Raw genomic sequence first — 125091 nt, forward strand, 5'->3', positions numbered from 1 at the left:
AGCAAACCCAAAACTGATCATTGCCATGAAGGGAAGGAAAGAAGGTGTGGTATGGTGACCTGTAGCAGGGAGGAAACTGCAGAATTTAGGCAAGAACAGTGCCCAGAGGAGATGCAGAGGGAAGCAATTGTGGTCCAAATAGCAAACCTTGGAGTATTTATGGTTCTGAATTGGGAGCTGAACATGAGCATAAAAACAGCCCATGGAAGGGGGGGGTGAGTGACTTAAAGCTCTGCTGAGAGCAGCCAACCTCTCCTGTGGGAGATGCAGTTTGATTCTTGAGGTGCAGCTTACAGGGGGCTGCAGGAGCTGCCTCCCACAGCACAGGGAAATAACAAGACAAAGAACAATGCATTTTGCTATGGCAGTGCACCTGCTTTAGCTATTACTGCCTTAAGCCAGGTCACACTAAACTTGGTACACAGCAGGCTTTGCACAAGTGCACACAAAATCAATTTGTTGAAACCTGGACAACTTTGTAAGACATCCAGACAAACAAAACTCAGACACACAAAATTAATAGTTAGAAACTGCTTCAGCAGTCTTAGGCCTTTTGAAAATGTAGCATTACATGCAGATGAAATCTCTAGTGCTTCAGTTTATCTTCAGCACAAAACAGGATGAAGGCATATTTTAGAAATAATTTGCAAAGTGAGATGCTAGTCTTTCAGCCTTCACTGACCTGAAATTATTCTTTACTAAAAAATTGTCCTTCCTTTTTAACTTCTCATTGTGGTACCAGTCATGATAATTCTTATGAAACAAACAAATATTCTCCATCTGTATCCACTCAGCAGAGTCCAAATGGGATCTCAACAGTGGCTGAAACAAAATCTCATTTAAAATAAAATTTGTTCCCATGGAAAAGCTCCAATTTTGATGAAATATTTCCTGCAAGAAAGCAAAAACCAAACCTATAATTCAAAGGTTTGACCCAATGTCTGCTCTTCAAGAGGGAGAAGGGTGGTGGAGAGGAAGCAAGTGAGTGTGGGTTTGGGAGAAAAGAAATCCTACCAATAAATGGGGCTAATGAAAGCAGAGGGAAGAAAGTACAAATTCCCAGGCATTCCAGACATATCTGGTATCCTTTACATCCTGCACTCTGCACTTCAGTTGTACATATTTCAGTGTTCCACTGCAGAGGCAGCTGCATTTCAGTTGGGAGTTGCTGTATGAAGAGTTTTGTATAGTTGTTACAGGATCTTATGAGATGAAAAGGAGCTGACCACGGCAAAGAAAGTAAAATAGAACATGCAATCTTTTAACTATGCTAGAAACCACTTATGCCACAGAGAAATGGGTGCCAGGAAGCAAAAACTTCCAGAAGAAATTAGAAATAAAAGGGAAAAACCAGAAAAAATCACTGGTAGCTGGGAAAAGACTGCAGGCTCATTACCACATCCGAGATGTTGAAAAACAGCCTCTGGTTTTCTGTAGCTCTTCATCTGTTTTTCTGTTCATTTTTGTCCTTCTCTTTAACCTTGCTGGGTAAAACACATCTCCAAGGACAAATAAAAATTATTTTCTTGGCAGTGCTGCTGACTTTGCAACCTGTCAGAAAACTTGACTAAACTTGAAGCTCCTTCAGTCAGTCACTTTAAAATATAGTCAGCATTGTGTTTAAAGAAAATAAATGAACTATATGAATTCAACAGCAGGGTTACTCTGCTGTCTATTACAGCATTCTCCTATGCTCCGGGAAAAACAGCACAACTGAGCTGATGAATAGTGTTACAAAGGAAGGGCTGCAAAATATCAGGCTTGGCTCTTGCAGTGTAGTGAAGATGCTTTATTTGTTTCATTCAGGTATTTTATTAAAGAATTCTTAAATCCAAAATCTTGGTTTGGGAGCCTGAAAAAATACCATTTGGAACCCAGGCTCTGGAAATGTGAATGAATTTTGCTGGGGTCACATTTAACCTTGCCAAGGAAAAATGACTGAATTCTAACATTGGAGGGGTTGTAATCTGCAGTGGGTGCTTCTGTCATCAGTTACATTAATCTTCCCTGGAAGCATTTACTCCTTTTACCTGCACCATAGGTTGGTGGAGGACTAAAATTTCTTATAGGAAACTTTTCTGCCTCAGCTTCCTCGCTGCTCCTCACAGATACACTTAGAGCCCAAACAGTCTGGAGGGATTTATGGATTGGCAGGTCCATCTACCATCTCCTGTCTCTGGCAAACACTGCTTTCAGACTGTGGTTAGGACAAAACAGGAGTAACTTTTCAAAATCAGCCTCATCTTGCTCAGGGTCACAACAAAAAAGGGGAAATTATGATTGGTCCATTATCCATTGCCTGCACCATTTCTGTGTGCCCACCTGGCCCCTCAATTAATCCTTTCTTATATTCTAACAAGTGTCAGATTTTGGCTTATGACCCGAGTGCAGAGGTGCATAAAATGTGAGGTTGAGTGTCTTTTTTAGACTGTGTGTGTGGGGAGAGGGGGTCTCTTTGTGAAGTAGCTGGTTCAGATCCCTGGGCAAGAATAAATGAAGAGAAAACATGGAAAGAGTCAGCTATAGGAACAAGGTGAACTCTAGAGCAAGATATGTAATTTTTCAATCAAGCTTTTAATGAAAAGATCATAAAATAACAGTTTCTCATCACTGTACATTAAGACTGCAAATTTCTGAATGCTGAGATCATATTATAATTTCTGTATCTTTTTATATGACACTTGAGTTGAAGCCACAACTATTGTGGCTCTGACCTGAATTCAAGCTCTTGAAGGAAATGAACAGAACATTGCAGCAGGAATGTTGGCCTTTCCCTTGACCTTCCCTCCTTCCCCCCTCCCCAGGAAACATCCAGGGCTTCCAGACTGACTGATAGTTAAGGCTTAAAATGAAAAAAACCCAAACAAACAAAAAACAAAAACCAAAAGGGGTGATGCAACATCCCTTTTTCAGTTGTATCGAAAATATGAAAATAAAATGGGGAAAAATATGCAGCCAGCCAGAACAAGATCCTCTCCTCATAGAAAAATTATCCCCAGCCAGTCAAAAGTCCTGTGGAAGGTCAGAGGAACAGCTGTGCTGAGAGTGCTTCGACTGGTAACTTGTGACAGAGGAAGTGTAAACCAGCCCCACTCCTCGGGGGAAGCAGCACTATGAAGTGGGTCCCTAACTGCAGCAAATGCCACATCAGGTGTGGGGGTTCAGACCTGCCCCACCACGAGCCACAGGGGCTGCTCTGCTCCAAAAACACTGATCCCCTCATCCCTGTGCCCAACACTGGCCTTCAAAATGCTCAGGAAAATTAGGGAAGGAAGGAAAGGAGATGGTGGCAATAGGAGACAGTGGAACAAAAATGCATTTCTCTCTCTGAACTTCTGTTTCAGGATCTTTGAGTTGTTAGTTAAAACAAGGAAAGCAGAATAAACAGCAGTTTTGATGTGGCAGAAAGATGAACCAGGGCTGAAACAAAGGAGTCTTCCTGACTTGGAGGACCAGCTAGGAATCTTACAGCAGAGCTGGAACTGCCTCACAAGGGTTCCCAAATATTTTCCTTTTGCAAGGAAAGCAGCAAATTTAGTGAGTCTAACAGGAAATAATCAAAGCTGAAATTTCTTACCCTATTCTGAAAAAATGCAAAATACGAGGAGTGGAAAGGGGCTGAGAAACAGCTTTTCCTTTTGCCTGCTTGTTTCCTGCACTAAAATCAGGATCATAAAGTACCATGGGACTTAAAACATTGCAAAAGGCTGCTTTCAGCTATTGAAAGCAACCCCTAAATTTTCTTTTTCAAGAATATGGCCAGTTCTGGAGTGCAAGAATAAGCTTATAAAAAGAAAGGATTTTACAGTAAATGGAGACTTTACTGATGTTGAGCAAGTAATTACTTAAACAAAAACTAAAAAAAATGCCCTAAGTCTCTTTATTTTTTCCAGAATTACAGCTCTGGGTTCATTTAGATTTTAAATTCTTGCTTAAACAAATGTTTATCCAAACGTGCCATCTCAATGATGAGCATCTCTGCTGTCTGGGGACAGCTCAATGTTTGTTACCCAGAGCCTCTTACACCCAATTAAAACGTAGGGAGGTTTTGTTTCTTTGTTTTTTTATTTGCTTTTCCCTTAACTCCAGAACTGTTAATTGCAAAGGTTTCAGAATTTGGCAAATATCCAGAAATCAGCAAACATCCTTTCTTCATGCTGATTTGTAAGGCTGTAGTAGGTGCTGACTCCACCAATACTGGAACAAGAGGCTTTGGAAAGCACAGCTTCTCCCAGGGGCTCCGGGCCCTGTGCTGTGCTGAAGCTGATGTTTCAGTATGGTCTGCAAGGCCCACCATGAGATGGGCAGAGGCTGTGGGGTTTGGCACGGAGCTCCCTCTGCCCATCCCAGGCCTCCACTCCCCACTTCTGACATCCTTATTGCTACCACAGTGAACAGTACGTGAGGGATGAGGGACACTAAAAAGGAGCTACATCCTGTCCTTCAGGCAGGACAACAGACTTGTCTCAGCCACAAGCTGCCATCAGAAGCACACAGCTATTCCTCAAGTGACTTTGACCTTCTCTGGATTTTGCCAGCAGTCACCTCAAATTTCATTTTGTTTCATTAAGTGTACTGGATGTTTCTCTGGTCAAGACCCATATTCCTGCTTTTCAGAACTGAAGCAACATGGTAAAATACTGCTAACCCAGACTTTGAACCTGCACTGCTTGAAAACAATGCTTTCCACACACAAGAGAGAGAGGAAAACAAAAACAAAAACCAAAACAGGAGTCTTAAAAGAGTGACACTGTAAATTGAAACATTTAAATACAGCAAAACATAAATTCCTCTTCTATGCAAAGCTACAAAAGTCCAGTCTTTGTATTGTCTTCACAGGTTATGGTTTATGGCTATGCTGAGTCTCTGAGATTCCTTTTTTCTTTTTTTTTTCTTTTTTTTTAATATATTTTTTTCATTTTTTTGAAATCCTGTAGAGAAGACCCTGCGGACACATCTTTGTGTTTGCAACTTTCTGAATTACATTGCAAAACTGTGCATACAGAATCTGAGAAATAAATACATTCATTACTGCACATACATATTGATACAAAAACAACACTGTCAAATAGTGTTTGCACCATCTTTGTTAGATATTAAGACCAGGCAAAATTAATATTTCATTTTCCATCAGCCCCCCCTCAAATGTTTGAGGTGGCTTTGGTGTAGAAGGTAAAAGCTACAAAGGGTCAAGACTAATAATGGGGAGCCTTTTTATTTTTGGCTTCAGCGTTATTTTAGCAAACCATCCTCATTGGTCTTCTTTAAACTGCTCTACCATGCAGATGGACTTAGGTTTCCACCTAGGCAGCCTTAGGAGTTTTGGTTGGGCTCTTTGAGCAGGACTGTAGGGTCTGGAGTGAATCAATCCAGGTTCCCTTAAGGGGGCCCAGAGGAGCCCCAGGCTCGGTCCCAGCCCAGGCTGGAGCTGCTCGGTGCCCCGAGGGCAGGGCCGGCAGCTCTGCCCCGCAAAGCCTCACAGAAGCTGCGTGCCAATAGCTCTTTGGTGTCTTCTGTCAGCTTTGTGGCTCCTGCTAACAGCCCCAAGTGCACAGAGCTGGGCCTTTGGGGATTTTCTGTCAGGAATTTGTTTTTGGAAGTTTTGCAGTAATGGACTGTAAAACAGCCCAGCTCCCTGTGGCTAAAGTTCAGGAGATGTGCTGGGTACAGCAGCTCCCAACATCTTCTAACATCCTTTCTTATCTCCAGAGCTTCCTGCATCTCCCTTTGCCCTCTTGGTTCCCTCAGACTCCTCTGAGAAAGAGGGAGGCTGAAATGCCCCTACAATAGTGCCTGGGTCTCACTCCCAGCAACATCTCTCATGGATTGAAGAAAAAAAAATTCTACATGCCATATTTCTAATTGCCCACCCTCTCCCCACCCTCCCGGAGCAGGGCTGGAATGCAGGCTGGGACACAGATTCCCCCTCCCAAGCTGGGGAACACTGCGTAGCCTTCAGAGACAAACCAATGGAAAAAGCAAAGATTAATTTTGACTGGCCCCTAGATCTGTTGAGGTCTGAAACTGTAAAAGTTTATGTAAACAATGAGATAAATATATTAGTACTTTTCTGAGCCAAGTGAGGTTCCATACTCATTCAAATGTGCTTTGGTTTAAAAAATAGTTTTGTGAATTTGGGTATGAGCTTCTTATTCTTTTATACAACTTTTGCTATTTTATCTTTTTTTTCCTGTTATTCCGAAAACATTCTGGAACTAAGTGACTAAAGCATATACTTAAGCTGCCTGGCCTCTTTTTTTTTTCTTTTTTCTTTTTTTTTTTTTTTTGTTTCCTTTTAAATTGTTTTTTTCCTCTTGAGGCTCTTTGTGTATTTAAAAAAAAATTTCAAAATAAAATTTAAAAAAAACCAAAAACGCAGCTCCCTCCCCCCACCCTAAAATTCTTAAAATCTTAAATATGAAACTAGTGTTTTGCTTTCTCATTAAAATACAGAAAAATGTTGATACAATACTATGTCGTACAAATGCAGTTGAGTGTTTAGGCCCCAAGCAGGCCTGAAACAGTCCCTGAAGTTTTGAGTATTATTAGTTATTAATTATTACTGTCACAATTTGGAAAACGTTGTTTATACTCAATCTATGGAACACAACTTTACACAGCTATTTGAAAAAAGAACATACTTTCCTTTTGTACAATACTCTTGCTGTACACAGACTTTATGTCGTACTGTTTAAGTGCTGGGGAAGGGATTAAAAAAAAAAAAAAAAGATGCTCCAAAAAATAGTTTTAAAAAAATAGCATTGGGTCCTGAAAGTTCAACATAATTCTGAAGGCTTAAGAAACAAATGAAAGGGGCCTGGGGCAGGGGAGAAGCTACATCACCCACACACATGTAGAAATGGAATTAAGAGAGGGGAGCAGGGGTTTGCCGGCTGAGGAGCTCCGTGCCTGGGCTGCTCCCGGGCTCGGCTGCCTCGGTCCCCGTGAATGCCGCTGTCCCAAGGTGACTCCTGGCAGCTCCAGCTGCTGTCCCCAGCGCCACTGCAGGGACGGGGAGCTAAACCCGGCTTTGGAATGGGCTCCAGGGGAGCCGGAGCGGGGGCAGCTCCGCCCTGGGTGGCTGCAGGGGAGGCAAAGGCGGGGTGACAGCGCCCAGAACTCATCTTGCACAGCTGTCCCCGGGCTCTGCTCACACTCCCCCTCAGAGCAAGGTAGAGGGCATGGCCTTCCCTGTCCTTCCCAAAGACTATTTTGGGGACATACTCGGGCGGCGGGGTTGACAAAGAATCAAGGAGAAAATAAGTCAATATATATTCAAAAATATGGAAGTGCTAAAGACGCTAGAAGCCCACTTAACCCCCGAAAAATAAACAGCGCGTCTGAGCACAAATCGACAAAAGCAAAAGTCCATGCACCCCTCCCGCGCTCCGGGGCTCGCAGGCGTCCGGGAGCGAGCGGACAATGGCACCGGGAGAAGCACACGGGAGCGGCCGAGAGGGGCGAGTGTTCCCTGTAACGTGACACCAGGCCAAGGCTCAGCGCCTTTGGGTTGTCTATTGCTTGGAGCCTGGATTCCAGTTTCCTCAGTTCAGTCAATTGACCCAAAAACTTCTCATGGACTAGTCTACCTTAAAAAAAAAAACCCAAATAACAAAAAATGAAACAAAACAAAACAAAAAAACCAAGCCAAAAAAACCCCAATAGAAAATGAAGCTTATATTTCTTTGTTTTAGTCAAACATGCTCGCTTTTTTCTTTTTTTTTTTCTTTTTTGGTCAAAACTTTAAAAAATTGTTCGTTTTGTTTCTTTTTTTTAAAAAAAAAAAAGACAAAACGTGAGGTTTGGTAAAACTTACGCATAGAGACTATACTGGTTTGAGTGGAAAAAAAAAACAAAACAAACCACCAAAAACCAACAAATGAAAAAATGCAAGTGTAAACCTTAGTCATTTCAGAAGGGATGATTCTACTGGCTGTGAATTTTTACCACCACAGTCACGGGAGGCTTGAAATAAGCCATAGCTTTCCACAAGCTCACGCCAACAAAGTCAAGGGGGCCAAGAATCGGTGGGCAAAGTTCTCTGTCTTCTCTCCTAAACCAATAGCAGCTGTTGGCTGTGATGTCTTCGGCAGATGTTGCAAGAACATTTTGTTTCTTTTTCTTTTCATTTTTTCTTTTTTTTTTTTTTTTGTGTGCGTGTGTTAAATTGTCTAAAAGGGAGGATATGAAACACTTTGGTTTGCTTTCTCCTCCTCTCCCCCACCTTATTGCACTCTGGATTCTAGTAAATTATAGGCTGCTATGCCCTCACCCTCTGTCCTGCCAGGTGTTTACAGACTGACCCAGATGTGCTGGGGGAGTGGAAGATGAGGGGGACATTTTCCCCTCCCCATAGTATCCAGACTCAATAAACAAAGCTGGAAAGGGCCCAAAAAGCTCAGAGAAGTTTTCTGCTTTTATCTAAAAGTGACTACAGACAGCCAAGAGACTGCGAATTGAGCCAGTCCAAGCAGCCAGCACAGCCTCTAGCTCAGTGTATTTTTTGCTTTGTCTTTGGCCAAGCTTTGCTTTAACATTTCTCTAGTTGACTTTTGATGGAAGGACGGGGTGGTAAAAATCCCTTAACTTTAATTTAGCTTCTACTTTTATACATTTAATTACTTACAATTAAAAAAAATGCCTAATCTTTCACTAACCATCTTATTGTTCTCATGAATTCAAGAGGTAGCAAAGGTAACAAGTCTGTCCACACAGACTTGCTCTTTAGTGAGGGAGGAAAGCTAAAAACATACACACACACAAAAAATAAAATAAAAAAATAATAAAAAAGTACCTATGGAACTTGTAGCAAGTCCAGCCTACATCAAACCCCCTCCCCACCCACCCACCCTAGAATTAACCTCAGACCTTCCAGTTCAAACATTCACATAAACGTTACAATGGTTTTTCCTTTAATAAAACAAGTACCTCTAAGCAAAGAATATTCATACGAAACTACTAGAAAAGTAAAGACGACCCCCTGCTCACTGAAAGAAATTCCCAGGGCATCCAGTCCCTGTTCAGTCATGGGTAAGGCAAAAGAGGTTTGCATGTTTTATGGGAGAAGGTGGCACGTGGTTATGTGTGCCAAGGACAAAGATCAAAACCAAAATGGGGAGGGATGGTAAGGGAGGCTTCGCCATTTGTTAAATGAAGTACTGGGACTGGTGCAGCCCTGAGAGCTGCTCCTCACCATCGCCAGCCCAGGGGGACAGGGGTGGGCTTCACCGCTGCTGTGGCTTTCCCACAGTCTCTGGAGGGACTGCCAACCCCGTGAGATGGTCCACAGACTCAGCTTCTGCACTTGAGAATGCTGTTATTTCACAGCTACTTAGGCCACTGAAAAGGTGTATTTTGTTTTTTTATTTTTTATGGCAAGAAATACCCCTACTGAGTTTGGTTTTAGGAGAGGAGATGAGTACAGTGACAGGAACATAGAAAGAGGCAGGGAGGGGGAGCCAGCAGAGACTGAAAGTTCCCCAAGGTCCCCCTACCTGCTCCAGATAAACAATATGGCAATGAAGTCGATGTGTGCAAAAAGGAGAGGTATTTCCTGCCAGGTCATCAAAATTTGAAGGGAGACTGGGACTAAATGCATCAGCTTGGCTGTGGACCTTTCTTTTCTTAAAAAAAGGAAAAAAAAACAACTTTTTTTTAAATGTTAAAGCTACATTTGTTTAGGCCTCTCATGACTGAACAGAGTATGGGGAGTTGCCCCTTTTTTTTTTTTTTTCTTTTTTCTTTTTTTTTTAAGCAGCAAGTCTACAGAAAGGTAAATCACTGCGGATGGGCTTGAAGCTCATTCTGGAGTCTTTGGCTTATGTGGGAGAGGTATGCATTCGCAGGTGGCTGATCAGATTGCGCTGCTGGGTGAATTTCCCACCACACAGTTGACATTCGTAAGGTTTTTCTCCTGAGTGGACACGCATATGCTCTGTTAGTCGGTACTGCCGGGTAAAGCGCATCCCACATTCCTCACAAGCAAAGGGCTTGAGCCCCAGGTGGCTGCGCATGTGCCGTGTCATGGTGCCACGCTGTGTGAACATCTTGCCGCAGATGTTGCAAGGGAAGGGCCGCGTCAGCCAGTGAGTCTTCTCGTGCTGCCGCAGCGTGGCCGGATCCTTGTAGCTCTTCTCACACACTGAACACTTGAAGGGCCGGGACTCCGCAGCGTAGGACTGATTGGGGTTGGACAAATCCTCAGCTTCATCCTTGCTGCCGTATGTGCCTTCCTCCTTGATGTAAAGGTCTTCCTCAGTGTGCGTTTCCACGTGGGCATTGAGCTGCTCAGAGCTCGGGAAGCCTTTGCCACAGGGAATGCAGACATACAGGTTGTCACCATAGGCCACCGGCTCAAACCCCTCCTGCCGGTAGACGTAGTTGGCACTGGTATGGCCGCCGCTCTCGCTCTCGCTCTGGCCACTGTCATCACTGTTCTCCTTACCGTTTTCTACCTCCTCCTTACACGGGTAGGGCAGGTCTGCCCCGTAGGCCCCAGCCAGACTCCTCTCCACAGACTTGGACAAGGGCCCCAGCAGGATACCATTGGGCAGCCCTTCACCCTCGTCCCTGTCTTTGCCCCCTTCTTTTCGGTCAAAGGCGTTGTCTTTCTTGATCCACTCCTTCTTGCGGGATGAGTGCCGGAGGCCCTTGCGCTGGCTGCTCTCTGTCAGTGAGTGGTGGCACTCCTCACTCAGATCCATCTCCATGGGGTCGCTGCTGTCCGCCATGCTGTGGGGGGCTCCGACGCCAGGCTCGTCGAACGATGAGGCACTGTTGGCTGCAGGGGCTGAGGCAGATTGGGGAGAGCCGTGCTGGCTTTCGCTGTGCTGCGTGTCATCGTGGGAGGCTGCGGCAGGGAGCGAGGGGCTTTTTTTGGACAGGTCAAGGCCTAGTTCCTGGTCACCGGTGCTCCCGTTCGCACTGCTGCTCCCACCGCCGTTCTTGCTGGTTCCCCTGCTTAAGGAGTGACAGTTCTCTTGGTTGGAGCTGCTGATGAAGACCTCGTCATCAGAGAGCTTTCCCTTTGACAGCTCCTTTGAGTGCGAGCCCTTCAACCCCTCATTTGACCCTGAATAGCGAGCTTGGATGACTGAAGCAGTGGAAAGTCTCTGACTCCTGGCAGATCTCCCAACACCAAGGCCACCGGCCTTGCCAGCAAAGGACTTGCCGTTCCGCTTCAGCTTCTTTCTGCAGAGAGCTGCCAGGTCGTGCAGTTGGAGGTAGCTTGCTGCGGTGAGGAGAGCATTAAAGTTCTGTTCACCAGGCTGGTCAGTCGTTAAGAGCTTGCCAGTATAAATAAAGTCCAAGATCTGCCGGAACACGGTGGGGTTCACCATGTCCGTGTCTAAGTTTATCAGGTTGTCATGCAGGACAAGGGATTTGAAATACATGCTGCTGGCTGCCAGGATGTTCTTATGGGCACGAAACAGGGCATTTTCTACCACAATGATCACATCACAGAGGAAACCTTTGGCTCGTTGCTGGTTCAGCTGCAGTAGCAGTTGTTTGGCATGATTTGGCAGTTCCATCTCCACCTTCTCGTCCTCTCACCTTCACCCTACCACCTGAAAAACACGAGGATGAGAGGTGTGAGCGTGCTGTCTCCACTAGAGCAGGTTACATTTAATAGACTTGTTTAACACAGTGCAGACTATGTTAGGCTTGACACTGACTTGGGAGATCTAAGAACACTGAGCCCAGCAAGCTGTGATCCTGCTGGGAATACAGAGAGAAATATTTCTCATGCTAAGACTTGATTCAAATCTTTCAAAAATCAGATTTGTAATTATCTTTTTACAAAAGTAATTGTCGTTGGCTGGAATCACTATTCAAAAGATATCAGCATGAAAACAATAGGAAAACAATTAGGTACAGAGGAAAGCTCTTCTCTCCTGACACAGACTTGAAGGGAGTATGAGAAGTGAGAAAAAGAGGAAGAAAAGAGAAGCATCTACTTCACTGTCATTTGCATATCTGAGCATGTAAAATAATTTGCATAAACTGCAGCTTCCCTGCTTTAATGTGGAGTTTGTTTCTTGGCCATTACATGTTGAAATCTTGTAACACCCAGCTGCTCTGGGGTTGAGAAAATGACATGTAGCAACTAAATCCATTGAAGATGGAATTACCCACACTGAGGTGTGAATGGGAAGCCTCCTTAAGAGAATAAAAAGCTGCTTTAAAAACCACTTCCCTGGCTATGTCCACATCCCAATCCATTAACACGTAGGGTCAGAATCAACCCTCAACTGGCTGAAATTCAGGATGCTGAGCTAGCTAAATGTCACCAAATGTCTTCACAAATCTGAAACATTTTTCTCAAGTTAATTTTGTTCTGTCTTTAATTTTTGAATAATTTTGTTTAAAATAATAGAGTTAAGTAGCATATCTCAAGTCACAGTTTCTCTATCCTGAAATACGATAAAGAGAGGAAAATTGTGGTTACCTGCATATAGTTAATGCATTTCACAAACAGTAGTCATGATGTATTTTAGTTTAGATGTTTATATTGGCATTCCCAGTGGTATGGACTGTAGGAAACAGCCACATTGAGATATGTCAGAACTAACTGCAGTTGCACGTTAGGTAGATATTACAATCAAACCCAGAATTCAATCTGGGACTGCATTTGGGAATCCAAGACCAATTTTTTTTTCCTTGTTTTTTGGAAGGCTTTTTGGTGTGTGTGCGTTTGTTTGAAAGTGCCAACTACTACTTGCATTTATCCATTAAAGTTAATTTAAAATAGTTTCTGAGGTTCAAAAGAAGGAATTAAATATCAAATTAACAACAACCACCATTTAGCCTTCTACTTCCTTTCTTCCTTTCCCAGTTCATCATATTATTGAAACATTTCTCTTATTGAAGGAGAAGCAAGCCATAAATAGAGAATTTAAGAGCTTAAGTTCTCTCTTAAAAACATCATCAGTTAATTTTTTTATTGTTTGTGTGTTCTATTACCACACTCTGTCCCACCAGAGTTCAAATGATGAAGCATCAGACTGCATTATGTTCCCTCTGTGCCAAGTATAGGTACACAACAAAAAGAAATAAGGAGTGATGCAGTTAGTATAAAAAATTGCTTCCCTCAAACCTGATTCTTACTATGTGATGATAAACAGAAAGACTGCATTTGGCAGAAAGGTGGTAAATTTACATCATCCATTTCTGCACAACAGAGAGGTTTTGCTTTATGAAAAAAGCTACCAAAAAGATAAAAAATTAAATATTTCCTCCAGCATTGTTGCTTGACTACCCTGGTACTTTTCCTAACAGATCTGCCAAGCAGATGCCTCCCTTTTTCCACAGGACACAGCTCTTTGCTTGTTTGCTGGTCAGCCTGGTGCTTGCTTATGCTTTTGGTGGAATTTCTTGGTGGCTCTTCAGTGCAGCAGCACCTAATTTAGCATCCACACAGATCCCTCTGGCTCATCACCCTGGCCCACATCTAAAAAGGCTGCTCTGCTTCCCCATTTGATTTTGTTTCAGCAATGGATGGCAACTCAAGAACACGGTGGATTCACCGCGGTGCCTCTGTGCACATGGACATTGTCCCCAGAGCTCGATGCCTTTAGAAAGGGTGGCAGCCAAAAGGAGGAAGTACAGGCTTGCCATGGTGCTAGTTCCACCCATAGTGTTTCTGTAATAGAAACTCACCCTGCAGAATCAGAAAAATGTGATAGAACAGGGGCTCCTGTCCTCCCCTGAGCAGTGCTGAGCATTTAAAAACCAAGTTTTGATGTAATTAGTCTGATCAGAGTTGCAGGATAGAGGATGCAGCATGTCTGGTTCTTGTGGATTGCTTCCAGAATTGCTGATTAAGTGGAAGAAGCAGCAGCACAGAGGCACAAAATATCCACTTTTATCTAGCCAGGCCAGTAAAAGCCCTTACTTCTGGGTCACTGAGATACATCGATAGGGGAGGACAAAAACATGGCTTGCAACTTAACAGCATCTTGCTATATAAATGCATCCTGCATTTACAGCAAGATACAGCCTAGTACTACAGATAGCAGGAAACAGCCTAGCACTACAATCTCACTGCAAACATCATGGTGCTGTTCCATGCATGTAACACACAAAATCCCTGGGTGTGATTTTTAAGTGTTCCATAAAGGAACAAATATGGGAAAGGAAGGGAAACAGTATAGCCAATATTTTCTGCCTAAACAAAGTAGTAGTAGTCGTAATAATAATAATATTACTGAAGTTTAAGTAGGCTTATTTCCCATTGATGTAGCACTAAGAGCAGAGGCCTAGAAATCACTGGATTCAAGTTGTCTAAGCCTTAAGACTTAAAACAGCTATTAATGCAGAATATTTTTAGCTTTTTACCTTTTTTTTCTTTTTACTGTTTTTTTTTTTTACTTTCTGCCTTAAATGATATTGAAACCAAGTAATGAGCCAACAGAGAAAGCCCTGGAAAGAGAGTTAGAATTCTAATTCTGCTACTGACCTTCATGAGAAAGATAATATTATTACTGAGTATGTTCTGCTGCATAAAAACTAGCATAGTACAAGTTGTTTAAATTACCTCTATTTATCTCACATGTCAAATTTTACAGGACTGTTCATGTTCAGTAGGACATATGTATAAGGTAGGCTATTACCTTCAGCAGATTTCAAATGCAGTGGTCTGGTGTAAGCAGTATAACCATGCCTATCAAATTTGAATTTGTTAGCTGAAGTCTAACGTGGATTTAACAACCCCAAAAAAATGAATGTAATGAATCAAGGCAGCAAAACCTTCAACCAAGCTTAGAGCATTGTGTTTAAAACATTGTCAGAATTGCCCACCAAGGGCTTTGCCCAGGACAGGAGTATGGCTCAGAGAACACTCCTTTGGCTGATGTCCCTTTGTTGACAAAAGCCTTATTGCAACCTGCTTTGTGTATCTTGTGCAGTCCTCAACAAAAATAAATCCAGTCCAGATATTTCAGAGAGGTGTCTAGTTACAGACCCTTCTTTGACCATGATGCAATTTCAGAGGTGGAGGAAGAAAAGTGTGTTGGAAAAGTTGTTAGCAAAAGAGAAGCAGGCATTATTCCTTAACTTATGGCATTCCTAGAATCTCACTTCTAGCTGAAAGCATGGGACCTAGGACAACTGTGAGTTTAAATCCTCTTTAAAAGTTATTTACCCAAACAAATGGCAGGTGCAGCTTAGAAAGGCCTTGCTATCCATTAGTTTGCAGGGAGTGTCTCTTAACAAACCATAACATTTGACTAACATCACCACAACCCTCCAAAGCCCTTTAAAATCACAGTGGTTTATACTTCTTGTATTTCAGTATCATTTTTAATAACCCTTCCTTTTCTGTTTTCTGGAAAGAAAAAAAACAAAACACCAGAAAAAAAATACACTCCCAGTTCAGAGGAGCCCTGGTTCAGAAAAGGCTCAGGTGCATTTCTAGTAAAAAACCCAACTCCCCAGACCTCAAGAATACATAAATGTCTCACTGGGGCCACAGTCTTTAAGCATTGAATGTGGTGTGCAAAATTTCACCCATTTGTAGTTAAAAGGGGATTACAGAAGGCTCTGGACAAATGGCAGCAGTGATGGTCTTTTCCCAGATTCAGCTTGGGTTTCTCACATTCAAGACACTTTTTTCAGAGCAGTTAACCTGCTCAAATACTCCCATGCTAGAAGGGAATGAAACAAGGCTAAGGCTCTCCACTACCTCCACCATATCCATGACACTGAGACACAGCACATGCAAAGACATGAGAAGTACAGGGCACAAATCACAGAATACAGTAATGCTGCAAGCAGATGCCACACATCAAACAAAGCTTTGCAAGCTAAGAGCCGACAGCACCTTCATACCCAATAGTGCCCCAGGAGCTGGGACCTGCGAGCTGCTGTGCCCAGCCTGGGGCACACCCTGACCCCAGGGGCTCTGCACAACACACAGGCTGCTCCTGGAGCTGTGCTGCTCTCACTACACGGCAGGAAAAAAACTTCATTTGCTCTCAATTTGCACAAAGACTCTGGACACCACAGAAAATGAAATTGCTAAACAGAGGAGAAGAGACATCCCTTCACCTCTTTCAACAGTATAAAATCTACATATTCACTACAGGTTTGATTCTCTTTAATATCACTAAATCTCTACCCAAAAGTAATTGCTGAATGAATGCTAAATGTGTTATCTTAGCAACCTCTGGCAGGAGATGCTCTTTGATTCCATCTCTGAGTTATAGATTGCAGCACATGAATATTGTTTACCTTTTAAGAAGCAACACCAGTGAAGCAAAGAATCAATCATAAACAGATCTAAGGAATCACTCATTTCACGTAGAGGATTTGTGGCTGGATGAGAAGGCTAGACACCAAGCACCTGAACAGTGAGTTAACAGTACTGCAGATAAAAACCAACAAACAGATTAGATGTGATGTATCAAATTAGATGCTGTTAAAACATCAGCCTACTGTGCATGTTATAATAGACCCAGAAAAAGACAGTGGCCTGCTTACTTATTTCTCCACCTTCCCAAGCAGTTGGGCTGCACTGAGCAGACACTGCAGCAGTGAGCATGGGGAAGAACAAGACAAAATGAAATCCACAGTCTCCTACATAGCTCTCTCCCACCAATTTATGACATTAAAAATGCTGTGTCCAGCTGCTACTGGAACCGAGTGAAACTGAAACAGATGACTTCTGCACCCTTCAGTCTCAGATGAACCAACTTTTTTTGAGCACTTGTTGACCCCACTGGGAAGAGAGCTTTCCTGTTCCCCACTGGCTTATCTGATCTTCCTTTCCCCACATCCCAACAGAGCCAGGACCCTCAGAGGTGTCAGTGTAGTGGGTGCTTCACAGCCACTAACCTGCCCCCAGGAGTTGCATTTGGCAGGTCGTTGGCCCATGACTTTTAAAGATATTCACATTCTAGAACAGCAGAAGCATGGGGAGAAGTGTTGGAACTGTGTTAGTCCAAATGGTTCCCTATCCCCGGCCCCTTGGAGCAGTCAGATAGCAGAATTCAGAAGCTGAGGCACAAACATGCATTTTCATCACTGGCAGTGGAACAGCAAAAGCTCTGTGAAGAAGGCTCAAGCAGAAAACAGGATGCAGCACCCTTGTTTTTCTCACACAAATATTTAGCACTCTAAAATAGCTAAGACCAACATGTGAAGTTACTCAGGCAGAGGTCTGCAGAGCTGGGGGAGGTAGAGAAAACATGCAGGACAGATCAGGATGTGCAGCTGATTTTGCAGGTGTGGGCATGGAAAGGAGAAGGGAAATGGAGGATGGAGGATCATTTTGCAGAGGATACCACATCAGCAAACTGAAAGTGGCCCTTGTTTAATTTGTTACATTCCAATTAGTGCCAGGCAGAACTGCCCTCCTGGCTCCCCAAGGCAGCTCTTGCAGGACTCCTGCAGAAATGGCACAGCTTTGCTCAGGGACACGAGCACCTGTCTGGTACCTCTGTGCGGCAACGTTTGGATATTTGGGACGTGGGCAATACCTGCTCAACTGCTACCAGCTCCTGGCCCAAAAAGGAGAGGAAAAAAAGGAGATGATTTCCCAGTCCTTTCTCTCATGTTCTAGAACAACAAGGAGAGCCTGACATGGCTAGGCCCTTCTCTACTGCATGGCAAACTTCCCAGGGAAGGGGAATCTCCGTGGGTGAAAAGGGAAGGGGCTCTGTGTGCATGAAAGCACTAAAATCAGAAGAGCAAAGTGATTTCCAGTCAATGCAAGGCTGCAGCAAAGCAGGAGCACCTTGCTATACAAGCTGAAACTGTGAGCAGTAGAATGCAGATTTAACCACTTGGTTGCCGCTTACCATGCCAGGTACATTGGGCTAAAGGCACCTCCATCCAGTGCTGCCCGACGTGCCAGGTACATCCCATGATGTTCCATTGAAATCACAACAGGCCATCAATAGAACGTGGCTGCACGGATGCAGAATGGAGAACCAGCAGGGACGCTGTTAAATGCAATTAAAATACTGCAATCAAAATTGAAACGTACATTTTAATACAGCCACCTGCCTTAAATATGTAACTGCTAGAACAGCCTCCCCTCCACCCATCTCCCACAGCTGGTGAACTGTGACAGAAGCAGAACGGGACTCTGCAAGTTTCTTACTGCTGCTCCCTGGCCACTCGTGTTCATGACTCCCAAGAGCACTGAGCTTCAGGGGGACCAGGTCACATGTATCCAAAACCAGCAGATCCCAGGATGTCTGCACCAGCTTCCTTCTGCCCAGAAATTCAGGCAATGAAATATCATCACCATGTAGAAATGCCTCTCTGACAAGAACAGCCTGGTGCCAGAGCTTTTGGTCTCATTCCCAACACAGTACAGCAGAAGAAACACTTCAAACCTCATCCACTGTGTTGTCCCCATTTCCCTGGCCCACTTCCCAAGCCTTTGAAAAGATCTTCTAGAGATGTTATGGCATTGGACCAGGCTGGATACTTTGGTGCAAGGTGGGAGAAGACGACACTGCGTACCCTCTCCTATTTATAATGATGCTTCAGTGATCATTTAATCTCCATTCTTGGAGACTGGAAATCATGTTGATTCATGGTGAACTGCAGCTTGTATGCGCATCACAAAACTTAAGGTCTGTAATTCCACCCTCCCCTGCCCAAAGGAAAAAGCAACATCATTTTTTCCATGTCAGGGAAAGGCACATAGCACAGCTACCCTAGGTTTGACAGGCTGGTTGTATCCTCTGCAGTGCATCTCCTTCCCATGGAGTTCCTCTAATCAGCTCCAGTGGGATTATCGTGGAGCAGTCTCAGGGTAGATGCTAAGAACAGGTTCCTTTCTACAAGTGGTGATGCTGCCCCAGTGAAAACAAACAAACAAAGCCCAAATCCACCAAAAACCAGTACAGAAATAACCCTGCAGCCTGGTAGAGATTTAACATGGGTTTTTGGACCCTGATGGTAAAGTGAAACGTGCACAGCTTTTATCACATTGATGGCTGCATGTCTCCAGCTGTGTTCCTGGAGATAGAAATCTTACATTTTAAAAGTGAGAATACTATTGATTATCAGCCTTAAAAGATAAAAGGCCAAATGAAAAAGACCTATAATATTTAATGTTGAATGAAAGAGAGCATGAAGGAGGACACAGGCCTGAGAAATGGAATGGGTTGTTATACAAGGACAGAGTATAAGAAGATAGTTCATTCTTCCTGAACATCTGCTGGGCTTCGGCCCAGGACAGTGTGCCCATCATTCCCACCTGCATACTTATCCCCACAACTCTGTAACCAAACCCCTTTCTCACTGAAATTATAGATCTTTTGTATTCAGATCACCCTGTTTTGACTGCTGTAGGCTGAAGATTTTTAAATCTTGTCAATGAAGAAGTGAAATGTAAGCAACTGTTTGCCTACTGACCTGGGCTGTGCTCAGCCAAGAGCATTTGCTGAACTAGTCTGAACAGACCACTGCCAGCATGAACAGGCCAACCCCCAGTTAACTACCACACTTGAAGAACCCTGGGCCAGAGCTCCAGGAATTTGGAGCTCCCCCCTCTCCAGAAGATCACGCTCTGCACAGCATTAGAGCAAGCTGAACTCTGGCTGAATCTCCCAGCATCTCAACCATAAGCAATACCAGCAATTCTCAGTTTAACAGAGGCTGAATGCTGCATAAAGGTATTTCTTGAACAGCAGCTCAAACATGAGGTTTTTCCCACCCGGATTACATCAATTTACTTCTCGCCACTGTGAAGCAAGGGCTCTTCTCCATAGTTGTATTCCCCTCTAGGGCAGAGTTTAGCAGAGAACTGCTCCAACCAAAGGTGTTTCCTACTGTTAGAACATCTCACTGCAGTCAGAAATGAAGCTTCCTGCCAACTCCTAAACAGAGTGCTTGTATATTATACATTTTTTGTCACTGCTGACACATAGGAGACTAGGGCTACCCAAACCTCTACTGGGAGGAGAAGGGGAGAGGCATGGACATTGCAGGTCTTGTCAGCCAGAGTCCAGCATTAAAAACTCCTGCACATCCACAGAGCACAGTTGATCTCAGGAGCAGAGCAGTGACACAAAACAAAGCTTCAGAAGCTCGTGACCACTTAGTAACCAGCAGTAGACTCTGGGCTCTTCTTCTCATCCTACAACTGAGCAAACTCAGTTTTAGTTGTACCTACACTGCAAGTAGTAAAGGCAACTCCAATGTCCAATGCTAATCTCATTTAATTCATTTATTTACTCCCTATTGCATGAAAATAACAACAACAACATATTGAATGAAGTATCTCAAATGCCCCTTTGGTATGCAAAATTTCTGTTTCCCAGCCACCTCTGAGCCTGTACAGAATTCTCCCTTTACAATGCAAGAATTTAGGACATGAATAAAGGATCGTTGCTACCTCCCAGTTAATCCTAGAGAGTGCCAGTCTTGGGCCCTGTCCTTCAGTAAGGTGGCCATTGGCAGGGGGTGCATGGGGTGGCAGCATCATGCTGAGCATTGCTCTGAGGGCAGCAGCACACCCAGCACTGTGGAGGAGGAGAAATGTCATGACCCTCTTCCAACCAAGACTGTCCTACAGCATAGTCTCAGCTGCAGCACTGCTTTAGGGCTCTGAGTCACCACAGGTACAAGCTGATAGCAGGTTGTGAAATGCAGTAATACTGGAGCAAATGCATGACCCTTTCAACTGTCCCTGCAGCTGGGGAGGGATCTCCAGGACAGGGATGAGGCAGGCAGCTGGAACTAGTGACTGTGACTCAGACTCCTTAGTTACACGATTTGTTAGAGCAAACAAAGCCTCAGAGCACAGGAAAAATGGGAACAGGTTTGATAAAGATCCTCCCAATCGGCCTGTTTATTCTCATTTCTTGTGTGGACTCTGCAAACGTTTCTGCAGAGAGAAGCAGTCTGGACAGGAGCATGTGCACTCACAATACTGCTAATATCAGGAGTTGCAATAGTTAACAGCAAGTGTCCATGCTTAGGGGTGTAGTTACTGTCTTGGACCAAAATGTCATCTCTCTCACCATAAGCCAGAGCAGTGGTGAGCACAGTGTGCACAAAACAAGCATTGCTGTCTTGTTTTTTTCCAGTAAGAAAAAAAATCTCATTCCCTTTACCCATATCAATAGATCCAGCAACAGTTCTTAATATGAATGATACCTTAAAAATAGCACTTTAAGCACTTAGCCACATTGCTTTTTCTTTGCTTTTCCCCCAAAACTGACCATACACAGGCCTGTACTTAGCAAAGAAATCTTTCTAAGTTTTACTTTGCTGAAGTCTTTCAAGCAAGCCACTCTAAGAATTGGTCCCAGCAGTATTAGGGCTGTACTGCCTACCTACCAAACATCCCTCCAAGTCAGATACTTAACCCATCACCCTGAATCCTTTGTATTTGATTCTCTGCAGCCACCAAGAAGTCTCAGCACATCTGAGCCTGGCAACTGAGAGAAGGCCAGGAAGCCACTATTGCTTGTGAAAGCAGAAGGCCTAACAGACTCAAAGTTCTACAAAATGCCTGTATTGCATCCAAATGACCTAATGGGAAAGCAGAGTTTACTCACTTTCAAGATTCTTAATTTTTTGGCTGCTTTTCCTCAACCCCTACTTCTTATTTTGACTGTTTTATTTCTGTCTTCTTCATTTGGGACTTCAAGCATTATTTAAAGTCAGCTCACAGACTGCAGGGAGGTCACTCTATGTATGTTTCCAAAATCCACCTTTTCCCAGCAAGGCTCCCATCCTGCTGGTTTGTCCTGCACAGCAGTGGTCCAGGGCTGCAGATACCTGGGGCACATTTGGCCAGCCCTCCCTGACAGACAGCTTCTCAGCCTGGGGGATTACAGCCCCAGGCGTGTTATGAAAGGCAGCCCAGCAAGGTCATGGGGTGTTGAAAACTTTGCTACAGTCCAAAGCACAGGATCTGCCTCCTTTCCTTCCCTGCACTCTATTCTTGTCAAGGCCAAGGATTTCCTGGCAGTCCTCAAAGTACACAAATTATAGCCTTTTGTCATGAATTAAGACTTAAAACTTCTCTTCATTTTAAGAAAGTGGAAGGGGTGGAGCAAAGCAGGGGGAAAGGTACTTTTGCCTAAGATTTGGTTTTGAAAAGGGATTGACAGCCTATGTATGTGCTTTATCCTGTAATCTGAAAGCTCCTCAGGACAGGACCCTTAAAAGTATTTTATGCTGGACCATATACAGAGCAAGGAAACTGGCAGCTCCCTGCATCCGTTCCAGTCTGCTCAGCTTCTCCTAAATCAACACTGCCAGAAGGCAAGACAGCCCTATAACAAATTAGTACTGCTCACAGTTTGTTGAAGTTGCTGTTGCATTGTTTGTTTATTTAAAACACGCGCAAGCACACACACACACACACAAACCTCCCGAGCCTGCTCTCTGCTGCCATCCCCCAAACTCCAGATCTGCAGTCTCAGAGAGCCAAGCAAAGGCTGTGGATTAAAGCCATGCAGAGCTACAGCCACTGTGCTGGGACTCTGCTTGGGTTTTGCTTTTTCACTACAAGCAAAACCAAAGAATGCCCACATTATTCCAGCCTGGAACATCGTGCTGTAGAAATCCTTATTTCAGCACCTGAATAGGGAAGTGTTGTTAAGAAAAAGAAAGAGCCACAGGCTTGAAAGGACCCAGTGCTAATAAAACTCTTAGTGCTAATGCTATTTATGAACATCCAAGGGATAATCTGCACCCCTTATCAGCCCACAAGATTATAAGATCTTTAAAATAGGAAACATGTCTTACTTCATAAAGCACTATATAAGTTTACAAAGCACAATATTAGTGGTAATAAATAATTGTCAAAGTCGAGCACAGAGGTGGCTGTAAAACCTGAAGCACCATCCCTGTTCCCATTTCATTCTGAGCTCTGTGTAGCAGCACACTCTTGCCTAAGAATGTACAGTGCTACTTGTATAGCACAGTGCATGCTTGTGCTGACTTGGTCTCTTATGCACCAATCTGGTTTTATTTTAAGGGATGATCTGTGAAATGTGCTATGCCTTTACTCACAGTGGAGAAAGTAATGTTTGAACATGAGGTGATCACAATGAGCGTGATTTTAAAGAGCTGTAGTAGATTCTTATCCTTCCACCAAACAGTTCAGTTTGCCAGCCTGTGTCAGTGTGCCAGCAATGACTCCTTTACACAGCATTTCTATCTGTAGGCAATTAGCACACACAGAGCACCCTACTATCACAGCAATTGCTCACCAGCTCCATCATGTAGCCTATAGAGACAGCTTCCCTTTTACTTCTCTTGGTTTATATGACAATAAGCTCTGGGCTGCTGCAGGCATAGTTTAGAGGACAGTAAAGTCAGCATCATCCACTCAAACACTAATATGCTTTCATTCAGGTTTTTATTTTTTCATTTTAGAGAAGTGTTTTTCTGTCTTATGAATAATGTTTTAATTTCTGGCTGCTGACAGATAACTGCATCATCCAAAGCATCCCTGCTCACTTGGGTTGAGCATGGCTTTGGTTTCTGGACAGCTGAATGCCACAGATACCACAGCTATCTCTACCAGTTTAACAATTAAGGAAATTAAGAGATTTTCTATTCAGATTGAGACCTTTGCATTGAATTCTGCTGGTGCCAAAACATCCTAATTTTATTCTTCAGTTAACCCATGATTTATCAAATGTTTAAATACTCAAGCTTTAGTATTTCAAAAGCTACTCACTTTATATTTGTCACCTAAGGAAATTACTAAGCAATCTGTGCAATTTTTTTCTCTGACAGAAAAAAAAAAAGCCTCAAAGAGCAGAGCCAAATGCATCACCCTCCTTCTTTCAGCATAATTAAAACCATCTCATTGGTAATTACTGTCCTCAAGGTGGGTGTGGGGGAGTGAAAATCTGTAACACATTCTATTTTTAGAAGATAACCTTGGGAAAAACAGGAGGTACCAGAGAAACAGGCATGAGGGGTGAAGTTATGACAGTACTGAAACTAGCAGGAGACACAGGTGTACCAGGTGTCTGTGCCAGAGAGCTCTGAGAACACAAATGTGGCCACACCTCCTGCAAGATTTAGGCTTGGCTGGCAGGTTTCAGAGGCACTCAGAATTCACAGAGACAATTCACATATTTAAAAGTTTGAGCAAGATTTTGAAAAAAAAACAAAACCAAAACCAAACCCACACTAAAAGGTTATTTTAAAACTTTGCTGGATCACTTCCCATGAAGTTCTCCCCTCTCAGAAAGGAAAGTGGTTAAAGGAAGGAGAAAACAAACCAAAAAGCCAAGCAGAACCAAATCCTAAAAACAACCAGAGAGGCTGGAACTTCCCTGACACAGATGGAACAACACAGCAGTTTTACAGCTACATAAATAGGATCAGAATCTGGCCCAAGGAGTAATACACATACAAACTTCTGCTAACAGCCACAACAAACATTGATACCACACCTTACAGTGGAAGGAAAAAGTGAAATTCTTCCATCCTTACCACTTCCAGCAGAGCCCAGTGATGTAACAGCATCAAGAGACACCCAGAGGATGCAGAAAGTTCTCTTAGTGAGGATACATAATGTATCCTCTCTTGGCAATGTGCATTCCCAAACACCTGTACCTAGGATCCAGCTGCTCTCAGCCCCTGGCTGCACATTATTCAGCCACATGCAGCTCTGTCACAGAGAAGGGCCGAATAAATTGTGGCATTGTTCCCCCACACTGCAGGTGCTCGGAAACACACACATCCTGAGGCTGCCCAGCCACAGGGATGTTCTGATGCCATCCAGCTTCCCCTGACCCACCAAGTCAGTCCACCTTGGCCTAATCTATTCCCTTCTCCAGGCATTTTCTTGGGAGGTACTTCACTCAAAGAACATGTTTTAACAGCAGGAAAACCACCTCAAAAATCTCAAACCAAACAAGCCAACACCTCTGAAGAACCTGAATAAATCACATCCTTCTTATCACAAGGTATCCTCCATCACAGATGCTAACATGGCTGTCACACACCTGCTTCCTCTGGAACCTCATGTAAGAAGCCTGACAGTGATGCCCAATCCCCAGCCCCTTCCAGGAGCAGTCACTGCACACCCAGACCTACTCCAGACAATCTAAGTCTTATAACAGGGTATGTAATGTAAAAGTTTAATCTTGTGCAGGCAAGAAATGGCAGGGACTTGCCTATTGAAAAATTAGGAGGTATATAGTAATTAATCAAATTGATTTAAGAGAGTCAGCTGCCTGTGTGAATGCTGGTCCTGGCAGAGACAATCCCAACCCTTGGCATTTGCTTACAAATAGGCAAGGTGCTTTGGCACAGCTACTGAATCCTTTGAAAAAGTTGGTTTTGACATGTTGGAAAAGGACTTGGATTTTTCAGCTGCTCTCTCTAAGTAGGAGGCAATTGAGACAACACACCCAAGAACTGCAGCAGACACCACTTTAAAATTTGTCTTCATTATGTTCTAATTTTTACACAACTCTCTAACATTAGCAATAGCCAGATGAAATTTTTCATCTTACTAAAAGCAGAGGAGAGGTCAGGAAAACACCATTACACATCATTTGTTCTTTCTCTAGTGATAGAGTCTAGAGTCCTGGCCCAGGGTTTCTACTTCTATTTTTCCTGTGATTCTTAAGCCAACAAACCAAATACAGTTAGTTGTCAGGTTTAGTGGGTTTCAAAATGAAATGTGTATTAGAAGGGGGATTTTTTATTATCACATTATTTAAAGGATTTAGTGAGGAATCTAAAAATCTGTGGAAGGGTTTGTAGGAGGGGGATTAGAAAGAGAAGAGCCTTATAAAAACAACCCAACCACAGGGCTTGTTCCTCTTCTCCACACAAAATCATAGAATCACTTAGGCTGGAGAAGACCCCTAAAATCAAGTCCAGCCATTAACCCATCACTGCCAAGTCCACCTCTCAACTGCATCCCCAAGTGCCCCATCTACACATCCTTTGGATAATCTCCAGAGATGGCAATTCCACCATTTCCCTGAGCAGCCTGTTCCAATGCTTGATGACCCTTTCTTTGAAATTTTCCCTCATATCCAACCTAAATCTCCCCTGGTGCAACTTGAGGCTGTTTGCTCTTGCCCTATTGCTTGTTGCTTGTTGGGAGAACAGACCAGCCCCCATCTGGCTACAACATCCTTTCAGCCTTGTTGAACCTCACCCAAGTGGCCTCAGCCCATGGATCCAGCCTGTCCAGATCCCTCTGCAGAGCCTTCCTGCCCTCCAGCAGAGCAGCACTCCCACCCAGCCTAGTGTCACCTGTGAGCTCACTGAAAGCGCCCTCAGCTCCCTTGCCCAGATTTCTGATAAGAACATGCACACTAAAACCTGCCTTCCATTAGGGAAACAAATCCAAAAGACCTGGAAAACACTGCACTGAGACACACGGTGGGGAGGTTCTGGGAAGCAAAGCAGCAGCTGAAGTTATATGGAAATAACAACAACATTCACAGAAGTTCGCCTTGGATACATGTCAGCATGTGGGAATGAAGGATTAAGATTGAGTATTTGCATTTCCCAGTCAGATGCCAAGATAGCAAAGCTGGCAGGCTGAGGTGTTGGGGCATTCCTTGAAGGGAGTCTCCAGCCATGAACACTGTGTGTACAGAGCTCTTCTGCTTGCAAGTGTCTCTCTCTCTCTCTCTAACAGTGAGTATTTTGAATTTTTTAAAATGTGCTCTGGGTTAATGCTTATAAAAGTAAAGCATTAACAGCTCCAGCATGGCACAGGCAGCTAGGCAAGCTCTGCTGACAGACCCTTGCCAACACAGCCCCAAATTAATCCTGTGCTCTGCTCCCAACCCACACAGAGCAAGCAGGTACTACCATGGTGCCAACTGCTTCAGTCAGCAGGTAAGAGCAAAGTGCCACGTTATTAACTCTTCCAAAGGCCACAGCAGAGCATTCTGATCCCTGCATATAACAGACACCTGAATAATTAGAGTGCAGGGCTGAATCCTCTGGCAGACATGGCTTTTAAAATAAGACATAGTACTTCTGCATCATGGCCCTCTACAACAGATCTCAGTGCTTTTATGTTGCTTTTTTAAAGGCCAGCATTAACATTGCCAATAATATGTTACTTACCAGGTGAAAAAAAATTCCAAACCAAACCACACAAAAATAGAGCCATCATTACAGAGGATGAGGCATCATGATCTGTTTTAGGGCATCCAAGTCAGAGCCACCACCTAAAAGGTCAGATCTTGCCCTCTTTCTGCATCAGCCCTGGTCTGGCTCAGCCTCACAAACCCCATGGTCTTCAGGGCAGCACAACAGAGCAGGCAGCAAAGCACAGCCAAGGATCAGGAACACTCTTGAACACACCTGGCTGTAAAGCCAAATCCTACATGTCAGAGGTCACAGCAGTAACTGAGGATTGTGCTTCAACCCCCAAAACAACCTCTGGTATCCAGGAAGACTGCTGGAAATAGGTGAAAGATGGTTGTGAGACAGAGGAACAATAAAGAAAAGGTTCTTGGAATTGTTGTTGACACTGTGTGGTGCATGCACAGTGAGAAGGCACAGCAGAGCAGCACTGGGACCAGGAAGAGCTTCAAGGGAATATTCCTGTGGGTCTTTGGGCCTGAAATTCTCCTCTGCAACACCCCTGCCTCCATAGTCAGAAGTGAGATCAATGCCTAACTACACAGGACACTTCCACTTTGTAATGACCTTCATTTCTAGGTGATTAATTGTTGCTGACATCCTCCTTTGAACTTTGTAGCAGCCCAGCAAGAATGAAAGTCTGGACATTCTCCCCAAAGTCCCCCAAATGCATCAGAAACTGGAATCTGCTGCAGGGCTGCAGTACCTTGTCTCAGCAGATTCAGTAACGAGGTCTTCTGAAACAAAGTGCAATCAGAGTTTCTGCCTGGACTTGCCAAAAGACCTTAATGCAAATAGAACTGCAGGAAAATTAGGGTGGACTCTAGTGGCTGCCTCCCCCTCAGGGTTTTGGGTTTTCTGTTGGTTTTTTTTCCCCCCCCCTTCATTCCTGATGAAATTCATTACAGTTGCATTTAAACTGAGGTTGTGATTTAAATTTTCCAAAGCAGGCAGGACAGGTTTGAAAGCCTGATATATCAGAGTGTGTGTGCTTCCTGAGAACCCAGGCAGTTGCAGAGCCTTCCCCAAGGGGTGCCTGGTTGGTCCCCTCACCCCCTTGGCATGTTTGCTGTCACACAGGCCAGTGGATTCCTGGCAAGTTGAGCAGGCTTGCTCCTTGCAGCCAAGCAGCCCCACATTCAAACATGCCACTACGTTCCTTGAAGGTATTTACAGTTTACTTTTTAGTGCTACTTTAAGTTCAAAGGGGCTAGTAAAGCCCCATTAAGCCATTTACATCAAACTGGTTAGTTAATTATCCTGTTGCAGGCTTTAAATTAGCAATTTATAACCCCTTCCCTGGAGATGCCAGTATTTAGAAACAACTCAGCCAGGACATTTTGCAGGGTGCAGTTAAGGAACAAAAAACACCACTAAACCAAACCATTCCCCCCTACCCCCCCACAAAAAAAAAAAAAAAAATCCCAGAACAACCCAGAATAAATATCTTCAGTTTTTGATTGCACAGATCATAACTTTGGGAGAATCCAGTAGGAACAGAGGTGAGGAAGAGCCCATTTTTACCAGCTAGCAGGGATAGTGAGGCTGTGTCTACCTCAGGCTATGCAGCAAAATGTGATTTACAGAGGCCCAAAGCCACCCTGGGAGGCACCACAGCTAAAGAGGAATGATTCTTTCCTTACAACAAGATATTCTGCTTCTCTGTAGCACAATAAAAGGTATTTTTACATTCATATGTAGAAAAATGTGTCTGCCCACAAGGAAGGAAAACTATTTGAGGGTTTGGATTTGGTCTGAAGACCGGCATAAAGCTGCAGTCCTCTTTCAGGTTAGGATTAAAAAGATATATATTTACACCCCCTTGTCATAAGGATCAATAACCCCATGGGCCAGGTGAGGCTGGAGCTGAGGGGTTTCCATTCCCAGGATTCCCTCCCCTGCCAACAACCTTTAGTTTCTGAGAAGAAGAGTCTGTCATCGACTCAGGGACTAGTTATTGCAGACCACCACACTCAGAGTGCAAAGCTGTTACAGAAGAGAATTAACACCTTCCCCCCAAAATACCTGACTGCCCAAACCAGGCAGGGCCTGGAGCACAACCCTCCTCCTTATTTCCACCAGCCATGACTTCAGGTCTGCAAACAACTGACATACTGGATGTTTACCTGAAAATCTTATTTAAAACAAAGATGGGAGAGAAAGACTGTCCAGTTGCTACTATTTCCACACAACAATCTATCAAATGTAGGAGAAGCCTTGACCCCAATCCTGGGAGCTGTCCCAAACCAACAAACACTTAACACCTCACCAAGAGCAGGAATCCGTGGAAAGAAGGGCCATGTGGAATGAGACTAAGGCAAACTAGGAGATTTCACATTAACATCAAAAAAAGGCATATCAAATTTGAGAGAAGAATTCCATTCTAGTTGAAAGACATGACAGACAGATGGAATCAAGTCATATGACAGACCCTGCAATTTCTTTTTCCCTCATCTTAATACATCCCCTTTTCAACAGAGAAAAAATTATCCTCTGCCAAACAAGTGTCAGATAAACTTCAAAAAGAGAGATAAAAATCTAAGCATTTTAATTCTTTATGCTATGCAAACATGAGATTTAGTTTGTATTTACTTGCTGCTTCTTATGGAGAGTAACTGTTTCACAGTAATTTTTGAGATGGGGGCAGAGGGAAAGAAGAGAGAGAAATACACTCAGATTTCAAAGTGACAAAATATTTTTGTACAAAATTTGTAAGATTATATGAATTTCATCAGATTTACTGCTCTAAATTGCAAGACAGAGACCTTACAATAAAAATACTGGTAAACACAACACAAAATCTAAATTATCTAAAGGACCGAAAAGCCCAACCCCACACATAGATGACATTCTCCGAATTCTCTGCCCTTTCTTGGGAGCTGTTACACCCAAACCATCACTCAGACCAGAGGCTGTTCCCTCCTGCAAACACCAGCCTGGCCTTTGAAACAGCCCGGTGCTAACAGGCCACAGGGCTGCCTCATACCAGGGAACTATAAAATAATGTGCAACTGGGGAGAAAGAAGAAAGCAAAGCCCTCCTGAGGATAAAATGAGTCTTCCCTGCTCCACCAAAGCCTTCCATTTCCAAGGCATGCAATAGCCAGCCTGTGCCTAGAACAGGTGTGTCTCCTTAAATACCTCCCATGTCACACTTGTGTCCCATGGCCACGGTGCTGGGGATTATATTCGTACCAGTGCATTCCAGCTGGAGCTACCCCCGCCGGTGTCCTGTGACTCCTCGCACGGGGGCAGCCGCTCTGGCCGCAGGCACGGCCCCTTTGCCACATGATCCCGGAGACAGACAGACGGACAGACAGCGACCCTGCCACTGCTGCTTCCGAGCACTTGTGCTCCAGGGGCCGGCCCAAGCAAGAGCCCTCCTCCAGAGCAGGAAGGGGGCACTGCCGGGAGACAGTGAGCCAGGCTCCGAGTATCCTTTTCTTTCCCTCCCCTGCGCTTTTTACTAGCAAATTCTCAACCAATTCATGCCAAATAGACACGCTGAAGACCTCCTTTAAATAAAACAAGATGCACGGCTAACAGAGCAAAGTCCACTCAGCCATTCCCAAGCAGAAAACGCTGACGGGGCACAATGCAGGTATGGCTAAAGCAGGATGGAGGAGGAACAAAGGAGAGCGAGCCTCATACATCTTCGAGTCAGTGCAGAAAGACACCCCTTGGCAATTTCAAGCTAATTCATCACTAACCTTGGAGCATGCTGGCTGCTGGCCTAAGCAGCTGAAAGAGATACTAAGAAAATTTTTATGGCAGCAAACACATTAGTGACATTTTTTGTGTCATGAGTGGCACAGATAATACAACAGGAAGCTACTTGGTTTTAGCTGTAGCTCTGCATCACAATTCAAAGGAATTCTTCAGCATGAAGATCTGCCCCAATGCCATCCATCATGAAGGGATCTTGCAGTACTGATCAGGGAGCCAGAGCACCAGCAGATGTGAGAAGCTGCTGAGCAGCACACGAGGGCCTAAGAGGTGGAGCCCTGTAGGGCCCTTCCTAGTCCTCCTTAGAGCACAAGCGCTTTCATTTTCCAGAGAAAATTCTTGCAACAGCTTTTAGGAGAGAGAGTATGTGAGTAGAAATGAATGGACCAATCTTGGTGAAAAGCCTAACTTACACGGAATCTCATCACATCCATTAAATATTACACTGTTTAATTAATTCCAATTTCCAGGTTCCAGTACACATCAGGTTTATCTGCTCATCCCTACAGTAACTGGCTCCAGGCATCACAGTCAGCTGTTGGGGACGAAGGCATTGCCAAGCTAAACGTTCTTCTCAAGTGCTTTTTCTTTCCACCTCTGCTTTATAACCCTTCAAGGACTGGGTGAAACAGAGGGTTCAATGGACCCAGCTCATCAGTCCAGTGCAAACTGGAAGCAAAGGGAAACTCTCACATACTTTACATCGCATTCATCTCTTCATCTCACTGGCCATTTCTGTTCAAATAAATCTAGAATAAGGGCACTCCATTATAATTCATTCTCAAACATGTGAGCAGGACCTCTAAGACCCCACAAATCCATCTACCCCTATGAACACCTTCTTATTACTGCCATTACTCAGTTTCAAGAGGCCTCAATTCCACAGCCATAAAATTCAGCATTAACTGCCAGGTGAACTCTTACTACTTAGCCAACTATTTATTATGCTGGCTCCTTCACTACCAGGCAAACATCAGCTGCAAATGCCACCCCATGCTCTCAGACACCAGGACTTTAAATTCTGAACAGTCTCCCATAACCAAAATTTAGCATCTTTATGTTTTATTTATTCTTTGCCAGCCACAGTGTTAGGGACTTCCTGGCCAGTTAGCAGCCAGCCTGGTAAGAGCTCTGAACTTCACACATTTGTCAGGAAATCTTAGAATACAAACTGTCCTGTACTTCTCAAGCAACTTGAAACCAAGTTAACAGAGCAGATCTGGGTCTCTAAACAGACAAATGGAGGCCCAGCTGTATTTCATAACTGTGCCACATAGAAAATGTGCACTTCCAGGAACCTCGACACACCTAATGCAGAAATGATTACTTAAGAACCCATATTTAAAAATCCCTAGATTTAGTACAGAAGTGCAATTATTCACTTCATTTTTCCACAAACAAAAATTTTTCAGACTTTGGGAAAACCAGGCCTTCTTATGAGCAACCCTCTGCATAGCCAGGGCTGTGTGTTCCCTTAGAGAAAATCTGAATTTCTAGGTGAGACCAAAACAAAACAACTCCTTTAGTGGGAGTAGCTGAGAACAGAGCTGTCCACGTGCCTCTGTACAGGCCTCCATCCAAATTACCAATTCCCACTCCTGTCAGTACTTGCAAGCCTTTAATCCAAGTGAGGTTCTTCACCAACCTCCAGCTATTTCATGACGTGCCTGTCTTGGGGCATAAAATCCTAGAGAGTGTCCCCATAAATCAAGCACATTTGTTATATAATTGAAAAGGTTTTAAAGGAGAAAATGGAAAAAATCCTACTGTTATTAAGAAGAAAATTAATGATCTAGAGCACGGCAGTGATTAGCCAGATAGCTATTCTGTTTTATTGAACAACCAGACTCATAATTAAGGTGTTTTTTTCTTAAAATAATATATAAATAAACTACTGGAAAGTTTTACACAACTTTAACTGGTGGAATTTCAGAATTCAAATAAATTGCAAGCTATTTCACTGTTGGACTCTCTAAGGCCATAATTAATGTTCAAATTTGTAGTGAAAGGACACGTGACCAGTAATAAAATAGGAAAACACCTCTTTAGGGCTCTCTTGCAGTTCGTATTAACAATACAGAATACAGGAAAATAGGAGGCCAGGTGCACTTATGTTCAAAGATATCTTCAGCCTTACATACTTTGAGAAGTATTTAAAATACAAAAAATTCAAAATTCCCTTGCCTCCATTTGGGGGGAGGGTAATGGAGATGAGAGAGAGGAAGGGGAGGGGGAAAAAAGAGATCAGCTGTTCCATTAGAGACTTCATATATGAGCACACAGAGGGAGCTTCCTTTATCTGTGTATCAAACCACTGCAAATACAGGAACAGCCAGGGCAATGCCAGCAACTAAATGTGCTTTTACTTATTTATTCAGAGAGCATTCAGTGGTAGAGGAGACTGGATTTAAATACAAGTAATTGAAAGCTACCAATTTTAGTCTTGTTTTACATTTACACTCTAGGTCATGAAGGATGATCAGTGGCTGGTAACTACTAATCCATATTGATTTAAAACCAAATATAATCTGCTCTCAATTTGGTCTTATTTTCTGCTAACCAGAGCTGCACTGTCTCCAGCTGAAACATTTATTCCATTTCACAGGTATTTATGCAGCTGGTATTTTTCTTCTTCTTATGATTTTAATAAACAGCCAATGACTTTCATTAGACATTTTCTCATTTGAATCATAATGCTTGAAAATTCAAAAAGTCATGATCCATTGAGAATTTTTTACTTCATTCTTATATCTACCATACTAAGCACTTAAGTCCAAACATGTTGAACATTTAAAACAAACTCTTTCAAAAAGAAAAGTAAGCTGTAGCTAATGATTTAAAACTGAATTCACATTGCCTTGTCCTTCAAAATCTAGAGCTACCAGATGTTGGCCTCCCATTAGATCTAGTTCTTATTCACCAGCTCAGAAAAGGAGAACAAGCATCCTGAATTTCTTAAGCTTTCCCTGTTTTCTCAACTGAAATATTTTACTGATTTTGTTTTTTAATCTGCAAAAACAGCCTAAAGGTTGCCTTGCAAAGGCAGCTTCATCAGCCAGAATAATCTCTTGCTCCTCATGTACAGGGACAGACTTTCAGTAGCTCTTAGTTGTTACATCTACAATGGATTTGACTTTTGTGCAATACCCCACAAACTGCCATCAAAGACCACTAAAACCAACAAAAGCAAGAGATGATGCATCCACTTCCTACCATACACGTTCTGCTTCACTTTTCTTGGCTTGTGTACTGAGACGCTGTGATTGCTTCTGTCCACATTTTGTTTAGCAATTTATATTAGAGAAAAATCTAAATACACATGCCAAAAGAACAAGATAAACCTTAATTTGCTACCAGAAAGATGGCAGAGAAACACAAGAGAGACCTTCACCTGATCATACACAATGTTATGTGCAAAGTCCAGAAGAAACAGGTTTTCATGAAACCTTCCCATGCTACTTTCAAATTCATTTTTGCCTTCATAATCCATTATATTTCTCAAACCACTTCTGCACTAAGTTCCTTATTTGTTTATTCCTTCCCACAATAGCACTTCCATTTATAAAATTCACACTTTAACTGTTTGCACAGACCTGTTGAGCTAAGGAAACCTGAAATGAAATCTTTCCTTTTGCCAGCTCTGTGGTGGAGGATGCTGTTCAAGCTCACCCATGGCCACATGCTCATCATCCACTAATCTGGCTGAGGTGATAAAGCAGGAAAGATAGCACTGTACTGGACACAGTGCCCTGGTCCTACATCATGCTGGACCACTGTCACGTGTGCAGCTTGGACACTGAGACAATCTCCCTGCATAATTCACCAGCATTGCTGCTTTCAGGTTGTGCCTAGAGAGAGCAGATGCACAGAATGCATCCTTCTGTTCTTGCAGATTTTTGACAAAAGAAAGTCTGGATGCATTGAAGGAATAAAACAAAAAACCCTTCTTTGCTCCTTACTATAAACAGAGATTTTGCTGGTGTGGAGGGGGAATAAAACTGCACATCCCTTCTTTAAAAGAAAGATGACTTGAACCTTTGAAAGAGTCTAATAAGAACAGTATTTCCCTTCCCTAATGAAGTTCCTTGTCCAGTATTAAAGGAAAGTAGTCTTTCAGTAGCATTTCAGCCACCTCAAAGGGTTATTTAAAAAATAACATAAGGTTGTGATGTTTAAACAAGCTTTTCCACCAATTACTTAATAGCATCCAGAGGCTTCAAGTAAGAAACAGGACCCTTCATACCAAGCAATTTATAGTAGCAACACACAGAGTGAGGCAGAGGACTTGAAGGGAAGGAAAATGCTGGGGGCAAGGAGAGAGGGGAGGTAAAAACCACAAGTAAGATTACCAAGTATATCCAAAATCTAAAAACTAGAATAAAAGCCAATGCCCTTCACCAAAGCCCTTTGGAAACACAAATATTAAAAAAAAAAAAAAAAAAAAAAAAAAAAAAAAAAAAAGAAAAAGAAAAAGAAAAAAGAAAAGGTAATTTCTTCCTTGTTCACCCCATCAGATCAGACCCAGAGACCCAGCAGCCCACTCTGGAGAGCTCCTGCCCTTTGCTACCCCTCTGGTAGCCTTGTGCCCTGGAGTACTCCAGTGTGGCAGGCAATGCCAGCTGACAGGTACAAACTCATCTGCCCCAGGACTGCCTGGCACGTGAACCCACAAGGCTCTGTGAGCTGGAAGAGAAATCTCCCAAGAGAAGAAAGGAACCCTTGCTATTTTGCCTGGAAAAGGCTCCTCCAGAGAGCAGAGCCGTGCTGGGAGGGGGCAGCGACGCCCGCGCTGCAGCCGCTCTCCCTCCTCTCCTCCTGGGGCAGGGCAATGCCACGCTGCAGTGAGCTCAGCCCAGCTCCCCGTGGAAGCTTTCCAAGCTACTCAGCCTCTGACAGCTCTCCAACTGCTCTTCCACGCGGTGTTGCTTTACATTACATTGCTTTCCCTGCCAGGAGGCACTGCTGTATTACAGTACAGTCATCTAGCAAAACGTAAAACTGATTCTTGCACCTCCCAAATATCAAACGACTGCTGCTGCTGCACTCACAGCTACAAGCCCTCCTCTGTGTTACACCTTCCTGCTTTGGTGCACATACAAGGGATTTTAGTACCTTCTCATCAGCCTCCTTCCCAACTTTCTGCTTCCTCCCAGTCCTTTCTGTGGAGGGCAGCCATCCTCAGCTTCCAACCCAAGGTGCTAGGCCCAAGTCATTAGGTGCATTTTCAGTGACTGTAGCACTGAAAGGAGAAAGTGTGAAAAGTAACTGGAAACATTGTAGTTACTTACACTTCATTAACAAGCTCAGCTTCCTGTCAACTCAAAATTTTTAAAAAGATGCCGGCTACAGAGGCATTTTATAACACATATACATTTTTAGGCATTTGACTCCTAATGCTCTTCATTTCAGTGTGCTTTACATTACCTGTGGGCTGCATGGCAAAACTAGCTCCCTGCACTGCAGGCTAGCTGGCTTCCTTTCCAGTTTTCACCTACAAAAATAGCCAAGTTATAAGAGCAAAGGTCTATCTCTCTCTATTCTTCAGCAGTAGCCAGAGTAGGGCCAAAAAGAAAAAAAAAAAAAAAAAAAGCTGAGGGATGGCAGAGAGGGAGGAAAAGTAATGGCATAGAATACAGGCAGTCTTTTTCCTTCTTACACCCTGTGCAATTGTTAAAGATCTCCTGATCCAGAGGTTGCATCCAGGCCATCACTTTTAATAAGAACTTATCTGTCCTTCATCGATTTTTCAATCTGTTTAGACTTCTGCTATCCATAACACCCTGTGGCAATGAGTTTCACGTGGTAACTGCTGCCTGACAGAGTGCCTCCTCTTTGCCTGCTTTGAATCAATTTAGCAAACACAGGAACTGTGAAGGATCACTCCCTACTCCCCTTGCCATTCATGACAATACAATGCATCTGCAGTTTCTGTAATAAGTCATCTCTTCTCTATGGCAAAGAGAAATCGGAGGGGCTGACTTTCTTCTCTGGACCTTCCCTAGCCCTCCACCACCTTTGAAGGTGGTGATTAGAACTGCACAGTGCCTAAGACACGGGCACACCACAGATTTACCCAGCAGCACACTGATTGTTTCTGTTTGGTTTACCAGCTTGGGTAAACATCCAGAGTTTGTTGTTTCTTCAGGGAGTACAGCATTTCCTCCCAGCTGCCCATTCGTCTCTCTGCAAGCCTTTTCTGGGGACTCACTTCAGAGTGCTCTTAAGTAATCTGCTGAGGTAACAGGAGACATTTTTCTTCTCCCAACAACTGCTGCCAAAATTCTGTCAAATTTTTTATCCAATTCAAGTCAGTCAAAATCTCAGCTTTCAAATCCCTGCCATTTTTCAAAGTCTTCCCAAAAACACAGCAGTTTGCAGTCACTCAAAGCTCATGGCTACTTTCTATCACTTGCACACCCAGCAAGAAGGTCCCCAAAGAAGAGAAGCAGAAAGGACGTGGTTCTCTCCAGCAAGCAGGGGGAGCATTGTTGCATTTAAGTCTATACTGACAAACCAAGGAAACTTTCTCAGTCTTGTCCCAGCCAATATCCCAGTCCTAAGAAGTTTCCCAGGAGGCCCCACATAACAGTGACTGTCCTGAGGGATCAGTCAGACTTGGCAGTGCAATGCACAAATCACTACCCTGCCTCATGAGCCCCTGCTAATCCCAAAAGATGTGCTTCACCAAACAGAGCTGCTCCATATAATTGCTTGGCTTATCTCCCCTCTCTTAGCTGAGCTACCATGGTTCCTAAAGGCCTTAAAATTAATGACAGCTATGCTTGCAGATTTAACCTCCTTTACCTGTGCAGTGCTGTGTGCATCACTCGTTCACACAGCATTGCCATACACAGGCCTCAGCTGCGGTTTCTCTGTGCTTCTTATAAACAGCTCAAGTGCTGCTGAATTAGCAAACACTGGGAGGAAACATCAGAGCAGTTTGTTTGACCACAGTTTCAGAATTTCTGGCAGGCAGTTGTAACACATCAGGAGAAAAATAACAAAAAACAAAGTTATAAACTGAAATACTGAATATCAGCATACCCGACCAGAAAACAGAGCAGGTAATTTGAGCAAACAGACTCTTATGAACACACAGTTAACAAAAGTAGCACAAGATACATTAACAAAATAATAGCAACAGACATATTTTACTTCCACAGTTACAAACCTCTGCATTTGAATGAGGTAACTATACAAATAACAACCTTTGTACATTGAAATATCTACAACTACCCATGAGTATAAGACAGTGTGCAAAAGCTGGGGGAATAAACTAGCCCAGTTCAACATTTTGAAACATTCCTTTTGGTTATCTCATTTACTGAATATTCTGCACATAGTGCCTGCAAAAATACACTGGGTGTGTTAAGATCTGTGAAGAAGAATCTCTTTCCTTCAGTTTCCTAAGGAAACTATGAGGGATAGAGCATCCTTTTACTCAATAGGATGAGAAATTGCACCAAATCCCTTGCTGGAGTTCTGACATAAAGGCAATTCAGAAAGTCAGCCAGAGACCTGCCCACACCCATCACCATGACTTTCCAAGACTGGAATGAGAAAAAGTTGTGTTTAAGTTTCACACTCAGCTTCAAATGTCAGTCATCTTTATTTTCTCCTTGGAAATATATGCACAATGTACACACACATTTATACACACGTGTACAGCTCTCTTCTAATATTTCTTCTGATTTCCCTACTCTGACCCTTCTTGTGGTGCTGAATCTGAGAGATAGTTCCCCAGTTAATGAACCCACTGTATTATAAAATGCTGCCATCCCATGAGGGATCAGAACCAGCCTGAGAACACAACAGTCTGCTCACAGTAAGCAGAAAAGTTATCACTGTAAAGCAGTTTGCAAAGAGTGCGTTAAACACTATGACAAGAAAGTGGCAGTCTGTTCAGAGCTACAACAAGCAGGGAAAAAAGATTGAGTCACTTGAGTCACAGAGCTAGTTCTTTGCTGTTCTCCAGAAAGGAGTGCACAAACAGGTGAGGAAGGAGATCATATCTCCTGCCTTATACCTGGACACCTGTTGAGGCTTTGAGCTACAAAAAGTCAGCATGCATGTTTGTTCACATCTCCTTTCTCTGGTAACCAACTGAGAAGCTGCATTCTTCTCAGCATGAAAGTATCCAGCTCCAGTTGAACTTGTTTCATAGAATATCTGACTGAGAAGAATGAAGGAATGAGGATGCCCTCCTTGAGATAAATGTTCTGGCCTCTTCTGGGCATAACTCTCCCAGCAGGAATTGACAACTGATAATGTTATCACAGAAACTGCATTTATGCTCAGTTCTGTTAATAAGTTCCTCTCCTAGTTGAAACTAAAGGCTCTCTGTTCACCCAGTATCTTCTACATTTATCCTGCCATTGCTCCAGAAGCAGAACTTCTAGTGAGGAAAAGTCAGCCATAGTAAGGGAATGGGCTCTACTTCTCAGTCTCAGAAAAGGGACAATGGATGAATTGACTTTGCAATTTGAGAAGAGTACTTCTTATCATCTAGGACATTTGCATGAAACAGCTTCTCCAGCTCTTGTTTTAATGAATAAAGGAATCAAATCTCTCAAAACATGTTGTAAATAACCACACAGATTTGCCATCTGAAACAGCTATACATGGCTCTCTTTCCATATCCACCATTTACAAATAAAGATTTTTCAAGTGATCAGCTGGGAAAGCTGAAGTGGGCAGAGCTCAATGTGCAGCCAAACTGAATCATCAAGGAAAAATTTGGACAACAATGTTGAAAGTCTTGGAGACAGTTTGCAGTGGCTTCACTATGTTCAGTTTTTCCTTAAAGAAATGCTTTTCTAGCAAGCTGGTAATTTTCCTGTTGTATCAAATTCCTTGATACGTACTTGGGAGAAAATTTAGTTGATCCATGATCATTTGCATGGCTTATTTTAGCTGTGAAAAATTCAAGTGAAGAGATGAAGAAAGTTGCCCAAAGTGAAACTGGCAATTGCAGAGCTCAGGAGGGACCCCCATCCTCACTCCCCTATCTCCTTGCCATTCTGCAGCTACAGGAAAGCACAGGCAAGAGGCCCTCAGCTGAAGGACAGTGGTGGAGTGATCTGGCTTCAACCACCTGAGCTCAAGCTGCTGCTCCCAGTGCAGCAGAATCATCACATCCATCCTCTTCAGGGAGCCCAGAGCTGCCCAGCAGGCCCTGGGAGAGCTACACCCCGGGATCTATCCACGGGCTTAGGCAGAAAGTAGTATCCAAGGTACCTATCATGGTAACATCTAAATGCAAGTATCAGAGCACTTTACAGACAAAAAGGGCTTTCCCCCAGGCTGTTTTAAATTTGCATGTTCCTGTGTAGCACTGAAGACAGCAGCAATGGTGATTCATTAAGATAATGATTTAAGTAGGAGGCTTAAGAAAGTCAGGGTGGATTAACATCCAGAGGGCTGCACTGGAGCTTCTCCACTCCAGGCTGCCACCTTCCCTTTTAAGGGAGTGGAGGAATTCCAAAAGTCAAGAGAACTATGAATTAACAGCAGCTATATCACAACTACAATGTAGTGAAGCACAAGAGCACCACCTCTGCTCCAGCCCATCCTCCTTGGGAAGGACAAGCACAACATTTTATGCTGCAGGAAAATTTTCATGGCATTTTAAATTATTGGCAATTATAAATTACTGGATTTCCCTTACCTTGATTAATTTGTTAGTGTAGGTTCTCCTCAAAAGAAAGGGATTGTGGGAATTTCTTTTAAACCAATTTTCTATCCACCTTAAAAACAATACATATTTTCTTCCAACCAGTTGTCTTTCCCCACTATTGAATAATCAGATGGATTTGATAAATTGATTGCTCCCACATAATGATGTAAATATACACATTGGGAAAAAGCACACAAGTCCTTTCCACACCCCAGCTTTTAATCAAATGGTGATCAGTTACGGGTTGAGACACGCGTTCTGTCCGTAACACCAGGCTAAGGCTCAGACAGCAACAGGCACCTCAGACTTCATCCCTGCTAAGACAGAGGCCTTTGTACCATGATTTTCATATTTACTTTCAGTTGCCTTTTAGAGAGATGTACAGACAACCAGCCAGGCTATTCTGCTGCTCACTCAGAATGGCTGCATAGGGCAGCCGGTGTGCATTGCCCACTCACCGCTAGCTGAGCTTGGTCTGAACGTCTTCTAGGCACTCTATCCCATGCTGATTCAGAACAGAATAGCTCCCTGGAATGCAATTACAGAAACAGTGAGGGTTTGTCTTAAAAAGGGATTATTCCAGAACAGCTATTCCTCATTAACTATTCCAAATGGCCTCTTCATTAGGATGATGAAGTTCACTGAGAATAGCTCCTCCATTCAATTTGTAACTTACCTTAAGTCTCAATCAATGATCCTATTTAGATGAGCCCTTGGTGCAGCACCACACACCCCTAACACTGGCTTCACCAACAGAAACAGATTCACAGTTGCAATCAAAGTAGAGCTGCTGCTGCATCTCAGCTGAGTTTAAGTTGGGCAGATAACAGGATCAGGAAATATGTTTAAAAAAATAGTTGTTTCAATTACAGATCTCATCATTACTGCCTGTGACATTTTGTACTTTACTAGTCTTAGCATCTGCTTTGTTCAAACTTGGTTTATTCCTTAGATATAGAGAGACCTTAACAGCAGGGAAATTTTGAGTTCTGGAACTTCTTTGTTTATTAAGTTCTTAGCTTGCAAGATTTCTCATCCAAAAGAGCTGAGAAAGTACCTGGCACGTCTTCGATGCTTATTGAATACATTAAATAAATCAAACGTTTTATGATAAAATTCCACTCCCCCACACCAAACAGATGTAAGTGCAAGTCAAGGAGTCTTGAAAAATTGCACTAAAATTGATTTTGCTCCAGTTTTCCCCAAAGGAAAGAATTTGAGTATGGGTTGAGACAAAAATACGGAAAATTTAAGCTATCATGAACAACTGAAAAGAGGAATGGAGAAAAGACAGAAGTCAAAACTAAACTTCATATTCAGCATGCATAATTTATATTCTCTTCAGTGTTCTACATGAGAAGCATTCCTGGACTCACATGTAAAGTGGGAGTCTTTTTTCTTGGGCACACCATACTTCTCGAGAAAAATGCAAGATACCTTAATACTGGTGTCTCCTGCCTACTCAGGGGAAATCACAAACCACAGAGATCCTGAGAGGATGGAAAAGACAGGACCCAGCACAGCTGAGGATGTCAGTACCAAGGGGATCCTGTGTCAAAAAATAGGTGATCCAGTCTGCCATAAGTTGATCACAGTATCAATATTTCAGCCTTCTTGTGCATACAGGCAATCTTAGTCCATGTACATGTGGTGCATGTGTGCAAAACCAGCACAGTACATAATAATTTATAAGCAGCTTTTATGGGTTCTTTTCCCCATAGGAGAGAAAGTTAAGAGAGACATGATAGAAAGGGGTAAGGGCAAATATAAATATTTGCAAATCAAAAAAAAAAAAAGCTGAAAGAAACTGAAACCACTTCCAGTCTCTCCCTCCAATAAATTCCACACTCTCATGGTCTCTGGCACCTGCTCCCACAGCACTAAGAAAGAAACAGTGAGACATGAACAAAGAAGCTCCCACCTAAGATGACCAATGTAATCCCCTGAGAGCACATTTTGAGGGGAAAACCTTACCATGAAAGCAGAAGAAAAACAAACACACACATGCACACACACAGCTCCACTGCTGTGCACCATTAGCATCCTCCCCACTTTCTATACACATCCAGTATCAGGAGATTTATATTCAGGCCAAAAGCTCATGCTGGCAGGAGAGGAAAGTAGTTTGGAGAAGAGAAGGGAAGGGAAAAAAAAAGCCTACAGTTCCTTGGCTTGTGATCAGCAGGCTGGATGCATTCTGTGGAACTAGGCCAAAGCATGGGTTATTATATTCAAGAGAACATCTGAATCGCAGCTCAAGGGAGCCGAGTCTGCGGCTCTCATTTATGCTGTATATCAATTGAATATCAAACCACATTTTCCGCCTTCTGAATAATAAAGCTTAATAGTTTGGGACTCCCATATGGTCTATTGTTAAAATATTTCCAAACACTGACTGCTGTTTTATTTCTGAAGGAAAGATTCCTCTTTCCTCTTTAAGCTTCACTTGTTTAAAAGATGCTTGTAGCAAAAGCTAAATATATTTAATCTTTTAAATATTTCCAGAGTTTGAACTAGGGCTAAAAAATGAGGGGATAAGGAAAAGAAAATACATTTTGAAACTAGCTTTTTTCTTTTTAATGTCACATGCAAATGTTTGTTCCAGGCAGAAGCAGCTGGTGCCACCAGGCTCTGCTGTTCAGAACAGGGGGTGCAGAAGCTTTCAGAAGCCATGAGTTGCTCTAACAAAGGAGGGACCACACAGACTCAAGCCATTCACAAAAGGACCCAGGCCGATTATTTGACTATTACTTACAAGGAAGCTTGGCCAGTAACGTAGGCAATAAATACTGGAGAAACCTGTTCTGTGCATAACCCAGGTTTGTCTTTTCACAAGTCCTGCTCTCTAATTAGCTACTCATTCCTCGAGGGCACAGCTGATGGATGGAGTGTATCAATTTGGTTTACTTTTAAAAGTCAAAAAACTTGCTAAATAAATACTCTGCAGTGCTAGGAACAGTCACTAGTGCTCCTTCCTCTTCCCACCAGAGAAGGGTATACCTGCTTTCTACTTTGCAGAAGAAGACTCAGGGGCAGAGAGTCTGCAGTGCCCTGCTCAGAGCTGGGATGAGAACTCAGCAGTGCTCAGCTTTTGATCCTGCACTCACCCCTGCTCCATTTGCACAGAGGGACCCAACTGCTCTGCAAGCAGAAGTGAAACCCTGCAGCACTGCCTGGCCGTGCACTGCTGTGACCCCCCAGCCCCACCTCACCCAGCCCCTGAGCTCTCCAAGGAGCTCCTCCTGTGCTCTGGGACAGGAGCTCTGGGAGTGGCACCTTCCCCACACCTGCTGGACACTCAGCCAAGCACAGGGTGCTGAGCCAGGCACCACCAGCAGTGTTATAGCACAGAACAGAGCTGTCCTACAGCCCAGGGAGCTAAGCAGAAACTTCTGCTCCCTCCTCCTTATCTTTTGTTCTAGCCCTCATTGCTGTTTCTCATTCCTGTCTCCTACTTCCCTCCTTCTGCCGTGTGTTCCCCTCCCCTCCAAGGCCTGCTGTGCTCCACTGTACAGGGCTTCAGTCAGCTGTCCCAACCCTGAAACTGGTTGCTCTTACTCACCAGCTGCCTCCTCCCCAGAAAGGAAGAAATTCCAGTATTTCCGCATTTACTCTTATCCCAATTCGGGCAGAAAAACTGAAATTAGAGACTATGCAGAATGGAAGTTCACAAGTTTAAAAAGAAATTTAAAAAGAAAGAAACAAAAAAAGGAAACCTATTTATGAACACCAGTGCATTTTGTGTCATTTGAAATGGAATATTTTACATTACTGAAACCAAAATTAGTTCATTTTGGTTTGGTGACCTGACCTGAGAAATTTTGTTCTGAGTCAGTGCAATGTTGAGCTGCTCTTCTTCCCACAGTGCTGCACTGCCCCAGTCACTGCAGCTTGGCAGCCCTGGCCCCACTTCTGGGCGAGACTCCCGTGCTGGAAGGGAATTCCCAAAGCACACACTGAGGTCTCCTGTGGCACAGCATGGCCCCTGGGAGACCTGTGCTGCCATTTGGCAAGGCAGGGCCCTTGGAGCCCAGCAGAACAGGTACTTCAGTCAACAGCTCTCTCAGCAGTCAAGGATGACCTGAAATCCAGTGCAATGTTTTGAACCAATCCCAAGTGAAGCCTTTTAGATCAGTTAGAGAAAAGCAAAACAAAGATGTATTCCCATTCAGGCAGCATAGACAGGTCAATGTAACGCTTCTGGTAAAAGCTAGTTTATTAATTTTACAGGTGATCAGAAATCTAGCACTGTGCTTTTCTAGGAGAAAAACATTGTTTCCATTTTAAAGAAACTACACTGTTCCCTGAAAAAGCCACTCCAAGGAAAATTCAGATCAGTCTCCTACTGACCATAGCAGCATTCTTACAAACTGGCTTAAAAATAATACCACGAACAAATCTCACTCCTGCAGAAACTTCCTTAGCAGGGAACTTAAATTATAGCAATATCAGCACCCTTCTGCCTCCTGCACAGCTCCAGGCATGACCTGAGGACTGTAGGATTCAGTTCATCAGCAGAGTTTAACGACTAGTTTAGAGTCTGACAAGTATTGAACCAGGGGGTTTGCAACAGATGTCTGACCAGTCAATACCTTGCTGCTTCCAGCCAAGGCACAGGCACAGCTTTTATGAGCAGTTGGTAGAAACAACTGCTGGTGGAGCTGCTGAAGGCGCCGAGTTCTGCCCCAAACATTGGGGGTGCTACCAACTCATGCTCAGCAAACAGTTCTTAAAACAAGTGGAGAGAACTCAGAGGGAAGATTAGTATGAATTAGTATGCACAGAAAGCTATCTTAGTAGTTTTCCTGTAGACTCTATAATGCAGCTCTTGCAGTGTGTGTTCTTCCCCCAGGTCTGTATATCTGAGAGAAGGCAGTGTGTGTGTCTGTGTGGATGGATTTGATTTGCTCTTGAAAAAAAAAAAAAAAAAAGAGAGACACTTAGCCTGTAGTTTCAGAGCTGGAAACTGCAATAAACCTCTCTTTTTAAACCCCATAACCTTGTGACTGTTTTATAGTTATAAGGAATCATAACCAGAGAAGGATTTAGCCTAACAGTGATCTGCCCTCAAAGACATTAATCTGTCACATCTAATAGAAGGGGAATAAGGAGACAAACTTTTCCTCTAAGCAATTCAAACAGATGGTGTATGGCTATGGTGGGAACTTACTGTAAGTTGCCCCTGTAACAAGGGTAAATTTGGCAATGCTGCACACCCAAAGATGCTATTTACAAGTCAGTGTGAGAAATATCTCTGCACAATTTCCTTGTGTTTAAAAACCTGAATTCTCTACAACCATATCTCACCACTTTTGTGGTTGACACATTCAACCAGCTTTCCACCCACTTTTTCACCCCCTTTTTGCCAGCAAGATTGAGTCTCTTGTTTGCAATTTTTAACTCTTCTCAAAGTAATTTTTTATTTTTGAGGGATCAGCCGAAGATAATTAAGTGCATCATGCCAACATGTTAAAGCCATTTTCTACCAGTATCTCAAAATTCTCTTTGTCTGGGTTTATAGTAGATTCTTTCTTACCCTACAAAACACACCGAAGTTTTCAGTTTAGTTTCTCTTTCTTTCCTTCTTTGTATCCTCTATAGAAAATAAAAGGTTTATTTTCTCTCCTTCTCTCTTCCTCCACCCCCAACCTCAACCCCCAATTTCTCTTTTCTAGTTTTATCATACAACTTCTCTTCCCTCAGAAGCATGAAGTTGCTCCTCCAGACTCACAATAAGAAGCATTACTTGATCACCTTGCTCTGGGTTCCTGCCTCTGCTCTAGAGGAGCAACAATTGGCTCCTGGGACACTTTGCTCTGTTTCCTCTCTTGGAAGACAGCCAAGGCTTACTCAAGTCTCCCTTCCTCAGGTCTGCCACTCAGCCCACTAACCTATCCCTATTTTCCACCCACACTGAACAAGACACAAGGTTTCCAAACTTGTCTGGAGAGCTTAGTCCCAAATTCAGCTCATTGTCCTATAAGGGACCAGACATGAAACCAATTCTAGTGCTTAAGAGTTCCCATGATATCTCAAAGCAGGTGAAGACCATTATTGTCAGATTCCTAGCATGCAACAAGGCTGATAGGGAGCACTGAAAGATATGGGGTAGCAAGAGACCAAATTCACTTGCAGTGGCAGTCCAGGGGAGTATACTGAATTCAAAGGAGCACTAAACTGAGACACTGGTTTTCCAGACTGGTCAGGGGAGGATTGGTCTTAGAGGACCTGAGGGTAATCCCCAGATTACCCTTCCCCACGCTCACGGGGAGCAAATGTCACTTTGCATGGTGAAGCATGCCAGCTCAGGAGCATGCTCTATGTTTCATGCTAATGAGTATTTGTGTGGAACCCAACTTCCTTCCCCTCCCTAATTTTTATATAATTAAGGATCAGAACAAGCATTTTGTTTCAGTCTACAACAGTGACACACAACAGTACTATAGAATAACAGCAAAGGGAGAGAAGTAAGTAAAAAAATGCAGGTGGTAGACACTGCTTTGGCCACTGCGAGAAATGAAGGCTTGAATGCACATTTTTGCCTGATTGCATAGCTGTTTCTGCTGCCCATCTAATCTGCTTAGAAAACTGGTTTTGAAGGATATGGTTCAGACATACCACTCACATGGGGAGGGGGGAATGATGAAGGGAGAAAAAAAAAAGTGCTGCAGCTGCAAAAGATAAAATAGAGACAACTAATTTTCTCAGAGCTTGCAACACAACCTCTCCCCCTCCTCCACATGCAGTCACTGCACTGGCAGGATAAGCTGGAGATTCTCCAGCGTAAGCAAAGAAGGCACAATGAGGTGTGCAGGCCCTTCTCCAGCCGCTCCCCACAGGCCTGGGGGTACCACAGAGAGCGGAGGCTGACAGCCCCGCTGGCAGGGAGAGGGACATTCCTCTGCCCACTCCTTCCCACTGCAGGCCCATTTTTCAGAGGGACGTGAGAAACGCACAGTGCTGGATGTTATGCTGAGACAATAATGAGCGTAAGAGAGCTGCAGACTCCTGCTGTACCAATTGGTGGCTGGGTTCTGAACTCTCATTGTGTGATCCGATTTCTCCTGTCATTCAAGCCATTTTGCAAACTCCAAGCATACGCTCATTTAAGCCATGTGTCCTGAAAGCTAAACAGCTGAAGGGGACAGGGAGAGAGGGGTAGGGAGAGAGGAGAGCCACTGGATTTCTGGTGACAGTGTCTAAAATACACATTTGCACAAGGAAGTCTCACTTTTGATCGTCACTTAGCAAAACAACTCCAGCTGCTGACAGGCAAGAGGTAGAGTTTCAAGTGACCATCAGACACAAAATAGGCCAAATAATTTACTGCAGTCTAAAGGGAGGGGTGTGTGTGCTCTCACAAATGTAACAGAGATAACAAATGGATTACCACTGGGTGACCCAATGTCAAGATTAGCAGCCCCAGTTCTCATTTCAGTTACACCGTAGAAATGACATTACCCAAGATCTAGTAGAAGCGAAACTGAAATCAGAGTCCAACCCAGGATGTCAGGGAGGCAGCTGCTTTAGTTTTTTAATGCCTAGAATTTCAACCCAGTTTGCTTTGTTTCAAGAGCCTACACTGCCTCTGGCAGAAGGGGCAGCAGCCTTTGCCAGCTGCCACGTGATCTGCAAGGATGTTTTCTAAATGGAATTTTTTTTTTTTTTGACACGGGGTTGGGGGAGAGGAAGTGGGGATTGTTAGTGACAGAGGTAGACAGCAAGACAAGTATTTTGGCATGTTTTGTCCCTTCCCTCAAAGGTATTTTGTCCCTTTATTTCCATTCTGTGCCATACATAGAGTTACCTCTCCTCTGCACTCTTCTCCACATACACCCATGTTTCCTTGGAAAGAGCCAAGAAGGCCAGTTCTGGCCTTTGTGAGGTCTTTGAGGAGACATTGCGTGAGTGGTTGCTCCATCACTGAAGTAAAATACAAGGGGTTTTTACATATATAAAAATATTTTAAAGCTTTCCAAATATTAACTGCCTATGGAAATTAAACATCTGCTAACAATAAACTCCCCAAACGAATGAGAAGATAGTTTCAGTCTGACTGAAATGCTTTCCCTTGCTAATTGCTGAGAATACAATTTTCTTGTCTTTTACAATGGCAATTTCATTAGTTCTTCAATTATCCCAATATTTTAGTCCTTTTTCTTTCCCAACAGAATGAAAAAGGTCCGATTCCCATCTCCAACGCAACTTTCAGAGTCCTGCAAAACCAAGAGAGAAACTGGCAATTATGAGGAGCCACAGAACGCCCTGAGGGCAGAGACTGACTACGTGGGTTGCAGAGTCCACCTGCACACCTTTTCTTACCACATCACCCACAGCCCCTCCGAGTCTGCCGAGTTTTCACAAGTATCCTACTACAGACTACACCCCGCTGTGGCAACTGGGTGCTGGAAGTGCAAAGGGGAGCTGATAACCCACGCGAATGCTTAGAATAGCAGATGCCAGGGGGACAGAAGGGGGCCACCAGCTGAATTTGCATCACACAAGGAAATAAGTCACTTGGGCAAAAGCCCCATATGTCTGCTTGGGAATGCAGGGCTAAAAGGGCTTTCACTGCTTGGAGAATTGCAGATCTCCAGCTTCTCATCTCACCCTCTGCAACTTGGTGCAGGAGCACATAGAAAAGATTTCAAAACCTCACAGTACTTTTTACTATACAAGAAAAGCAACTAGTTCTTTGCATGAATACATTTTCTGCATTTAAGAATCAAAAAGCACTTAGCTACAGTACTTGCCCTCTATCCACTTAAGGGATGAAAGACCCAGCCTGGTTTGCTCGAGGTCAAATAGCAAGTTCAGCAGCAAGAGATGACAAGGGCTCAGGTACATCCAAATCCCATTCAACTGTTGTACCCTTAGACTGAAGGGATGTTAAACACCCTCATGGCGTCAAGAATGACTAATGCCCTCCCAGGTCAGCTTGTGATACAGAACTGGGAACTCACACATCTCCTTCCTCTTGCCTCCCACTCCAGTATTGTTGCAAAGCCCACGTGATAAGATTTTCCTAATCAGCAATTAAATAGTTAATGCTTCCATTACAGCAGATGGAACAGGAGTTGCTGCAGGGAAGGTATGCAGAGGGAAGGAGGAGAAAAGACACAGCAAGAAGGAAAAAACAGAGAAACAATCCTAAAGGAAAAGCAGTTTTCCCACTAAAAGGAGTGATTAGTTGACTAGACAACATAACCCTTAAGACTTTGTCTAGACTAGGATAAAATGCTGTATTGTTGAGGGTGTTTGAGAGGTATAGTGTAGGTAAGGCTCATGGCCTTTGAGGATGTGGTAGCCAAGGAAGAGACTAATTAGGACATGTTCACTAACATGTCTTAATGTTCCATGTTTAAGTACTTGCCCAAGAACTCAAGGCTATGCAAAGCAAAGGTCTCATGCTGTTCTAATGACTGTAAAACCAAAGCTATGACACAGTGCAAAAAAATCAGAATGGTGAGGAATTGCTGAAGTCTCACATCCCCCATTTTTGTTATGCTCATTGAATGCCTAGGAACATTAGCATCTTAAAATATTCACCAGCATTTTACCAGACAACCTACTATTACAGTTTTCCTCTAAAAATCTAATCAAAAACCTAAATGCCAACAGTAAAAGAGATCACAGGCTAACAGCCCACACTCCTATAAAACTTATCCTTTTGCTCCAGTGTTTGCACAGGCAGATTTTGGAAGGAGGGCGTGAGAGAAAAAGAAGACAGGAATATGAAGAGTGTGCCCAAAGCTTCAGCAAAACCGTCATTTTGATAATTCATTACCAAGTTCGTAATTAAAATCAAATCCCACCTCACTAGGACAGCCAGATGCTTCCACAGAGACCTTGTTCTGGGAGTTGTTACACTAAATACTAGGAGAATCACAAATGCTGTAGCTTCTTCTTAACCCTTCCAGCAGTATTTCAGGAACCACCTGTCAGTCTGAAAACCTGATCACTTTTCTCCCAGCTTCTTGTAGGCTCTAGGTGTGCCCCTAACCAAATAGGCTTACCACTTAAAAGCTTAATTACACCTGTGGCTTAAACCTTATCCCAGACAGCACTTGGGAGCATTTGGATTTGGGTGTTTCAGGTGTGAGACTGGGGCCTGCATTCACAAACAGAGCTAGGCAAGTCAGAGTAGGAGCCCCTGGTAAAAGTAGGCAGTGCACTGGGGAGAAGGGAAGAAAGAAGTGCTTTTCCCATTTTGATCACATTTAACTATATTTACATTTCCACAGTTGGGCTTGAGTAATGTCCACCTCCTTGTTTGTGACTGAGGGCAGGTATTAGAGTCAGATTTCTTTTCCACAACAAAAAGATCAAAGTTTGAGCCACTTGTGCAACTTAGGTGTTTACAGTGAACTGGTCTAATTGCATGGCAAGCCCTTCCTCCCGTTATCAGTCTCACACTGAGCTGAGCTCCTTCATTCCATAAGCACCAGAGAAGACTGAGAGGAGAGGGCCCACGTCTGCTGTGGATTATAACCCACCATCCCTTCTATCTGCTCTAACATGGGACCTAAACTACAGTGAGCAAGGGAAAGGTTTAACATATTCAAGAAAATATTCACTTGAGATGTGGTCTGCAGGGCTGACAAAGCATTTGCAGGTTGTGTTTTTAAAGAAACTTTCTAAAAAGCAAGCAAGTACTGTGTGAAGAACCAGAATGAAAGACAAGGCTCCCTTCACTGCTCTTCTCAGTATTGCCTAGGTAGTACAGGCTCATGGTGCATCTTATTGTCAAAGGAAACCTGTGCTGCTTTGTCCAAAGTTACTGACAAAAGAAAAATAAAGAAGCACAGCACAGTAGAAGTCCAGGCAGACAAACTTCCACATTCCTAATCTTGTTTTGTCTCACATAAAGGACACACAAACTTTCTCAGTCTTAGTTTTGTAAGCTATGAAATGGAGCTAAATTTTAGGGGTTTGTGAAATGGTTTTTAATTAGTAATTGCAAAGCACACATCTTCAGATGAAAAGTATCATATAAATATTAATGAGCTCAGACTACTGGCAGTGTGTGTGTCTCTTAGGAATCGTAAGCACCATGGATGGATCAAAGAGGACATGTAGCTCTAAGAGACAGAGTGGTGTGAGTAGTCTCTGTCTTTAACTGTATTTTAAAGTAGATCCTCAAGACTGTTGTGGATATGCCCTATCAAGTTACAGCAGCTTTCAATTAAAATGACATTTTATCCTTAGGCAAAATTCCACCGTGCACCTTTTAATATTAGCAGGGCACATTTTCACTCATGTAGATATTTCTTCTACATACATGCATTACTAGATCTTTGTAAATAGGGGTCAAACCAACTGGGAAATATGAATTTTACCTTTATTTTCATCAAAATAAATACCCCTTACCTAATTACATTGCTGAAAAGCTTCCAGCTCCACCGCAGCGCCGTGACAAGAAGCAGGATGAGGATGTGGCAGTTGTTTGTTTCGCGGTGCCCTTAGCTCAGTCTGGCAGCACTTCAGACACGGAGCTGTCCTTTGAATGAACGTGGCAGAAAATGCCGCATGGTGAAGGCGCTGCTCCTGTTCCCCTGAGCAGGGGCAGCACCAAACGCGGCTACGGACACGGCGGGGAGAGCAGCGAGCCCCTGCGGGGGCCGTGCGCGGGCATGTCGGAGCAGCGAGGGAGCCGTGAGGGAGCCGCGGCCTGCGGAGCGCGGCCCGGCCGGGCAGGCACGCCGGGGAGGAGGCTCGGGCCGCCTCAGGAATGCGGGATGGCCGCAGGCCTCGGCAGTGTTTTCCAAAAGGTGCTTGGGTTTGTTTCTCTTAGGGTCCAGCAAGTCTGTGTTTTTTTGTTATTGGGGGTGGTGGTGGGGAATGAGGGAGAGTTGCCTTGTTGGGGTTTTTAAAAATACATTAGAAGGCAACAGCGAGCGAAGATATTTCTTTGCCTGAGGAAAATTCAGTTTTATCAGCTGCCTTCCCACCTTTCTCTGGCTGTAAAACACCATGGACACCTTTCTGCCCACTTCTCTGCAGCCAGGCATCCTAAATGCTTTGTGAGCCTGACACGTGGCCAGGGGTGTACAGCAGCCTCCAGTCTGGGGCTGCGTTTCATTTCCTCAGCGAGTCACAGCAGTGGCCCTCTGTCCTGCTCACATCAGGCACATTTCCAGTGCTGTAGCTGCCTCTGGTTTTGTCTACACTGGAGCAACTGGGACTGATTGCTTAGAGCTGGTATTAAGAACAAAAATGGGATGGTGTAGGCACACTCAGTGCTTGTAATTGTGTCCCCGATCTGCTCAGAGGGGGCACAGCAAAGAGATGGCATTAAGAGGCCATACCACTTCTCTGGCAAAAGAGATTGAAATTTGGAAGATGCTCAGAATAAATAACACCTTGACAGTTCAGAAAAAAAATTCCTCAGAAATTAATTTCCTCCTGTGTTGCCAATATAAGATGGGTTGTCCACAACCCAGTGAGTGGTGTCCAAAACAATGGTCTAATAATAACTTGGATCTATTTGGTGTGCTCAGTGCTAAAAGATATGATAGAAAATGTAACTGTTTTGATACCAAATAACATAAATCTGGACACCATGCCAACAATTTTTAGACAAGGAACCATGAACCCTAACCAGAAAGATTGGGAGGTTAATTTCTTACCTGGCCACACCAGGGAATTTTACACCTCTGTATGAATAATGTTTTCATAGCAAACCCAGGCATCAGTCCTAGCAAATACCTCTCTGTAAACTCTAGCCCAAAAGAATCACTTTGGAAAAGGTCATACCACCTCCTGCTCCGAAAATTAAGTTAATTAGCACTTGTTCCTCTCTGTGTAAGGTCAGGGATCCTCCCACAAAGAAGGTACACAACCAGATTGTTAAAAGATGTACATATGCCCTCTTAAGCAAACAGGCTTCTCTGTAGTATCACTAAGATTCCCTCTGGTCATCCCTGTAGAACTCCCAGTTGGAGGGAAGCAGGCTGGGAGATCAGTGTAACCAGTGCTTTGCCAGGTATAAGGAGCACAGTGCATGCCAATAGGAGTGCTGATATTTTAGTACTAGGTAGTGATCTCTCTCCATGTGGATGGTTTTTATTAGGTTCAGCATCAGCCTTCATGTAGAATGAAATATCTGAACTATGGGAATGTTTTCTCATTGAAGTTGAAAGATTTGCAATTCATTTTCCTCTAGGACACGCTTTATTCTTATTTCTTCTTATTCCATCCAGGTATTTGTGATACATATATTATGGAAGTATTTCACTTTTCCTCCATGTGACCACCTACATGCATTGACAGAAAGCAAATCCAGGTAAGACCTGCTATCAGTTATATCTGGGTGCAACTGAAGTTTGATCAGCAATGAAGGTCAACACACTGTTCTGTGTTTCTGTCCACAAAAATGTTACACAGTGCACTTACTGAAAGAGGTTTAAAAATAGCCTAGCCCACACGGTTCTTGGGCACAGAAATTTTGTCAAAGGTTGCCTGCCACAGAAATCAATTGCTGATTTACAGCAGCAGTTTAGGAACAGAAACCCAGACCCAAGTGTTTAATTACCAACATTCCCATTCTAATCTAACACAGCACAAACTCTGTAGGATGCTAAACCCCCCCTTCTGTCAGCCAGCCATGGCTGCTTGCTCTGAGCACAGCCTCGAACCTGCTAAGCAAGAAAGGATTACACCAAGGACAACAGGCTCCAGTTCCCCAGAGAGAGCACTCCTTTGCAGGCCCATAAAAAAGGGTTCAGAGACTATTTGTGTCAACTCCCTAAACCACAGACCACAACTAGCCCTCCCTCTGAAGCACTTGCATGCTCCTCCTTGCAAAGCTGGAACAAGATATGTTGGCATCCAGATCACCTCCTTTGGGGGCCCACCCATCCCTCCTGGTGTCCTTCCATCCCTTATCACAGCCTTGCAGACCCTCTCCCTGGGCAGCAGCACAAACTGGGCTGTATGTGCCTCCAGGTTTGGCACTCTTCTGTTTCACCATCTCCCTGTTCTTCTGACCCAGGCTGCAGCCTGCCCACCCTGCTGGGTCCTCTGATACCAAGAGGGACATAACAGGTAGAGAGTAAGTAATGTGAAACTGGCAACTCTGGCATTTGAAACAAAAGGGGATTTAGCACTTGGCATTTCTGCTTTAAAGTTTAAGTTAAACGAGGCAAAACTGAACTGTAGAAAAGAAATGGCTTATGGGCAGCTCAGACTTGTCCTAGACTTTCAAGCCAGTCATTTCCCATAAATACTCATAATTTCAAACATAAGAAAGGGGGAGAGGAGACAAAACAAACTGAGTCAACTGCTTACTGCCTTTCTGATTCAGATGCCTCAGCAGGTATAGGACAGAAATTATTCTAGGAAAAAGTTCCTTTTTATGTATCTGGGACAGCCCCCAAAATTTTACCAGAGGGGAAGAAGAGGACAAGAACTAAACTGCGAACCTGTCCGCACCCTAGCAGGAATTCACCCATTTTTCACCTCCCACAGGTATCATTAGCATGCTACTGAGAGCAGAAAAAAAGCAGCTAAGATCAAACACAAGCTAGTAACAAAGCTCTTCCTCCTGTCATCCTGCGATGGGCCAGAATTTCTGGCTGCAGCTTGTCTTTCCCTGAAAGGCTGGGCTAGTTCAGAGTCCCTTTTAAAAGAAGTGCCACACCATGAACGTGCTACAGCTGCGACACAGAAAGTGCAGAAGGCAGGAAGTCTGACGTTCACACCAACCTCAGCCCCTTCACTCACACCTCTTTTCAAATAGCTTTAGCACATGGAGCCCACATTTTCACATTCTCAGAACTAGCTTTATCTATCACACTGCAAGTTTAAGAGAAATTTTTGAAATAAGTATCTTTTTCCACACTCAAAGACTCACTCAGCTGGGAGCAACTTTTAAATTGTTTCTGTAAACTGTTCTCTTCTCTCAATTTTTGCAATAAGTTGCCACACTCCCTTTTAAAATAGTATATATAATTTTTAAAAAATAAAATACAGATTGAAACACCATACCAACTGTTGTCACAGTCCAAAAATGTCTGGATTTTCAAACTTAAGTCCACCACTGTGTAAAAAGGCCACACACATGTAAGTGTCAATCAGGCTCAGTGGCAAAACAGAGGGACCCAGGCTGAGCCTGCAGAATGGCACAAACTTTCCTGGACAGAAAAAAGAGTGCCAGTTCTCACCCATCTGGAATAATCTCTGCATTTTTAATGCAGACTTTTGGAATTTGACCTCAAGAAGCCAGCTGCTTGATTTCTGCATCTCCTGCTTTGCTGTGTTTTGTGACAGAACAGGAGGAGAGAGAAATAAGGAAAGTGTATTAGTTTCAAGGTTACACCCTTATTACACCCAATAGTACCAAATGACTGTTTTTTCAGGCAACTCAAGTGGCCTGTTCTGTGCCCAAAAATTCTGTAGCTGATCCTGTGCATTTTTAATAAAAACACTATTCCCCTTCTCTCAGCATCAGGATTAAAATAAAGTAACATTCAAAGTATTTGTGGGAAATGGCAAACAAGTGGGTAGTAAAGCCTGGAGGTTGTTTGGCAGCAGAAAACAGCTATGGCAAGTAACTCAGTGAGGGCAACAAAACCCAGAGTTTTCCAGCCTTTGAACACTCAGCAAAAGACTGATGGGTGAGGGGAAAGGGCCAACCCCACATGCTACTGCCAGGTCTCCAGTACTATTTTGAATCAGGTAAACTAATATCTCCTGTACCTGTTCCAAACCACACAGTAATACATGGTCTCTGTCTACAAAGTCTGCTGGCTGCCCCCTTTGGAAGTAGCATCTATCTTGGTGAAGATCTTGTATTTTCTCTTGGTCTCTGGAAAAGGATCCCAAACAAGTGGCAGGGACACAGGAGTTTGGAAGCCTTTGCATGTTTATCTTTACTGATAAGGCTGCAATCCTTGCTGCAAGCACATCAGCCTGTGTCTGCAGCAAAACCTTATTCCAGTGGATGCCTGCCTTGAAACAGGCTTCCTTGGGACTGGCAATGCCTTTAACCCCTTAATGCCCCATCTAAAGAAGCCTTAGTGTAGATTTCTTTTTCTTGCTTGACGATGCATCATGTTTTCATACAACTTAAAAAACAAGCAGGTAAGTCAGACGTGCTTTGAGACAGCAGCAGTGCAGATTATATAGATTATATACCTCCACAGATACTATCAGGGCAGTTTACCCTCAGAGAGTTTCATCTCCCCAAACCTCCTCTGGTTCTGTGCAAATCAAAAGAATTGTCCATTCAAAATAAAAGGATGCAGCTATCCGAACTGTGGGTGGAACACATAAAAATTCATTAAGAGGAGTTCTTGAAATTACTTTGTCAAATTGATTGGAGACTTTCAGCTAGAGCTGTTTGGATTCTTAGAGCTGGAGAATCAACTATGATTCCCAGCCACCTGATCTTTTTCTAACAGGTTAACTAACCTTGTCCATGCAGCTTTGTTAATGAAGTCTCAGATCACTCACAAACACGCATGCCAAGGGCAAACATCCAGAAAGTCAGTAGGGATCTCCCACAGTTCACATGCCAAGAGCTTGGACAGCCTGAAAATGACAAACAAGTGGCTTTTCTCTGACAGCAGGTTTCATTTATGTGCTCCCACTTGCTCTTTCCCCATCTTCTTCCTACACCACTGAGTCAACCTTGACCAGACAGGTTTCAGTTAAACATGTGCTTTGCCAAAGGTGTTTTTAAATTATGTCTTTAAAAGTTTATTTATAGTACACACGCAGAGTGCATGATGCTTTCAGGACTTCTGGAGACTTCAGCGTGTCAGGCAGAACTTTGCCAGGTGGAAGGAACTTGAATTCATCAGCTGAGCCATGGAAAACCATCTCCTCCTCACTGTGTCCTTCCATGTACCCCAACTCAAAGATGGAGTGCTATAAAATAATTTTTACTCCATTATTTCTTACCTATTATTCATAACATCTATGATCAAAATACTAGAAATACCAGTTGAAAAAATGCAGAGAAATCCAAGTGATCCCCCTCTAGCTGATTTCTTACCAAAACCAGCAGCTCGTGATACAATGCAACTATGAACAATTTCCCATTAGGGCAAGGGTTGGAAAACAAACTTTATAGAAAGTGAACTGGGTGAAACTTGCAGTGAGAGTTACGTGGTCCAGCACTCCTTGCATGTGGCAAACAGTAAGCTTCATTTAGGGGTTTGTCCTAAATGGTTGTTATTTGACCCATGTGACCAGTTTCTCTTTTACTAAGAAAAATGTAACATGACCACAAGATCATTTTGAAGCAGAAAAACAAATATTTTCAGGAGCAAGCCTCTCAGCTAAGTTCTGACCCTAAAAGACAGTTGTTCTCATGGTTTGGCTTCTGAATTATATGCAGCACAAGTCTGGATTTACTGCACCAGAGATCCCCCATCCTCTCCCTGCTCTGTACCTGGCCTGGGCAGGGAACATCCACTGGACAGGCCCTTCAGATCAAAGGGTGTGCTCATGGCTGGTTTCGGGACAAGTTTAACTTTCCCTGCTCCACAATGGTACAAATTGCTGAAATATTATTTCCTCAGCTGCACAGCAAATACAACCAGAGCAAGTTCCTCAGAGTAATGGCTCAGAAACCACAATTTTAGGAGGTGGCACAGAGGCGTTCTGAGAGGAGAAGAAAAGGATGTGGTAGACAATTTGCTAATGGCCAGAAAGTCTCTGTCTCGAACAAGCGAGCTGCACGCCACAATGCCTCGGGCCAGGGCTGAGCCCAGTGCTCCTTCCACAACTGCAGCTTTTTCTAAATAAAGATGTCTTTACACGCAGCACTTGGGAAACTTCATTCAGATTAACTAAAGTTGTGAATTTAAAGTGAATTAGCTAAACCACATTGTATCTGTGTACAGACACCCTCACTCTGTGTTAAAAGGAACTTTATTTCATTTATCTCATTCTACTAAATTAAGAGCATTTTAATTCTTAGAATGCCCATGCAGGTAATCGATTAGTGGGTTGCACAAATGATGAAGTTACATGCTATGCTGGAGCTGAATGTGGCATAGGAAGTCTCCCAACTTCCATGCTAAAAAATGCTCATTTCCCACCACTTAAAAATAAGCTAACTAAAATTATAAATTTTATTTTTCTAATTTCCTATGCCTACAAACCTAAAGCTGCATTTAGAAAAACTTGCCTCTGGTTCTGCATCTGTCTTTTGTTTCAATGTATCAGACCATATGCATTGTTTAAAAATTAAAGTATCAGAAGAAAAAAGAATATTGATATTATAAAAAATCTGGAAAAGACACATAAGAAATATTCATGGCATCTCCTAAAAAAAAGCCAGACATCAGACCCAAGACACATCAGCTGCAGTCTGCCAACAGACCTGGATCTAGACCATTCCCTGAGCTACTGATTTGACTACCTAACAGAGAGGATAATTCTAAAGTTTTAAACTTGAGATTGTTGTTTGTTAGCAACTAGGTCTGTTTCCAGCTCACTGAGTGGCATGGACCTCTTACAGCTTCACCATGGGTCTTAAAACACCACAACCCAGATAGTGGCTAGGACAGAACATTTCTTCATCAAAAGGCTCAGCAAAAATCACTTCACACAGGAGACATGACAGGAAATGGCCAATCCCTAGCTGCCATTTGGGAACAGACTCAACCTCTCTGCTTCAGTTTACCTGGGACTGCTGGGAGAGCTTGCAGCAAATCAGAACCATAGACTGTAGAAGTCCAGGTAGCACAAGGGAGACTGACCAACTGCTTGAAGTGAGAGCAGTCTGGTAACTGTGGTTACTAAATAGGCTGAACCTGAAAGATCTTCCCTACAGAATACGTGCTGCTTTCCATGACACCCCTTTTCGAGCTGGAGAGGAAGCAAAATAAGGATAAAGAATTTTTATTATAGATCTTAGGTAAACAACACTCTGACTCCAATGCAATCTTCCACAAGAAAGAAAAACAACTTCTCAAGCAAGTTCAGATTGTTAAACAGGAGACAGATGAAAGCGTTGCCTCAGAATGCAAGGAAATCCCAGGCTGGCTGGTTGGGAAAGAATTAGCAATGCATAATTTAAAAAAGCACTCTCCCCTTCCTCATCCCTGAGGTGAGCACAGGTCCTGCACATTACTGACTTCTGCATCAGCACCAGACGATGAAGCCAACACTTGAGGTCTTTCTCCTTTCTCCCCAGGCCTCTCTCCCTCATGCTTTCAGGTGCTGGAGGCTGTTTCACAGCAGTTCCTGCAAAGGTCCCTGTGTGGCAGGACAAGCTGTTTGCATGTGCAGCTTGTGATGAAAGATTTGGCCACTGGAGAACAGCAGGAAGGAGGAAGGCAGATAGCAGCGCTTGTGTGACTCGAGATCGAGGTTCAGTGTCCTCCATGGTGGCCCTGATTGAGCACCCATGGAGCCAACCATCCTGCTCTCGTGTTCACAAGACAGGAGCAGGGCAGACCTTACTGAACACAGTAAATCCTGTCCCTTGGCAATACTGCCTGAACACAGTCTCCTGGCATCCTCTGCAGACACTGATATCAGCAACACACTGTGGGAGCTCAGACCCCTTGCTACAAAAGTTGGGGACTGAGGAGCACACCAGCACAGTGCAGTGATGCAGATGAGCTCTGCTGCTCCTTGGCACCCAGCTCCAGAGGCAGGGAGTGGCTTGAGTGCAAGTCTGTCATACATGAAGAGAATACCCAGCTACACACTCATGTAAAGGCTAGGAACTCCCTCACCTCAGGGTATAAACCAGCCACCAACTTCCTCTATGCACAAGTTATACCATATTTGTTTGTTTTAGGAGTTCTTGTACCTTTCCCTCAAGCATCTGGTGTTTGCCTGTCTTAGAGAAAGGATGCCAGGCTAGACAGACAGATCATGGCTTCTTTCTGGTATGGCAATTACTGCATTCCAGCTTGGAAGGGGGAGAACACACTGGGGAAAGAGAGGAATGTTAGATGGCAAGTTCCAATAACACATGGCCCCATTAAACAGCCTTCCCTCCCTGTCTGGCCCTGCACAGCCATGCCAGCAGCACACCAGGAGCACACAGCAGCACAACTTGGCCCTTTGCACTCTCAAAGAGTCCTGTGTTCCACCACAGAATTTGGGAACAAAGCTGAGCAGGGCTCAGCCCTCATCCTGGAAGTCCTCACATGTGCAGGACGCAGGACGCTCCCATGCAAATAAATGTGTTACAAAACAAGGAGACAGAGCAGAATTGTGGTCTGCAGCACAAGTTAATACAAAATATAATACTTAAAAACAACAGATCTCACCAGACACCATGGTCCCTTAACATCAGGTTGGATCAGTCATTGTCCTATAGGATCTGTGCCTTTAGACCCCCAAAAAAACCACAACCAGGAAACAAAACTCATCAAAGGTTACCTACAAAAGCAATTTGTACAAACTTTGAGTAAGTCAACCCACTTCCAGCAGAATATTAAATAACTGTATCAGTCCATGAACTAGGGGCTTGAGAGAGCATTTATACTTGAAATGGGCATTTGGCAAAGCCTCTTTCTTCCTGCTCTGGAGCCAGAAGGCTCCCAAGCTCCCCAAGACAACTGTAATTTGGGAAACTCAGACCTGCCTTTCTACCTAAAAATTCTTCTCTCTTTTGACTTTGGCTCTGTGCCATCAATTCCAGGTCTCCTGATCTGTGTGTCAGCAGAAATTGCCAGTAGATATCTGTCCAGATTAGCTGCCTGGACACCATCTCACTTGAGGGCTGCTCATGGATACCCTTCTTGAGAGCAGCTGCTGCTGCTGCATTTATCCACGGGAGCCCTCATTTCCTCAGTGCCCATCTGCTGCAGGGCAGGCAGAGCCACACACACAAGACACAAATAACTGACAGGGAAGACCTTGCCACACCAAACAATAAAGACCAGGAAATCCAAAGCCTGCAACTGCCTCATGAATTTGTGCTGGTTTTTAAAAGCAGAAGAAGAATGTGGATAAGCAAACAGAGATACGGTTGAATGACTTATCTGAGTTTAGACAAGCGGTATCTAAATAATGCTATTTTATCTTATTACTGTAACAAATACAAGAATTGATTTAATAACCTAATGTTGGTTTTGGACAGCAGAGGTCTGCATCAATGGACCAAGACACTAATTATATTATCTTATCAAATCAGTGTATAATAATAGAACTTCTCTATGCATTGATGGAACTAGGTTTAGCTCTGCATGAGAAAATAATCCCTGAAAGACATGGAACGAAACAGTATTTAGTAGAAAATCCTTGTGCATAGTTGTTATTTTCTTTCCCTTTCAAAATATTATTATCTTCAAGGTATCACATGATGAGGATGAGAAATTTCCTTGATAATCTTTATTGCTTGTTATTTAACCTCACTCTATGTTTCTGAGAGGTAGTCAATGTAATTTTCCAAAAGATTTAAGTAAAAGGGAAAGAACTATTGGTGCATATGCAGATCAATTCATTGTAAACTGACAATAAAGCTTTTTTCATCAAGGTACAAGCAAAATGACTTGCTGACATTAACTGGCAAGTACTTTGCATTCATATGATATCTTTCATCTACAGACTTCAAAGCAGCTGACAGGAGGCAGGCAGGCCTTGTTTCGTCATCCATCCAAGAAAGAAGCTGCAGCACAGAGTGGCAAGGCTTCCCCAGAAGGTAAAACCATTAGCAGAAATCTAAATGAAGTGATTCCCAGTCCTTAAAAATGAACTACTCTGCCCCAGTACAAATTACACGTGCCCCAGAGAGCAGAGCCACCATTCACCCACACCCCTCTGAGCACTGCTCAGGATTCTTTAAGAATGTAAATTTAATTCATGAGAAACTAAACAAACACAGAACACAGGAATACTCTTCTACACACAGGGAAATGATGAGGATCTGAAGCCAATCCAGATCTGAATTTCTGTAGTGCTCCAAGGAGGAGCACTCCTTGAGTGAACCTGCAGAAGCACAGGTTTTCATTCATGAGGAGAGGAAGGGAAATCCTGATACATACTCTAGCAAGTGTTTAAATAAACCTGTTCAGATGAAGATCTCTCCAGAGAAAAACTAGGACTGTAAGAAAGGTTATGGAAGTAATTTTTAAATGCCATTTTAGAGAGAGTAAACCTTCTTTCAGCTCTTCAGCTTTTTCATAGAGCTGAAGAATGCTGACTGCCTAGAGCACTCAAATGGCCAGCAGAAACTCTTTTTAACATAAATAGGGAAGAAAAATGCCTGCACAGTGCTATTTTAAAAGAAGCATATGGATTCCTCTAAGTTTGGAAACAGCAAACAAAAAAATATGCCAAGGCAATCTCTGGAGCAAGCAGTCTTTCAGCATTGGTCAAAGAGACTGCAATAGAAATATTTTAAAACCTTCTCTCTAGTTATGGGATCTCTCATGGCCTGTGGGGGCGGACAATATTAGAGGCCACTAAATCCTGAAGTTTATTTTTCTAAAAGTTTTCACTTCAAATAAAGCTTTGTTTTAATATGTATGGGGCCAACTGTTAGAGCATTGAGGTCCTGGTTATTAGCCAGCTAGAGCTCATGAATTATGTTTAGTGAGAAGTTTATTGGCTCAGTAAACACCATTCCAGTTCCCCTCACTCCTGCATCGTGGAAGCCAAACCAAGAGATATTCTATGCCACATTACCACTAGCACCAGAGCAACCATTATCTGATTACAGACATTTTATTTTTTGTAAGGAATTTGCAATTGCATCATTTAATACATGGAAGTTTTTAAATTTACCAAGGCAACACACAAAAAGTAAGTAACTGTTTGGTCCTGTTTATCATCTTCTGGAGAATACTTGTTTCCATCTCATTGCATTCCAAATCCAGGCATTACAGAAATGCAGTCCCTTTGTAAGGTAGAAGCTTGGTAAGGAATCTTTAACACTAGCAAGGTGCCCATGAAGATCTGAAGTGGAGCCAGAGCAGCCTGAGGTGGTGTTGGTGCTACCTGGCCTCACCCCATGTGGGCTGGCAGCAGGAGCCTGCAGACCAAAATGCAAGGTAGGCATCTCTAGAACAAGCAGGACTGATGAGTAGCTGTGCAAATCCAGAAGCAACTGCTACCTGTGTGGCTGGCTTTGTCCTAGGTTGTGACTGGTTACCTCTCACTGCCATGAGCTAAAGCCTCAAGAACAGAGAGTAAGCAATGATCAGTCAGTGTGCAGTGACTTGTTTATATGCTTGTTGTTCCAGTTCTCTGGAATAGCTAAGATAGCCAGAAGACTGTACAGGGACTGTGTCAGTCCTTGAGGCAAGGAAAGTTAATTTAGTTGGAAGAGTAAGGATGAAAAAGAGAGTGCTATAATAACAGTAGCCTGTTCTGGCAGCAAAGTAAACTGTAACTGGAGTTTAGGTTCTCCTCCTAGTTCTCTACATCTGTCACACCACCTTGGCCAAATAATGCATCTGTTTGTGTCTCTGCTTCCTCTCTCCCCTTTAGCTGTACTATCTACTATCTACTATTATCTACTATTACTATCTACTATTATCTACTATCTACTACCATCTACTATTTAGACTGGAACATTCTTCAGGGAAGAGATTGTGCTGGTACAGCCCAGTGACAGCCTTAGGGTTCTGCAGTTCCTAAGCCAAAGATAGTCCAATTTACATAACACCAACTATGAAATCATGTATTCTCATGTAAATGGTTCTTCTGATGTCCTGAATCAGTCCATATGACAATGAAGAAACTTGGCAGTACAGATCCTTAATGTCCAACCCATCCCACAAGGACATATCATCACACAAAGCACCTCTGGGGAACAGGCAAAGTTAAAATCTTTCCATCCCAGTAGTGGGGAAAGACAAGATATCCTTCTCTTTAAATTTAACCCTCTCCCTTCCAAAGAATGCCTGGAATTTGTACTATTTCCCAGCAGAGAGTAGAAGGCAAAGACTTGGCATGGGGCAAGACAGATAAGAGCAGTTGCCTTCTCTAGGTTTTGTTAACTCTGCATAATTGCTTAGGGCATGTGATGGTTAGGGGGAGACACATCTGCCAGAGACAGACTACAAATCACTAGGATGATTCCAAGCAAACAAAATCTAGTTTACAATGTGGTTGTGGTATATAAAACGCCTCGGTAAAACTACAGTATAATTCAACTGCTGCAGTTTCATTTACAAAGCAAGCATGCAGTTTTCTCCCTCAAAGACTGGCATTTAGGATCACTCTGACATTGAATAAAGTCTTGGCAGTCCTCTGGGGCACAGGGTGAAGGTAGATTGTTGTTAGAAGTTTCTCTAAGCAAGCCATATTTAAATACCATGCTTTGCAAAAGGGCCCATATTGCCTTGCCTGTGAATTCAGCTTCCTTTACCAGTTTAAAATCTGGGTCAAAGCAATTTGCTTACATTTGGAGTCCTTTCCCAAAATTAATGGTGCATGGTATTTGGAGCTGCAGATACAAGGATACTCTGCTATTATCTGCTCTGCATCATGCATCCACCATCTACAGTTTTCCTGCTAATCTTTGTTCACATGGACAGCCCACTCCTGCAGCAGTTGCACACTCAGCATCCTAATGATATTATTCTTGGCCATCCTGTTAAACTCACAGTATAAGGTAGATGCACAGGAGTGAGCCCTGCTGGATTCTCAGCAGCTTTTAGATGGCTCCAGATTACAGCTGGCCATGGGTGGAAGTTTTCATAAGCAGTGATGAAGTTCAGAGCTTTTCAATTCAAATAGGATGTTGACTACTACTGTCTCTTATCCCTTTCACTTCTGTGGTGATAATTAGGTTACCCAAATGTACTGGGCTCACATCAGAGCACTTGGAAGATCCAGTTAGTGCTCCATACAGCTGCCAGATTGCTTAGCTAAATTTCACACAGGGATCACACACAACAACGGTGACAGTTAATGTTTGTTTCACTTTGCCATTCAAGGAGGTACTTTTGGATTACTAATTTCTTTTATGACTTGGGTGCTGGCTAGTTCAGAGATTATTTTGTTGTATCCTGACAGGCAGTTGTTAGCCGGACCCTAAACCCTCAGCACACACGTTTAAAGTCTCTCTGATCTGGAAATCTGGGTGGCATATCTGCTCAGGAGTCCCACCCACAGTAAGGATCCTGCCCATGTTTATTTCAGTGTTCTTGAAAGAGGAAAGACAGAAAGGAAGGGAATAAAAAAGAATCCCAAAACCACAACACAAATTTGCCACTGAAGCTTACTGACAGAACTGACCTGCAAAGTACAAACACTAACAGAGAATTATGATATTCACACTTTCTCATAGTACTACTCTGGGTATAACATATAATGTTTCCTTAATACAAACCACTTTGGAGTAACAATCAATGAAATACATTAAAATACAATAAAAATACTGGGTTTAGGATAAAAATGTGGTTCCAACCTATGGGCTTGTAAAGGAAAAGTCAGCAGAGGCTTACTCCTCTTGTAGGTAAATTCTGAAGTTTCATCCCCTTGTTCACAAGCCAGGCGGAATAAAAATATCCACCTACACTAAACCAAAGGGAGCCACTCGTAACCCAGACACAACCACAACAGACATTCTCGACAGTCCTTGGCTTAATAGAACACTGCTTTGTGGTTATACCCACCACTAGGATTTCATCTTGCAAGTGCTAGCATGTTTAATTTATCCCAGGTCATACATCAAACATAATATTAAAATCTAAGATGGCATTTGAGATTCAGACTTTCTTCTGCAGTTTGAGTAGAGAGAGCACAGTTGGGACTGTGGGTGCACAAGAATATTAATACATAAACACAAACCTGCAGCCATCACTCAAGAAAAACAATTGGTCTTTAAGAGGGGAAAAAAGTTGTAAAAAGAATCAATTCCATTAAATAGCTCTATAAATCAATTCCACCAAAAATCAATGGGAAACTACATCCACCATGTGCCAAGTAACTCCCACACATCAGGTGCAACTGTCCATGACAGCAGCCACGCAGCAGCTCTGCCTGCCGGGAATCAGGTAGCCAAGGGCTGGAGCAAGAACCCCAGCATTGCCCATGCTGCCTTCCTGAGAGCCCTGGCACTGCCCAGGCTGCTCTTGTACAAGCCCTGGCACTGCCCAGGCTGCCTTCCTAAGTGCCCCAGCACTGCCCAGGCTGCTCTTGTGCGAGCCCTGGCATTGCCCAGGCTGCCCTCCTGCTCCTGCCATGGTGCCTTAGCCCTGCTGGCTCAGGGGGAGCTGCAGCCGAGGTCTCTGGGACAGCAGCTGCTCCCTGCCAAGGCCCATCTGCTCCTGGAGCCCATGCTGGGACCAGCCCACACTCACAGAGCCATGGAACCCCCACCTCCAGACACCGTGGTGGCAGTCCCACCTAAAAATCAGTAGAGGAAAGCTCAGGTTTCTTGTTAGAGCCAGGCATTTTACATGCCCAGGTGTGAAATGAAGCCTGACTTCAGGATTTTCCAGCAGGTTTTGTGGCACATCAAGCATCCCCAAAAGCTGATTTAGGCACAGGGACAGGGAAGGTGGGAGGGGAACATTAAGGATGTGGGGCCCAGCAGCATGCAGTCAGTCACATACTGCTTAAACAAATTACTTGGTTAAGCAGGAGTTCAGGCGTTCCACACTGTGTCACTCTTGCTAGTTCAGTGACTCCCACAGTGACTGTGCCAGGCCACTGTGCCCTCTCACTTTCAAAGTGCAGCTCAGTTGCATTTTCACATTTATAGGTGGTGGGTGCCCCTTCAATGACTGGAGAAACCCTTGGGGCTTTCATTTTGTGCTGGCAGCTCTCAAATGACTTTAGAAACAAAACCCCTGGGGCTTTTGTTCTGTGTGGCAGAGCTCAGAGGGCATGGAAGATTCTGGCTTTGTTAAAACCTGCAGAAAAATTCATGTCCTGTGTCTTCCCCTTCATGTGCTTCACATGTGCTGTCATGTCTCTGGGGCATTAGAGACACACTGTTCAAGAAATTCAGACCTAGCATTTTTGCAACAGAAAAACTTGATGAGTTGGCCTCTGCTATTAAGCACTAAGTACCAAACCCCATTTTTTCCTGTTGTAACTGAATGTCAAGTGTACCTTGACAGCTACTGCACACAGAAACACTCATGTCTGGTATTATGCATGGATATTTTAAACAGAGGGGAAAGAATGAGAAAGAATGAGAGAAAGAATGCACATATGTGTATAACAAATAATGAACAATTTAATGAGATGGCTCAGGACTGTCCCTGGCAGGGAAAGAAACTACTGCATCTCTCCAAGGCTCTGTGACCCAGCTGCAGGGATATGATCTCTAAATTGCATTTTTGATCTTGGGCCTGATCTTAGCAATCAGCACCCTCAGCTTACTGATTTCAGTGGGATTTGAGAGCATATGATATCAAACCTTCCATCAGTCACAAGTTTTCCCTAGATGTAAGGACATGCAGTTCTAGAAAGCAAGACTTTGACATAGGCTGGAGATTTGATGTCAAGAGTAAGTGGGAATTGTACAATCAGGGGCTTCAATCTAACCACTGGTATTTGGCAAGACAAGGCAGCAATACATTGAAGTCTGTCTCTTTTGAATTATTCTTTAAAACTCTGTCATATGACTCTTCTGCTCCAGAAGAATTAATCAAATATTTAAAAATATACTAAGGGAAGCTGAAGGCCATTGTCAAGAGAACAGCCAGATTTTCCTGCAATTAACAGTGGAAGTTCCTCATTTTCCCTGTTCCTAAATGCCTCTGCAGTGATACTTCATTTACTGGGATTTCAGTTTCATACAAGTCAGAAAAAAAATATTTGTGGCAAGTGACCTTGAAGTATTATAATAAGGAAGAGCATTTGCAGGGAGTTTTGAAAGACAGATCCTGTTCTAAAGAGAGTCTCCATGCACAAACAGATGCCACAACAACACGTGCATGGATGTAACTTGCAACTATTTGGTGGCTCTCTGAAGTTCTGCAGTAGCTTACAGTGAAGAAATTACTGTTGTATTTGTGAAGGACAGCCCAAAGCAAGGTGTAAAATTTGTGTGGAAGGAGACAGAGAAAACAGACAGGAATAAACACAGCCCAGGGAACAAGGAGATTACAGTGATACAACAAATATGTAGGAATGGTTGGAAAAAGCAAGTATGTGCACAACTGGGGAAGAAGAAAAGAATCCCACAGGTTGGATAACCAAAGCATAAATTTCAATAAGCAGACACTATTGACTAGGAGTTGAAGTCAGCACAGGGATCTGAAGTGTCAACTTATATTTAAAGACTACCATAGTTAAAATCATAAGCCAAATTGCACAATAGGCAAATGAGATGAATTGAAAGATTAAGCTATGGAAATTCACTCAGAGAGAGGATTGTAAGGATCTTTTATTTTTAAATCCTGCTCCTGAATTCTTTTTTACTCAGAGAAAAAAAAAAATCTTAAATCCCATTTCCTGCCAGTATAGGGCTAAAATGTTAACACCATATTTCATAACAGTTAACGTGAAACAGGATTACTGTGCTGACTTGTTCTTGAAGAGCAAATACACTCTGCAAACTAGATTGGGAAGGAGGTAGATTTCTTTCTGACAAATCCGCTGACAAGAAGCTGACAAGAAAACATATTTTTCTCTGTGACTTCTGGGGATGAACAGAATTTTAAAGTCTGTTGTCCTCAGTAGCATTAATGTACTCTTCAGTTGGACTTTTTTTTGTTCAGTTATTCACTGTAGAGACTGACTTACTATGAATAACCATGCTTTTCTTTCCTACTCAGATGAAGTGCTTGCACTCTTTTCAATGAAAGCAAAAGAAATGCCTTGTTAACCTTAAGTTTAAAATAAGCTAGAAAGATCTTACAAAGAAATCCAATGACCCATCAGAAGGAATAATTTCTTAATAGCAACCAGGCAACTGCCTCCTAAGAAAAATAAAGATTCAAACCTCTAGCCAAGCAGACTTGCCAGCCAGAGCCTTCCCTGACACCGCAGTGTCGGGGACTTCCCTGTGTCAGAGCCTTTTACACGGAGAGCACTTGGGCAGCCAGTGTGTGACACATCCAGCGAGGCTCAGAATGTCTTGCCTGTTTTCTCTTGAGCCTCTGAACTGTGACCTCAAAGCAAATGAATCTGAGAAGAAAATACATTAATCAGGCATTCACTGAGCCAGGCTCTGGGTTTTTAAAGCAGGGATCTGAATCAGCTATATCGCCTCCCACTTCTTTCCTGATACAATTAGTCAGCATCTGCCCAGCAGCCAACCCGCTGCCTCTCAGAGGGGGGGACAGGCAGCTGCAACTCCCTTGCCCACTGCTACTTCCAAGCAGGCTGCAAAAGCACGGAGAACAGCTTCTGAATTCTGGCTGGGGAAGGTTAGCATCCCTTCCCTGTGCTCAGGGGAATGAGAGGAGCTGAGAACAGCCATCACTTCCAGCCTCTCTGATTCCCTGCTCCAGCCCAAGTGCAGGTTCAGACGTGTCCCAGCAACACCTCTCCCACACTGGGCCAAGGCCATGCCAGCTCCACACACCTGTTGGAGGCTTCCCCACATTTTAAGGGAATCCCCAGAAGGGGATTTGCAGGTGCTGCACTCCCTTCAAAGAGTGCAGGCAACAAATCATTCTGGGAAACTGGACCCAAAGCATTCAATGTGGCCCTCTGACCTTTTCCAAAATGTTCTCAGCCCACCAGGCTGGCAGGATTGAACTTTACAGCTAAGGGTTTTGAAAGAAGCATGTGCTTTTAAAATCCAGTTGAATTTTTGCTAGGAGAACTTTACAAAGGCATCATTAGTTCATTAGTGTATCCACAGGAGTTTTGCAATTTTAGGTTACAGGTGATTACAGCAAATAAACAGGCATGCAAGTCAGGGTCGGAAGCGGGCTTCTACTTAGAGCTGCCTCACCAGGCAGCTGGAAAATAGATAAACCCTCCAAGCAATTCTGTTTTACCCAACAGCTTTAAGGCTCAAGCCCCACTCCTAGGGCTGGGTTGTGCAAGCTCTTACTCCAGCAGTCACACCGAGTTCAAGCAAAGTGCCTGAGTAAGCATTTGCAGAATCTGACCCCCCCCAGCCAGTTATCTATACAGCACCTACCTGGGCCTTGCACTGCAAGCTCTTTAGCTGGGGACATGGTCTGGAAGTATATTGTCAGCTGCAATGGGCTTTATCTCCATTTATAGCATTTAATTTAATTTTTGGTGCCAAGTGCAGCGTTAGCCTCACAATGACATCTATTAAAGACATTTTGCCCTGAAGACTGATCTGACCAACAACCAGTTTGCACTGTTTGTATTTTTATTTTATTACAAAACCACCATGTTCATATTATCTTTCCACTTCTCTAATTTCAAGCTTTTTCTTAAAATACAGTACAACAGGCACTGAATTACAGAAATCCCACACTCTGGCATTACATGGATTTCACTTGAGATGCTGCCATCCTTCCTTCCCTGAAGTTAAAATTAAAGCAACAGACTTGACTGGTTAGTCTCCAGTAGTGTATAAGTTTAGCAGAGGCAGACTTGTTTCCTCTGTGCCATCAGGAGCATTCCTGATGGCCACCCAGCCCCTTTCCCCCTGCCAAGACACAGAGGAGGCCTGGCACAGCATGGAGCAGTTCTTATGGGGAAAAAATAATTGCAAGTTCCCCTGAAATGCTGCATCCTGCATGCCTCAAAGGACAGCTGCTACCTTCTCACTTACAAAAATGTGACCCCAGCCAGTCAATCTACAGCACTAATGCTGTCAGATACCCTCCCACTCACCACTTCTGATGGTCAAAGCCATTGAAATGCAGTGACTTCCCCTGTGCCTCAAAAGGGGATGTGCTTTGCTTTTGCTCCAGGAAGTTTTAGGGAGGGTGCTTTGGGTTTTGCAGTTTTTGGTGAGGGTACAACCCAAGCTGTTTTAGGTAAACACAGAGGTAGCAGGAGTCCATGTGTAACCACAGAGGAAGCGAGCACAAATAGGCAAATGTTCTCAATAATGGCAGTGCAGATGCACATGGAAACTTGCTTGAACTCACTTGGACTCCTTTCCCCCTTTCTTGTCCAACCAGTTAAAGGATAGGGAACATCCCAAGCCTCTGGCATATGGTATTAGATGCTCTGGGCATTAGGTAGAAAACTGATAAGTCTTTTGAAATGGAACAGTTGGTGTCATGTAGCAGAGGTCCCACTTCATATGAACTCTCAAAATTTGGAAAGGAGAAGGCAGTTTTATTTATTACAAGTGAAACAGAGAAACTGAGGTGCTTAATCAATCCTTTGCCTCTAATGGGAGTGGAAGGGTTTGCTGGGCTGTGGCCATGGCTTCTGTTCCTTTATATGGCTTCTGCAGCTTTCAGAAAGCCATATAAACATCTCAGAAAAGGTTACATGAACATACCAGAGACACAACTGTAAGTCACAGATTAGTAATTATGAAAGCATTGTGAGATCTTTGAGTTGAAAGGATGTCTTTTCTAGATAGGCAGATATTTTAATTCCATACTCCAATGATCAGTGTTTCAGCAGGACCCTTAAAATATATTTGCCTTCCATGACTGTCCTCTATGGTTAGTTACACCTCCATGCATGATTTCAAGTACTACAGCTCCATCAGAAGTACTAGTTTTTTCTGCATTTGGTTCCACTTGCAAGACTCTGAATTATTAGTACAGCATTCAGCTTGAAATACTCTTGCACAACTAACAGGATGAAATATTAGAAAACAGAAGTTACTATTGTTATTTTCTGTTCATTAAATGCTAGTGGAAATTCAACCCATCTTCAAAATACCATGGCTTTACACAGGCAGAGGTGAAGAGGTACAGACACGTGATATTTTTTTTCCAGATTCAAACAACCCATCAGTGGCAAACAAATTCTCGTACTCAGGTCTGTTTTAGCCACCAAAACAGAGACTGTCAGAATGATGCTGATGGTCCTCTCTCTGCACTCAGGTCACTTTTTCCCTCACTCAGGAGCTGAGGAATATCAATACAACAGTTAAACCCATCACCTTACAAGAAGCAACCAGGAACTGGGAGACCCAGCCTGACTGGAATAAACCAGCTGACTACAGCTGCTAAAAAGAGGTCCACACTTGGGCAAATACTCAAGACATTCCTTCTCCAAGGCACCACCCATAATAACAGGCCAACAGTCTCAAACACCTCTGCATTTGGATGGATATGCAGAACCGCATACATTAAACTGCTTTTCTTGGAGTTCATTTCAGAATGCTGCCAGCTTGTAAACAGCAGAATCAGTTTTGCTGCCAACACAATTTCTACCTAGAGCAAACGGAAGTGCTTTTCCAAGAATTTCCAAGACTGTTGCGTCACGCCGTGCGCTGGCATTGCACCATGCAGCGCGGAGGGAAGACACAAAAATACAAGCTGCTGCTTGGTGCATCCTGAAGGGAATTATTTAGAGGCATTTACTTATTTTCAGGAAGAGACTGACAGTGCAGAACAGACCTTCCAAAAACTCCCAGTGCTCCCTGCAGGGGAATATAGTCTCATTAATACTTTCAGTGCTGTAGCAAAAAGAGAGTTATTTTTATAGCTGGCGTGTTTCAATTTTCATTGCAATTTTGAAAGCCTTGTTTGATAAGGTACAGTGGAGACTAAGAAATGTAGCATTTCTGAATGACTAGAGAGATTTCTTCTTTAGCCTCCCTCCCCCGTCATGGGTTTTGCAAAATCCTAAAGCATCAGTCCTTTGGCAACTTTACCATTTTGAAGCTTTATTAGAATTATGTGTATGATGACAGCATTTACAGAGTGTTGCTAGGGTCAGGGACCCATTATGCAAACTTTTAAATATGATGAGCATTTATAAGATAAATACACAAAACAAACCAAGGACATCATATTCTTCATACTTTAAAGATGAAGAAAACTGAACTTGCTTAACTTCCTTCATGACCATAGCATGGGAAGTTTAAATCAGGGATGGAAGCAGAGTTCCTTGGAAGACAAGCTCAGCCAGAAGAATTAAATGTGGGCAAATATTCAACCACTGCATCAATTAATAAAAGGAAACACGTATAACGAAGCTTTCTGGGTAAAACTTTTCAAGTCATACTTTACATTAGTTTTAAAAAACACTCAGCCAAACATCACTCTGCTGACATCTGAAGAATTTCAAGAGACCTGTCACTCTCATGCCAAAATTCCCTTTATTGAGCATTCTGGTAGTATGGTTCTGGCTATGTACACTTCATAGCTGTGCACACAGATTTATGATTTTTAGTGGATTCCTTGCAATCTACAACTTTGGTAGATATATTCCCTGCCTAGAAGGACATCCATGTTTTTCTTTTCTTTGAAGACTGGGCATAATCATGTCATTAATATCACATTATCAAAGAACATTTGAGCTGCCTAGAAAAGAACAAAGAGCTTTTTCCAAGGACTTGAGGAGTTTGATCCACATAAGGACTGTTCTGGATACTTTATATGGGTAAACAGAAACTAGGAATAACAAAGCACCTTACCCATGACGGATAGGGGAAACAACATTACATAAAACCAGCACAAGTTTGTCTCACTATACACTGACATAGCTTCAAACCTTCTTTTAAACAGGTCTTGTTTCCAAAAAGCATTCTTCAATTATATGTCTTTCCTGGTGAAGTTTTGAGGACAATTTGTCCCTCCACAGAAAAAGCCACTACATTACTGCTCTGGGCAGTTAACTAACCCTATGCACCAGGAGCCTCTTGCGAAGGGACAGAGAGGCTGTTTTTTCAGTTCAGTTCAATAACCACTTCTTTCAGACTGCAAAAAGCAACTGAGATTTGAGGAGGGGCAGAAGGGCAGGAAAGCTGACTTCCCTCCAAATGAAAACTAGGTGTTAGAAACTACTATCTGCTAGTTCCAAACTCAGAAAAGAGCAACAAAAGTAGAAAATGATCTGTTCACTTTTGCTCAAAGAACACTTCCTTTGCTTTGCATTTAAATTGGAGCTGAATAAAAATCACAGAGTAAGTCATAAAGGAAGCAACTTCATGAGGTCATCAGAAAGCATTTTAATCAGAAAGTATTTTACAAATATTTTTATTTAACACTTCAAAATCTTCAGGTTTAACATTTCATTGAATTTAATGCTATATAAGAAGTTTCTTGAGTCACTTCTCAGAAACAATAACATAGAAAATTAATTTTGTTTCTGATTTGCATGTTGAATCATAGCCTGAATGTGTTAACCCTGTCCTTCTGCTTAACATGAAATTTACTTTAAAGTTATCTTAGTTGCACATCAACATGTTTTAATAGGTACAGAGCAGCAAGATCCAGTCTTTCTGCTGGAGAGTAACTACCACATAGACAAACAAGCAAGCTTTAAAATAAGGTTTCTTGTTGGCCGAATTCAATTCTCAGTTAAAACTGGCAATGCAAATTACTCTATTCTGTTCTTTATCAAACAAGAGAAAAGATTTCCAAACTGTCAAACTTGCTGGTGGCATCTTGACAGCAGATGGAAATGCAGTAAGTGCATGGCAGTGTCTACTGCCACTACATGGCAGTGTCTTTATGTGACTTCAAGAAAACTGAATCCCCTCACTGAATGGCTCTTTATCCAGCAGGAAATGAGCACACATTTAGGGGAAGGAATCTGCTGTGCACCCCTGTCATCTTAAACGGGTCCAGGAATGAATGGGACCAGCCCAGCATGAAGAGCAGTCAGGTTGTTTACCATGAGGCCTCTCCCCAGGCACTCCATCGTGTATCCCTTTCACACCCATGGCAAAGGACTGATTTGAAGGCAATTTTATCTTGCACAGTGTTTGGTTCAGTGGGGGAGGGGAGTGGATAGGGCAAACTGATGTATTATGGAAAGCCATCCCCTCTTCCTTTACCCAGGGGACTGAAGGGCAGCAAATGCCTCAGGCCAGCACACTGACATGAAATGTTTCCTACCTCCCATCCAGAACCTGGGTGAGGACAACACTGACACATTTTCCCATCCAGTATCTAAAGCTGGAACAACAAGAGGGGCTGTTCCTAACTCCTGCATAGATCCCTCAGAACACCTAGCAATAGAATCAAGAAGTTTGCTGTTTTCACGGATGCTTTCTTTGTGAGGGATCCCTGGTGACTGTTCTGAGCAGGAAACCAATCCCTGCACTTCTTTAAACTTTTCTTAGTGCCAGTTGAAGACTCAGACCCTTCTTCTCCCAGCTTAGAAATCAGTGCATGTCTTCTGACAGTTTCTGCAGGACAGCTCAGCTTGTCTTTTCTCCATTAGAGAGAGTAAGTGAAGGAAGCTTCTACAATTGGTCCATTTCCAAATGCCTGCTTGAGGTTTTTAGTTGAAAAGATCACTCTTTAGCCCCTTCAAATCCGCAGGGTGCACATCCGAAAATGTGATATAATACATATGTAATCCTGGATAAACTCCATTCCCCACCCCTTTCCATTAAGTAAAGTCAGTAACTAGAATCCCTGTTTAGGATTTGTGATTACAAGGATCACAGTCTGCCCTACCCTGGTCAAACAATACGGGCTCTAGGAAAGCATGAGAGCCATCATTTCAATAAAGCAAAACCCTGTTGCTTCCACTCCAGAACAGCTGACTTGAAGTGCATGCTAGGCTGTGCTTATTAACAAAATGAGAAATCTGATACATAGAAAGAAAACACTATGTGAGGATTAATCCTGGATTGCAGTTTGTGGCCAGCACTGGGCCATCATCCAAACACAGATGAAAAAGAACAGAATTTCTCCCACCTGTCACTCTACAGCAGGTACAGCTACTGCTGTGTTGTAGCCTCATCCTTTACAGCTATTGTAACAACTCATTTTGTATCAGCTTAAAATTCAGGATTGACCTCACTGTTTCATTTCTTCCTTGTTTTGTGGGAGCCAGCACTGGAGGGTGAATTTTCTTTCCAGGAATTACAAACAAGCGTGACTAACTTACAAGTTTGGACAGCTAGCACAATACACGTATGCTTCAAGGAAAGAAACCCAGCTTAAAACCAGCTGGAACCTGGAGATTAACTGAACAAGAAAATACAACTCTCAGGAACATCTTTTTAACATTGTCCTGCTGCTTTTGAGAGAAGTAAGCACTGTCACTGCTGATTTCAAGAGATCTGAACAAACCAATGCGATTTCTTTGCCAATGAGCTCCTGCACAGCAGAGTGAAATCCTTATTGCAATGCATTGTCCTTGCTCCTGATAGTACAGCAAGACAAAAACCAATGTAAGAAGGCCTAATGGCTCAGTCGCTGGTGTTCAATAACACCAAACCAAAGAAGTCATCTTTATTTTTTTTTAAATATATTCTCCTGCTTATGGTTGGGTTGACACTCTGTTGTTGCAATGCCACAGCTGAGCCCTGTTAATTTTTCTCCAAGCCCAGCAGGGAAGGCATGTCTGCTGATGCTGAAATGGGCCCTTCCCATTGAGCCTCGCCTGTCACAATGCAGCCAATATAATGGCTATGGCACAAATGTGATTCTGCTTTCTTCCACTCCAACACCACATTTGCTGCAGCACTGAAATGTCACTTTGTGGCAATGTTCTTCCCTGGCTGTTGGCAGAAGCTGCAGTGTTGTTCATGCACTTTATCAGTCAGATTTGGTTAGGGTATGGGAATCCTGGTTTTCTGTAGAGAAAACATGGCAACCTCTTCCTACCAATAGCTCTGGCTGTCGAGCTGTGATATGTTCATCAGACTGGATGACAGGGTTAAATGCTGCAGTCAGCACAAACACTTCTGATAGGAAGGCAAATGCACCTCGGTTTTCAAACATCATCCCATTTCCCTACATCTATCATCAAAAAAGGCAGCAGGGGCTCAAAGAATAGCCACATACTATTTTCTGCAAGGTCAGAGAAATGCACAACATACACTTTATGTTTGGCAGCTCTTAATTACTATGGGCTGTAAAGATGCTAGAAAACAACAACTCTCATTGCAAGATCTGCTGTTCACAACTTCAAATTTCATGCTGTGATTACCAATTTTGGGCTGTGGTGGCTGTTTTAGAGAGTTTAAATCCATTACACAGCCAAACTGCTTAGCATTATGTTGTTTTCTAGTTATTTTAAACAACTAATCAAAATAAATTGAACATGTACCCTTCTGGAAAAAGGCCTCTCACCTTCTCTTTCTCTCCTCTCTCCCCCCACCCCTTGTCACACATTGGCTTCTGCCAAACAATTCAGCACTGACACTACAGCACATCACGTGATACCAAGTGCTTCAAGCATCTTGCAATACTTATTACTATCTACACATCCATAAGTCATTCCACCCAGAAATGTGAATACTAACATGAGCTATTTCCTTATGCATTAAAGATTTAGAGCTCTCCCAGATCCTTGGAAGAAGCTTGTCCCCTGAAATACTGAAAAATCATCCCTTTTATGTGTGTGTCTCATCTGCATTTCACGTAGATTAGGAAGCATGACAGAAGGAAAACCTGCCATATCCTCATACTCTCCCATTCCTCCTGCTTACGCTCCTGCGGGCACACAAGTCTGTCGTGATTAAGCAATGGATTTTAGATGTCAAAGAACAAGGCACTTACACAGGGTGTCCTTACCCATGTTAGAATAGAAAGTAACAAATGTAAGAGGTTGCTTATTCTTAATGCTGATCTCCTCCAGAGCTAAAATGATATGTCAGTAGCAGGTGTCAAGTTTGAAGACCCCCCCTCCCCTCCTCTCTTTTTTTTTTTTTTAATAAATATAACAAAGGGCACACAGATTTGACCTAATGGGTCAACCATCAAAAGTTAAACTGATTTAAATAATTAGACCTAGAATGTCAGGCACCACTGCAAATAATTGCTCCTAATGCTTTTAGGATTAGATTGCTAATGAAAAGGCGCAAAAAGGAGGCCATTTGCAGTTGTGGAAATAAGTCAATTTTCTTTCCATATGTCATTTTCCTCATGTAGATTTGCTGTGAAATCTTAAGGAGTCATTTACAGCTTTCTCTCCAGAGCCGCTGTAGGATATACAATAGTTCTGAGTAATAAAAAATAGCAATAAGTCATCTTGAAATATTAGTTGTTTATAAACTGTATTTATCAAGCATAGCAAACATCTGTTCATAGTTCTGACATTTTCCAATGAAAGTGACTATTGCATATTGTTTTCCCCTTAATTTCTGGAAAAACATGGGAGCCATTCAAATATAAACAGCGTTCCGCAACAAATTTAAACCAGTTTTGGTCAAAGGACAGTTCATTAGCAGAATGTAATTCTGATGCTCCTAACTGGTTCCTGGCTGCTCTCTCAGATTTATTCTAACAACTGAGTATACCCTGAGTGATTTTGGTAACCGTCTGCTAAAACACTGGGTTCCATATGTAATTCACTAATTCTGTGTAAAGGTGTGTATACCCCCGCCCCACTCGCAGATTCTAACCCCAAGTTACCCGTCTTTGGAAGCGCCCAGGCCACCCGAGTTCTCAAAGGTTGCGGATTTCGCAGCAGAAGGATTCGAGCGCCCAGACCCCGTGTGCACATCCGCGTTCCCCGGGCTGCGGCGGGGCCGGGCACGGTGTCCGGAGCCCCCGGGAGGAGCGCGGCTGGCGGCCCCGATAACGGGGGGCGCGCCGAGAGCCGCCCGCCGCCGCCGTGCCCACTTCCACCTGGGACCCGGCCAAGCAGAAGTCAATAATTGACTTCCCCGCCGGCTCTCGCCCCGTACCAAAGGGGCCAGGCGCGGGCTGGGCGCTGCGGGCACCGCGGGGCTCCCGGGCCGCGCACCGCGCTGGGGGCCGGCACGCAGCCTCCCCCGCCCCCACTCCCCCCGCCGGCTTCGCTTTGCTTTTAAATGCAACCAGAAAAACACAAAAAGCCCGGCTCCCCCCGCCGCCGAGCTGGCACCGGCACCGGCGCGCCGGGAGATGCAGAGCCCGGTCCGGCTCCGCGGCGCCGTGCTCCCGGGACCGGGCAGCCGCGGGCAGCAACCAGCCCTCTCGGTTCCCTCAATTGCGATGTCGAGCGCCTCGGCAATAATTCTGCCAGCCTGGACGTACAATTTCTTTTTTTTTTTTTTTTTTTTTCAAACCGAGTGGACAGCTCTACGCTGGCTAGCGCGGCCGGGGAACGTGCATTTCCTGCGGGGCACAAAGCCGGCGGGCAGGGTCCGGGGAGCCCCTGGCCGCGGGAGGGTGCGCGATCCTGCTCCGTCCATTGCGTCCGAGATGGGGCCGTAACAAAAGCCAGAGACCCGCAGCGACGGGCAGAGCGAGCGGGGCCGGCGGATCCTTCCCTCCGCGATCCCGAGCGGCCGAGGGGGGTGGCGGGGAAGGGGGGAGCCAGGGCAAAAGTTCACCGCGGTCCCGGTAGGGCAGGGGGTGCTCGGTGGGGCCGGCGCTGGCGCTGGGGTTGGGGGATGCCGGCCTGGCTCGTCGCCTCGCAGCCCGGCGGATGGACCGCGGGGGGCGGGAAGGAGGCGATGCAAGTCCCGGGAGCCCCTCTCCTGCCCTCTCCTCCACAATGCGGCCAGATCCCCGGCACAAACACGCCCCCCGGCACCCCGGGGCTCCGCTCCCTCCTTTCGGGGAAAAAATAAAATCAAATAAAATACAATACGGCTCACTTGAAGGGACGAGTGGGGATGGGGAGCAGGCGGCTGCTCCGGGGCCGGTCAGCCCCACGCCGGCCGGCCCTGGCGGGCAGCAGCTGCGGCCCCCCGGCCCGACCCCGCTGCCGCCGGGGAAGGGGCAGCGCACACCCGTGCGCACACACACAAATGGCACGGGAGGAGGGGAAAGTTTCCAGCCGCTTCAACCAAATAACCAACATTTGCAAGCTCCAGACAGGCACGGTGGCCGGCACACCGACGCACGCCCCGGCCCCCGAAGCAACGGGGCAGCGCGCCCGGAGAGCGAGGGGAGGGGGCCCGGGGCACGGAGAGAGGGGGGCAAGAGCAGAGAAACCATCTCGGGTTTTTCAATGGAAGTACCGCCGGTGCCGGGCACGGTTGATGTAGGGCAGGGAACAAGGGGACACCCCCGCCACCCCGGCGACTCTCCCGAGCGGACCCGTGCAGATGGGCAGATCACCGGGGCTGCAAATAAAGAGCGGGGGAGCGGGGCTGGGCTGCACCGCGGAGCCCGGCAGCGCCCGACCGCCCCGCGGGACCCGCGCCCCCGCCCGCGCCCCGCGCCGCGTTACCTTCTTATTGCATCTGGAGCAGCAGCTTTTCTTCCCTTTCCCCTCTCCTCCTCTCCCTCTCCTGTCCTCTCGGTTTATACCAGCCTGTTCCTCATCTCACAGCCTTCCTCCCAGCGCCATCTTGCAAGCTTGTGACGTTGGGAGCCGCTCACCCCTGACCCACATTTGAATAGAAGCCAAAATGAAAAAAAGAAGAGAGAGCGAGGGAGAGAGGAGAGAAAGAGGGGAAAGAAGAAGAAGAAAGAGCGGAACAAGGAGAGGCAGGGGAAGCAGCAGCTAAGCAAGTGCTGTGCCAGTGTGGAACAGCATCGGCTCTGCTCCCTTGCCAGCTAGTTTAGTAATAAGCAATTTCCTGCTTTTGCAATAAATGTTGCCGCGGCGGGGCTGGGACAGGGACGGGAATCTGAGCAATTCCCACCGAGGGACCAGGGCTTCCCCCACCCCGAGCCGCCCCCCTTAACCCTGCCACCCACACCCCGAAACCCAGCCCGGAGCCTGACCACTGCCTCCCGGCAACCCAAATACTGCTGCTCCCTCCCAGGTTTTGAGCAATGAAAAAGGCATTTATTAAGATTATTTCTCCCATCACTGATGAGCTCTTAAGTGTGTGTTCAGAGAAATTATATAGATTATAGCTTGTACATGTGTTGGAATCTGAAATGAGTTTTAAACACAAATTTAGGAAACATCATGCATAGCACTACTTGCATGTTAGTTTTTTGTCACTCATATCTGTGTGTTAAGGACTGTCACTGCATTTTGCATCATTCAGGGCACAGATACAGACATGGCCTTTGCACCGACAGAATCTGAAGTTTTGGGTTGTGCATTTCTTTTTTAGTTACTTACCTGAGGAAGTATATTGGAGGGTAAAGTTATTTGTGTTATGCATCCCTGGTCCTGCAACATTTCCTTGCACGCTTAACTTAAAGCACATCAGTGATCACACTGAGTGAGAAGGGCTACTCAGATGCTTACACTGAGTGTGCTCAGCCTGCAAACTCAACATATTAGTTTGTAAAATGTTAAGTTCACTTAACATTTTACATCTTAATTTTACTGACCATTGCCACACAGTACAACTGTGCAGAAATCTGAATTACCCCTTTGTAGCACTCTCTCCCTTCCATAGCTAATTAATCTGTAATAACTGGAGAAATGCACATAAACATTTTTATTGTAATCATGCACAGGAGTACTTCCGCTATCCCATGTAGGAATCACTGCATTAACTCCAAGTATGAGATGATATTTCCTTTCCTTCTGTGCCCTCACAGCCATCCATAACCAAAATTCTCTGTAACCTCAGCAAGGCGATTCATTAGTGAAGCTAAGCCTACGTTTAACACATGTCTAATAATTCCCTAATAGCCACAATGCCAGTGACTCTCTCAGTCACTTCCTGTGCAGATCCCTGCAGTCTGCATGCCCTTCAGCTGGATCCCAGCTGCAGCCTAAGCTCTCCATCCCTGATAATAAAGATATTTTCTAGTTGCTCATCCAGAGTTCAAAGTTTTTGCAGGACATGGTTTCTTCAGCTTTACCAAAGTGGCTTGAGGAGCAAATAAAGATAAGGCAAATCACAACAGCCATATCAGAAGGGTCTGGACTGGTGGTTTGTTCACAGTACACCCAATAAAGAGCAGAACACTAACAGTGGTGAGAACAGCAAACCTGACTGTCAGCACAAGACCCAGTGAAGTAGATAAGGATCAATTCAAGACTCTTCCCCCACCAGGAAAGTTAATTTAAGATCGGTGGTGCTGCTCTGAGCTGTATTTTAAAGCTAAGTGGCCTTGCAAATAGCCAGGGAGGTGTTTCACACCATTTGTTTCATGCTGTGCCAGAGGAATTGGTAGGCAAATACACAGAAGTCCTTGCACTATCTAAACAGGGGCTACATGCATCATAGATTTTTTATCAGATAAGTTTAGACATTTGGGTTTAGAAAGACCCACTTTTGTGAATCTTAGTGTGGCATTTCCAGACCTCAACAATGCCACCATCTGCCCTCATCTTCCTTCCTTCCGCTGCAGTTTTCCACCCCAGCACAATCTGTGCCCCTGCCAGTTCACAAACCAACATCTTTGTTCAAACCCGCTTTCATCAGACATTTGAACAAAGGTGCCAGGTTTTTCACAGGAATGGCTTGAGGCACAAGCATTTCAGCCTGTCTGCCAACTTTGCTAGGCAGGTGTTAACTTTTGAGAGTGAAAGGGAGAAAGAACGTTGGGAAGATGGACAGAAATATCCTAAAATGTGACCACAAGGTTTAGTCTAAAAATCTTTACTTGTATTTGGATCCTCTCTAGGTTTGGGAATGATCAGTTTGCAGCATCCCTCTGCAAACTGAGAAATGGACACATTTTCAGTAGAGAGGAGACAAAAAAAAAAAAAAAAAGATAGAAATTAGGTGTCTGGCACCTGGAAATGATATGGTATGATACAACACTGCATTCAGCTTCATATATAAGTGATAATTATAAGGTTGGAAAAGAGCTAATGAGAAAGTTAGACCTGGCACTGTCACTAGAACCAGGGACATCTGTGGAGAATCTGATGAGCCAAGTTGAAGTATGGCCACACCTACCTGGAAAACATCTTCAGGCACGCAAGGCAGATACCATGATACCTGTAATGTCTCCAAGCAACCACAGCCAGGGAATTTGCCATCCAAACAGAGGGTACACCCTCAAGTTCTGAGAAATCACACCCACTGTGGGCACATCTGGCACTGGTAAAACGTGCCCCTGTGTGTGAGAAGCAAACGGGTTGCTCAGGTGCAGAGAGCTGCATGCTCAGATGAAAGGCTGGATTAGAAGGGTGATGGTGGCACTCTGCTTGCAGACACTGTGGCACAATGGGCATGTTCTGGAGGATGATTTGGGCTTGTGAATATTTTGAAGAAAGAGGCTCTTCTATTTCCAGCTGGACACTTGTCATTAACTTTGTTTTCCAGTTTTGTTTGACTCTGAGGTTTTTAGCACTTTACTGAAAAGAGCATGGAGAGGATGGCAGCAGTGAATTGTGCTGGGTGCTCTGCAGACACAGTTGAAAGCTTCAATTTTCTCCTTGCTGTGTTGATGAATACATTGAATGCAGCACATCCAAGGTAGCTATGACAAACAGATTTTTGCCCTAACAATACACAAGGAATTTAGAACAGAATCCAAAGAACAAGCAGATTGTACACCATTCTTGTATCTTAGTCCTTATTATCTATTCACAATAGCTCTGTAATGCTGTTTTCAAGCAGACAAGTTTAATTAATTGTATCACCCCCCAATAAGTTATTGTTTGCAAAATACTTAGACTCAAGTCAGTGGCTGAAACCCAGAGGAACTTTAGGGCTTTGGTTTCATTTCAGTTTTCAACAAACTGATGGGTCCAGAAGCAGCTCCAGCCCTTTGTAGCAGTGCTAACAGCAAGTTTATACTCATCCTGGAACAGGAAGAGAGCATGGATAGAATTATTGTGGTGGCAAGCGAGTGCTGTGTGTGAGGAGTGAAGTCGTCTGAGCAAAGAAAATGCCATTGCAGAAAGTAAACAGAATAACGACCAAAGGGTGGCCCTGTGCCCTTACGGCTCTTCAGTGCCACCTGCCTTCAGTCCCAGCGCTGGTGGATGGCCAGTGCCATCTAGCAGGCAAACTGTTGTTTACAGTAGCGAACCCATGGGTAGAGCTGGGCAGAAAATCTCACATGAAAAGCAAAAAACTGCAATTCAAGGAACGAAGCAAAATATACAGAGCAGAGAATGCCAGTTTAGGGCTTATGTCTGAAAGCAAGGTTAAAGCAAGGGGTAACCAGCCTGCTTCTCAAGAATAGATAATGATTTACCTCTAAACATAAATTGAGACAAAGTTTCCTAGCAGAGGTTGGCACTCATTGTCTCTGCAGTGGAGTACTCCTGACAGCTCCACGAAAAATGCTGAGGGCCAGAATGTCAGTGTAGAACTGAGAGGGACATCGTGTAAGGCATTGCAATGACCCAGGAAACTGTGCTGGAATAGTATCAGAACAGCTGGGGATAGCTCATGAAATGAAAAAGTTATTTCACTGTCCCCTCCATAGAAATATTCCTCTACAGTCAGACATATGTGTCTGGGAAGTTTTGTCCAACAGACTCACAAGTGCCCATGGAGGAGATTCCAATTTTATGCTAAGATAGGTTTGGAAAATCTTTTCTCTCTTATCTGCAAGTGTGTTGTGCTTGAGTGTACATCCTCAGAAAAGTTCCTTCATCATTCACTGGATTAGTTGGGTTCCCTACTCTGCTACTTCTGCAGTCAGTGGATGATGCACAGAGCATTACATTATGACCTTTGTGTAATTATATCTTAATTTATCCTATCTGTTCCTGGTTTTACTAATGCAGAACTTGATAGAACACAAATTTGAGAAGTAATTTTTCTGCATCTGAAAAGGAAAAGAAAATATTTTTGGAAATAAATTTGGAAAAGCAAAATCAAGAAACAGTAAATGTAACCTGCATCTTTAGTATAAAAAATTGCCACAAAGGTCCCCATTTCAGAGCGAGTTTATGCTGTGGCTGGTCACAGGTTCCCTCAGCTCTGCACTGTTTTGCCTTGTGAGCATTCTGCTCAAACTCAGGAGCTTAGAACCCAATAACAAAAACAAACAAACAAACAAAAACCACAGCAGAAGGTAGCAGTTTGAAAATCTAGGCTAGTGGTTTAGTGCTTGTACAAGGTACTACTTTGTCCACTTCTGCCTCTGTTCATTCTGGCAGAAGTTTTCATTTCCTTGGAAGGGAAGAAACTTGCACTCTTTTTGTTGCTAGAAGCTGAAGCTTTTTGTGAGATGTTCTGGCATAGGCAGGGCTGAAGCAAGGGGTTTTGCAACTCTAATCAGATAAAAACACTCCTTCCATTATAACAAGATCTTTTATTTCTGTTGGCCTGTGAATTTCATTGCAAATATGTTCACTCTGTACCTATCTCCAAAACATCTGCATTAAACTGTGTCTACCCTGCTAGTTAATATAGTCTGTGCAACAGCATCACTCCACTGGGCTGTGGGAGGGTAATAAGAGTAAGAGAAACAAGTGGTGAACAAACTGAGCACGTGTGAGTGTTCAGAGTAAAGAGAGATTTGCTGAAAATAAGTCTCAAATAGATGTCAAAGATTAAAACAGAAAAGAAACATTTCTTCAGCCATGTATAAACTGGGAACAGGAAAAGAACTGGTGCTACTTTGAAGAGTGGACAAGGAAAAGATTAAAAATACTTTTGTACCCAAGATCTAAATCAAGTTTTGCCATAGTTTTTAAGAGAAACAGTGGATTTGAAACAGGGAGTAAAACCAACATGATTAGTTGGAAGGAGGGAAAGAAAATGGAAGTCATCACAATAAAGGTGAAAGCAAATCTAAAATACCTTAATATTTTCAAGTGAGGGAAACCATAATTTTCATCCCAGAACTCCAAAGAAACTAGTACAGATTGATAGCAACCATTTGAGATAAATCTTTGAGTTGGAGGTTGTTCTTGCATGATTTGGAAATAGTAGATATAATACTTTTATTTTTAAAAGGATTAGAAAGCTTTCTAAGAAGCCGCTGAGTTCATTGGTTTTGAAACCACCTCAGATTTTCAGAAGTATTGAAGAAAAATATATTTAACATGAATAATATATTTAAAAGATGAGAAGAGAAGGTAAATAGAATAAAATGCAACCACAATTCTGATTTTGCTGAGTGTCCTGGACACTTTATCTTTGCAGAAATACTTGATTGTCTAAGCAAGGGGAAATGCAGTTGATCTAATCTATATGGATTTTAGTCAAGCATTTGCTATGATGCCACATGGGAAGTTATTCATTAAGATGGAGAAGATGGGGATTAGTACAAGAGCAGTAAAATGTGTAAGAATTTGTACTGAAGGAGAGATGCCAATAGATTGCTATTGGCACAGAGATTTCTAGTAATTGGAGGTTGAACTTGTTTAATATTCACTCTAATGATCTATTGTCATTTAAGATGGAGAATGGCAAAGAAATGTTCTGATGAAAGAGTCAAGAGGCACCATCATTAACAGCATCAGAGTTTTGTGGCTGGTGAGCTGGAAGATGGTGAAAGTGATGGAAATTGGATGCAGTTCCATACAAAAACAAACATACATTTGGGATGCACTTAATAATTAACAATTGAAAATTAAGCATTTTCTTCAAGCTAATCTAATCCTGGGCTTCTTCTGCAGGCGCTGAAAAGAGGAAGATTCCCTGAGAGTGGAGGGCTATCCTGCCTCTTTTGGGTTCTTGATTTAGGATGAGAGGGACTGTTGTGTGCATATGTCAGTCTCTCTGTTAACTATGCAGAAGGATAAAGAAAAGTAGATTCTCTTTAAGGAAGAAAACTGACTGCAGTATTTAAAAAAGGAAACAAATCTCTATATTAGTTTGTCAGTGTATCCCTCTGAGCCATCAGTGCATGAGGCAGTGAGAGAAATAACAAATGTGATCCTAGACAAGATTCTTGCAGCACTGCTGACATTGCACAGGGCACTGCTGGACCATCCTGACTGCTGCAGGATCTTGTCACATGTGTTAACACAGGTATCAGTCTGTCAGGATGCTCCCTGTAATCATAACAGACTTGAGCTTTCCAACAAGAGGAGAGAGCTGAAAACTGTGCCCTACAGATACTGACCCTGGTGTGAGGCATGTCCAGTGCCTTGCTGCTGGTGGCTGGGAACTTCTGATGTGCCAGGATGTCTTCCAGTCTTATCTTTCTAATGTTACAGATAGGAAAGAGTTAACCATCAAGAACATGTGTATTGCTGGTCATGTTTTTGACCAGCTTTTTCATGGTCACGTTTTTGTGGAGGTTTTGTTTGTTTGTTTTTGTGGAGGGTTTTGTTTGTTTTGTTTTGTTTGGGTTTTTGTTTACATATAAGTACATATATGTGTGTGTACACACACCCATCCATAAATACATATTTAAGTGAAGTTTTCCTTCTATTCTTTATTGGGAAGCATAGAAATACAGAGGTATATTTTGTATTTTCTGTAATAACCCACAGAGCCAGCCAGTATTTGTTGACATGCTGCATTTCTGAGTATTTCTGGTGATGACTTTCAGGTCACAGAAATCTCTTCTTGTCCTCACATTCAGTAAAAATAGTAGGAAAGCCACCACCAAATTCAGCTGTACATGAAATCTTTTTGCTTTCTTCATGTGTATGTACTCAGAGAGGCAGTGTGTACAGTATGCATAAGTAATTAATGTTGCAAGCTGGAAGAATGAATTATTGTCAGATGGAGGTAAAGCATGCAATATGGTCAAGTAAGCAGTTCCAATAATAGCTGTGCTTATGGAAGCAAAATGAAATAGAGGGCAAACTCTACAGGTTGCCAGAGTGGTGTCAGTGTGGAGCTGTGTTGCCAGTTGGTGGCCAGGGGACAGCAGAAGGATTGGTTTTAGCTGAATGCTTTTAAGCTTACGTGTTACCACACGTAATGAGATTGCTTCTCAAGCAGTGGCACTTAAGCAAAGGGCAGACATAATTTTAGCTTGATTTAGTTGGTGGAGAACTAACTAAAAAGCACCTTTTCCTCTCTCCTAGCTTGGCATTTTCTCAGTGAGTGAGAACACGTTCTAGATGAACGTGAGCCATGTCCTGTTATTGCTGGGACAGCTGGATCAGGGTGACATGTGCCTCTCCACCTGGGAATTTAGCTGAAAAAAATGGAACTGTAGTAGAGCAACTGGGCAGTGCAAACTCCCCAAAAGCTGGCACTGCCCAGGGTAAAGTACAAACCCAGGGAGCACTCTGGTTTTGGACAGGTCACAGCAGTGTTTTTAATTACCATGGCAGAGAAGATAATCACAGGAACTACAAAAAGACTCTTTTCCATCCAAAGTGGACACCAGAATACTGGGCATGTTGTAACCCAGCTGAAGGCTGCTCTTTAAATCCAACAGCCATGCAAACACCACTCCTCATATTGTATGAGAGAAAGAAACTGCAGAGCCCTTGAATAGATGCACCCAGACATTGGTGTGCATCAGCTGAGTGTCAGGGGCCTCAGAACCTGTGCCACCCACTCAGGCACACACAGAACAGGCAGGCACACACTGACAGGGCAGAGTCCCCTGAGGCTTTGCTCCCTCCCCTGCCCACCTCTTCACAAACAGGCAGAGTTCAATTCCAGAGTGCCCAGCACACAAAGCAGATAAAGACTGGCATGGAAGAGCCCATGGGCAGATTGGCAGCCTCAGTAGTTACTGATATCAAAGGTCACTGAATGCTAAAAAATAAATATGTTACAGTGCCAGCAGGGCACTGGTGACCCAAGATAAAAGGTTCTCTAGCACCAGAGATACATTTTCATGTTTGTTACCCATATGAACTGTATTTACTGTGATTTTTCAATTGTTCATAAAAGTATACAGGGGGGAAGCATTTTGCTTAATGCTGGCAAGGGGATCTGCTTCAGAGGCCAGACCCTCTCACTGTAGTATACACTGTGCTGTGTTCATGGGTACATCTGAGCTGCCAAGCAAAGAAATTCACTGTTTGTAATACCTCTGACTCAGGGTTCTGATACTTCTCATTCTTTTTACTCTTCAAAAGTGTGGTTGGATTTTTCTGTCCTAAAAGCAGTTTTCCATTTGAGTCTGACTTCACTGGTGCTGGGCTAAGTCTAAAATTACTGCACTGAAGCCACTGGAATGATATGGGAGAAAGGGAGAGTGACTCCAGCCCACTGCCTAACATTGTTAAAGAAGGTTATAAACACCATTGGTCAGTTCATATTCATCTTCTGTGCTCAGTGCCAGCGGCAATGGAAAGGCTGGCCAGTCATTTCCCACCGTGTAATGCAAGGTGACTATAGTTCAGGGGACAAAGAACACGAGATTGGGGTTCTTTCAGGGACACACAGAGGGCTGGTTATGAATGTTTGGGACACTTTTCGTTTCATTGTTGGCTGTATCAGCACCAAGGGCTGAGTGGTGCTTTTTACAGATGTCCAATATTAGTTCAGAGGTTATGCATGGGAATGGGGAATGGGGAGCTCTCTGCTCACCAGCTCTCTGCTGCTCCCTCTTTTTAGTATTTGCATTGGTTTTTTTCTTTCTGTTTCTCTTGGAGGCAAAAATCTCCAGCAGTATTCTTGTTTTAGTTTAAGGACAATGCAAGTTAAAAGGCAACATATTAGAAACCCAGTTAAAGGTGGAATTCGTGGCGTTCTTCTTTTGCCCTTGGGCCAGTGCATCATTTACAGCAGCTTTTAGCCTGCTCTAACCAGTGATGGGTGACAGGATGGTGCAGGGACAAGCAACTGCAGATATCATTGACTGGGAACACAAAAGACACCAGAGTGGCCACCCACTACCACCCATATGGTGTTCACAGGCTAAGAGAGTTCCTAGCAGGACTCTGGGCTGAATCAGAGGAAAATATTTTCAACTTTTGCTTAAATTCTGGTGACAAATTCAATGTTCTAATCCATAATACTGACCCCACTCCTTGGTGTAACATTTGCTAAGTAACAGTCTACTTATCTAAAATGTGCACTGAAGATCAGCCTTGACACAGAGTAAAACAATAGACATCATCAGCATTATTTGCTGAAAAATATCTTGTCAGTAAAAATGTAGCATTTTTCAGTGGCTTTACAAACACTGGAAAAGGATGCAGAGCGAGAAATGTTGCACTCATAATTGTACAAATAAAGAAACAAAGGAGTAAATATTTGTTCCAAGTGCTCAGACAAACAAGAGCTGAAGGAAGATTCTGGTGTGATGAAGGACCAGAATTGTGTGGTTGTGAAACCAATGAACAACAGCAACCCTGCCCTTTGCATCCTACACAACAGACACGCTGCACTCGCTCTCCCAGAGGCTCCTGAAGGAAATCACTGCACCTTCATGCACAGCAGGTACTCACCCAGTCTTAGGGGCTGAATTAGGGGAGAGCTGGATACACAGGAGAAAAAGGACTGGAACAGATGGACCCTTCTGCAAGCTCTTTCCCTTCTCCTGGAGCCTTTAACAGCACATCTAACAAGTCTTGGGCTTTACTTTGAGATTTGGGAACTTGCACAGAGGCTGAGAAACAACCTGGCCTGCCTTGGGCCACAGGATTCCACATCGGAAACTGGTTGGAGCACAGGCACTTCTGCATCCCACTCCTCTGCTTAGATGAGCAGCCCACGCCTCTATAAATCACCCAGAGGCACTCAAGTTACTGCAGCTTTGTGTGTGTGCAGTAAATCACAGAGCTGGGCTGAGGGAGACCCATCTGCCTGCTGGCTGCCAGGGCACTGAGCAGGGCTGATGCTGCTGTGCTGACTGAGCTGCCACCATGCCCTTGCTGGTTTAGAACAGGGCTGGAGTGTTGTGGTACAACACAGAGTTGCTTTTTCCTTGTCTATTCTTAAACATGCATTCCAGCCATCTTTCCATCTGTTATGAAACACTCAGGATAAGATCACTGAGGAACCTGTAGCAAGACAACTCTGACAATTTCTGGACGCTGCAGATCTTTTGGCACTTATCTCTTCAATTACTGTCTTGAATATGCAATAGAAACTACATTTTCCCACTCCTCTGTAGTTACTACACTCTCCTCGGTGGGTGTTCCCAGCCCCTGAAACTGCTGTCTGTTCCATTATCAAACATTCTGATGTGCTGCTGACTGCTCTGTTCTTTATCCTCTCAGCCCTTTCTGACCCCCTTGGTTCTCTATGGGGCAGCCAAGGAGGTGGCTTCAGTAAAGAGTGAGCCCCTGTTTCTGACAGTTTGCTGCCTGAGCAAATCAAGTGCAACCTCTCCCAAGAAATTGATCTCACTAAGTGTCTCCACTTGTATTGGAACTGAGAATATTGTTTTATTCTCTGTAACCACAAATGCTTTGAGACTTGCCTAATTGAGATGCTACAGCTCCTTTTCTGCAGGGATTTTAGCAATGGAAATCACCAGAGGCAATCTTGACTTAAGGCAGGCATGTTTTCTCTCTCCTTCGGAAATTACTTTATCCAAAAGGGGCCAGATTTTTTTGGCTTTCAGGAAGTGAAGGCAAGAGCAGTGAGAGAGATCTCAGTGACACAGTGAGGAATTTGCTTGTTTTGTTACTGTCATGGCATGGCTGGATTTTTATTAGTTGCAATGTCTTGCCTGGCTCTGCATACAACAAAGTATGAGTAGTATGGGACAAAAATGCTTCTGAGGCACTGGAGCATAATTATAAGATGCTTATGGTCATCTTATAACTACAATAAACATAGTTCATCTATTATTTAACTTTATCTTTTGTTTTTCTGCTCAAACAGCAAGAATGAACCAAAATAGAGCAGGAAAACATACTTTTTAAGACAAGCCAATAAACTGTTAAAAATGTGTGTGTTTATATTGATGTTGCTGCTCTTTCTGCTTTAAACAACTGGCTACATTTTGTTCTTAATTATGAATTAAAGGATTTGTATGCACATGTCTAGGTTGGAGACCCCCAAGTGATTCTGAGATGAGGGTGATCTGAGGTTTTTCAGCCAGTTGAATTGGAATTACTTACCACTTGAACAGCATCTGCAACAGTGTAAGGCACGGAAGCAATTTTTCTTTTGTAAGAAGATGAAAAAGAAATAAAGAAGGAGTCAAAGAGTAAGCAGGCTGAATGGGCCATTAGCACCAAACTCTAAAGATGTAGAAGTCAAATAGGATAGAAAAGCCCCATAAATTTTTACAACTCCTCAGAGAAAAACACTGTGATTATTAAAACATGAAACCTTGCTTTTCTAAAATGCTTAAAAGATTAATATAGAAATGTCATACTGTGGCTGCTGGAGGGATTATCCTTAATGGGAATGTTAGAAGTTATTTTAATGTAAAGCAAACATAGCCACCAAAGAAAGATCAAAAGTGGAACAAATTCAAGGCTCTTAGTTTCAGGAAAATGAAGTTTGTCAAGAAACTATTTCTACTCTGTTAATTAGAATGAGTAAATTCTTCATAAATACTGTATATATATGACATAGAAAGTGATGACCTCATCTAATTAGTCATTACCTAATCCAATCACTAGCACAAGAGCAAGTCTTAGGTCTCTTTTATGAAAAATTTTGTTCCCTTTTTGGCTTGAGAAAAAGTATATTTTTGCTAGTGCACATTTTTGTGAGGTCATGTGCATGTACCCAAATAGCTTTGATGATAATCCACATCCATGGGCAGGGAAGGTTGGTCACATGGCACAGTGAGCTCCCAGAGTTTGTGGTCTTTTCCATGCAAGAGCAAATTCAGTGACTTTTTGTTTTCTTTTCAATCTAACATTATTACTTTTTTAAAAAATTAAACTGACCACAGAACAACACACTGCTTTGGTCTCTATGTAAGCCTCTGAAGTCCAAATAAAAACTACAGTGTTGCTAATTTAGAGCAAAAAAAATGTCATGTTTTCTTTGCTGTTCAGCACAGCACTTAATTTGCTGTCTGTCCTAGTTTGGGGAATGCTGCCATCAAACACCTGATTCCTTTAGATCCAGTTAGCAGTGCCAGACTATCAATTCCAGGAGCAGTAATTGCTTTACAAATTGTGCCACCATCGACTTGTTTTTTCCTCCAACACGAGGCACAAAACCACACTAGAGCACGCAGCAGTGCTCACACATTGCTGTCCTTGTTCCCCTGTAAAAGGGTTGGACTTGCAGAACACAGTTTCTTTTAACAGTTATTTCTAAAAAGATCCATCATGCCAGTACTCAGCCCCAGCCTGCTGGCTTTGCTAAAAAACTTTCCCAGAAAGTAAGAAAGTGCTAAATCATTCTGTGCAGTGTGAAAATTCACTTGTTCAAACGTTTAGTGTCATATATGACAGCAAGGTTTTACTGGGTGATAACAATTATTTTTTTCAATAATTGCCAATATTAATAGGGAAGTTTTTACAAAAATAACCCTGCTGTCTCTTTCCCTTATCTCATCCTGGACATAGAAATAAATATCACAGAAATTAATGTTATTTTTTTTACTTGCTTGCAGCCCTGCAAGCAGCCAGCCTTCATTTTGCTGTTCAGACAAGGTACCACCACCATGTGCAGGTGACCAATTACCAGTTAACAGAAATTTTGCTTCAAGCTGGAATCTGTTTTTTAAGAGCTCTGCAAGCACCAGAGAGCCCTGACAGGAAGGTGCTGCAGTGCCTGAGGTGTGCCGAGGACTCAGAGCATGGGAGGAAGGTCTTAGTTAAAATACAAGAATTTATTTAAATGTCAGGATTTACCAAACTCCTAGCAGTTTTTGTTGAAGATTCTAAAATGTGTCCCAGATATCAGTTGTAGACCTGTTGAAACAGGAGTCAGAATTTACAGAACCAAATATTTCATTTATAACATAAGACAAATTTATATTAGTTATACACCAGAATTGTACCTAGCAACTCCTCTTAGAATTATTTTCACTTTCTTGCAATTCTTTTTAAAATATGAGAGTGTAGTTGGTATCTAGCAACTTTTCTCCAGATAGTCTCAGGAAATGTGCTGTTAAGATAAAATGAAAATGCCAGAACTTCCTAATGTACACTCACTTTAAGCTACCAAATCCATGAGTATTTTCCTCACCAATCTGGTGCCACAATGACAAAAGCAATCCATCTATTTTTTGTTATGAGCCAGAGGCTACAAAGCACATCATACAGATGGAGTGGCTGTGACAAAACACTGAAGCTGCATTGAGCAAGTGTGCACCATCCTAAAACACAGGGCTGTAATTCTTGCTTCCCTGGTGTCCCTTTAATTTGCAGTCATGTAGAATAGCAGAAGAAAAACAATTAGCATGTTCTACTCCCTCATTAAAATATGATTACTTGATGATGATGATGATGGTATGAATTGCAGGGTAAGAGCCATTGCACAGGAGCTCAGGATTTGCAGCCTTGCCTTGCAGAGACAGTGCTCAATGTCAAATGCACAGCTACAGTAGCAGGTTGGACAGAGAACTTGGTTTACAGGGTTATGGGTTCCTACCTGTGAACAACTTCCTTCTTCAGTTGCATTCAGTGTTCAGTACTCATTAACTTCCTGCCTTCTCTCACCCCACACTGTTTCCAAAAGCACCCATTGCACTCCTTTTCTTGACTGACTTGCTAGCTGGGCACTGGGCTGACAGAGCTGAATGAAGGCATTTTCTGGTTCCAAGGTGCCAAATGCAGTTGACAATGCAGGGATCCTGTGCTGCCCCACTAATGAGCTGCAGGCCTGATGGAGAGGGTGGGCATGGAGGGGACAGGACAGGGCTGCAGTTTGTTCAGAAAGAATCATAATTCTGTTCAAGTCAGTTCTAGCAGGGGCAGCCACAGAGTCTGTTCCACTCTCTTACCTGCTTAAACCTTGCCCAACCTGCTGACACTGCCAGAAAGATGAAGTGCCCTCTGTCCGTGGTTTGGTTTTTTTTATGTGAACAGGAACTTGGTGGATTTCATGTCATTTCATGCAGCAACTCCAAATCTGTGGATTGAAAACTTCCAGTCACTTCCAAATGGAACATTTCAATGTTTAATGTGTGCAAACACCCTGTGTGTATGATGGTACCTGTGTATTGTATCTGGCACCCATTTCTGCATTCTGCCTCAACACCCATGGCACTGAATCTTCTTGAAACTGGACCATGATACACTGAGTGTGTCATTTTATAATGAGCTATCACCCTAATAATGTTGGTTGTTTTTTTTTTTTCTGGTGTCTTCTGATTTTCTTAGTTCTTAGCTTGACACCCAAGACCTGGGTGTGCAGATGCCACTTAATATCAAAAAGGGGGCTACTGTATCCATTTATTATGCAGAAACTCAGGAACTTGGATACAGAAGTAAAATAAGGTGTTGAACAGGATGGGATTCCTGCTAGTCCAGAACTGACAGCCAAAGCAAGGATATGAAAAGAATAACAAAAAACTGGGCCCTGAAATTTCCAGTTTAATTTGTGAATTGTGCAGACCTCAGCCACATGTATCCTTTGTGTGTGACAACTTTGCACTTGGAAAAATGACTTCTCCATAAAAGAGTTTCATTCTGCAAGTATAGGCAAGTGGCAGTGTATTGGTGTGGGAGGGAGAGGGATGCAGCAGGACACCATTGGGGATTGATCTGACAATGGCAACAAAATGGGAGTCACTTGTACAGTGCTCTGTCAATCCATGAGGTAGATAGTCATTAGGAACCAGACTGGACCTGAAGGACTATTTTAAAGAAATTAAATTGGATGAAATTTCCCAGCAATTGTGTACACCCCACATACCACCTGCTGGAACTGGACCTCATGGATTTGCCATTGCTGCTTTAGAAACACGCATGGCTGTGCTCTGGCTGCTTGACATGCAAAAACTGGTGCAGGGTGTACTGTAATTGTGGGAAGAGGATTTATTCCACCAGCAGGATTTGTGCACAACACACAGTTAGTGTCTGGTGATCAGAGTATTCACTAGCAGAGTGCATGCAGCGAGAATGAAATGCATCTTACAGCCATCCCTTTATATTAAAGCTGTAGCACACTGTGTTTGGATGCAAGCCCAGGCACGGTTCTGTGTAAGATCTTGTTTACCCTTTCATCCTGAGGTTCCTGCAAACTGCTGCTTTCTCACTTTCCTCTCGTTTTCAGTTTTACATGGGGATGGTGAGGCAGGTTTCTGAAAACACAGTGGCAAATCAGTGACCTCACAGTGTGCTGTAAATGCCAGGAACCCTGTGGAGAATACAAACACAATTAACCATGTAAAGTGAAATATAAGAGAGGAACCTGCATGCAGATATACAGCAAGGGAGTTGGCAAGCTGTAAAATAGGGACTTGGGAAAAGTCATGAAAAGGGAGAAATTCCTCATTTTCTTGCTCACATCTTTTCATCAAGAAGCAGATTGGCATGGTTAGGATGCAGAATAGCACAAAGGGCTGGAAAATGATGGCAGCAGCTTCCAGGCTGCTCCCAGGCCCCAGTGCAGAATGCCTTGCCAGGCAGTGCAAGAGGGCAGCTCAGCACCCCAAAGCACAGCACAGCTCAGCTCAATATTAGCACAGCACAGCTCAGCTCAGTTCAGTGTTAGCACAGCACAGCTCAGCTCAATATTAGCACAGCACAGCTCAGCACAGCCCAGCACAGCCCAGCACAGCCTAGCACAGCACAGCACAGCTCAGCTCAATATTAGCACAGCACAGCCCAGCACAGCCCAGCACAGCCCAGCACAGCTCAGGACAGCACAGCCCAGCACAGCCTAGCACAGCACAGCACAGCACAGCCCAGCACAGCCCAGCACAGCACAGCTCAGCTCAATATTAGCACAGCACAGCCCAGAACAGCCCAGCACAGCACAGCACAGCTCAGGACAGCACAGCCCAGCACAGCCCAGCACAGCTCAGGACAGCACAGCACACACAGCACGGCACAGCACAGCACGGCTCAGCCCAGCACAGCAGTCTCCTGACATCTTGTGGCTTGGCCGCAGAGCACAGCCATCCCTTCCCCCACGTCCCCAGGCACGGTGTCAGCTGGGGCTGACCTTGGCATTAGCGGCAGCGCTGGAGAGCCGGATATATCCCTGCATTCCTCGCACAAATACAGGGCCGCTGCTCTTCCCTCCTGGGCCAGAATGAAGGAGGTGCGTGAGACTGTTTTCCCCAGCACTTGTGCATGAGGTTTACTCAGATTTACACCAAAGAGGCACCTAAATTTGCATCTAACACAGATGAAGTCTACCTAAACTGGATCCCAGATTCTTTATCTGTCATTAACTGGTGAAACAAAACCCAGATCTGAACATCCCGGTTTTGGTACAATCTCCCCAGCTCCACCAGCTCACTGATGCAATCAGGTCTGCTGATCAGAATTGTTCATTTCTTTTGGTTGCAGTGACCCAGCTTCAATGCCAGTCATGCATGGTCTCTTGAGGGAAGGATAGGAATTTTAAGTATTTAATAAGGTGCATTTATTTTTAGATACTGATTACATTTTTTAAAAAGCGTGGGTATCCAGAATGTTAGATTTATACACATAGAGAAACCCACACAATGCAGTCCCAGTCTCCATTGTCTAAAAATATAGCTGGCTCTGGAAATATTAATGGTAAAGTCTTTTGTCTCCTCTAAGGAACTGAGACTGACTGGTATTTGCCAAAGTTACTCAGTTTTAGAACTGGCAAAATGATGAATACTCTGAATTGTGTAAGCACAGAAATCAAGTAATTTTCCTGGTGTTGGTCCCAATGAATCTCCTCTGGGTTACTCATTACACCAGGCTCTTACTCTGGGCTTGGTTTGCAGTGGGAGGGCAGAGGACAGCCAGAGCTGGGGCTGGAGCTTTTGAACACCATGGCTGGGACTGGTGAAAGCTCAGGCTGGAGTTATAGAGCTGTTAAGTGATGAGGAAGGAGGAGGAAATTAACTTCTCAGCTATTTTTTGCAAGTGTATTTCACACATTTTATTGTACAGATTGGCAAAATATGGTGCTGAGGGAAAGACACACAGCCGGTACTGACCATTGGTTCCTGGCAGCCCTTCCCCACCCTGCTCCCTTCCCTCCTCTAGGAACCATGGTTCAAAGAGGGAAAGAAATGACATGAAAAAGGGAGAGAGGGCTCACCCTGATGTGGAGCCCTGGGGGAAACCTGTGGCCAGCATTAGGACTTGAGAAAGTTTATCAGCACTTTCCAAGATGCTTTGCAGGAAATCCATGGAGAAGGTAACATGGTCAGTTGGTAAGAGCTCATCCCCATTCCCATTCTCCTCCATTCTTTTACAGTTTGGAAGTTAACCTCTGGGGACACCCTCGTGCAGAGGTGGCAGCAGAAGGAGACAGAGCAGTGTGGCTGGGAAGCACTGAGAGAAGCTGAAATTTCCTCTTCCCTCATGTCTGTGGGATTTCCAGCACATCTGCATTGCTGGGAGGTAGGAACAGCTGTTTGGGTTCCACTGCAGCCTCCCCTTCACCATTTGGATACACACAATTCCAGCAAGGGCTCTTATGGGAAAGCCAAAGAGTTAAAAAAGCTTCAGCTTGCCAGTTTGAGTTTGAAAAAGTGTGGAATGGAGGAAGTGGCACTAACACAAGAGGTTTCTCCCAATTCTCTCTATTATTCAATGTACTTAAAGCTTGTAATTTAAGAAAGATCCAAAGGAGTAAACATTCACACACTTCATACAATGCCTTTGAATGTGTCACAGTCTTGGCTGAAAACAGAAACTGAGCTAATGGGCAGATGCTGGGCTCTGTGATGAAAGTTGCACTAAGGTTTTATAGGATAAATTGCCCCTGACTTCATGTTACCCACATGACAATTATGGTTACTGCAGCAGTGACAGCAGGACAGACAGACCATGTCCAGTTCAGCTCTATCAGTCCCTTTGTAAAAGGCTGCTGCAAGTAGACAATTGGCTATTTGTGGCCTCTCTCAAGAGAACTTATAAACTGAAAGTGATACCAAGTGTTATACAAGGGGGACACAATGCAGAAAAATTGAAGGAATTAAAATTATTTTTAAAAATACCTACTAAAAAAATGTAATTATATGAAAATGTGTGTGTATTCACACATCCACATGCATAGCCACACATATGTGAAAGCATGTTTCATTGAAATTTCCAAAGAAATTACATTTTTGAAAATATATATTCAATGTTCCATTGCTGCAAACCAAAGTCATCTGTTTATCTTGACAGCTACAGAGGGTGAAGGCAGCTGCAATTTGAGCCTCTCTGCACTGGCCAGCTGGTAGCTTAGAGCCAGCAAACCAGGGGGAGGTGAATTATCCCCACTGGCTGGGCTTAGAAGTGCTCACTGTACAGGACAGCTCTGGAATTCTGAGGGTTATGATTCTCCTAGGAACTGTTGGGCTAATATTGTTTTCTATTTTCTTAAGGCCAAATGGTGCCTGGAAGCTCAGCATCAGGCAACATCCAGCATCATACACTGGCTCAGGGCCACCAGTACAGAAACAAAAGCATCACTTGCTTTTTCCATGCTTGCCATTTGTTTGTCTCAGTTGTTTTTGAATCACTGTAACTGTCAGGTTGCTGCACGTGGGATTCACTTACAAACACCAGGAGTATGGGATCACTGCTAGAAACTAGAAACACCAAGCAGATCAGGTCCAGCTCCTCAGAGTGTCTTTGGAGGATGCCCTACTCCTGATGTGTATCTGGGAGACAGAAGTGTTACCTTGCCTCAGCAGCTGCCTCTGCAGGGCTGGCACAGTGCTGTGGACAAGGGGCTTATTTGAATGGGCAGCAAGAAGAAAGAGAAGGAAGGGGAGGATGTGATTTATATCCATTTCATATTTTCAGTGACAAAATGCTGCAAATAAGCTGGTTACAGCTGGATTTCTTGGGTGAGCCCAAAGCCCAGTGTGTGTGTGTGGCTCCCAGATCACCCCATGTGACACCTGGGGGTGGGAGCCCTCACATCAGCACACACTTACAGCAACATGCAGCCTGTTTGTCACCACTCTGAATTGGCTGGAGTGCTTTCTTTATTCATCCTTTTTCTGCACACAGGTTTTGTGATTTCCAAATCACAATGTAAAATCTCTTAACAAGCCATGTGGAAAAGCAATGTTGAATATATAAGCATGCAATGTGTCTGGAAGCATTGCCATATTTTTCTCTGAAGAATTTGTTTAGGTTACATAAAATAAATAGACAGGAACCCTTGGGCTTTCATTTGGTGGTTCTCCCTCTGTTCTGCTTGGCTTCTCAGCTTTCAATAGATCCCAAGGTCAGGCTGTTATTTGTTGCTAGGCCAAAGTGGCAACCTCCCACCCTAACAATGCTGCTATCTTCATATCATCTGAGCTATGGGGCCACATTGTGATGCTTTGGTAGTGTTGCTAGGGAGGTTGCTAGGTTAGACTGATGTCACTATGTGGGTTATAAATTGCCTTTACCCTGCTGGCCTTAACTTGGCCCCTAACACAATGATCTAGTAGATGGCATCAAAGTGCTCAGAAGAGACATTGGAGCAACATCTTCAGATCCTGAACTTGGCAGCAAACACATGTTGGAGCCATTCAGTAATCTAGAGATTACTGAATCTAGAGAAGAATTTAAATCTAGAGAAGAAACTAAACAGTTGTATGAAATGCATTCCTTCATGTCCAGAAATTAACAACATTCATGCAAAATACCCAGTTTCTACCCACATGCATGTGCTAAACCCAGGGCTTTACGTTAATGCAGGCTGTGTGCCATCTACATTACCCCCTGTTATGAAGAGGAAAGAAGTTTTATGATGGCAAATGTGAGACCTGAGGAAACAAGGTAAGGGAACTGAGGATTTCCCAGCTTTGAGTACTGTTTGTCACAATTGCAGCTCTACTAAAATGTGCCACCAATGCCTTTAATACCAGGAAAATACCATTTCACATTGTCAGGTTACTTACATGTTCCTAGTTTGTGACCTCAATGGATGTTTTAATCTTGCTTGTTACAAAAAATAAGAATAGCTGAAGAATAATTTTAATTTATTTTTCAACATATTAACATATCAAATTTTAAAATTCCGTGTTCTGCAGAATATAGGTGTGTGTGTGTGCTCACGTGTGTACTCATGTGTGCATTTCATTTGTTTTGAAAAGGAATAAATAAAATTAGATAAACATGCATGCCCTTCAGAGCTGTTCCGCTTTAATAAGTAAATACATAATTAGACAGGCTTTTCTTTATGCATGATGTCTTGATATGCAAGGCTTTAACTGCACACCTCTCATCAGCCTTAATGAAATTTATGTGGCTAAATCCCCATGCATTGTGTTGAATATACACCTTAGTATATTTGTAATTAATTTTTAAAGACTGCAGACCAGAGCACAGCTCCTACAGTGCCGTGTGCATCCATAGGGTGTATACATATTTATAAATGTTTTAAAAATGCATATTATATTTCACCCACAGAGCATAACATCTCTGCTGGCTGGAAACATGTATTAAGAAGGTTACAAAAATCCAGAGGAAATGTCTTTGAAAAATAGTTAATACACATGGGCTACAGCTGCCTTTTAAAGATTAATTTCTTGGCCATTTACAATGTGGTTTTTATTATCAAAAGCCAATGGACCATATTACCAAAATCTTGCTTTGTAAATTCCTTTTGTGCTTCTTGGGCCTGTTCTGTTCCAGAGAATTTGGTCCTTTCCTTGGCAGACTGACACTGTTGTTGACTCAGACCTGGGCCTGGGGTGCCCCAGCTTAGGGCATGTCCTGCTTGGTGTCACTGGAGGAAGCAGCACTCCTTGTGTGTGCCCTGAACAGTTAAGGGGAGGAAAAAGATGGAGATCTGAGTCTTTGTTTAAAATGTGGTTTGCAAGGCTGCAAACATAACTTTGCAGAGTCATACACATGGGTGTAGATATTTGCATGCATTAAATATGTGGAAGAGTTTAGAGAGCTGGAATCATACTTTTAAAAATGTGGTCTTATTGAAGCTACACTAGTTCTAACTGGATTATTATAATTTCTTTCAGTTGTTGATCCCCTATAGCATTTGAAAATGAACTAAAGACTGTATCAAACCCACATACTGCCACATACTGCTTATTCTCTATCTTCTTTTTCCTTTTCCTCGCCTTCCCCTTTTTTTCTCTCAAGGCTTCCAGAGTTTAGCTTAGTGCCATATAGTCCTCCTTTTCAATTTGGATCTAGGCAGAATGTAAAAGCACACACCTCTGCACACAGCAAATCTGCCCTGTCTCTGTTTCAGCCTCTACACAGCAATGTTTCTTATATGCAAACAATTCAGGCTCTCTACACTTCCTCAGATCCAAAATCAGACAATTTCAAGTTCCTCTTAAACCCATAAAAAACAAGGGTGGGAGTGGAGAGAGAGAATGAAGCCAGTAACTGTTAAATCCTGCCAAGTAGAAGCCCAGGGAAGAGAAAAGAAACTGCAGGCTCAGAGCTGTATTAAGCACAATAAATTGTCCTTACCCCTTAGCAAGCCACGAGAGGATGGACAGTGTGCTGGGGTCCCAGCCATGGGCCAGTGCCTTTCCCAGAGCACAGGCTTGTCCTCTGTGACCTTGGGCAAATCATTTAACCTCTCTCCATATCACTGTTCTGTTTCTGAAATGAAAATAAACAGCAGTAATGCACCAGGAAAGCTAAATGTGCTGGTGATTACAAGGGGCTCCGATGAGGATGAAGGTGAGATAAATACTTCAGACAGATTAAAAAAAAATCCTTCCTCACCTCTAGTGAAATCTTCAAACATTAAACTCAGCTTCTTAGTACAACTGACAGGATGTGTCCCTCAATAAACAGGATGGCTTGCATTTTATCATTGCAGTGAAGTAGATGAGGTTTTCCAGGGCACTTTTGTTCTTATTCCTCTGGTGGCACTCAGAGTGACATTTCCATATTTGCAGCACTGATGTGCAGGGCACTCCAAGGTGACTTATTTCAGTAGAGAATTCCCTCCCTGACTGGACCCATTTGTTTAGGTCTTTGTCTGGTCATACAGTGTCTGCATTAACATTGAAGTATTCATTTCTTGGAAAGTGTTAAAATCTAATATGTAAATGTTGATTTTTATTTTTTTTAATGTGCTTCTGGGGCTTTTTCATCTCTGCCAGAATTAAGTGCAAAGGGAATTTTTACAGCCGACTTGTAAATTCCTGACAAGAGGAGTTTATAATAGCAGTGTTGACATAACCTTACCTACAGTGACAACTGAAGCAGGTTTGTTAGGGAAGCAGCAAATAATTTCCTTGCAGGAAGGCATGAATTGGGCATAGAAGGTGAGGCAGCTAAATTTTTTTTCCCTGAGAATCCCCGGAGGCTATTGTGTGAGACAGCACGTGAAATGAAGCTGAAGCAAATCACATAGCAGGCAGAAGAAACACTCTGGAATTTGCTCATTTTCATGAAGAAGGTGCAGTTATCCTCTTATAATTTTTTTTACAGGCTGTGTTTCTCCCCCCAGAGGTAATCATGAAGGTCTTACAGCATGTCAGTGCTTGCTTTTAGCCTTACAGCTCTCTCTTATTTCTTTCTTTCGCCTTGAACACCTAAGGCAGTCAGGAATGAACTCTGGTGCCTCAACTTCATGCCTTCAACAGGAGCAGGAACCAGCCCTTTGTTTGCAATCCGTCTGTCTCTTAGAAGTAATAATTTTTTTAAAAGCCACTAAATCTTATTTCCTTGAGTCACCTGCAAGAATTCAAAACCTGAGAATTTAACCACCCAGCAATAGATGGACAAGCCTTTGAGCAGCCAGGCTGAGCCACAATAAACATTGCTGTCATTTAAACAAGAACCAAACCTACTGATAGAAAGAGGTGATTTTAACTTAAACCTGAAACCAAAGGAGCATATGGAGAGTTGATTCTTAGGGCCTTTATTTCCCCAAAGTCAACCGAGTGTTTTTTAATACCTGTCACTTCTCTCCTAGACAAGGGGAAGAGAAGTTTTTCAACTCTTCTCACAGGTATAAAATCAGGCTACATTCAGAAGTAAAAGTGCCTCTCCACTTTCCTACACCCCTCTGCTGGCTGCAACTCTTCATGAATCTTTGGGATTACCACTAAATGGTATCCTATTTCCCAAAAGGTTTAACAAAATCTTTCTTACACCTTTGCTGTGATGTTTATGTGTGGAGGCAGTGCCCATTGGCAAGTGGCAGCCAGATTTACTGTGAGCTGGCACAGCACAGAGCCTGGGTGCTGGGAAGAAGGGGCAATGCCTGACTCCCTCCCTGCTCAGCCTCTGCCCTCCCCTGGCATGTTTGGCAAAATCCTGAACTTTCCTGGAAAGGTGAAAGGTCAAGGGACAGAGCATTCAACACAGGCTAAATAAAATAAGCACTTGAAAGCCAAGAAGAGGACAGCTCTGAAATGGGAAAGCCAGAACTAAACCCCCTCAGTATTTCCAAATTATCCTGGGACAGTTTGGCCCACAGAGTGTGCAGTCAAAGCACAGGAGCTGCTGCTGAGGGCAGGGGGGACTGAGCAGCACTGCTCAATGCATTCTGTGAGTGCTGATGGATTTTTAAACCTCCTTTTCACTGCAGTGTGGTTGGAAGGGCAACATGAGCTGCTCTGGCAGGATGGCAGCAACAGGGGAAGGTTAACCAGTAAGTGACAAGTTTGCACAAAATGTAAAGAAAAGCCAAGACTGCAGATTGTGCATTTGCCTTTATCCCTTCCCATTAAAACAATACTTTTTTGCCCCTCCCCATATTCTTTTGTTTTAATACATGTTAAAATATAACCCCTTGCTCTTAGACACTGCCAGAAAACCTGGCGGAAACCCTGCACTCAGAGCCGTGGCCATGAGCTGGAGGATATGGAAAACTATCACTTTTTCCCTGGCAAACCAAACTCTCATCGGGGAAGCAAGGCGCCAGCGAATGTCTCTGCTTTTTCCCCAGAAAGTTCAGGATTTTCTGTCAGGATTTCCGCTCTGGATGCCCCTGTGTGTGTGAAAGGATCTCGTTGGAGCGAGATCCCGCAGCGGCTTTGCCCTGGGAGAGCCTCTGCAGGCGCCGGTTCAGCAGTGCCCTCTGCTGGGTTCTGCTCGGCGGCCACGGGGCGAGCTCGGTGAGTGGCCCCGTGTGCCCTCAGCGCCGCCGAGCCCTGGGCAAGGCCACCATGGGCTCCATCTCCTCGGTGGAGGTGGGTTTGCTGTGTGCTCCATCTCCTCAGTGCAGGTGGGTTTGCTGTGTGCTCCATCTCCACCATGGAGGTGGGTTTGCTGTGTGCTCCATCTCCTCGGTGCAGGTGGGTTTGCTGTGTGCTCCATCTCCTCGGTGGAGGTGGGTTTGCTGTGTGCTCCATCTCCACCATGGAGGTGGGTTTGCTGTGTGCTCCATCTCCTCGGTGCAGGTGGGTTTGCTGTGTGCTCCATCTCAGTGGAGCTGGGTTTGCTCTGTCCTCTCACCTCCCACACTTCAAACAGAGCAACGCTGCCTCACCTGCATTCAAGGCTGAGCAATGTCCCGGTGATATTTGCACACACTTAGCCCCAGGTCCCTCACTCTCACTAAAGGATATGATGTGGAGAGTAGATTTATACCAAAAATGAAATGAACAAGGGGCAGAGGCTATTGGAGATAAGTAGGTATTAGGACTGTGTTTTCCATCTCGTGTTCTGAAATGAGGGTAGTGACACAAAGCATTTTCAGCAACAAATTGGCAACTTCCAGCACTGCTGTTTTGTTCTGTGCTTATGGCACTATTGGGACTGATTTCTCCAAACAGTCTTTTAAATTTTGAAAGGATCTGCCTCTACAGACAGCAGCTGTGTTATCTGTATCAGGATACAGAGCTGACATTGCCACTGTTACCAAGAAGTATTTTCCTTTTTCTATTTTCCTTCTTTTTTTACATTTCCCTAAAACTGTCTTCCATACCAAGCTGATGTGCCAGCAGTGTGTGAAGGAAAAGCTTAGGTGGCAGTTCTGGGTTGGTCAGGTGGTGATGAGGCATCCCCTGGCTAGAGGCTTTCCAGATGAGATAAAGACTCAAAAATCCTTCACTGAGGAAAATGTAGATGCTTTAGCCTAGCTCAGAGCAGGATGGGCAACCACATGACCTCTTCCAGATCTTTGTTATGAGGCATAGGAACTTTTTATGGTGAAGACTTTCATCTTCTGTCCAGACACTCACTTTCATGAAACATGTGGGAACTTAATAGCTTTGAAATATTTTCCTAGAAATTTGCCATCCAATTGAAGCATTACTGGGACAAGGAATAGGCAGACAAAATCACTGTACAGTCATTTTTCTTGGAAGCCAAATACTGAGGGGTTGTTGCAGGTTTGATTTAAATAAGGACAGGAACTCTGTAGCCTTGTGGCTGTGAGTGTGTCATATGCTTTGGCATGTTGTACCTGTTGGTGAAAGGGAGGAGGGAGTCTGAAATGTTCCTGGCATTTCCTGGTAATTCTGTGTTAAATTCTTTCATGAGAGTTTTCATAAGCTGCAGTTTATGGTAAGGCCAGCACAGGCTGGGGCTTCTTCTTCAGCCTTTTTACCTTTCCCACAAATCAAACCTGTCTCCAATTCTTCTTCCCACCTCTGCACATGTGTTCACTCTTTCTGTGACCCCAAAAGCCATTGGGAAGGAAGTGATGGGAACAGAGTGGCAATGGAGGCCTGGGAAGCATGCGGGTGATGTCAGGGGTGTGTGAAGAGATGGAATTAGGAAAAAAATGGGAAGGAGGAGGGAGAAATGAAGGAATGCTAAAGGAATTAATGAAAATTATTGCTTGTGGAACTGGCATTTGACTGGAAGGATCAGGCACCAAGGTCTGTAGGGAAGGTAGTTCCAAGAGCTGGGCAGTTCTGTCAGAGGCTGTGCTCTTTGCTTATACAGAGGAAAAAAGAAGGCTGAGTTCTGCCCAGATGTGATCACTGATCCCCTTTTGGTTCTTGGCAAGCTACTTCAGCCTCTCCACATCTCTTCATTGTGTAAAATGAAGACAGTGCAGCTACACAGATAGGAATGAGAGCAGAGTCTTTTCCAGAGTGATGACAAATCATGGAACCATAAGCCTGGCAGAGGCCCCAAGAGATTGTCTAGTCTGGCAGTCATCAAGTTTTTTAATCAAAGGACTGCCCTGGAATATTTTTAAAAAACTGTTCCATTGCACAATGCCAGCAATGGTTTGAATCTAAAAGTAACCAAAAATTGTATTTTATTCTCTAAATTGAAGAAAGGCCCACATTGAGCAAAAGTTTTCAAAAAAGCAATTAAAGCCAGATCTGCTTATACTTTAAAATAGGCACAAGTCTTTTTGTTCTGATTAGTTTTATCCTGACATCACTTATTTTCATAGATGCTTATAAATGCTTTCTTTGCTAGTTAGCCCAGCTTTGTTGAAGTGTAGTGGAACCAGTGCACAAACTGGAAGTGTCCACTCAGTGTGGGTCTCAGGCTGCAGGAGCTCTGCTGCAGTGGGGTTACTTAGAGATGTCCCAGCAACACTGCCAACTCCATCCTGGTTCCAAACATTGCCCCCCTTATAAATCACCCCAACTATCCTGATGTTAGCATCATTTTTTTAAAATCCATTTTTTTGGAAGGTCATAGAAGTTCCTCCATCTGACCAAACCTGAAGTGCAAATATTAATAGCAATTATCACTCTGTACTTGAAACCTTAATGCTGTTACTGGGAGGAATAGAGAAAGAAGCCATGTTAAGTCAGGGATGTAATTACACAAGAAAATACCAATCAAAAATCACACCTTTTCATAATTAACTCCTGTGTGCCTGAGGAGAGAATTGCATCCATCTCCCTCCCTCCCTGCTCAGTCTGTTGACATGTGCAGAGTCACACACCAGCACAGCTGCTCTGCAGGCAGCAGAGCACTGCCCCAGCTCAGTAATGAGGATGCTATGTGGTCATCTTCTTCACATTATGTGATTCATATCCTGTACATCCAGGAAGCACTGAGCACTTTATTAGAGCTGATGAATGTACTCCAACCACTCAAAACCAGTATATTCACAAGTGCATGTGGTACTGTGGTTTCACTCTGCTGGAGAGAACTGAGCAAGGTAAAGGAGTAAATAGACACTATCACTGTAAATAAGAGTTTCTGCGATCCTAGATGCTGGTAAAAGGTCTGTCTTTAAAGCAAGAAATGACCAAAGCTTTCTTTCGAATAGGATAAGACTGGATCTTCCTTTGGGAAAATAAAAAGTTCTGTGAACTTGTCAAGTAAGCAAGTAGTTCACCGAGTTACCAAGTAGTTGGTAATGTTCAGGGTTCTAATCTGTATTTTAATCCTACTGAAACTTTAACTTGGTAGTCTGGGAATGGCCAAGAGAAGACTGAAAAAAGTGTAACTTTGAGTTACAGAGCATAAAACAAAACCTGAACTGTTTTGTTCAATTTAGTCCTGAGCTTCTTCCTGATGTGCCTCTGTCTTTCACAGCTGGAATGACCATGCTTCTTTTGAAACATGACTCCCAAGGATGTTCAGTTTGTGACACAAAGAGAGAGTATTGCAATTTAGATCACAAATTCTGTAAGATATTCCTCCTCTAGAAACATAGGACAAGAGTGCTTGTGCTTTCAGCTTTACAGGATTAGGTCTTACTGACCAGAAGGATAATGCAGTGATTTAAGTTTGCTGCAGCAAAAGGGAACAGAAAGTCTTAAGTGACAGAAAATTCCTGTAATTCAGGAAATGTCATTTTATCACAGAGTAATAGAAATTGAGAGAAGTTACTGAAAATGTGGCACAGAAGTATATGTATATTCTCTATCTGAACATTTCCCCCATGAGCACAGCAGAATACACATCCTGTATGGAAACCACTCATTCTTTCACCTGGGTTTATCCCTATGTAAACTGTAAGATCCAAACCCTGAAGAAGGAAACGAGTTGTGAATTGTCTCTCATTTCTGTGGTGTACATGAAAATTGGGAGTGATTTTTCCTCTTCACAAGACAGCTGCTAGCAGGGAGGGCTGGCTGGACAGAGAAATCTTGAGTTAGTGGGAAGCTGAGTGATCCTTATGTCCTACATGCCAGAATTCTGAACCTCATTCAGTTACACAGAAAAATCACCTTCTGACTATTCTTTTATGATTAGCTTGCTTTACTCCTTGAAATGGACACTTGATCTCCCACACCACCTTCTAATTGTATATCACATAGAGGAAAGCAATAATGTTTTGTCCACACAAACCAGCAACAAATTCCTTCTTGAAAGCTTAAATTAAGGATCGAGTATCCTAAGTGCTTCTTAAATCCACTGCCCTAGCTCAAAAAAAAACATATTTACACCAAGATTCATGGATATAATTTATCTCCAAAAAAAAATGTATTAAAAACCTAAACATTTCAAATGTGCATGTAAGCCAAGCCTCCCTTTGTGTGCTCCCAGAGGGTTCCCCCCCATGCCCACTCCCCCCCTGCTGCAGGAGATCCATTTTATGGATTCAAGGACAGCTCTCTCCACGAGAAGAAGGGACGTTGCCAAGATACCAGATGCGGTCCCATTCAAGACCACTCATAGGAGCAATTCAAGATGAAATCAAATTAGATGTGTTGGTTATACATAGTGCAGCCTGCTTGGGATACTAAATGACAGAGTTTGCCAATAATTAAGTGAAATCTCAGGGATGATGAGTCCCCAGAGCTCTCTAGGTTATGTCGGTCTAATTCTAAGTGTCATCATTATAGCAACAGAGCAAAATACTCTGCATAGGCTACAGAGCTGGAATTTTCCTGTGGATATTAGCTTCTCACAGCCAGTGCTATGGGGCAGTACTGAGCTTCATTACATGTCTTCTGCTATTGCACTTCCTTAACCTTTCCCTGATATAAAGCTCCTGAAACCTGACTCCCACTTAATAATTGATAGTTAGCACTTGCTATCCATAGCAATATTCATATTCAAAGCACTTTACAAAGAGCTCATTAATCTCTCTGAACCCCCTCCCTCTTGAGGTGTCCACTACAATTACCCTAATTTTGCAGAAAGGGAAACTGAGGCAGACAGGTTATGCCTTATCCTGGGGTGGAGGACAGTGTGACAGCCAGCCCTGGTGCTCAGGATCCTGCCTATGAGAGAGCTGGCTGAACTTCTGATGGTAGGAAGCAGGTTGTTCTCAAATTTTATGTGGGAACAGAGGTGCAAGGAGGGTCTCTCCAGCCCTAGAGAACTTCCCCAGGGAACTGCTGAGCATTCCCATTGCCTGCAGGCAGTGAGGAGCCAGAGCAGCCTGCTGCTGGGTGCTGTATCCTTCAAGAAATCCTCCTCAGATCTGCCTGGGTGGATCCTGCCCTGGGAGGAGGCTGGAAGACTATGGACAGGTGAAAAAGGTGCCATCTCTGAGTATATTGTGGCAAGGAAGCTTGAGCTGCCTTGGCAGCCCTCACTGGGGGCCATGGGGACAGAGCCCCTGAGCCCTGCTCGTGTCTGTCCCAGCCCTGTCCCCACAGGCCATCCCCCCTGCCCAGGGAACACACTGGGCACACTTTGTGTAAGGACTCGGAGCATGAGACAGGCCAGGATCAGACCCAAGTGTTTCCAAAATATGCTCCCAAGAAAAGCATCCTCCCCAGCCCTCTCACAGCAGTGCTGAGCCCTGATAGAATCACTTTACCAGGAGTTTTAGTGTTTTAATGGTGCCCATTGCACTGTTAACCCCTGCTCTGATGCCAGAACATCACAATTGAGTTCAGAAGAGGAATTACCATTTCCAGCTTTGCAGGCATTCACTTCTGATCACTTAGAGTTGAAATCATGTGGCACTGAATTTGTGATTCAGAGAGGTTGAACAGAAACCCTCCTGAAGAACAGGACCTGATTTTAAAAGAAATAACCTAAATATTAAAAATAAAAAGCTAATGGAGGGCAGATATGAAAAAGTCAGTCTGAAGCTAAGACTCTCAAGAAGACCTTGCTTCAAATTTAACACTTTCAATGTACAAAGGAAGGGAAGTTTTGGGGACTGTGGTATCAATGTTGCTGTAGCCACTAGCAGCACATAGGAAGACAAAATCTGCACCCTATTAGCCCCTGGCTGTAGTAACAAAGGTGGCAGGGGTGGCACAGGGATTCCCAGTGCTGTGGTACCTCCCTGGGCCCATTCAGCCCCAGCTGCAGACACTTCCCTGCTGTCCCTGCTGTCCCTGGTGTCCCTGCTGCCCCTGCTGTCTCTACTGTCCTGGCCACCCTCCCACCAGCACCTCACTGTTCCTCCAGGAGCTGTGCAGAGCTCAGCCTGCCCTCAGCTCTGTGCCCTGCTCCAGGGGACCAGGGTTCATCCACAATGGAAAACAGCATCCCCAAGATGATTAGGAGGAAGTTATAAAATTTACAGAAGGTTCTGATAACGATCTTTGATAAATATGCTCATATTGCTAAAATATTCAAACCTAAGAGGTTTTTAATTAAAGACTGGAGCACTCAGAGCTAACTTACCAAGGAGGCAATAAAATTATTGACTAAATCTCTAGCAAAGGCAACTGAAGCAAGGAGTTTAAATGATTTCCAGAGACTGTTGTCCAAGTGAAGGTTATAGTGAGGGAGCCAGCAGTGCAATTAAACCAAATGAGGTCAAGCATGTTGGGCCTTAAGGCCTCTGCCTGCTCCTCAGATTTCTTTTGTTCTTATAATTCAATTATAAAGACCCCCCCCTCAAGAACCATTTAACTGTCTCATAAACCAGTTTGTAAACTTTTTTATTTTTCTGTAAATTGTCTCCTAAAAGTGGCTTTCAATACTTCAGGCAGCATGGAGTGTACATGGGTTTCACAGTGCCTTTTGTTCTCATTTGAGCATCACATGCCCATGGTTGTTCATACAGCCAGGGCTGTTCCAAAGCACCCCATGCAAAGCTGGAGGTGGTCACAAATAAAAATTATGTGATGAGGAGCTGGAACAACTGTACTTGTTCTGTCTCTCATTCCCTCTTGCTCCATTCTCTCCCCCCCCCCCCCACCAGCTTCTCTTTATCCTGTTTCTGTGTGAGTCTGAAAGAGGGTAAGTTGTGTGTGTGCCTAATTTCCTGCCCACTAGGTCATGTATCCCAACCCTTAACATCATAAATGAGAGAAGTCTTCTGGCCAGCAGATGCCTATGTAGATCCACTATCATAGAACCAAATACCTTTAAGGTATAGGGACTTTTTGCTTTTTACACGTTTTTCAATTAATTTTTGATAGAAATATAACTGTAGAATAGGGTTAGGTGGAAGTTAGGGAGCATCCAAATGCTCCAAGACTTTTGCAGACTGCAATTCTGCAGCTGACAGTGTCCACTGACCAGAAGGGAAGCTCACATAACTTGGAGATCTCGTGGGACTGTGTCTCATGATGCAACTTTTCCTGTTTAAAGAGGCAAAACCCACTAATTTACTCCTTTCAAGGAAGAGAGCATTTGAAGTATGAAACCATTCCTGATTCACCTATAGGAAGATTATGGAAGTCCTGAAGTGATTACAAATTCTTCTGAGCAATTTAAGCAAAAACGTTTGTTCAGATCATGGATTTAGAGGATCAAGGGTCTTGGCTTTCTGTCTGCATCATGAGGAGCTTTCATGCCTTTAAATCAAGCCCAGGGTAGATGTCTTTAAATGAACCACAAGTGAGAGCCTAAACCTCATTCCTACAAGTGCTCCCTTGTAAAAATTCGTATCCACAAGTGGCAGCATTCTTTCTGTCCTGTGAAATTCCCAGTGGCAGATCTCTCCTTGGAGATGAAGTGAACACTAGAAGTGACTGTTGTAGTAGGGAGAGAAAGGTTTATTCCTCCTCTCTATTTCTATTTAATTACGGCTAAGACTGTTTGGTTGAGACATTGGAAGTACGACTGACAGCTCTGCTTTCTCAGGAAGGTCCTGCAGAGAGGGTGTGGTCTGTTCCCTCAGTGCACATCAGCAGGAGCTGGGCAGCTCCATGGTCTGAAATCTGTCAGCCTTCACTCCATGGGTCCTCACAGACTGGTCAGCCTCTGTTCCCAAAACTGTCCACAAGTGGAGTTTAGTGGGGTGACTGCTCATCTCCTGGAGAGAGGAGCACTGACCCTGTTAGCAGCAACACTCAAATGACCAAATGATATAAATTAACTCAGGACTCTGTGACTGATCCCTCCTACAAGGTTAACATCTTCTTTCTGAGTTCATTAAAATCTTATGCCTCCTTCCCCAAAGGAAAGAAATGTCAATACATGAGAGAGGAAGATAAGTTAATGCTACATTCAGGTTGCAGAGCTAGAGATTTTGGAACTGCTGAGGTAAGATGCCTGTGTTGGTGCTAACTCAGCCACATTGCACACAGACTGCACAGCAGCCTTGTTTCACTGGTCATGAGCATAGATTAATGCAATTACCTTTATCAGAATATATCCCAAAGTAATTCCTCTTGCTCACACTGTAGGTGGGGTCAGTGTTTGTGCCATGGTGGCCTCTGTATGTGCTCAGGGAGCTCAGTGCCCAGGACTGCAGCTCCCTTCACTCGTGGGACATGGATTTACTGTGCAGGAGTCTGGAGCAGCTGCAAGCCCAGTGGCACTTCCTGGATGGCAAAGGAGATTTTAGCTGAGAAAGTGCTTTTATTATTGTAAAAAATTAATGCAAAATGTCAAATATTTCACACCCAAGCCGATACTGGCAAAATGCCAGAAATATTTGGGTTTCGCTTGGGGTGTGAATATAGTTGATCATCTGTTATTCAAAAGCTTTTATTTCAAAGGGAAGAGACAGTGTGTTGCAATAGACTTTGCAGTGATAAATATCAACTGTGCCACTTCTCTCCCAAAAGGGATTTCCCACAGTTCTATAGTAATATACAGTTCAAAAGGCCACACTGAGATTTATAGAGCTATCCATTCAAAAACTGGCATCTGAGGTGCTTTGCTCAGCTAAAGTGGATTTGACTTGCAGCCTTCACAGCTCTGCACAAGTCAGAAAGCAGCCACAGGTGCAGGGTGCCAGCAGGCCTGAGTGATTGGTCAATGTGTGGTGGTTGGGTCACTCAAATCTGTACAGGCAGTTAATCCAGACAGTCCTCAGTTCTGTGACCACATATTCTGGAAGCTTTCAAATATACTTGGCCAGCACATCTGGACAGATTGGAGTAAATGGACAGAAATTCATTTAAATCAAGAGAGTTAGAGCAACTGATGGCAGCAGTGAATTTAGCCCTCTGCATGCATGTATTATAATTATAAAATTATATATTTTTCTTCTTTTCTATTCTATTCCATTCCTGTTTATTCAATCATCTATTCTGTTCTCTTTAAAGCCCCACCCAGATTCTAATCCACTTGCATAGCAATAGTTTTTGCTTGTGAATGTCCACTGTTATGCCCCAAAACTCTTTCTAAGAAGACATAGGAAAATTAGAGAAAATTACAAAGAAAAACCACTTTATAGACTTGCCTGAATTCTCAACTTCATATAATGAATATACATTGACCCATTAGTGTTCTGCATAACTTCCATTGTTTAAAGATTTACAGATAAATGGAGTATCTGTCTACACCATTTACAGACTTTCAATCTAATTTTAACTGTGTGTCCTGAAGGACCTTGAGGTGTGGGAATTTGGGAGCCATGTGGAAATGTTAGATTTGTTAAATGGATGGGCAATAACTTTCAGTGGCAAATATGTGAATTCAAGCCTCTGTAAACAAAAGCACTTAGATTTTCAGTCTGTAGATTTTCAGACATTGGAACAACATGCAGAAGAGCAACAGGAGTATTATTATTGAAGAACTTCACAAGAATTTCATACATTAAAAACAAGATATAAACCAGGACTGCATAACATCTGACCAGAGCTTGTGTTGCCTGCCAAGAACTTCCTTTGACCCATCATGATGCTCTAGCAAACAGCCCTCTCTGGACTGAGCCCTCTCTGCCCTGCCTTCTTACCATAATCCACAGGTGAGATGGAACCTGCTCAGCACTGGCACACCTGGAAATTTGGTAACTCTCAGCCATTTAATTAGCTGAAAATTAATAATAATTTTTGCTCTTGGTTAGTAGCTGCATTGGCATGAAGATCTGTCATCCATCCCAGGCTGAATGTGTCTGCAAAAGGCACATATGGAAATAGGGGGTGGCTGCTCTGCTCAATTTAGCACTTGTGAGACTCGAGCCAGATTGCTGGATCTCGTCTGGACTCTGCAGTCTGAAAAGAGCAAAAGTGGGGAGGCAGAGAAAGAGAGGGAGAGCTAAAGCACTGAGAGATTTAGAAAACATGACCTGTGAGGAAAGGCTGAGAGAACTGTCTTCATTAAATTTAGAAATGTCATGAGGGAAGCTGCAAGACCCCAAACATGTAAATGGTGTTTCTATTTTATATTTGCATTTTAAAATCATCACTCCTTAGGCACACAAACACAGGATAAGAGATAGTGGGCTAATTTATAGCAAAGGCTGCTATGTTAAATAGTGAGGCTTCATTTCTGAGTGTGTGGATATTTGCTGAGGATAAACCCAATCTCCTGTTTCCATATATATGTCTTTATCTCCTGAAACTGGTAAGGTCTTGGTTTCTAACATTATGAATTAAGCCTTTCATGAAAACTCCAAAGCAATGAGACAATTTCTGTTCAAAATCATACTTAGAAAAAGACTTTTTAGAGGCATGTCACCCTCAAACGCACAGTAAGCAATTCTTTATCTGCATTTGGCAGAAAAATCAGATTATCCAATTATTTTATGAGAGTGTCAGTGTTGTGCCTTTCCACCTCTCACATATCTATTGGCTGACCTATTCTGATTATGCCCTATCAGAATCACAATGATACCTTGTTTACAACACACATGGCACCACTTGAAAGATACACACTGATATTGGGAATAATGTGTAAAATGGTTACTGTCATAAAATTGAGCTTATTCTCACTCCTCAGCAGCAAAAATTGGAAAAAGTACTTTCAAAAAGTCTATGAAACAGCTCTACTTTCACAGTGACCCTGAACATTTGAAGCTGGGAATTGAGATAAAAATTAAATTTCTTACAAAATTCACTTTACAAAAGAAGTTTGGCATTTTTATTCAATCTTTATTAAAAGCCATCCAGACAAATATTAAGAACCAAGCATTGCAGGATAAATCATATTGGGCACAGATGAGAAATGTGCAGAGATTAAAACCAATTTGCCACTGTTCCAGGCACTGAGGATGAATCCTGGTCTGACTGAAGTTGCAAATAGCAGGCCCTGGATTTCAATGAGATAATAATTTGATCCATGCCATTGCTTCTGTCTCTTTCTTTGATATTTCCATAATTGCCTCTTTTAATCCAAAACAACTGAGATAGAAAGGAAAAGCCACATATGTTTTTATAAGAAAAGGGCAATACTTAACATTAAAAAAATGTTTCATCAAAGGTGCAGCCATTTAAAATGCAAAACAGAGACTAGAGAGGTGACAAATTCAAGTTCTTAGTGTTTTTATTTGAGATCTTTCAAGTATTCATTTGCCAGGGATACTTGTTTAATTTTTTTAATGTATTCAGTTAGTCATATTCAGTTCTCTTTTATGTCCACTTCTCATGAATCACTTGACAGATGGACTTCTACAAGCACATCCCCTTGGGGAAAGTAAATTTTAAGTGATAATAGGAACATAAGACATGCCATCCTGGATCAGAGCAAAGGTCTATCTCATCCATACCCTGATCCATCAGTAGCCAAGAGCAGTATATTAGATTTTAATAGTAATAACTTTGATCTTTCAGTGAATATTAAGCTGGTGACTAAGCAGAAAATCAAAAGGGATCCCAAGAGCAGAACACTCCCAAACTCAGGAGAAAGAGCAGGTGAGGAGGTGAGGCCATTTCTGGCTGTGTTTCCCAGGGAGCAGGCCCAGCACAGGGCACAGCACAGGGCAAACGTGTGCCCCAGTGGCACCCACTTGATTTGTTCTCCTCCCCAGCCAGGTACAATGGCCTGGGGAGCTGGGCAGTTGTTCTCCAAAATGGAAGTGTATAATTGAACTCCAGCTACTGGAATGAAACATGGAGGGAAAAGAAATGGCTGGAGGGGGAACAATGCAGGGTGGAGACCAGGGCAGGGGCAGTTTGATGCTGGCATGGGGAGCAGTTCTACCAAAAGGGAGGGTTTGGGTTTAGGAATTTGGGCTTGTCCACAGTACCAATATTGGCAATGTCTAAAACCTGTTCTCTCATTTCCAGAGTCAGAGCTCCACCTGTTCCAGTGAGATTGTACTTAAAGGTTCTCAAGATTTAGCTCATCTTTAATTGCTGCTGTCTCAATTAAACTGCATCTGTGATAATAACAGCCCCCTGGAGCCCCAACAGGAACTTAAACACACTGTGAGTAAATTCAATAATTGTGTAAATTATAAAGTTTATATCTACTGATTATTGCATTAAAAACTATATATAGAGCACATACTTTTTATAAACTTTCTACTTAAGAAAATCTTATAAAAAAAGGTGTTTAACCCGCCAAAAATCTGCAAGGATCACTAATAATTTGTTGATCAGCATAAGGTTCATTACATCTATGCACTTCATTATCTGATTAATTCAGAGGCAGGTTTGTAATCAGTAGTGAAATGTTTAAGATTCTACAGCTCTGGCCTCCACAACCTCCTGCAGCTCATTAGAAAAGGTAATCAGATAGAATTTTCCACCATGCTGTTTATTGTAGTCCTAATGGAAGACAATCACTTTAAAATTACACACTTAGCAGGTAATTTCTAAAAGCCATAAGCCATGGAAGCTCTGTTCTCCCTAGACTCTTTGTCTTTCTTTAATAGGGTAAGGTAAACAATGGAGAATTCTGTTAGAATTTGGAGACCTATTTTGCAATATAGAATACAATGTAAATGCTGCTGAAAAATTATTTTTGTCTTTACCCTGCTTCTTGTCACTGGGGACCCCTCTCAGAGATCATGACTGATGAGTTTGATTTAAAACTTAGATGGTTTCCTACTTTGTGATTTGATTATTTGAAGAAGTTCTTAAGAACTTCTTCATGTTCTCTTATTTTGAGAATTAATAGCATTAATTAAAAAACGACGACTTCTTGATCTTGGGGTTTCACAGATCAGTTATAGACACTGTTGTGCTGGAGCTTTCTGAAGTCACTGGTATGATCTGAAGGAAAATGGTAACAATATTTAGTGATGACAAGGTGACTTAAAATGTAAAGTATTCTTAAATTTTTAATAATTAAATCTCTGTGAACTGTGAGAAGAAACAGCAGAAGTTGACAGTCATCACTTGCTCTGGCAATCCTTCTGCCACTCCTGTTTTTCTGAAGGGGAATTGGGGAATGCAGAAGGAACTGTCAGCACCTGAGAAGTGCTGCTATTCCACCTGCTATGGAAAAGGTCCTTTAGGTAAAGCAAGTGTGAAAATCATGGACTGGGAGCCAGATGCAAGGTAGCAGAACAACTCCTCACTCATTCCATGCTTTCTCAATCTTGTGGACACTTGTGGTTTGTCTGTCCTATGTGTTACTCCCTTATTTTAACACATGAAAGGATGGGTTCCCTGGGACTGGACAGGCACCCAGAGACAGGGGGTGGGAGCATCTGTCCCCTTGCATGTGGCCAGAATTGAAGCCATTACAGGATGGAGGATGCCATTTTGACTGGGGACATGCTTTTGGTCATGTTGGGGAAATACGTCACATAAAGATTTCTTTTCTTTAGTGATTTATTGTAAGAAGATCCAATCTGAACTTTTCCTGCCAAACCATGTTCATCACATCTCTACCTACCAGCAATAAGGAGTAAAGGCATATCCAGTGAACACCATGAAGAAGACAAGTAACACAAGACATAACTAACACAAATTCATTCTTTTGCCAACCAGCATGCTCCAAATTTGCCAGCTTGAAGGGCTGGATCCTACTTTGTGGATCTGTCTTCTTGTCACAGTCTGTGAATAAGCAATGAGTTGCTAACGCCAGCTCTAAGTCCTCATTCTGCATGGATGTGACAGCTTAACAGTTGTGCTTGGGTCACAGGAACAAAATGTGCTGTGCAGGAAAGGTCAGGGGTAAAAGTCATAGCAAAGGGTGTCCCCTTCAGTGGATGACACTCTTGGTTAGAACACCATTAGAGGGTTTGAAATACTGGAACTGTAAAACTTGGGTTAATGTTATGGTTTTCCACAGGGTCTGCTCCATCAAACTGAGCTAAGAGTAGAGGAGAGAAGGGCACCCATCAGTACATCCAGCCTGTGTCAGCTTTGCTGTACAAGAGCATTTCTTGCAGTGGGGCAAACACGAGTGTGGGGGCTCCAGCGCTGGGATTACCTCGGGACACTCTGTGGATTGTCGTGTGTGTGTGTTTGTGGCAGAGCCACTGAGCCCTGGGCATTGTGCAGACCTGTGTTCCCAGTGGGCCGGACACATTGCTAGCAGGGGAAAGTATCAAAGTATTTAAGGTCTGGAAACTCTCTAGAGTTAATATGCTTTAAGAAGAGCTGCAGTGTATCACATTGATGAAGAGCAAGTGTTTTGCTTTAGAAGTTCCTTTTTAAAATCCCCTGAAGGCGACCCTGGTGCCATGGAGAAAAGAAAGGACATTTGGGGCACAGGCGGACTCGAGGGACGCGGGGTCTCGTTCCTCGGGCTCTGCTGCCACCTAATGGTGTCCCCACAGCCCGAGCCAGCCTCGGAAACCGCTCCCTGCCGGGGCTCCGGTTCGGTTCTCCTTTTCCCTTTTGTGTTCGATAAACAGGGGCTCACGGGCTGGCTGAGACAGCCGGCAGTGAGGAACAAAGGGCAGCTTTATGCCAGCAGGAAGGTGGCGTTTCCTGCATTCTGTACCTCGCTGTAAAGCACTCAAGGTTCACAAATTGAAAAGATTCTGAAAGCACCTTCTAAATTACTGGTAGGGCTTTAAAAGGTACTTCAGGCAGGCCAGAAGCCAGACCAGCTCCTGGGAAGTGTGGATGTGCAGGATGGCACTGGCACTCAAGTGACTTCACACAAATCAGCAGAACCCACACTAGACCTTGTCACTTTTCATCTGCAAAATCCCCTTCTCATCAAAGAGATTCATTTGTGAGTTAACTGTGAAACTAAACACAATGCATGGGCAAGATAACTCTCATAAGGTTTTACAAGTTTATCCTTCACTAAATAGTGGGTTTAGAAGCAAATGCTGAAAAACTACAAGAAATATGTTGCTTTAAGTAAGCCTGTGTCACAAGAAAGCCATCTCCAACACTCATGTTTGCAAAAACCAAACACAAAACACATTTGTATCCCAAACCAAATATTGAGATAGATACAAAAACCAACAATGCTTCAACAACTAGTAAATCTTCCACTGTTTTAAACAAATAAGCATGTTAAATAATGTTACTTCAATTTAAATATTTGAATGTTCACTTATTTTAAAATACTCCACATAAAATGTAGCTGTGAGCCACCCTGTATACCATTCTTTTGGAAGATCCTTGGGCATTGTTAGCAGCTGATACACCAAGTGTTCACTGATGATGAGTGGTTGGAGTAACAGATCCCATTGGTGCCGAGTTTTGCTCCTGCTGCTCTTGGTTAATGAGTCATTTCACATCTCGAGGTCACACTTCCACTTTTGCTCTTTGCTGAGGGCTGAGTTGCAAGCTTTGAACACAGAGCAGTGGACCTCTGCCTCGTGGCATGTACCTTTCATCAGGGTACACAGCATGTAAATAATTGCTGCTTGGCATCCAAGTGACCTCTGTTGAAACAGAGTGATGTTCCTTAGAGTTAAACATTTTGGACCTATTTGGAAGTCTCTCCCTACTAGGATGCTGTGCTGCCTCTAACAGTAATTTCCTTTTCATATTACACTTTGAAGTAGAATTTGGTAGGTATGACTTTTCAAAATCCAAGTCTTCAATCACTGCTTGAGCCTCTGAGCCACATTTAATATCTACACAGCCAGCACAAGTAGAGGCTCCCAGCCAACAACAATACTTCTTCCAAATTGTTTGACTAAAGTGAGATTTCTTGGATAAGGTACTGACACATGATTAAGGGGAATCTCTGTATCTCCAGGTCTATCAGCCAACACAATGACACAGATTTCTTTGTCAAGACCATCCCTTTTTCCTCCATTGCTCATGCTTCTGCTGCAAAATCTCACTTCATGATCTGCATTCTGCAAGAACTCCCTTGTCTATGGAGGCTCAATGTCACCATATCACCCTTTGAAACTTCTATCACACTAGAGGGGACCTGTTCTCCTCTGCTCTCTGTCACCTCTCCTTCAAATCAACCATCCTCATCCAAGCCTCAAAGGCTGTAAGCCACTTCTGCAGTAGTTAGAGAAGCTCTACTTCAGGGTGCTCCTTAGGTCCATCATAGCCATGCTGAGCTAAGAATACTCCAAATTTTGCAACCTATTGCCTTGGAGACTCTGGGGTTAAGGAACACTTGTCTGTTACTGATTCCTGTGTCTCAGTGGCTTCATGTGAAAGGAGTCAGGACCTAATTGCCTTGAAAGGGATCTCATGTCACAACCTGTCTCCTTCTTCCAGCTGCTGGGCAGGAGAAGCTGTTCAGGGTCCTTGTGCTGCTTTGCCTCCTGCCACACTTTGAGAGCTTCCTGCCCTCCAAGGCAGTTCATATTTTGAAGAACACTCCATAGTCCTTCCAGGTCCCTTAGGTCTCTCTGGAGGTGATTGTCCCCAACTATCACAGCTGCTCAGGGTTTTTTCAGAGAGAAATGCTCGTTTTCCCTGTGATATTCAGAGTTTCTAGCATCATGGCACCCTGTCTCTGATTCAGGGTGATAGAAGCTAATAAAGCATGAATAGAAAGGAGTATAAAGTTCATGGTGTTATTGTTGTAATACTTTGTGCCTTCTCCTCTCCATCTCTAGACCAGTTTCCAGCATCAAAGGAGACTTAATGCATTTAGTTTTTATTAAGAAATATTGCATTCAAGGGAAAGGTATCTGTGCAGGACAGAATCACTTTAATAACATTCATGACACACAAAATGCAGGAGGAAGACAATGTGTTTATAATTCTACAATAGATACTTACTAGACAGAACAAATGTCAGATGACAATCATCATACATAATTAATTGCTTTAAAATGCTTGCCATTAGAGATCTAAGAGACTGAAAAGACAAGAAAATCTACATAAAAACTTCAAATTTTTGGCAAGGAATAAAGGATAGAGGATTATCAACAGAATAATAAATTATGTCTTCTTTTTTTTTTTTTTAACCATTTCAGATTAAACAATTCCAATGGAGAGGCATATAATTATTTAAGGCATTAATAATTTTTTACTCTTATCTTTTTACCTTTTTCCCTGCTCCTGGAGATTCATTTTGCCCTTGTGGATTACTGGTCTTTTTGATGTATTTTCTAGGTATTGGAACCCATTTGAAATCTGAATTCTGTCTATATTCTGGAAATCATCCTATCCAAGGAATCCTGAATGTCTGAAGTGTCCAGCTGGACCAGAGCAGAGGCCCACCTGTGCCACCCCTCTCTCACTGTCCATGGCAGGGGAGGATGGTTCATTTAGAGACCACCATGCAAGCCAACAGTCTGTCACCTTACACTTCCAGGTATCCATAATTATGACCAGGCACTAATTGGAGATATTAGATGATTATTCCATGTCTATTCTCTTCTTTAATTCATGGATAGACCTATTACCTAGTTTGACTAGTTTCCTTTTGAACCTGCTGACTGCTGCCTTTACTACAGCCTGTGGTAGGGAGTTCCAAGCATGAATTACCTGTCTCTGGGCAGTTTGTAATGCCTGAGCAGTCTCTGTGTGTGTACCTTCATTCCAGTCTGACAAATAACAGCTTCATATCATCTCAGCCCCTGCCTTTATGATTTCATAAGCCTTTAACATATTTTCTCAGCCTCCTCCCCTGCAGGTGGAAGAGCCTCAGCCACTTTAATCTCAGTATATCACTGTTGCACTCTCTTGATCACCACCTCTGCCCTTCTCTTTCCCTTCCCTGGTTCTGTTGTGCTGTTCTTGTGGTGTAGTGACATCTCCCACTTGTAAAAACAATGTGGGGGTACCAAGGTTTCATACAGCAACCAAATTCTTCTTATTCTTTCCTCTTCCCTTCAGTTTTCATGAGGTTTGTTTTCTTTCAGATGGCCATTTTATAACAGCAAAGTAGGCAGGAGAATTTTTTCTAAAGTTTTCAACCATTCAGCTCTTGTGGCTCACTTGTTCACAAAGTCTGTTTGCACAGTTTCTTTTTTAGAAGTGGAACAGTTATGTTGCTTTAAAAAGTGGAAATGTGATAGAAAGTTATCTTTGGCAGAGGTCAGCCATAAGTATAGGGTCCAATCTTTTGAAGATATTACAGGATAAACACTAAAACCTGCATTCTGGACACTCTTAAGTGTCAAGTAAATTAATGGATACAACCTAGAAACCACACCAAAAGGCAAGTTTAAAAATGCAGAACCATCTTCCAAACTATGTAACAAATGGCCTTGATTTTGCTGCTGACAGAAGAGTATGAGGTATAATTGATGAAATTCTCTCTGAAAATAAATTCCTGCTGCTTCTCCAGGACTGTACAACAGTGTGTCCTGACTCAGGAAGTGGCACCCAGGTGAGATCCAGCACTGGGAGTACGACTGCAGTCCCTGCTCATGCACAGGATGCACAGGAGCATGGCACCATCAGATCTGCTCAGGCACTGGGAGGATGCAGGGTACTGGCAGCAGGAGTGTGAGATGTGCCCAGGTCTGGGTAAACTTCTCAAACACTGCTGTAATAAAGGATTTCAACATTCAGTGCCCATTTGTGAGGACAGCTACACTCAACACCAATTTCTTAAGAGCTGGCTGGGCTGTTGTTGGTTATAGTGTGGGTGTTATTTTTGTCTTGTTAAAGGAAATGCAGATTATCTTATAATTATCGCAGCTACTTCTGACACTCTCTTACGAGCTGTAAATTCATGGATTAAAATTACAGATAGTAATTTCAGAGTTCCCTGTGGTGCTTCTAATACTTTCTGGTGTTTGGTGGCTCTGTGTCTCAATGCAGGTATAGAAGAGGGACAGAATAACTGTATTTTGGGGGAAAAAATCTTTAGAGAACATACAAAGACATATGGTAGTCTTGGAAAACTATGTAGTCAAATAAAGATGAGCTGAAGATATAAATAGAGTTTTGGCAAATAAAGAAATCAAGATAGTATCTGGAGCAGCTTGTTTTTCATATTTGTAGACATCTGGATAATCAGTTGTAGGAACTCTTCTTCCAAGTTACCATGGTATCAGATTTAGGTATTTATGCATTTCACAATCATAGAATCTGAACCAGTTCGTTTATCAGAAGTCAGCATTTTTAAATCTTCATCACCAGCATCCCACTTCAGCAGCACATCAAGAATCCTCAGAGAGTCTCTGCAGCTTCTGAGGTTTCTCACAGCCTGTGCCTGCCTGGCATGTGTGTAACTTCACCCAGAAAACTTCAGCACAGGCTCTCTTTGCATCTCTCCACTACTTCCCCATGAGGGTCTGCCTCTTTCAGCTTCCTCTGAGTCCATTTTCGTGGAGTAAAATGAATGCAAAAATCTTTACATATCTAATAGAATAAAGTTATCATGATCATCAACTATATTTAATAACTATTTACAAACTGTTTCATAATATGCATATGAAGTAGGTGAGGATTAAGGTGTTTCTTATAGGTGCAGTATAGCTTATTTCATTAACAAATGTTGACTGAGTTTTGTAGCAATAAGCACTATATTAATGTAAATATTGATTAGAAATAGCTTATTCAAGAACTAATTTTAATATTATAATTCTGTGCTTAATAATTAAAAACTTCTGTTGCATTTTTTCAAGTTTTTGAAAGCCTGTAATAAGCATGACATTTCCTTTTTCAGGTTGTATAAGTCTGTTGAGTTTATTTCAGAACTTTGTTGGTGATTTCTGTAGAACAAGTGTTAGATCAAGTGAGGACATGAACTGACACAAGGGTGAGGAAAAGGGGAATTGAGGCCACACATCCAGCAGTCCTGGAATAATTCCTGAGTACATTGGGTCAGTGGAGAAGGTTTTAGGGAGCAAGTCAGGTACCTGAACATGGATGTCTGGAGGCATTTTACTACATTTGTGATGTAGTAACTTAAATCTGCCAAGCCTGTGTCTTGGATACCTGAGCACACCTGCACTGCTGCTGGATCCTGAGCATCAGAGCTGGGAGCAGCTACAGTAAGAGCTTAGGGGCT

General features: G+C 43.3%; 1 protein-coding gene and 2 long non-coding RNA genes across 7 annotated transcripts; 1 reads left to right on the plus strand and 2 right to left on the minus strand.

The window, feature by feature from the left end:
* Positions 1 to 8856: 8856 nt before the first annotated feature.
* HIC2 (HIC ZBTB transcriptional repressor 2) lies at positions 8857 to 80822 on the minus strand. Of its 5 annotated transcripts, none has more exons than XM_063172858.1 (4): positions 80479 to 80822; positions 17799 to 17942; positions 16231 to 16363; positions 8857 to 11567 (listed from the first exon to the last, which is right to left on the minus strand). In XM_063172858.1, the coding sequence occupies exon 4, from the start codon at positions 11529 to 11531 to the stop codon at positions 9819 to 9821; it is 1713 nt and encodes a 570-aa protein (XP_063028928.1). In that variant the 5' UTR covers positions 11532 to 11567; positions 16231 to 16363; positions 17799 to 17942; positions 80479 to 80822; the 3' UTR covers positions 8857 to 9818. The 5 variants fall into 5 exon arrangements, with proteins under 5 accessions (XP_063028928.1, XP_063028929.1, XP_063028927.1 ...); XM_063172859.1 differs by lacking the exon at positions 16231 to 16363 and adding an exon at positions 40917 to 40986; XM_063172857.1 differs by lacking the exon at positions 16231 to 16363.
* On the plus strand, positions 62035 to 100720 carry LOC134427215 (uncharacterized). Its single transcript, XR_010030121.1, has 3 exons — positions 62035 to 62074; positions 98216 to 98361; positions 100648 to 100720. It is a non-coding gene; the product is annotated as an uncharacterized LOC134427215 (long non-coding RNA).
* LOC134427497 (uncharacterized) lies at positions 93596 to 96423 on the minus strand. The gene is made up of 3 exons (XR_010030191.1): positions 96026 to 96423; positions 94457 to 94936; positions 93596 to 93774 (listed from the first exon to the last, which is right to left on the minus strand). It is a non-coding gene; the product is annotated as an uncharacterized LOC134427497 (long non-coding RNA).
* Positions 100721 to 125091: the final 24371 nt, after the last annotated feature.

This window comes from Melospiza melodia, chromosome 20 (assembly GCF_035770615.1).
Source record: "Melospiza melodia melodia isolate bMelMel2 chromosome 20, bMelMel2.pri, whole genome shotgun sequence".
NCBI lineage: Eukaryota > Metazoa > Chordata > Aves > Passeriformes > Passerellidae > Melospiza > Melospiza melodia.

Bases quoted from the DNA above. Each gene is read 5' to 3' on its own strand.
- HIC2 (XM_063172861.1), bottom strand. From the start codon at position 11,531: ATGGAACTGCCAAATCATGCCAAACAACTGCTACTGCAGCTGAACCAG.